The sequence below is a fragment of the Girardinichthys multiradiatus genome, chromosome 21 (genome assembly GCF_021462225.1).
Source record: "Girardinichthys multiradiatus isolate DD_20200921_A chromosome 21, DD_fGirMul_XY1, whole genome shotgun sequence".
Classification (NCBI taxonomy): Eukaryota; Metazoa; Chordata; class Actinopteri; order Cyprinodontiformes; family Goodeidae; genus Girardinichthys; species Girardinichthys multiradiatus.
In genome coordinates this window covers 8,701,555-8,813,951 of record NC_061813.1, presented here as the reverse complement: position 1 = coordinate 8,813,951, position 112,397 = coordinate 8,701,555, and the positions used below count along the sequence as shown (strand labels likewise).

Genomic DNA, 112,397 nt, shown 5'->3' with positions numbered 1-112,397 from the left:
TCCATCTTGAACAATCCCAACCATGTATGTTGTGTTTTGCAAAACTTTTTTTTATTTAGAAATTATTTTTAGATTTCTGAGTGATCAGATGCATATTAATTCACTGCAAAGAGTTTATGTTTAACAACAGAAGCAAAATAATAATACATGTATTTCTGTTCTGTGACAAAATGAACAGCTAACTTCCGATTCAGTTTGTCGGAGCTCTCATATGAGAAGTACTTCACACCTATTAGAACGTTCTGGTTGCAAGTCCGATAAACTGTGGGACTGTTGTGTTGGGATGTAAAATTGGCAATGCAAGACAATAACAATGTTTGTCTTTCCATTTTATGCATACAAACGCTAAAGGGAAATGTTTACTAACACATATTTTATAACACTATATGTGCAACTGCTTTAATAACATGCAATCATCAGGAGTGAAAATAAATAGTTTTTACAAGTATCTTTAATATGCGTGGAAGCCATATTGGATATATGGTGGTTTTTTTTTTTTTTTTTTTTTTTTTTTTTTTGCAAACACGATTTTTTGTAAGATTGTGTTTTTGTTTTGTTTTGTTTTTTTGTTTGTTTTTTGCAAACACGATCTTGGAAGGCAAACAATTCAATTCAAAAATACTTTATTAATCCCAAAGGGAAATTAAATGTTGTTGTAGCTCATTATGAAGGTTTCTTCAAAGAGCCATTTAAGATGCTGATGGCTGTGGGCAGGAAGGATCTCCTGTAGCGCTCCGTCTTACAGCAGATCTGAAGAAGCCTCTGACTGAAGACACTCTGTTGTTGTAGGACAGTCTCATGAAGAGGATGCTCAGGGTTCTCCATAATGTTCTTTATTTTATGAAGAATCTGTCTTTCCACAATGATCTCCAGAGGTTCCAGAGGAGTCCCCAGAACAGAGCCAGCCTTTTTACCTGTTTTTAATGCTTTCTTCTATATTTCTGGATGTTTTGACGTAGTTACGTTCATTGTTTATCTTGCAGGTGGGCCGATGGATACTTTTGTGATATATTTGCATACACCCTATATCCGACATGGTGTAGTGTTGAATCAGAAGTCCTCCCATCCTATTTTATAACAACCGGAACATCTTTGTTGATGAAAAAAAAAGGTACAGATGTGCTGTAAATCACTGCCTTCATATGTTAGCAATAGTCAGGGCCGGATTTAGGTGAATGTTCTTCGTGACCTACTCACACAAGGTTTTTTACACATGCCATTCCAAAAGATCGACAGGTACACTTCAACTTCAAGGGCGCTTGTCCACACAAATACAGAGATTTTCTACATCAATTTTTGCATTTGTCATTTCTTAAAACTACCTCATAAACACAACAAATCTCTAAGCTACATTTTTGCAAAATCCAGGCAGGTCAGGCATATCCATCTGGCCATTATGCCATAAAAGCCTCATTGGTGGAGGGAATTTGTATTGGATGACCTTCTGGATGGTTCCCCTATTGCCACATGGAACACTGAAGCTCTGCCAGAATGACCATTGAGTTGTTGGTCACCTCTCTGATTAAGGTCTTTCTTTTCTTTGGTTTTTCTTTCTTTGGTTAGGCAGCAAGATCTGGGCAGGGACCTTGTAGGTCCAAACTTCTTCTGTTTTTCAAATAATCAAGACCATACTCCAGTCCCAAAGGCCTACGGGTGAAACCTTTGAGTTCATTGCTTGGTTTCTGCTCTGATATGTATCTGCTAGTGTGTTTCATTCTAAATCATGTTCAATCAACTGACTTTACCAAAGGTCTGAAAGATCATCAGTGGAAACAGGATGCATCTGAGCTCAATTTTGAGTGTCAAGGCAAAAGCTGTGAGCACTTTTTTTTTTTTTACTATTTGCTAAAACCTTAGACAAACTGTTCTCACCGTGTTATTATGAGGTATTCTATCTAGGATTTTAAAGGAGGAAAATGACTGTAATCCTTCGTGGAATAGGGCTGTAATACAACAAAATGTGGAAAAATGTAAATGCAACGAATACTTCCTGGCTGCTGTGTGTGACTTATTCTAACCAGCACTGTTTGTAGCATTAATCTCATTGAAAAATTGTTACCTATGATCCTCCGGGGTTCTAATGAACAGTTTGCTTTAACATACAGCTAACAGTTTGTACAGATAGTGGGGTATTTCATCCATCCGTCCATTTTCTATACCCGCTTCTTCCATACAGGGTCCCGGGGGAGCTGGTCCTGATCTTCAGCTGTCTACAGACGACAGATGGGGAGCACCCTGGACAAGTCGCCAGTGTGGAGTATTTCAGTGAAGTTAAATTCTACAGCAAGACATATGAAAATAAAACTCAATAATGTTAGAGTTTCAGCCTAGCTGTGTGTATTTGTTTATCCCTGCAAGCTGCTTTGAGATTCCCAAATGAAGTCCATAATAATTGCAACATTGCAAATGTAGGATGAATCTGTTGTGACGCAAATGCATAACCATTAACACGTAAATGTACTGACATACATGTTAATTGACACACCGACACAAAACCTTTCTGCTGGTGGTTCACATTAAATTCTTCGTGCATTCAAGCATGGCATTGTTAGTTTTACAGTTTGAGTCACCTGGGGCTACATGTGTCCTGTTTTGTTAACCACTCTCACAGGCCACAGTGTATAGTCTGTGGCAGGTGATGATGCCCTCTTTTTGTGTGTGTGTGTGTGTGTGTGTGTGTGTGTGTGTGTTTGTGTGTGACTAAGAAACAGAAAAAGAAGTATTCACTGACTTGCTGCTTAGGATTTGTGTTTTCTTATCACCCCCACACCCAGAAACTGAAACCCAGCAGCAGAGAAGTGAAGAACAGAATCATGCTTTAGTACAGGTGTTGTCACTGGTGCTTTTTCTGACAGCCTCTGTTTCATGCTGATAGTGCTTAGAGACTAATATCAATATTTGTCATCTCACAAAACAGGAAATGAAAGAGAGCTGCCTTTTTCTGCAGCCCTCAACAAAACATTGAAGTCCCACACATTAGCATTTGTGTTTCAAGGCTGTAACCTTTGATCATATCCTCAGGTATAACTTTGAAACAGAAGGTCAGCTGGTGTATAATACTGCACCTTGCAAAAGGATTTAACCCCTTTGGACCTTTTCACTCTTTGTCACATTACAACCATGCACTACAATGTGTGCTATTGTTATTTTATGTGATAGACCAAGTAAAACTAGTTCATATTTTCTACAAATGAAAATTCTGTAAAATGTGGAGTGCATTCATATTTAGCTTCCCTGGGTCAATACTTTTGCTGTAGCTGCAAGTCTTTCAGGGTGTCTTTCTGCCAGCGTTGGTCATCTAAAGGTAGACATTTTGCAAGATAGCCCAAACTCAGTCAGACTGGATCATAAGTGTCTGTAAACAGTAATTTTCATGCCAATCTCAGTTGGATTTATTTCTGGACTTTGAATGGGCCATTTTCAAACTTGAAAATACTTTGATCTAAACCATGCCATTGTAGCTCCGGCTGTATGTTTAGGGTTGCTGTCCTGCTGGAAGCTTTACCTTCTAACCTCTAACAGACTTAGCTCCATCTATCTTTCCATCATTTCTAAAGGATTGTGTTCAGGGTGATATAGAGTGTTAGTTTGCTGCAACCCATAGCATTTTACATGTAGGCCAAAACGAATGGATGCCCCACCACTCACAATGGTGTTCTCACTTCTTATCAAATAAAAGCTCAATAAAATACAGTGAAGTTTGGGGTTGTAATGTGACAATGTGGAAACGTTTAAGGTTTATGAATGCCTTTGTGGGGCAAACAGCTTTTTTGGTGGTCTTCAGCATAGATATATGTAGTTGTGGCATCCCTACTTTTTGATCAATACGAGGATCTTTTGCTCAGGGCCAAATAGAATTAAGAATTGCTTCTGGATGACAGTATCGACCAGCGTTCAGCAAAGCGTTTCTAGCTGTGGCAGGTTAATTCCCTTCTATGAAGGTGTACAGTCTGAGTCAGGTTGGCTGGTCAGAGTCATTCTCTGCAGAGTGCTGCTGCTCTGGCTCTGTGTATGCTCAGCAACCACTCTCCCCCTTGTAGCACACTTGTAAAAGCACTGCAAAATGACTTATAGCCTGTTCATTGGACGCTCAGCCATTCAGAGGTGAAGAAATTCTGGTTAGGGCTACACAAAAATAGACCGCAGTGATAAACTTTGCACTACTGTAACACTGTGGAGCAATTTATCCTCCCTATTGGCATGTGGCTCTACTCAGTAGTCCTGAGGCACCTTGAGGATGACATGTCATTGGTTACAGGTCACTGTGGATTACAGCCACATGAGCCTTCAGTGCATTAAGGGAAATGTTGTAATATAACTTTACACAGTTACAGGTTAGAACATGCCTTTAGGCAAACATTTGTTGGAAAGAATCAGATCTTCATGAAAGGTAAAGTCGATGAAGTCCTTCAACAACAAAACAAATTCAGGTGTAAAGCTAAATAAATGGTACACGTTCTTCCTTTTCTTTTCAAGCTGATGTATTTTTAAGCAGATTTCTCAGAGTGAACATTCCTGTTTTCATATTCCCTCTGTGAATAAAAGTAACCTACCTTTGCTCATTATGTGAGACGTTGAAGTGTTTTGATGTTTGGAGATGAAAATTCTTTGAGATGAAATATTCATTCTTTTTAGTTGGCTTAATTATGTATGTGTCCACTGTCAGGTTGAAAAACTGCTGCTCCGGTGAGGCGTGTTCCAGGCGTACCTTTTTGCCATTGGCGCAGAATGCATTATGTCCTTATTACATTGAGTGCCTGGCATACACTCGTATGCAACCTTATGGAAATATTAAATGAAGAAGCTGCACACCTCAGTGGACACATTGAATAAGCATGAGCATCTCTTGCTCCTGACTCATTGAGGGAAGGTTGAGCAGATTGTTGTTTGATTCACGCATTCTATCATCCATTGTTTGAGCCATAAGTTATTTTTAAATCGACAAAGACTGGTTAGTCTTTAGTTTTAAATTGTTTTATGCGATTAGAAACATGAAGAGGCTGATGAAGAGGCTGAGGTGCCCAATTTGTCAGGTCACATCCCAGACTGTGCTTACACTGAACATAAACAGGTGAAGCTGGATGAGTTGAGAATGAAAAATGAAACTCTTACATCTTTCTCATTCTAGGGCCTAAAAGAAACACCTGAGATACGGTCCAAATGAAGTCAGCTTTCAATACACTATGCTGCCACAAAGCTGGAATAAAGAGCAGATTTGTTCTGCAGGGCTAGCTTCATGTCAACGTTTTGGATACATTCGTGTGAAACAGTAATTTTCCCTATCAGAATTGTTGTTCTGCTTTTGGTTTTCTGTCCAACTTTAATGTTCCAATTAGAAAAATTATGAAGAGTTAATGCAAAAAAGCAGTTTTCAAATGATGATTTTATTAATGAAGGGAAAATAAGCTTTTGAAAAAGTAGTTCGATTAGGGGGAAATACTTTTTCTCTGCCACTTGAAATGATACTTTTAACAAAAAACACTTCAATTGTATAATGCTCAAAGTTATACATTATTAATAGCAAAGCTGCTTGAACAGTAGAGCATACTCAGTGGAAAAGTACAATGTCTTTGATCCTATTCTTCCATTTACTTCCGAAGTTAAAACCTAGATGTGAGAATGGATCCAACTAGGCCATGTTCTAGTTGCAGGGCAGTAAACCCTGAGGATTTGCTAACTGTTGTGTTCACTGACCAGATTAACAATCCATTCCCTGTATTAACATGTTCACTAACAGCACTCTATGTGCAACTAATCTGATGAGCTTGAAATGAAAATGGTCACAAACACACACAGGACATATTGGATGTCTAGGCTGGGGTCGGTGTTCTGTGAACGTCCCTTATAATTTCTGCAGCTTTTGATTAGCTCCATTCACATGCCTCCCAACTCTGACAATCATTCCTGTAATACATATATAATAAAAAGTGCCCATTAAAAGCATCTCCTCAGAATGATGCTGTCACCAACATGGTATGTTCAGAGTGACTTGTAACTTTTTTTTTTGTCTGCCAGTGTTTTCATGTCGCCCAGTTGGGTTTAGTCTTTCCTGATCAGAGCACTTTCTTCCACATGTTTGCTGTTTTCCATGCGTGTGGCAAACTGCAAATAGGACTTTTTATGGTTTATTTTCAGCAATGCTTTTCTTCTTGCCACTTTTCTTTTAAGGCCAGATGTGTAGATTATTAGTTCTCCCACCTGATTCCATGGATTTCTGCAGCTTCTCCATGAACCTTGTGGCTGCTTCCATGATTAAAGCTCTTTTCTTCTACCATGTCAGTTTAGACCTGAACCTCTGTAATTTGCCTTGAAGTTTGAATGTGGGGCACCATAAGACAGTTTTCTTACGTTCAGTTATACCCAAGTATTGTTATACTTAGGGCGAGTTAGCAAAACAGTTTATGCTTATTTTTATCCTTATTCTAAGCTCTGCTGGCAATTTCCCGGCATTAAATGAGCAATAGAATACTCTAAGTTTCTTTTTACTCTTTGAAAAATTATGATCAAGCAATAGCAAAATTGGAGATAAAAACTTCTATCTCCTTCATAAGGCTCACAAATGAACACATATTGTTTCTTATAGTATTACACTTCAGTCAAGATTTATATTTATGTAACAATATATTAACTCATAATTATAATAGGGACCAACAGTTTAAAAGCATTTATGTGGCCATGCAGAAAAAAAGGAAAGCTAGTTAAAAAAGAAGTGTTGGTTCAGGAATGAAACATATTGTCTATCTCTCTGTTGTAGAGCATATTAAACACAATGTCTATCAGTCACAAATGGAGTTGTTAGCTGAATATAGCCCACATCAAAACTCTCCTTTGCTTTTAGAGCACATCGGATTTTTTTTGCACAAAAATAATTTCCAACTGCTGACCACCAGTAAATTAATCAACAACAGTATTGACATGAAAAATGTACATTGGTAGATATATTCTACAAAAATAACCATGATAAATATTAAAATGGAGATATTGCAAAGCAATGGCTTTTCATTAACTCTGGAACCCTTTACAAGGCCCAGTACAGTTTTATCAGATGATCTGCTTCATATTATGTTCATATTATGCACATGTGTTTGCCTGTAAGACTTTTAAAATGATATTTTTGCAACTGACGTTGTAGCTCATCAGCATTCCAAACCTCTGAGGTCAAGCGCCCATGCTCTTTCCAAAGCTATAAAACATAAAAAGAGACATGAATTGATCTCACTTTCACTTTTCTCCAGATGTCATTCTAATTTTTGATTTACAAGGTGCTGTCTGAGTTTTGAATGTGAACAACTTATGCTGAAATTACACTTTGGATGGTCAGATGACATTTTAATCACAATGTGTATAAAACACCTCAGAGGATGAAGAGGTCAGATATATACAGTACTGGCTTATTTTGTCCCACTGAAATGTTTCCGATCATCATACAAATTATATTATCAGACAACGATAGCATGAGGAAATACTAAAAGCTATTCAAACAAGCCTGGCCCCGTGTGAAGGAGAGTTCCGAGGCCAAAACCACCGCTGGCCAAAAATAACACAAAGGCCAAAAAGCATGTTGATGATCTCCCAGGCTTTGGGAAAATATTAAGCGTACAACTCATTTGGGATAAAACTAACTAAGCATTTCAGAAAAAAAAATAGTGACAGCCACACATTGTGGTGGTGGTGTGATGGTCAGGGACAACTTCTTTGCTTTGGGACCTAGATGACCTGCAATCAATGATGGACCTATGAATTCTGCCCTTTAACAAAAAACTCTGAATGAAATTGTCCACCCATGTGTCCTTAAGCTCCAGTACTCTTGAGTCATACATCAGAACACCCATCCAAAGCCAATGACTTAAGATAATTTAAGATTATAGAGTGGACTAGTCATAATTAAATCAGATTATAATGCTGTGGCTTTAACCTACACAGGGTGCTGAAAGCTCAAAACCTCTCCAATGTGGCTGAATAAAAAAAAAAAGAAAACATTAATGAGCCAATATCCCCAAAAAAATGTCTGACAGCAGTTCATCCCACCAAGGCTGGCACAACCAGTCGCCAGGTAGAGTGGCAAATAACTTTTTCAAATGTGGCCAAGTTGTTTTAGGTAGTTTTTTTTCCCCCCTAATATAGGAAATCATAATTTGGAAACAGCTTTTTGTATTTACTCGGGTTAAATCTCTCTAATATTACATTATTTAATGATCTGAAACATTTATGTTTCATTAAAGAACAAAAACAGTAAATATCTGTAAAAGGCTAAATACTGTTTACGGCACTGTAAGCTATATCTGGTAAAGTTTACTGTTCTGAATCTATGTAGTTTAATCAGCTTTATAATATGTATTTAGACCTACAGTATAAGAACAGGGTGCTGTCCTTTCAAGTATTGCCGAGATATTTAGAACAATTAATTGTTTAGGTAAATCTTGCAACTGTAATTTCCACAAAATAACCAAAAGCATCCCACATAATTCTTAAATGTATTCTGCAGAATGAACAACTTTCCTAAATGAGCTCTATCTTTATAAAGATTTACTTCCAAAGCCTCACTGGTTGTTGTGATGTTATCACAAGTGATTTCCTGTGCTGGATTTTCATTTCAGGGCTTCATTTGTCCTCCTGAAACCCACCAGAAACCCATCACCCTTTCAGCACCTCTAGCTGGTTCTTGTAAAGGTGTGGGTGGCCCTGGTTGGACCCTGAACTGGTCGCTCAGATGCCGAGCTGTGAAATTACATTAAGCTAGCAACCCAAGGCCCGGGGCAATCCTCTCTTAATGAAAAACCGTTTCACAGCAAAGGCTGCTCTCTGCACCGGAGACAATCTGTTTGACAAGCAGGGCTTAATTTGGAGAGTTTGAGTAAAGGGACACCATAGTAATTGCTGGTATTTTGGATGTTCATTTATATCTCTTCAGCGTTTTTTTATGTGGAAAGAAAAATGTTTTGATGTTCTGAGAGTGCATGTGGGAAACGAGTAGGTGTGTGGCATTCACATTCATCCAGTGAAAACAGCAGTGGGCTCTCGCAGATTGAGACATAAGGACATACACAAACATAAACCACCCACGCACCATTTGCTCACACAGCTTTGCCGCTATGCTTAGAACCACACACTCTCTAATCGGGTCCATTGTTATTGTGATGTGATATAGAGATTCATAGCATCAGGTCCTGGTATGAGACAGAATTGCTTTGTACTTAAAGGTCAAATGTTGTTTATCAGTAAAGCCATAATAAAGAATTCTGCTATGTTTTGTGACATCCCAAATTTAAATGGAGTGGAGGAAAAGGTTATTTAAAGTCAAAATAGAGTAAAATTAATTTTTAAAATAAGGTTTAAATTATAATCTAACCAATAAATTGCCTCATAGTAGTTTCAGCATTTTCAATCTCAGTCAAGGCCTTCATTTGTTGAGTTAGTTTTCCTGTATGTTTTCTCCAGGGACTCCATTTTTAAATATAGTCCAGATATATACATGTTAATGATGCATTCAATTTGTCTCGGAATCTGAGAATTATGCAACACTTGAGTGAGTGCGCTCCAGTTGTAAGCCAGGAAACCAGTGAGATTTGCCAATTCCTGTGATCGTATCTACTATTAGCAATAATGATAACAATCTCCCTTCCACCAGAGGAACATGTTGCAAATAGAACGATGTGTATTTTACAGCAAAATGTGCTAATGCTAATAATTTAAACCTGCAACTTCCACCATGTTTCCTATGTCTGGCATCCAACTCTCACGTAGAAACAGAACACAACATAAGCCAATGTGAAGAGGCAGTCGTATGTTGCATTAATCTCAAATAGGAGCTCAGATCTAGAAATTACATCACATTTAAATTGAGCACATTCTAGTCCAAACTAACTACCATTAGTAACATTAGCCAATTAAAACATTTTTTTCTGAATTCAGATTTAAACAGTAAAGGTACAGGGGTTGGACAATGAAACTGAAACACCTGTCATTTTAGTGTGGGAGGTTTCATGGCTAAATTGGACCAGCCTGGTAGCCAGTCTTCATTGATTGCACATTGCACCAGTAAGAGCAGAGTGTGAAGGTTCAATTAGCAGGGTAAGAGCACAGTTTTGCTCAAAATATTGAAATACACACAACATTATGGGTGACATACCAGAGTTCAAAAGAGGACAAATTGTTGGTGCACGTCTTGCTAGCGCATCTGTGACCAAGACAGCAAGTCTTTGTGATGTATCAAGAGCCACGGTATCCAGGGTAATGTCAGCATACCACCAAGAAGGACGAACCACATCCAACAGGATTAACTGTGGATGCAAGAGGAAGCTGTCTGAAAGGAATGTTCGGGTGCTAACCCGGATTGTATCCAAAAAACATAAAACCACGGCTGCCCAAATCCCGTCAGAATTAAATGTGCACCTCAACTCTCCTGTTTCCACCAGAACTGTCTGTCGGGAACTCCACAGGGTCAATATACACCTTTGGTCACTCATGCCAATGCCAAACGTCGGTTTCAATGGTGCAAGGAGCACAAATCTTGGGCTGTGGACAATGTGAAACATGTATTGTTCTCTGATGAGTCCACCTTTACTGTTTTCCCCACATCCGGGAGAGTTACGGTGTGGAGAAGCCCCAAAGAAGCGTACCACCCAGACTGTTGCATGCCCAAATTGAAGCATGGGGTGGATCAGTGATGGTTTGGGCTGCCATATCATGGCATTCTCTTGGCCCAATACTTGTGCTAGATGGGCCAAGGACTGCCAAGGAGTACCGAACCATTCTTGAGGACCTTGTGCATCCAATGGTTCAAACATTGTATCCTGAAGGCGGTGTCGTGTATCAGGATGACAATGCACCAATACACACAGCAAGACTGGTGAAAGATTGGTTTGATGAACATGAAAGTGAAGTTGAACATCTCCCATGGCCTGCACAGTCACCAGATCTAAATATTATTGAGCCACTTTGGGGTGTTTTGGAGGAGCGAGTCAGGAAACGTTTTCCTCCACCAGTTTCACGTAGTGACCTGGCCACTATCCTGCAAGAAGAATGGCTTAAAATCCCTCTGACCACTGTGCAGGACTTGGATATGTCATTCCCAAGACAAATTGACGCTGTTTGGCCGCAAAAGGATGCCCTACATACTAATAAATTATTGTGGTCTAAAACCAGGTGTTTCAGTTTCATTGTCCAACCCCTGTACATTCTCACTGTAACCCCTTTCGGATCATAGTTCCACCATAATCATGTAACCACGAACCCCACATTAAAGATTACTGTTCTGTCGTATCAAATGAGGGCACGGGCTGTGTAACGATTCATATCATCCAGCAGTGGTTGCAGATCCAGAAGGGCATAGCCTATGTATTACTTTATGATTAATCTGCATAACACTTGGGATTTACTCTCAGGGAAAAGGTCTGAGCCCTGAGCTCTGTGTTGTGTTCTACTTACATTCTATCGAAATTCATTCAGTGCTTTAAATACAAGAAAAGTTGTTGTGTATTATTAATGATATTAACTTCAGATCCCCCCATATTTTACCACATTCCGAAAGTGCAACAGCCATTATGAATCTGAACTAGGGGTTAACTAGAGATATCCAACTTTTCTGGAAGGAATTTCAACTTCAGGGTGAATTCTATCTCATTTCTCTGACTTGGAACCTGAGAATTCTGAGAGTGCACCATTAACCATCAGGCAAATCTAAGCAATTTTCTGGGCATTCAATATAACAAGAGCTCCATAAAATTGGCCTATAGCTTGAATAATCTTTTTTGTGTTGTCAGTCATGTGTTAACCATTTGTCTATTTTGCCCAATATATGTTTTTGAAAAGAAGTAAATATATACCAAAATAACTTGATAATCCTGGATGGACAAATGTTCTGACCATGCTCCCTGTTTGCACAACTGAGTTCGGCCATAAGCAGCAGCGGCGTGGTGCAGGAAACGATGGTTTCGCTGTGAAAACAGAAGAAACAAGAAAGGAAAGCTAAGCAAAAGTAGCAGAAGTTTTTTGGTCAAATTTCCAGAGATTAAAGTTTTTTGCACAAATGACCACTGACAACACAAGCTCTGATTAAATCATCTTTTTGCTATTAAGAGCTAACTAGAGTTGGCTTTGCTAAAAACATCAGTGGAAGGATTATAGGCCAATGTTGTCATGAATCTTAGGGGTTGGCTTTTGTATTTTGTGATTTTGCTCTGTACTTCAAGTCTTTTAAGACACTTAGATCTTAGTTTCTGTTTTATTTTTGTAGCCAGGCTTTTGATATGTAACGGGTTCTACTTCTTGTTTTCTTTGTGACATTGTTTCCTACACTCTAAAAAGGGAATGCAGCTCCAACTTAAATGAATTCCTTCAGTTGGTAACAAGTAATTGAATTAAGTTCATCCAACTTAAATTATTTAATTTAGAATTTATCAAGTTAACCCACTGTAGATAATAGAAGTTGGATAAGCATAATTTAATTACTTGTTACCAACTGAAGCAATTCATTTAAGTTGGAGCTGCATTCTCTTTTATTCTCTTTATAATGCCTCATTGATTTTCCTTTGTACAAGTGCTTTTCTGTATTTGTGTTTATATACTCCAGCTGTTGCCATTCAGTAGCCCATCCCACCTGCTTCTTGATTGAGCAAATAATGCTTCGGTTCTCCCCAGATCCTTGCTAGTTCCTGCAACCTAGCCTGATTTCCACCCCGGGTCCTCCCTGTGGTGTATGCTCTCTTGGTCTTCTGTTGGATTTGGGTTTTCTGCTCATCTAGACTTGGTTTTTGAAAGTTTTGTTTTCCTTATTAACTTTTTTTTTTTACCATGATCCTGCCTCCTCTCTGCATTTGGGTCCTCATCCCAATAAGAACATGACAGATGTATAATAAACCAGCTCTTCAAAGCAGAAGTCCATAATTAAAACCTTCCAAGTCATATTCATATATTCAGAATATCATTTTACTTATTTACTTCAGATTTCTTAAATTTCATTCTACAAAGGATAAATGCCACTACTTTTACTTATTCCAACTCGAAATTCTGTCGGAAAGTTGGTTTTTGGAGTGGACCTTAAATGTAGACAGGCAGGCAGGAGCAGGTCAGTGAGTAAAAAAGAGGTTTATTAAATAACAAAAAAGGAAAACTCACAGCGGGTGGGAGGTAGCAGATGCAGGCATGAACATGGACAGCCATGTCAAGGGCAAACAGTCGAAGACATGGACAGGTATGGCATGGCATGGCATGGCATGGCATGGCATGAACAAACAGTATGTGTCATGTAGTAGTGAGGAGTAGACAGAGCAGCGGAGTATATATGGAGCATGGCAAAGGTGAAACAGTGAGACTGATTGGTATCAAGCAGGTGGACCAAATGAAACTGATTATGGTGGCAGTGGCTGAGAAAAGAAACAAAACACATATACAAGGACACAATCTAACAAAATGAACAGCAAAATGTCTTGCAGACATAATAGAACAAAAAATACACCATGAACAGAATACAAGAATAAGTAAGAAACTAAACCTAATTCAGTTAACTGATAAAGCACCAACTGGAGAACATCAACAATTAGGATCAAGACCCAAAACACAACTCAAACATCTACAAATCATGACACATTTTTCTTCTTCCTATCCAAAATGAACATAGCTCTAATCTTGCCACACCCTCAGTGGCTGTGTGCAGGATTCTGTCTGTGCTCTGTTTCTCTCCTCCTACAGGGTGTGACTGACAGGTGCAGCTGCACAAGTGCTTCTCATTGAGCCCAATCAGCAGGGGCTTCATAAGGAGCTGGAACCTAGAGGGACGTCAGCCTGTTGTTGCTACCAGCGTGATATGATCATTCTGGTGACCGTGTCCTGGGTTCCTTAACTCTGCTCTCTGTGTCATGCTCAAGCGAGTTACAGGAACGACTCCCTGCCTCGAGAGCCCTGCATCTCTGAGAATACCTCATGGGGAAAACCATACCTCTGCTCAACTGCCTGTCCACCCTCCAACGCTGTGTGCTCTGCTGAGACACAAATAAGCAGGAAACCCCCAAAACCACCAAGCCACTTCTCCTGCCAAACTCAGCCGCTGTGGGAAAGAGGTCCCTCCTCCAATGAACCATCATGCACCATCAACAGTAAGCTGACCACTCTCCTCTCCTTTAGTCTCTCCATAACCTCCACCCAACAAACAGTAACATCTCTCCTCCTCAGTGCCAGTCTAGATCCATCCGGCAGATCCAGTCCATATTCAACCTTGCTTTGACCATAATGACAAAAAGAATGTTTGGAGGAGTCAAGATGAAGCCTTCAGTGAGCAGTTTTACTGCCAGTTAAACTGGTGCATTGCAAAAAGTGGGTTGAATAATTAAAATTATTTCAGCTGAAGTTCAATTCTTCAGCTTCCCCTGAAATCAGCAGCGACTGTTTTGAAACTCGGATACAACTGAGTTCCCACAGGACAATGACCTCAAACGCACATAGCACGCAAACATGTAGCTGCTGGAATGGTCCCGACCTCCAAAATGTTAAAATTGTACTGTCATTTCTTAAAAGCCAGGTCTTTCCGGGGGAAGCAACCAGTTGTGATAAGACGAATGCTCAGGTCTCAAGCCACAGTTATGCCACAAGCTTGATGGTGGCTACAAAAAGTGTGCAGTTGACATAAATCTTACTAGGGGGCATTAAACCAAATATTAGGGAGGAATTCAATTCAAAAATACTTTATTAATCCCAAAGGGAAATTAAATGTTGTTGTAGCTCATTATGAAGATTTCTTCAAACAGCCATTGAAGGTGCTGATGGTTGTGGGCAGGAAGGATCTCCTGTAGCGCATCGTCTTACAGCAGATCTGAAGAAGCCTCTGACTGAAGACACTCTGTTGTTATAGGACAGTCTCATGAAGAGGATGCTCAGGGTTCTCCATAATGTTCTTCATTTTATGAAGAATACGTCTTTCCACAATGATCTCCAGAGGTTCCAGAGGAGTCCCCAGAACAGAGCCAGCCTTCTTTATCAGCTTGTTGAGTCTGATGCTGCTTCCCCAGCAGATGATGGCAGAAGAGATCACACTCTCCACAACAGACTTATAGAAGATATGCAGCATCTTGCTGCAAACACCAAAGGACCTAAGCTTCCTCAAGAAGTACAGTCTGCTCTGTCCCTTCTTGTAGACGGCTTCACAGTTGCATCTCCACTCTAGTCTGTTGTCCAGGTGAACACCGAGGTATTTATACTCCTCCACCACCTCCACTTCTTCTCCCATGATAGAAATAGTTTTTGACTTATTCCTGTTTCTCTTAAAATCTACAATCATCTCCTTTGTTTTAGTCATGTTCAAAATGAGATGATTGTTTCCACAACATGCCACAAAGCAGTCCACCAGCTCGCTGTACTCAGCTTCTTGTCCATCTCTGATCCACCCCATGACTGCAGAATCATCCGAGTATTTCTGCAGATGACAGGAGTCTGTCTTGTACTGGAAGTCTGAGGTGTACAGAGTGAAAAGGAATGGTGAGAGTACCGTCCCCTGTGGTGCTCCTGTACTGCTGACTACCTGGTTCGACTCACAACCCTTCAGTCTCACAAACTTTGGTCTGTTTGTCAGGTAGTCTTTGATCCAGGAGATTGTTGAGGCCTCCACCTGAGTCTTCTGGAGTTTCTGACAAAGCAAATCAGGTTGGATTGTATTAAATGCACTGGAGAAATCAAAGAACATGATCCTCACAGTGCTGCTGGCTTTGTCCAGATGACAGTGGGTTTGTTGAAGCAGGTGTATGTATGTATTTAAGAGTTTATGTGTAATTTTGACCATTCGAATGTATAAAATCCACAAATTATTTGATGCTATGTACCTAGTTCTTGTATTTAAAATCCATTGAAGTTATTTGTCATATTGTTCCCATATCAGTTACTAAAAAATGGTTCAAATGCAAAATCAAAAGTGCATATTTATGTTGATTCGTGTCAACAAACAGAGTTCGTAAACTGCTGTAGCAGTGTTGTATGTCACTGATGTTCAGGACTTTAGTTAATTTGTTCCAAACCAGTGGAAATCCACTAAGAGAAATCAATAAAAAAAACATCTCAGATTTTCCTGTTAGTTGGATGGAAACATGGCAAAGTGAAGAAGTCCTGCCAATTTAATACCCACAGAGGCAACTAGATGATTTCTTTTTTTAATGTCTCGTTTATTTATTGTGACAACTTTAACATTAATGTATTTTGCAGCTTCTCCAGTGGCTATAAAAATGAAATAAATCATAAAACAAATAATGGGGCTTTAAAGAAAACAGCCAAGACTGAACACAAACGGCATCTGTTTCTCCTCAGATTTCGCAGTGTGCCAGTCTGAGCAGTTTGACAGGAAGTGCTTCCAAATAAATGCCAGTTCCTAAAGCGGTCTGTCAACTCCACCTAATAGACAGATGTCTGTTAAACTAAGATCAGGCTAAATCAAAAATACTTGCAGCCTCCTCACCTCATGTTTGAGCTTGATATATGTGGGAACTGGTAGATCCTTTCAAACTATGGTCTACAAAACATGTGTTTGCCACGTCAGCTTGGTTAACAAGATCATCTTATCGCTGCTGTACTCTACACTTCAGCCTTATTAAATCACCACAGGCAGCTTGAAGATGTTGGAGAAGACAAGTCCAAGAATAACACCCTCAGAGACTAACCTTGACGTCTTCGCAGAGTACGGACTCTGTTCCAGCCACAAGGACAAACGAGCAGTAAAATGCAACAGGAGCTCCAATGAATACAGTATAAATTTAAACTGGGCTTTCCAGAGAGCCACTGTCTGCCTCTGACAACCACAGGACAGACTGGAGCAAGTCCGTCTGCAGTGCTGAGAGGTTGTTCATGTGTGTGTGCACGCATTTAACACACGCACGCACACACATATCCATAGCCAGAACAAGTATATACCTTGGCCTGCCATGTCGACAGGCAGTGATACACTCACCTACAGGACAGAAAGCTCTGTGCCCAAACCCACCCACTCCTGAGGAATCATGGTAGTGTTTGGCTTTGTCTCCATTATAATCGTCAGTGCTGATCCTCCCCTGAGGGGGGCTATTGGATCCTGATTGGTGGCTCACCACAAAATAAGGGGAAAGGCAAGCAAAAAGGGACATTTGTATTACTTCCTTCTGTTTTTATTGAATATGTTTCTATTAGGAATATTTCTAACCCATATCAAATAACACATTGTTTCAATGGATCAATGTCCATAAGCTTTACAATGCATTTCATTTTGTAATAGCAATACAGTCCCTTATAAAAGCATTCACATCCTTTTTACATTTGGCATGTTATAACCAAAAACTTGAAGTCTGCATTTAATTGGGTTTTTATTTGATACAGCAGCACAAGAAAAATTATACTTTGTTTTAATAGTTTTACAAAATAAAATCTGAAAAGTGTGGAATGCATTTGTGTTCAGTCTGGAAAATAAGTACCTTGTAGAACCAGCTTTGTAACAGCTATACGTCTTTTGGGTATATTTCCATCAGGTTTCTACATGTAGAGATTGACATATTTACACAGTTTAACCAGGGTGCCACAGTCCAGTTGTGGAGATCTACTCCCAGACTCCTAGATGCATACCTAAATTCCCTCATCATCATGTCAGTCATCTCTGCATGGGCCTGGTCATGAGCCATTCATTTGATTTAGTTGTGGGGCATCCAAAAGTTGCAGGACAGAAATGGTGACTATAAAGCAGGGCTAAGAGATATCACTGGATCTGCCCAACGCCAGAATATGGTCGAATGAGACAATAATAGGCTGATCAGTTAACACAAAAAAGTGTATCAGTCCATAGGTTCGCCACCCCACCAGGCTCCAGTCCAACCCTACTGTTAAATAACCTAACGCTGCTTTAAACGTCTACACAGCTTTCTCTCTGACCTGTCAGCTTAATCTTCATGATGCTGTTTGTTCTCTGATCTTCTCCAACAAACCTCCGAGGCCTTTACAGAAAACCTGGATTTATGATGATTAATTAACACACAGTCTATTTACTAATTAGGTGACCTCTGAGGAGATTTGGTTGTGCTGGAGTTTATTTAGGGGTAACAGAGTAAAGTGGGTTGAAACCAAATTCACACCACAGTTTCTTATATTTTTGCATGTAAAAAAATGTTTACCTTATACAATTTTAAGTATCCAAAGTATACAGTAGTTTCTCATTTCAGGGGGAAATGTGCCCTGTGACTATTTGAGGGACCCTTTGTTTAAGGAGAAATCTAAAAACAGTGGAAAATGTCTGAGCAGTGTTTTTATTGTCCCGTTTTTGGAAATTCAGATGTTTTAGGAGTGGCTAACTGAGACCAACAGGTCAGCTACTTCCTGTCCTAAGGGGAAAAAAAGACGGAAGTGAGGGAAGAATATTGTGTCTTTAGACTGATGTCCAGTCCCCAAAACATTGCATTGTTGGGATTCAGAGTCTGGCAACTTGCATTCAGTTACAGCTGAATACTTGAGCTGATATTTACTTTAGCAGTGTTCCCCATGGGGCTGGCCTGACCTCAGGAGACCGCCCAGAGAAAACTCTCAGGCTCAGGGATGTGTTTATTTGCAGCAGCAAGCCAGATTGTTGTGGAGTTGGTGATGGGTGGGAAGGGGGGCTCTAACTGTTTTTTTTATACCAGACTGTGCTTGTTCCCCCTGCTCTCTAAGGCTGAGATTGATCTTTTCTCATCACCACAGTATCAGTTGCACTGACAGAAGACCGTGTGCGTTTGTATCTTTTAGCCTGGCCTGGCTGCAGCTGAACAGACACGGCTGGGATACTGTTGTGTGTTGGGGGTTGGTTGGTTGGTCTGGCTGTGTGAAGAGGGGAGGAGGACCTCACATTTAGCTGCCGTCTCTTGGGAGAGATTAAGCAGTTCAGTCTTTGCAGAGTCTCTCTCCATCACTGCCACCGCCTGCTGCTCCTTCCTCTGAACTTTCTCTCTCGACCTTCTTTCTTTGCTCTTTCTGTTCCTCTCTTTCACTCTCGTTTCCCCTGCTTCTCCACTCGTTTGTTTTCCCTTCCATCCATCCGGCCTTCTTGTGACACCATTTGAGACTTCTCTAACTTCAGGACATCCAGCTGATTCTCTCAGCTTACAGCCCAGATGGCAAAGAGTTAGCAGCCCACACACCACCCCTTAGTGTCCCAGCCACATACCAGCCCCACTCTCGGATAGGTCGCTTCGGGTCAGGCCATCCCACTGAGCTGATCCCCCCCGATCCTGTGTGGAGCACCATAGAGCTCAACCACCACTCACATTAATCTCCTAAACGATCCCGGACCTAAGAGGATCAATACTCATTTTCAGGGAGCAGCATGATCCCTTAATGTAGTGGAGGATGGCTATTCACCCCTCACTTTTTATCCCCTCCCGTCCTACTCTTCTTTGTTTTGACTCCCAATTGGAAGAGCAAAAGTCAACCGTTCATTTCATTTCTTGGCCCACTTTAGTTAAAACAATATCTGGCTTTTATTACAGATGTCATTACTCAGGTGAATAGCACCTCTGCAGCTGGACTCGTGATAAAAATGGCCTCCATCTTCATTAGCCAAGGCATTTGTTTTAGTGTAAAGTGGCTGGTTTTACACAATCCGATCCATGTCTTGTAATTGCCCCCTGTGTGCCCCCATTTATCCGGATGAGGGAGGTGTCACAGGGCACCGATGTGAACCATAACTAGCTCCATGTTGTTAACTTTTGTTGCACCAATAAAAGCACACATACCAGTTTTACTCTAGTTAGTTTGAGCCAAATCAGAGGTAGCTTCAGTTTTTAGTTTTAGCTGCTTCAGCAATATGTATACCCAATAAGCTTTCTCACTTTACAACCACAAATTTCAGTTAATTTCATTTGGATTTTATGTGACAAACCAACATGAATCGGTGCATAATTCTGAGGTAGAATGGAAATGATAAATGGTTTTCAGATTTTTCTTTAGAAATATAAACCTGAAAAGTATTCCGCCCGCTTTTTGGTGATACTTTTGAATAAAATCTAGCGTTGCATAGCAGTAGAGTGCGCGGCCACAGCTGTCCTGTTCCTATGCTGCATGTCTTTCCCTCTCTCCACCGCACTTCCTGTCTGCCTACTTAAAAAAAAGCAAAAATAAAAGCCACTAATGTCACAAAATAAATAAACAAAAAAACATATGCATAAATAAAGAAAATCTGATGCAACCAACTGCTTCCAGCAGTAAATTAGCAAAAAGAGTCCACCTGTGTGTCCTTAATCCCAGTATAAATCTAACTGTTTTGTGAAGGCTTCAGACATGTAAAACATGTGGAAGAAGGTGCACTGGTAAGATGAGACTAAAACTGAATGTTTTGACCTACAAACAAAATGCTTTGTTAAACAGAAAACCACAGATCACCCTGAAAACACAATCTCCATGGTGAAACATGGTGGTTGCAGTGTCATGCTGTGGGAATGCCTTTTTTTCCTGCAGGGACAGGGTAATTGGTCGGTGAATGGATACAAGCCAATCCTGGAGGTAAACCTGTTATCAGCTGTAACAGACTTGAGAATGAGGTGGAGGATCACTTTCCCACTGGACATTACTAAACATACAGCCAGAGCTACAATAGAATGGTTTAATTCAAAACATATTCATGTGCTACAATGGGTCCAGTCAAAGTCCAGAGCTAAATCCATTTGAGAATCTGTCAAGAGTTATACTGCTCCTCTGACTAAGCTCGAGCCGTCTGAAGAGTGGGCCACAGCTTCAGTCTCCAGATGTTCCACATACGTTCTGCAAAGTATTGACTCAGGGAGGTGAATACAAACACACGCCACACCTTTAATATTTTTATTGTAAAGTAAAGTCTGAAACCATATATTGTTCCCTTTCACAACTATGCATTTTCTGTTGGTCCATCACATAAACTCTAGTTGGTCACTGAAGTTGGTGGCTTTAAAGTGACAAATGTTAAAGGTTCAAGCATTTGAATACCTGTGAATCACTGTCTTTTTTTCCAGGCTATAAAATGACTTCATGTTAATAGCGCTTTGATTCAAGGAAAATGGGAAAGATGCTTGTTTTCACTAGATGACAAGCATCCCATTTTTTCCAGGCTCTGTGTGCAGGGGAAAGCAGCGCTCCAACCACACGGTTAGCTGGGCATCTCATCATTGATCTTTGCTGATGCTCGCTGTTTCCTGGGCCTTCTCTTTTTTTCATCAGCAAAGTTGCAGACCAAGAGAGCTGGGCTCCTTCCCCACCCTCTCCATGTCTAGCAGGCAGGCTGCACTGGTGGGAGAGGCCACCTGGAGCAAGTTTGGATGTGTTGTTTATGGTAAAGCTATTACTCTCTGCCTGGGCAGCCTGCCCTGAGAGCTGAAGCGCTCTACTGCTACTGAATTATTCACCCAGGAGATCAGCCATCCTCTGTATACAAGCTGTCACATGTAGCTGAATGATAAGCTGATTGTCCAGCAATGAGGACTTTGTTGTATTATCTCTGTAAATATTAAATTTATATAAAGCTGACGTCTTTGTCATGAGGGATGATGTGAGTTCTTCTATCATGAAGATAATCCAAATATTTCTGCACAAAAAATCACTTCTGCTCATTTCTTTCTGTCATTGTGAAGTGAAAGCACTTCCACTTTCATTCAGTTCAAACCTTTTAGCTGCTGTATAATGAGACCATCTGATCATCAGAGAAATACAAACTACAGTGCTGAGGAAATGTATTTCCCCCTCACAGATTTTCTGCATTGCTATAGATCGTCAACAAAAAGCAGTTTTTAAATTATTTTATTAATTAAAGCTAAAAAGCTATGCAACCCAATCTGACCCCGTGTGAAAACTAATTGCCCCTTAAGTCTAACTAACTGGTTGTGCCATCATTGGCACCAACAACTGCTATCAAGTGTTTGCAATATGTGTTAATGAGTCTTTCACATCGCTGTGGAGGAACCTTTCCCCACCCCTTTTTGCAGAATTGTCTTAATTAGAGGATGTTCAAGTATCTGCACTTTGACTAGGACACTCCAAGGCTTCATTTTGCTTTTTTTATTGAGCCATTCAGACGTGGACTTAAAGGTGTGCTTCAGATCATTGATTATTGCTGCACATTATCCTTCAGGATTTTCCACCAGAGAGCAGAATTCATAGCTCCATCTATGACAGCAAGGTCCCGACACAGCATAGAAGCCCCAGATCATCATGCCACCACCACCATCATGTTTGACTGCCAGTTTGATGATGTTTTTTTTCCAATGCTGTGTTAGTTTCACATCAGAAATAATAGGTTGCGCACCATCCAAAAGGTTCCACCTTTCTCTTGTCATTCCACAAACTATTTGGCCAAAAAGACTTGGGGATCATGGGCTGCACGGTGGCGCAATTGGTAGCACTGTTGCCTTGCAGCAAGAAGGTCCTGGGTTTGCTTGGGTTCTCACAGGGTACTCCGGCTTCCTCCCACAGTCCAAAGACATCTCTGTTAGGTAAATTGGTCTCTCTAAATTACCCTTAGGTGTATGAATGAGTGTGTGCATGGTTGTTTGTGTGTTGCCCTGTGATGGACTGGCCACCTGTCCAGGGTGTACCCCGCCTCTTGCCCATAGACTGCTGGAGATAGGCACCAACTATGGAAGAAGAGGTATAGATGTTTTCTGTGAAAGGTTTATGTTCTTTTTTCAGCTGTGGCTTAGGCCTTGGAACTCTCCCAAGGAGGCCATTTTTTTCCCCCAGTCTCTTTCTTATTGTTGAATCATGAACTCTGACCTTAACTGAAGTAAGTGAGGCCTGCAGTGCTTTAGAGGTTGTTCTGGGTTCTTTTGTGACTTACTGAATGAGCCGCTGATGCGCTTTTGGAGTGATTTTGTTAGGCCAGCCACCCCCGAGAAGGTTGTCCACTGTTTCATGCTTTCTCCATCTGTGGATAATGGCTCTTACTGTGGCTTGCTGGAGTCCAAAAGCCTTAGAAATGGCTTTGCAACCCTTATAAGAAAGATAGATGTCCATGACTGCTTCTAATCTGTTCTCGATTTTCTTTAGATCAGCGTTGGGCAGGAATTTGGCCTGGGCATGGCTACTGAATTTTAAACTGAATAAATTGTGGTTAATTCCAGTTAAATCAATTAAAACAATCATTTGTAAATTGCATTTCTGTATTTATTCAAGTCATCTCTGTCTAATATTAAAATTAGTTTAATTATCTGAAACATTTAAGTAGGTCAGAAAAGCAAAAACAGAAGAAATCTGTGAGGGGTACGTATTTTGATGGCACTGTTTGATAAGCAACAAAACATGAGGTACTACTCTGTATCAATATTTATTGCAAACAATTTAGGCAAAAAATACAAAGTCAGTATGTGAAAAACTACAGTATGTGCACAGCATGAAGAACCACTTTTAACAGCAGTGAGTCAATTATTGATTTTCTGTATGATCCACTCAGGTTCAAATCATTTTTTTCAATCTTTAACGTTGTTTCTGTTCCATAACGTTTGCAGCAATTTCATGCACATCTTTGTTTGGTTATAACCACATTTGAATCAAACTTTGGATTTTGGACCCCTGCAATATCTTGATTTATTTGATTTATATACAGAAGAGTTCATGGTTGGCTCAATGACTGTAAAGTGCACAAGTTCTGTGAGTGCAAGACAAGCCCACATTATTATCCATCCACTACCGTACTTCACAATGGTGGAGGGATGCTGTATAACAAGCAAGAGAAGAGGTAAGTTATGTTTGAGCAGTTGTACTACATAGCCAAGAGTATTGGGTCACACAATCAAATCAATGAATACTACAAACCCTCTAACCCCCAATGAAAACTGTAAAAGCTGCCCTTTTACTGAGATGATTTTTCCTGTTGTTTGGAGCATAGAGTTGCACAGCTACGTCCCTCCCCCACTTGTTGCTGTGCACTGTTGGTCAACTTGCTGAAATAAAGGCACCTACACTTTTCCCTGCTTAAAAGAAAATTTTATTTGGCTGTTTGGAAATACTTCTGTCCATGAAAACCATGGACATTCATGGTGTTGAAACCTTTAGGTTATTATCATGAGAATCTCAGACCGGCCATGACTAGGTCTAAGGCTATATATTGGTTTGTTGTTAATCTAAGCTAATATTAACCTATTTTAAAAAAGGTTATGGCTTGTAATTTCCACACTGAACTGAACATCTCACATAACGCATGTCCAGGCAGTGGAAGCCTCTAAATCATCTGCTTCTGGAATAGCTAAAGCTTAGCAGCAACTGTGACTCCTCTTTCCTTTTATTGCAAGTCATGGGACCTCCAGCATCATTTTCCTCTGCAGTGAGTTTATAAACTAAGTGCCCCCATCACCACAAGCTTCCAGAGGAATTCACCTCAGAACATGTGATCCCGGGTGTGTTCTTTTTCTCCACTGACACAGAGAACGCTGTGATAAGCGACCTGTATGTGCATGCGAAGGTATGAGTCTCATTGGACACAGTCTGAACCTGCGCTCACTCATCACGGTCCTCTTCACCGCCACGGCTGTGAGCGAGGCTTGGGATAACAGTGGGGTCTTTCTTCAGGAGGAGGATGGAAACAATGATGACAGTCTCATGACCTCTTCCTCCCTCACCACACATGAGATGCTGCCTTACTACCCCACTGTGCTTCACACGCACATACAAACACAAACAGGTTGCCAGGTTAGAGTGGAGGAGAAAATGCATATTATTTGGTAACTGGATAAACTATAATACTAACAGTTAATTATCAGTGAAGTATTAAGATAGAAAAAACTTCTTTATACCCAGAATAACAGTTTTTGATTAAAGAAAATCTACATTGGCATTCCAAAGCAGATATTTTGAATGCTTAGGGCCTTCTTGGTCAACCTTTAAAACTCACTGAATCATTTATATGTTTCAGTCTGAGCTAGGGAAACATTTTATTCACAATGTAACTGTTAGTAAAAATATACCATTTTAACATGAAATGCATTGTTTACTGAGAAAACAAAGAGAAAATCAAGGGACACAATATAGTAGGAAGGTTAATAGCACTACTATGGGAATAAATACTTTTCTGGCCAGACTTGGCTGCAAAATCAGTTAGGACACACTAGGAAACTAACCTGTTTTTATTTACATATTGTTACAAAAGGCATGTAAAAAATTCTTTGTCACCTTTTCAATAATCGATGTAAAAATCTTAATTGTTATTTACAGCAATCAATCCTTTCTTATAACTGCTCACCAGCTTTTTGCATGTTTCCACTAGTGTTTTGACAATTTCTCTTTGGTGATGAGCTCCAAGTCTCTGAGGCTGGAAGGCCTCCTTGCCAAAACCCTAATCTTTAGCACCCTCTCCATGATAATTAATTCAGGACTCTGGCTGGGCAAATCCATAATGTTGAAATTATTTTTCAACCTACATCCACCAGGGGTATAAATTATTTTGGATTAACTGTATTCCCTAACTTATTTTTATTTTCTGTGTGTCTAACTCAGAAACATCATAGTAGGCCATAGTATGGATAATACATTGTTACTTAAAGGCTTAGTTTGGATTTTTTGAAGTGATGTTCTGTAATGTTACTAATAGTTCCCTTATGTCATATCACTGAAAGGGAGTTGAAAATTAAAATAAATCCTTGGAGTGGTAGAACACTAATCTCTACTGACAGTTTTAGATGACCTCAAACTGAAAAGGTTCATGTCAGTGGAATAGAAACACTCTGTTTATGGATTTTATCAGTATGCAATTTCACAACAGACTTTTATTACATTTGTTGCTTTTTTGTTTAGCCAAAAAATGTCTGTGTTTTAAAACGGAATTATCTTGGTTGAGTCTGGCAGCTGGATCAATTCAACAGACCAGCTGATTGTGAGTCTGCTGTGAGTCGATCAACGACGAGACCTGGAAATCGCAGGAACATAACATTTTCGATGCCGCTGCACAACTGATAGTCTGACAAAAATCCAAAAATCTATCTGTTCTTGGTTAAACTGGAGTGGATTGACAAGTCACAACTGATCAGACTGATTGATCTCTTGATTAATCTCATTTTTACCAAATGGCAATATTTGGTTAAAATGACCTAATGCCTAAATGAACAAAATGCTGGCTCTGAACTCATCTGGTCTGGTGTGGGTTTGGCTACACTAGTTACATGTACCAGGACTGTTGCAGCTGATGTACAGGTCCTTCTCAAAATATTTGCATATTGTGATAAAGTTCATTATTTTCCATAATGTCATGATGAAAATTTAACATTCATATATTTTAGATTCATTGCACACTAACTGAAATATTTCAGGTCTTTTACTGTCTTAATACGGATGATTTTGGCATACAGCTCATGAAAACCCAAAATTCCTATCTCACAAAATTAGCATATTTCATCCGACCAATAAAAGAAAAGTGTTTTTAATACAAAAAACGTCAACCTTCAAATAATCATGTACAGTTATGCACTCAATACTTGGTCGGGAATCCTTTTGCAGAAATGACTGCTTCAATGCGGCGTGGCATGGAGGCAATCAGCCTGTGGCACTGCTGAGGTCTTATGGAGGCCCAGGATGCTTCGATAGCGGCCTTTAGCTCATCCAGAGTGTTGGGTCTTGAGTCTCTCAACGTTCTCTTCACAATATCCCACAGATTCTCTATGGGGTTCAGGTCAGGAGAGTTGGCAGGCCAATTGAGCACAGTGATACCATGGTCAGTAAACCATTTACCAGTGGTTTTGGCACTGTGAGCAGGTGCCAGGTCGTGCTGAAAAATGAAATCTTCATCTCCATAAAGCTGTTCAGCAGATGGAAGCATGAAGTGCTCCAAAATCTCCTGATAGCTAGCTGCATTGACCCTGCCCTTGATAAAACACAGTGGACCAACACCAGCAGTTGACACGGCAACCCAGACCATCACTGACTGTGGGTACTTGACACTGGACTTCTGGCATTTTGGCATTTCCTTCTCCCCAGTCTTCCTCCAGACTCTGGCACCTTGATTTCCGAATGACATGCAGAATTTGCTTTCATCCGAAAAAAGTACTTTGGACCACTGAGCAACAGTCCAGTGCTGCTTCTCTGTAGTCCAGGTCAGGCGCTTCTGCCGCTGTTTCTGGTTCAAAAGTGGCTTGACCTGGGGAATGCGGCACCTGTAGCCCATTTCCTGCACACGCCTGTGCACGGTGGCTCTGGATGTTTCTACTCCAGACTCAGTCCACTGCTTCCGCAGGTCCCCCAAGGTCTGGAATCGGCCCTTCTCCACAATCTTCCTCAGGGTCCGGTCACCTCTTCTCGTTGTGCAGCGTTTTCTGCCACACTTTTTCCTTCCCACAGACTTCCCACTGAGGTGCCTTGATACAGCACTCTGGGAACAGCCTATTCGTTCAGAAATGTCTTTCTGTGTCTTACCCTCTTGCTTGAGGGTGTCAATAGTGGCCTTCTGGACAGCAGTCAGGTCGGCAGTCTTACCCATGATTGGGGTTTTGAGTGATGAACCAGGCTGGGAGTTTTAAAGGCCTCAGGAATCTTTTGCAGGTGTTTAGATTTAACTCGTTGATCCAGATGATTAGGTTCATAGCTCGTTTGGAGACCCTTTTAATAATATGCTAATTTTGTGAGATAGGAATTTTGGGTTTTCATGAGCTGTATGCCAAAATCATCCGTATTAAGACAATAAAAGACCTGAAATATTTCAGTTAGTGTGCAATGAATCTAAAATATATGAATGTTAAATTTTCATCATTACATTATGGAAAATAATGAACTTTATCACAATATGCTAATATTTTGAGAAGGACCTGTAAGTTCTGGTTCAGCAACATGTTTTGCAACGAGGTGATATATGTGTATAATTGGTAAAAAGTGAAGGATATGAAAAAGGTGTGTTTGAATGTGTGGGTGTGTGTTTTTTTTTTTTTTTTTTACAACACCATAGCTCTTATTCCACAAGCTGAGTTTTATTCCTAAGGGAAACCATCTGTCAGACTGTATGAATATGCTTCAGAATCCTGGATGGTATATTTCGCTCATCCACCATAGAGTTTACTAAAACCAACAACCCGCCCTGAAACTCACTTATTTGTGTCAATCCTGGTCGTTTCCTTCCCAGCATCAGTCCCTTCTACCCACTGTGACATCATCAAGGACCTGCATGTTAATTATGCAGAAATAATAGTTGTTTTATAGCAGGCTATTTAAAAATGTTGTAGTTTGATATTCTGGATAGAAAATTCATTACATTTAATCCTGCTGCTTTTTTTTATGAAGTCATTCTGCTGTGGAACAGAAAATGTACATCTGGCTGTTTGAAAAAAATAAAACTAATGTACAAAATGAACAATTATCCCAGGTGGTATAAGTTTTAAAAAATGTAAAGCGTAATTGCCGAGCAAAACACATTCTGTGAAACAGTCAATTTAATTAATTGTTGGTTCACTAGTTATAAACAAAAAACAATTGTATTTGATGCAGATTGCCCAAAATGTGCAAAACAGATCAAACATGAAAAAAAATTAAAAGGGCTTTGGTGAAAGGTGGGCTTAACAGAGGCGAGACCCCAAATGATACAACTTTGGGCCGGCCGCGTTTGGCAGGTTGTTTTTTTCTTGTTACCAACAATTAATACCATATCAACCACTAGGTAGCGGAACTACACCTTTAAAATGACCGCCATAGTGTGTTTTATACATACAGGACGTTACTGAGAGCGAGGCAGGTAACAGAGTACACAGCAAGCCCTCTCCTCTCCCGCATTCAGCGTGTTTATGAGGAGGTACGAGAAGGTAATGCCGTAAAGCCATTTTGTCGTAAACCAGGTGCGGAGAAGAAGGGGAGGTAAAGGGAGAGAGGGAGGTGGTGGTGGAGGAGGAGGAGGGGGAGAAGGGTGAGAGAGGAGGTGACTCTCCGGCAGCATTTAGACACAACGAAAGGATCATGGCGGATGGCCCCAGGTGTAAGCGCAGAAAGCAGGCGAACCCGAGGAGGACCAACGGTGAGTAAAAACTACTTCCTACGTGGAGTTTTTCCTCTCCGGAGGCTCTTCTGTCTCCGGGTAATTTGGCCGAAAAGTTCAGTAGTGTGTGAGCGCTGTTTTTCTGACGCTGAAAGTGGTGGGAAGTAGCGGTGTGGTGTACCGTTATACCTGGGTCGCGACTCTCCCCTCCGCCTAGCGGTCTGCCGCGCTGGGGACCGTTATACGCGCACCTCACTGCGCTGGGAGCGCAGCTGCTCTTTCTGCTCACTATACTCTCATTTATTCATCAGAAAGCACATTTAACATCTGAACCCAGGGATCATTCATTGCTTTTAGCCGTGTTGTGTCGAGTTTAGAAGCCCACCGTAAAACTCGGACCTGTTTCTGAGGGGAAACGGAGTAACACGCGACCTGGTTGTTGCTCGGCTGATTATCTTAAAACAATTTGTGTGAAGAAACATTATTTTTAGTCAGGTGCTTGTTGGACGTGCTTTTGAAATTTGTTGTGCCGGAACAAATAGGAATACAACTGTTTGGTCTGTCCTTATTTTAGTCCACTCCGAGCAGGTAGAGTCTGTTGCTGAGCTACAAGGGGCGGACAAACTGCGTCGTTTCTACTTCTCATTCGGCTGCTTTAAATTACTTTAGCCCGTTCGACGACGCCACAGTTACGTTTTAAATACAAACAGAAAATAAACGTATTGTGTGTTGAAGTCCGTTTTGAGCGCTCACTGTTACCGTTCGCGTGCTTTTCTACTTGCATTGGCTCCGAAAAGTGTTTCATTCAGTGACTTTTCTTTGATTGTTTAAATGATAAAGTGAGGAGTGAAAGCTCAGCAGAAAACACGGACGGGGTGACCGGGGTTCTGGAGAGCGAGGGATATCTCACGCGCTGTTTGAGCGCAGCCCATATAAGGAGAGCGGATCCTCTCCTGTCGCGCGACGGGAATCCTGATTCTTGTAGGACCAGGGTCGCGAGCGAACCTTTCCACGCGCTCAGTTTTCCTTTTCTCGTTTCTGTCCTCGCTACAGTTTGCCGTTTTATCCGTGATGTGTTTACTGCGCTGATCTTAAAGGTGTGAAAATGGTGGAGTCTCTAAATATTTGTATGACACATAGGCTGAATATTAAAATGCGTTGCTGTAAACGTCACGTATTATCTGTATTATCCATGAATTTATGTTTACGGAGCAAGTCGTTTTGTCGCGCTAACATGCGGTGTTTCACTTTGTTTCTGTCCCCCATGGGCTGGCCTGTAACGCCGGGTGTAACTCACAGGAACTGAGGCAACGCAGCTGTTTCGGTGCTGTTTCACTCACTGTGAGCCCATGTTGCTATAACAGTAGTCCGTGGGTAGGGAAAAAATGCGACCGCGTGGTGTTGTGTGTTGCGGGCTTGGCTGTCCTGGGAGTTTTCTGTGGACAGCAGAAGAAGAAGAATCAGGAATGTTTTTCTGCTCTTTTTTTTTTTAACTTCTTTCTTGTCATATTTGATTATTTCTTTTCTCGTTTAATGGGGTGGAATCTTTTGCTTTAAAGCTCAGCTGTCTTTTGTGCATCTTGTTCTTTGAAGGAAGGGAGTCTTTTTTATTTTTTATTTTTATATCTTTATTGCCCCTCCTTTAAGTTAACTCTGTTTTTATTAAACCTTTTATAATAATGACAGCTCTATTGATATGCAAAGTCCTCCTTTTGACCAAACAGATGCCTTTTCCTGTTGCTTTGCCTTTTTTTTTTTTTTTTTGCTTCAAAGAGCTGTTAGGACTTCCCCCCTCCTCTGTGAGGACTGACAATCTGTCATGTAGATCAACTTCCCTGCATTTAAGTGAAATGAAAGGGTTCTGGATCTTGTAGTCTTTTCGTTAATTTTTAAACATTTAGTTTTAAATGAGCTTGTGCCACCAGTCTGAGCCCTGCTCCCTACGGGCAGTGACTCAGCCAGGTTCCTGGCTGGCGAAGGGGGAGTGGAGGTGGCTGAGATCAAGGTGAGCTCAATTGCTGGACTGTAAACAGAGACGTGTTAACAGCCTGTAGGACGACAGGTGTTTCCAGTCGCCTTAGCCCCCCGACCTCCATGGGGACCAGCAGCCATCCTCTGCGATGGTAATTTAACGCAGCGATTTGGGAATAGAGGAATGCACCGGGTATTAACATTCTTGCAAAAATAAACAGGGCAGGGATGCTGGGGTGGCTTTGGTTTATATGCTCTGGAGAGATTTCTCCGCATTTTATGCAACCAGGTGCAGGGTTCTAACACAATATGCAAAAGTATGGAGTTTGATTTTTTCTTTAAATGTATTTTACAGATCTGGATCTGGAAAAGAAAACAACTTTTCCCATCCTATTTTCTAAACATTGTATCCATCCATCCATCCATCTTCCTTACCTTCTGTGGTCTTTGAAGGTTCCTAATATAAATCCTGATCACGATAAAACAAATATTTGTCATACATTCATAATGAGGTTCCAGATTGATGCTTTATCAAATGACTAACAGGGAAATGAGAACTCTGAGAATTCGAGTCAGGAAAAGTATGGAATATTGTGGAAAACATAAAAGTAGATCCCCATACTAAATTCAGCTGACAAATCAATACGTTAAGCATTGATGTGTGCAGATCAACTTATGTGTTTACCACTGTTGACCATTTGTGGACCAGCATCTATTGTAGTGGATTTTTTACCTCCATGTCTTTCCTGTATTGGACAAATTATGGAGTTTTGACAGGAAGCCATAGCGGACGAGGTGCTGGTTGGGACTGGTTCTGTAGCCCCCCCATCCACACACACACGCCTACTCCTGCCTTCCAAAAGACATCTGTTTACATTTAAGGGGTCCGCCCCTGTTGTGTGAGGAGTTTGGCTCAGGAGGACATTTTTCATTTATCTCTCAGCTTTTTAGCAGCTTCCTCAGTGAGCTTCATCTGAAAGTACCAAGTAAGAAGAAAATCCCCCACAATGCCTCAGCGCTCACTTCGTCTCTTTCCTCGGTCTCCCCCTTCCAGAGCTTGGGCTTTATTTTGGAGAATAGCGAGGGGTGGTGGGCAGGGAGGGAAGGTTGAGACACAGTAGCTAAGGGGGGGAGGAGGGGTTGTCTGATTGCCCCCTGACCTGGGCACCCATGCGTTCTTAGAGTATGACTTCACTTTCCCCCCTCTGTGCCATTGTGTGGCTTCCAGCATGTCCAATTGTGTTTGTGTTTAAGTCTGTTCAGTGACAGGGGGAGAGATGGGGAGGAGGGGGATTCCCTCCCTCCATCTATCCTTCTCCTCCACTCTGACCCCTCCTCTCTTCAACTAGGAGCTCCATGTTCCCTGCAGAAGAACAGTGGCTGGGAAGGAAGGGAGGGGGAGATACAACAGGTGACAAGCGTCTGCTCTGGCAGATGCAACGTATGACATGCAACTCATTGTATCTCACAGTCCAAATTATCCACAAATACTAGTTGCTTTTTCATGTTTTTCCACACTTCCAACCAATGAAGTTTGGAAAACATCTTTCCTCGTCAAACTCTGTGATGTACGAGTAGACCAGCATCTCTGTTGAGGCAGCTTAATGATTAGCTACTCCCACAGAGGAGGAGAGCATTAGCCTATAAAAAGGTGCTCTCCCTTCATAAAGAGGGAGTTTTAAACCCCGAGTCAGTTTCAGTAACCCCCTTAACTGCGCTCGGATGTGCTTTATTGGGGTTTGTGTGGCTGAATGGCTAAATGAACCATTGTGAGTTGGGGCTTTGGCGAGGGGGAGCCTGAGGAGAAAGAGCCTAGTTACCTTTGCAGTTCGCCTGCTCTACCTCATACACTTTGAGCGGCTGAAGAAAAGGACCATTCAGCGGGCCCGGCATGGGGAGGGAGAGCCCTTTTCACACTCAGCTTGTGGGAAACTTCTCCACCACTCTGTGCACGCCATTTGCATATGACCCATTCTTTTTGCAAAGGTCCCTGTGAGGGTGGAATCTGTGGAACGTTTGCAGAATTTTTTTAATCCTTCTCTCACGCAGCCTCCAGGCCTCTTGAGGGCTTGCATTGCAGCACTCAGTGTGACTGTAGCCCACACCTGAATATCAACACAGTACCATCCGTGTGCTGCCCCTGTCCTCTGTACAGTGCCTTGCAAAAGCGTTTTTGAGCACAATCTTCAGTGGATTTTATGTGATAGACCAACACAAATTGCAGTTATGATACATTTCTTAGAAAAGTCTGGTGAAAAAACTAATGTCCATTTGTTTTCATCCCCCAGTGAGTCAATAGTTTTTACATCTACATTCTGGTAGAAGTAAAGCAGCAGGACTTTTTCTCAGTCCTAAAGCATCTGAAGAGCTATTTTCAAGTCTTGCCAAATCATATTCTAAATTGGATTTAGAGGTGTGGACTTTGACTAGACAATTCAAACAGATGAAAATGTTGTGGTCTATACCAGGGCCTTGCAACCAGAGACTCCAGAGCTCCATGTTGCTCTTTGGCCCCTCCCCTGTGGATCTAATAAAACTAAAAAAGAAATGATTAATTATAAAGGTAGTAGGAGAGGGTGGCTCCAGCAGTTCTTCTGTATGTTTTATGCAATATCTGCATATCTACAACAGTTCACCAATCCTACCAGGCTTTTGAAAGTAATTTAGATGTTTTTTAGCTTTAAACTCTTTCTTTATATTTTTGAGTGGGCTATCTCTCTTTCTTCACTTTCCATATTTATGGAAAGTTCTTACTTAGCTGGCTTCTTTCTATAAAAGGATTTTTTTAACTTGTTGGATGATTCAATTTTTCCTGACGTCGTAAAAATTGAAATTTTAGTTAAATTTGCTTAGCTTTCAAAATAAAACATTTCATTTAGTACATATCTATTAAATCTATCTTGTTTTACAGCTCTACTTTGTTGCAGCAGGGAACAAAAGTATCTCTTTGAATACCATTGCATTGCAGCTCTGGGTGTGTGATTATTGAGGTTGTCTTGCTGGAAGGTGAACCTCTGCCCTGGTCTCAGGTCTTAACAGTTTCCTTTCCCAGAATTGCTCTGTATTTATACCGCATTCAAGTTGTCTTGGACGTGAGAGCTCAGAGCAGGGATTGATGTCACACTGAGGTGAGTTCATTCTGGTTGTAAGTCAGAAAACAGTCAGATTTACTACTGGCCTACAGGCCGACAACAGTAGATTTCTCTCCATTTTATGCGTTGAATCACAAAGGGAACATGTTCACTACTAGATATTTTACAGAACTACACATGCTTTTAAATGAGACACAGACCTTTAGAGGTGAAAATACTGACAGCTTTTACTGCATTCTGTATGTCCACACAATCTCTGCGTTGCTTGGGAAGGTATGACTTTCCAAGGTGAAATTCTAACCTCAGTGAGCGCTCTTGTTGTTTTTCCTGATTGGAAACCCGGAAGATCCAACCTCCATGTACAAAGAGAGCACAGCATTTGCTCCATCTATCTTCTTATAAACTCTGATCCTCTGCTGTCCCTGCTAAAGAAAAGCATCCCCACACCATGATGTTACCACCACCATGCTACACTGCTGAGTGGTATGTTCAGTGTAATGTGCAGTTAGTATTCCACCATAGATAGTGTTTTGCATGTAGTTCAGTTGCGGTCCCACCTGACCGGGGAAGTTTTTTTTAAACATTTGCTGTTTTTCCGGTGTTCTCCACGTAGCTGGTAGGAAACTGCAAACAGGATGCCATGTACCGTTCTTTCAACTAAGCCTTTCTTCTCACCACTCTTCTGTTATGGCCAGGGTTGTGGAGAGCAGAACTAAAAGTTGTGTTGTGTGTAGATTCTTCCACATGAGCTGCGCACCTCTGCAGCTCCTCCAGAGTTACAGTGGGACTAAACTTCGTCACAGCGTTCTCTCTGACCTGTCGGCTGTGTTCCTTCCTCGTCAGGATACTGTTTGTTTTCTAATGTTCTCTAACCTTCTGAACCTCTGAAGCCTTCACAGAACAGCTGGATTCATCCTGAGATGAAGTCACACACAAGTGGACTTTGTTTACTAATTACTAAATACACACAAGCCACACTTAAAACCATGTTTCCTAAGAAACATTTAGCATGGCACTTTATTTTCACTCAGCTGCTTGTGAGACCTGGTGTGCTGTGTTTAATAAAAGGTTTCACGTTCAATTTAGCACATTCTTAGCTAGCACCATGATGCAGCAGGTCGTCCTGGAAGCTGTCACTCATCCTGTCTCAAAGGACAGAGACATCCTAGGCTTAGGGCAGAAGGATGGGGTTAAGGGTTACTCTGTGGTAGTACAGGGGGGAGGCTATTGTGGTTTCAGGGTTGCATCTGCTCTCTGGACTGCACAAAGACCTAACCGTTGCACTGACGCTAAATATGCCCCCCACAGTTGTTACACTCACACTGTCACCCCATAATAACGGCCTGGGTAGCCCCTCACCAGCTCAAAAGATCATTTTGGTGTTGTAGTAATCAGAGTTGCCTGTTTGGCGTGACACAACATCTACGTTGACATTCTTCTGGTTGTTAAGTGATACATGCTGACCCCTAAACACAGAAACCAGCTCAGGATGAGCAGCAGAGCTCAGTTAGGTGTATAATCTCAACTAAGTGAGAAGAAATGACTCCTAACTGCTGTCCTGACTCCAAAGTACTCAGACAAGTGAGACAACATTGTTTTATTCTCGTCAGTTTTTCCTAAACTAATATTAGTTCCCTGCTCCTCTCTCAGCCCTTCCCTGACAGATAATATTCGCGGTAGCACGTCTACCTGTGGGAGAGATTACATTTAAATTGCCATCCATGCGGAGGTAAGTACTGTGAATGCTGCGTCCTGAACGGTCTGTTGATGTGTGTTTTTAATCATGTGTTTGGTGGCTGCTCTTCAGGCTCACACTGAGTCCCTCTGGGTCTGTCTGCACACCCCTCCTTGTCCCCACATCATGACCACCGCCTCACCCACCTACCCCCGTCTCCTCCCCTGCTCGGGGTCCTCAGTGGAGCGGTTAATGAAAAAGACTGGACTGACACAATAGGCAGAAGGCGGGCACGGCGAGGGGCCCTTCCCTCAGAAACCTCTGCTGTAGCTTTAGTTTAGACCATCTGAATGTCAGTCTGATGGCTTTGTCTTTTTACCTCCAGTACATGTTGGATGTCTCATGCCTTTTAGATGTGCTTGACCTTATAGTGGTCTCACAGTGTCTCTGTCTACGTCGATGAAATGAGATGACAGCAGATGAAGAGTAATCCACTGTCATGCTTTGAAAACAGCCTAGCCTGGCGTTTTGCCAGCCCTTTATGATGACCATATTGATTTTCCTCTCCATAGCACACAGAACTGATAATGGCCCTCCTGAGGGGCTACACATTCATATTCACATCCTGATCCCAGTTGCTCAGCGTTGCTGTAATGTCCCAGCGGCCACAGTGACTTACAGATTCACTACTCAGTCCTAAAAACGTATTGCACAGGCCAGGAAAAGCGGGCCTAATGATAGCTGCAGCAGGAAAAAAAAAACCTTAGTCACCGTGTTTGTTAGACAGAGGGAAGGCCGACTGTGACGCTGAATGTCAACATGGATAAACATCCACACTGGATTAATGAGAGAAGAATGGGCAGCCTGAACCAAGAGGGAGGGGAGCATGCAGCATCCACTTTGCCCCATTTAACCCATGAGTGATTTGTTGAGGTCCCCCACACGTGGATCTACACAAAGGTGGCAGCAAGAGACAGAAGAAGACAGAGGTTTAGGTTGTGAACAATATATGACAAAGCAGATCAAACCACACAGGAAAGCTATTACTGTTAAAGGTAGCATTATATAAATACTAATAAAAAGTAAGATAGAAATATTCTTAGCTTGTTTTGATTGTATTTGGAAATATAGTTATATAAATGACTTAGAGGCAGCCTCAGTGTCTTTCACACAGCGTGTATTGTCTTCCTGTGTGTATTTAGCTCCATCCATCATCCCATCAACTGTGACCAGTTTCCCTGTCCCTGCTGTAGAAAAGCATCCCCACAGCATGATAGTACCACCACCTTGCTTTTCCATTAAGATAGTGTATTCGGGGTGATGAGTAATGCAAATTTATTGCCACACATATAATTTTGCGTGTCAGCCAGAAAGTTCCATTTTGGACTCATTTGACCAGAACACTTTCTCCCTTCCTCTAATGGACTATGTCAAATTTCAAATGGTTTTTCTTATGGTTTTCTATTCACATTAGGTTTCTTCTTGACACTTTTCAATAAAAGCCAGATTTACAGAGTTCATGGCTAACTGTGGTCCTGTACCTGGTGATAAACAGCATCCCCACAGCATGATGCTGCCACCGCCATGTTTCCATTTTTGTGGGTTAAAACTGAGTTCAGAGTTGTTAGCCTGTCTGTCTTTATGGATGCTTATTACATACCTTTTGGCATAGTTGTCCCCTTTAGATTTTGATATTTTGTCTCTGTATGTAGTTCTCCTGTCTAAAGCCCCTGTGAGACATGTCAGAAGATGCTCTGTATCAATGCAGGTTGTGCCTGCCCCCAACCTCTCTAAGCACACCTGTCCTGGCTTAGCTCACCCCTACCAACATTCAGGTGTTTCCAGGCAAAACACAAAGTAGGTGTGCGTATGCAGCCTTCCTCTTTCTTGTCATAACGTTTGCCCATAAGTCATTGAAGCATGGCCTTCCACTGATCATGTCTGACGTTGGACAATATCCTTTATTACTGACTGATGACGTTGTCTGCTTATATTATGTAACACTCATCACTGGTGGTGCAACCAGTAAACAACATATTCATGTGTCCCAGTATGAATTTCCACTATGTCGCTGCATTTGTAACTCTGGAGTCCCATGCATTCACTCCCTGTCTGTCATTTCTCTCCCTTGCAGCTGCCTCGGCGCTGACTCCTCGGCTGCAGCAGGTGCTGAAGGCATGCAGCAACTCAGCTATACAGCATTCATAAATAACACCTGACAAAAGTATGAGAGAGCCAGGACTGCAGCCAGAGTGAGGAAAGCGGGGCAAAGATTGAAAGTTTCCTCCAGCAGGATAGTGGGATGGGGTTCATGGTCAAATGTTGGAAATGTTCAGAATAGAGACTAAGTGCAGATAAAAGAAAAATGTTAGCATTCACTAAAATGTGAATATTGCTTGTGCTTTTGAGTTTCCAACTCTAACCAAGGCCAACTTTTCAGTAAACCTTCTATGCAAATTTTGACTAAGTGGATCTTTCTGAAGCTCAAGGCCAGCTCTAAGTGACTGGTTAAGTGGGGATTTATATTTAAAGGAAGGGAGTGTTATCTTTTCTGTAATTAAGATGTAAGAGCTTGGAACAATGTTAATTGTGCTCTAAAAGCAGACAAAGAGGTCAGAAAAGAATTTATATGCACACCTTTACAATCATCATCAGTAATGAATCAGCACTCAGAATAAATGAAGCCATAAATCATCCTCTGATCAAGGGCCGTTAATGAGCAAAGCTCAAAATGAAACCAGCGCTTTGTAGTTGTCATTTACTGCTCTTCAAATCCACACACACACACACGTACACATCCTGCCTCATCAGAAGCTATCGATCAGCTTCTCGGGGCGAAGGTTAGTTTGTCATTTTCTCTTACCTCACCGTGAACAAAACCAGGAAGCGTGTGAGAGATTACGGCCCAGGATGCAACCTGAAAGCCCTTTATCTCTGTGAAAACAAGAGGCTTCCTGCAGACCTGCTCCCATCCAGGACCCCCCCACCCCCACCCCTTCCTTTGCCCAGCCAGGCCCCCCGGCACCTGTGGCAGCCTATTTAGGGATCCTCATCAGGGATCAGGGCTGTGGAGACCACAAACCAGAGGGCAGAAAACATGAAAGCCTTGAAAAAAGAACTTACAGTTTTTGATGTAGGGCTGCCTCCACAAGCAAAGCTGTTAGTCTAACTGCATTAATTTAAAACAGAAAAGCACCAATCATTCCTACTACCTCTAAAATAATCTTCCATTATTTACTATTACAATTATACTCTTGTCTCTAATACTGTTTGATATGTGTTTTATTCATGCATTCATAATGACCCACTAGATTTAGATGTTATTTCCAAGTGCAGAATATTTTACAGTTTTAAAAGAGTAACACAAGTAGACCAAGTTGCTTTTAGCTGGATAATTAGTTGGGATTAAGTAGCCAGACTGTTGTCAGCCAGTTAATGGACATGCTGCTTGTAGCTATCCAACTATAGTTTTAAAGTGTTTCCCTGATAAGAGGTAAGAGTGATAATTAGCGCTCCTTTGTTTTTCACATCATGTATCCTGTTCTGCCACATTGGTTGACGATTGCCAACAACCGATGTTCAACTGGATCGGACTTGACCAGGTCCCAGCAGAACGGAAAGTCAGAAATCCGATCTTTTTCCGACCACTGAATGGTCCCATACTAATTGCTACTGGGTTGTGCTAAACATAGCACTCTTCTGTGTAGACATTGTTACTGAGTGACGAAGAAACTGTATTTTTTAAATGTTAAGACATGTCTGAGGTTCATTCAGGCTCAGAGAGAGTGAGAGGAAGGCAAGATAACAGGAAGGCTAAATAGAGAACAGCAAATGTGATCTGTTTTAGCTCACAACCTCAGTCTGGATTGGAACAAGCTTGAATTGGAAATGTTGACATCCTTGCAGGGAGTGGCGTATCTCCAACGTTCATTGGACGAGAGGTGGGATACATCCTGAATAGGTCGCCGGTCCATCACAAGGCAACACAAACAGACACATGACACATGCACGTGCCTAAGAGCAATTAAAACTAACAATTTAACCTAACAGCCATGTTTTAGGACTGTGAGCTGCAAGGCACCAGCGCCAACATCTGTGCCACCATGCAGGGCCTGAAGAGAAATCACAACTGACAGTTCAAAGCCTTACAAAAATGGGAATTCAAAACTCAGCCCCAAAACATGTTGGCAGTGTGCAGCAATAGGTGGGGGAGGGTGAACACTGCATCACTCTATGCTCTATACAACTGAGCGGAATGCTGTGATTTGCTCACTCTTGGGCTGAAGTTTAGCAGTTTCCGAGGCTCTTCATCTGTTTATTTAGAGGCTGGGAAGGACAACTGATAAGCACAACCCCAATCAGCTCCTGTAACTTTACATGACTGTTCATGTCTGAAACTGATCACTTCAGTTAAGGTGTTGTGAAGTACTCACATGTATTTTCATGACCATTAAACCTTGTTTGGTTGTTTTGTTAGCATCAGAAAACACCTTCCTTCTCCTTTAAGTTTCTGCCCCAGCTGGCAGGGGTGGTTTGTCTCGACAGTGGTCTGCCTTGAATTTCAATGACCCCCATCCTCCCCCTGGTCTTATTGTGCCATAGCTGCTAACTGGCTCCTATTCACTGCAGTGCCCTGACTTCCCATAGGGACCTAGATAAACAAGGGCCATTCAGTCCCCTCCTGCCCGCCTCGGCCTCTTCTTGTTTCGGTGCCAGCCTGCAGCTCGCCCTCAGCAACGGGCTCTGTGCCATCCATGCCTCAGCTCCGCACTGGATACAATCCGAGGGATTAAACTAGGACCGGTGAACGTGAGGTATCTGTGACGAGGATGGGCTCCATGTGTTTGTGTTAGAATGTAAAGAGTGTGAGGGAGGGAGCAGCTATCTGTGGGTGTGGTGGGACGATGCAGGCCAGGCTGACTTCCTGTTGTTACAGTCCGTCAGGGGAGCTCAGGGGCGGGGAGATGCTCCCATGAGATTACCCCGTGAGAGTCATATGGTTGGCCTGCGTTGCAGTCAGAGACCTTGTTTTTCTGTATTTTTTTTTTCATCTTGTGGTGGCGTGGCCCAGTTTGTTTAGAACATTCCTAATCTTTACCTTAACTCTGACCCGGGTGTGAACTTTCTTCTTTTTTTTTTGGTAGTATTTCTTTACGTCTGTTCTTATCAAGAGATCTCCAAGGAAAACCTCCCATCTCCCTGGGTGCTTCTATCATTCTCCCTCTATCTCTCCTAACCAGATGTTTAAAAGCTATTTGTTTGTTTACTCTGTGGAAGCCAGTTTGATTGATGCGACCATAAAACACTGCCTGCAATCCTATGCCACACATCTCTCTACTTCAGCAGAGAGTCCTACAAATTAATCCTTGCAGTTGAAGTTATATTCAAAGTCAATGTTGTTGCTGGCAAATACATTTGAGAAGATGTAATATCCAGCTGACCGCCATCATTTCGACTTGGAAGCTAACTTAAAGCAGTGTCCTTTGAAACGATCAGCTGTCTGATAAATCTGTTGAATCAGGACAGACATCCGGCGGGGTGTGGTAGTGACACAGCGTCTAGACTGGATGAAAGGTGAGCGGCTGTCTCCGAACGGGATTCGAATATGAAGGAATCTCGTTCACCGCCATGCAACCCCCAATGACAACTAAAATCAGAGAAGATACTGAGAGATTTCATGGCAATCAACATGTGTGAGATAAAGTAAGTTGGGTCCTTTACGAGAAAAGCTTTATGTAGAGCTCCTCTTGGCTCACATCTGAGCTGCGACTAATAACTGTATTGTCCCATGACAGATAATGTAGATGTAAAGCTGTTTGTTGTCAATGATGAGTGTGTTGAACTGAGGCATGCTCCTTCCCCCATCCTTGGAGACCTTATCCCTCAGGCAGAGCCGGTTGCATTTTATTAAAACCACTGTTCAAATAGACGAGCCCTCTGATCAACAAGCAGATTAACCGACTAATAAAACATACATCACAACATACAGAGAGGTCCCTTAGTGGCTGTTTGCTATTAATATACAAATATGGAGGATTAGTGTCTGCTGTCTGCCTGGCCACGGAGAGGGGATTAGGGTCCTGGTCCAGACAGATTGGATTTAATGTGTGTGTAAGACTAAACGATGGCTGGGCCACAAAGCCCTTATGTATGTACAGGCTGATCTCTGCTCTCTGGCTCTGATGCAGTCACAGCCTGTTTGTGTTTGTGGTTCAGTTGCATCCAGTAACATGGTGCTGGTTGGGGGTCAGCTTTGACACAAAATCCTGGGTTCTGTTGCATATCAATTAGGCCTGGCAGGGATGAGCTTCACACGGTGTAATAAACATAAAGTAAAGGAACATAGCATTGATTATTACTGTCATAATGTTATTTATTTTATACGTTTACTGTTTTTCTGATTTTGATACATAGAAAAAGTTTATCACTAGAAGTATAAAAAGCTGAAATTAGTGTCTTAAATAATTGTGCAATCTGCCCCGCAACTTGCCATCTGTATTTGTAAAACAGCATTACCTTCATTAAGTGTGATGGGTGGAACATCTTGTGTGTCCACACCTTGACTGTCCCTGGTTTGTAATTTGTAAAACGAACAGCTGCGTTTACTGGAGGTTTTCAGGGAAATAAAAACTGATGTTTTTAGCTCGATCAGCCATGACCAGGGAAGGGCAGGTCAGAAACTTTAAAATCGAATCTTTTTTCAATCAGTAAATGCACCATGCTAAAGTTTAACAGGTGGCACTGACAACATAATAATAATGTTGATATTTGGCTTGGAAGGACATACTGGTGGAAGAAGACTAAAGTTATTAGTTAATTTCAGTATCAGTAAAGTGTTTAAAATGAAGTCAGAGGATCACAGAGATGTAAGCAAACAACATCTCCTGTGACATATAAAGACATGGCTGTGGTTCATTCAGGCAGTGGGAGTGAAAGAGAGTAAAATCCCTGCTGAAAAACCAACCCCAAAGATTCTGATCAGTTTGTTTCTAAAACTGAATTGTCCTGTAAGTGAGGCAAAGTTGTAGTTGTTTCAGCCATTTGACATGCAGGGTGCAGCAGCAGGTGGGGGAGGGTCAGCTGTATGTTACTATATGTTCAACAAACTGAGAAAAGTCTGGTCAAAGCAGAACTTTGTCTGGCATTTCATAAAAGGACTTTAAAGCGTAGGAACAGCAAGAAGGGAAATCTTAGCTGCAGCTTTTTAAAGCTTTGGTATAATTTAATCTTTCTAACTGGTCCATGCCTAGCATGAACCTGTACCATTACTGGGATGCTTTTGGGCAATAAAATACAATAGATAAATTAGGGGTTTGCTGTAATACTCGCCTAGCTTGGTTATGATAAGCTCGTTGGCTGGTGTCGTTTTCACGGCAAATAGGATAACATCAGCCAGGCACAGTGACTGATATTGTCCTGTCTTATTGTGTCACTGTTGAGTTTTAAACCTACAGGATTTATTTTCCATCAGTGGTGTACGTTTCACAATTAGGCAAACACTGAAAAACTCATGAAATTACCAGGAATAAGCTTACTTGCACCGAGTTGAACGGGTTTATGACATGTTTTAACACTTCTATGGATAAAGAAATATTCTGATGAAGGGCTGGAATTTTATCATCATCTGAGATCAAATGAAAAATAAATGAATAACATGCCAGCTCACACTTACACAACTGCTGCACCCTTAATAATACAGTACACATAGACCACAGTCCGCTACATACCTTGGTTTGGGTCACATTTTGAGATGATTTCAGCAAAAAAAGTTTCCTTTGTGTGGAAAATAAACAACACAGACAAGCAAACCATTGTCAACGAGGAAGCTCTGAGTTTGCAGGTTATATACAACAAGCAAGTATATATCGAAATCAATTTAATATTGACAATATTTTAAAAATGTTCTTTCATTTTGGTTGCAGGCCAACGTAACGTATGGATAATTACAAAATGTGTCTTTTTCCTAGCGAATAATTGTAAAAAAGAAAAAAATTATAATAATAATACATAATGAGTGTTTGTTTAAATTGAGCTGGCTTCAATTTTAAGCAAAATCTTTGTGACCATTTCTGGTTTACATATCTCCACTACTTGCTCTAAAGAAACTCACCCAGCCAATTTAAAACCAGTGCTTGCTTTGCTATGGTGTGGAGTCCGTTGGATCATGGCATCTACTTATTTTGGCACATAGATATGCAATAAAAGCACCTGCACACCCTCTTCTGGATGAAATCGCTGATTGGCTCTGAATAATGTATACTTTGTCAGATTGTATACAGGTCTGCGGGCTTTGACAGAGTCCTGGTCGGTTCCAGTAGTTTCCAATTCATGGCTGGCCTAAACCTTTTAATTCTGATAGTTTATATGGATCCAATTCACAACAAATGTGATCTCAAGGCACTTTCCATGACAAACAGTCCAGTTATACAGAATGTAGTTCAGTCCAATACACAAGACACCAGTTTAAATCTTTACAGGACATTTCAGTTGTACTGTCAGGTTTAGATCTAAATATCATAGAATAAAGTCAGACTCAGTCGATACATTAGTATTAGTCTGATGCAAGTTGCTAAACTCTATCAGAATTTCTTCATAAACTCCTCTGAACAAAGGAAATATCGAACACAGATTTGTTTTACATCCTAACTTCCTCTCCACTAACCTCTACTTCTGTTTCCTCACTCTTAACCTGTAGCTTTAAGGCAAACTAAGCCCAAACTCACCGATTAAAGTAAAGGTGGGTGAACACACAGACATGAGCAAACCCTTAGTGGGACATAAGTGAATAAAACTGACCTTGGCCGTCGTCACTAAAAAGGAAAACACGTGTAGTATCCTATCCTGCAGATGTCCTAGAGATAGCAGTGGGTGTGCGTGTCTTTTACCTGTTTTAACATGCAGCACACACACACACACACACACACATATAAACTGTTATGCAGGGCCGCTTATCCCCAAGGGCGCCCAGCTAAAGGAGAGAGATCCCCTTAATCATGTCCCTGTCCCACATCCTCGTTATCAGACACGATTAATGAGCTCTCCATTAATGAAAAAAAGGAGGTGCCAGCCCCTACTGTAGGAAGGATTGGGAGGGTGCTAAGAGTAAATGCTCCCCCAGGTGCACTGACATCATCTTGCAAGGTGGACGTGATAGCCGTCAAATCGCGCCTTTGTCAGGAATGACAAGGCGTAGGTGTTTGTTCAGAATCCGTCTGCATGCACAAGGCCCCACTCTCAGCACTTGTCTGGACTGTTCAAAGCCAACATCTCGAGTCTAGTCCATTCTGCCCTTTGTATATCTGTCTTCCTCCTTTGTGTGTGGTGGATATATACTGTTAGGTGGGGAGGTGGGGGACAAGGAGAGCTTGATGAGACTGTGGAAGAGGAGGAGGGGGCGAGGAGAGGGCGGCAGGTGCAACGGACACCCGGTGCAATCACCGGCGCTCGGCAAAACCGGCGACAGGAAATCAACGTCGTCTTGGCAACCTGGCACTATCGATTAAGCACGGCCATCTCCAAGCTCACATCATGGTCCCGGTGGAAATGGCTTTGTGTTGGGTTTCAGGGGAGGAGGAGGAGGAGTATTGGGAGGAAAAGGAGTAACAGAGGAAGAAAGATGATTGTCTCTATTTCCTCCTTAAGTAAACATTTTGCTCATCTCCATGCTGCCGTGAATTACTTTCAGATTTACGACTTGTCCCAAAGCCACCCTCCTCATCGAGGCCTTCAGAGAGCTCTGCTAACATTTAACACTGCTGTGTCTCTCAGCCTTCCCCCGTGTGTCTGTGAGGACACCTCTCCCAGCGTTTCTGTTAAGGACTCATAAACTTTGAGTTTTCTTTCTCCACAGGACGATCAGGTTGCTGAGCAGAGCCCTGGTGGATTGTGATTACACCATAATTGTACTCTGAAGTGGTGATGTTGCATAAGCTCTGTGCACAAGCAATCAATAAGCAGCATTGATTTGGTAGGTGGAGTATTTTTGGCTGATACTGCACTCACTTTACGTAGGTCGTGTTTCTTTTCACTTCCTGCTTTCTCTGTTTAACTCCCAGCTGTTTTGGTTGGGAGCATGCTTCCTATGCAGTCCAGAAAAGTCTGGTTATGTATGGAATTCGATTTAATCATTTTCCAAGTGGAATGGATCAGGGTGGAAAAGAGAAGATTTAATATCCATGCATCCATCTAAGATGGAAAATTACATTTACATTAGAGATGCTCTGACTAGTAGCTGATCGTCAGTTTTTGCAAAGCTTTGACTTTTCAATTTCGATTTCAGCCAATTGCAATTTTTGTGTTAGAGCTATATGATAGGAAGGTGTAAAAACAACATTCAAAATCAAAACAGAACAAAAATATTGGAAGTGGAAGTGGCATTGCAAATCGCAAATGTTGCTTTTCTAAAACAAAGACAACATGATTTGGAGTAGACATTTAACTGTCTTTAAAATGTTTTATTAGTGATTAGCATGGTTAGAAGAGTCAGCATTGCAAAAAAAAAAAAAGAAGCTGTTAACATTTCCATTCAGCCTTCCTGTTATCTACTTAAAGTCTTGCTCTCTCACAGCCACAGTCATGTCTGGACATGCCATAGAAAATAGTTTCTTTTCAAAAAAAACTTCCACCATCCTAGTGCTACCAAACTATGAGTGTTGTTGTTAGCATGACTGGTGGTGCTTACTACAGGTCCTTCTCAAAATATTAGCATATTGTGATAAAGTTCATTATTTTCCATAATGTAATGATGAAAATTTAACATTCATATATTTTAGATTCATTGCACACTAACTGAAATATTTCAGGTCTTTTATTGTCTTAATACGGATGATTGTGGCATACAGCTCATGAAAACCCAAAATTCCTATCTCACAAAATTAGCATATTTCATCCGACCAATAAAAGAAAAGTGTTTTTAATACAAAAAACGTCAACCTTCAAATAATCATGTACAGTTATGCACTCAATACTTGGTCGGGAATCCTTTGGCAGAAATGACTGCTTCAATGCGGCGTGGCATGGAGGCAATCAACCTGTGGCACTGCTGAGGTCTTATGGAGGCCCAGGATGCTTCGATAGCGGCCTTTAGCTCATCCAGAGTGTTGGGTCTTGATTCTCTCAACGTTCTCTTCACAATATCCCACAGATTCTCTATGGGGTTCAGGTCAGGAGAGTTGGCAGGCCAATTGAGCACAGTGATACCATGGTCAGTAAACCATTTACCAGTGGTTTTGGCACTGTGAGCAGGTGCCAGGTCGTGCTGAAAAATGAAATCTTCATCTCCATAAAGCTTTTCAGCAGATGGAAGCATGAAGTGCTCCAAAATCTCCTGATAGCTAGCTGCATTGACCCTGCCCTTGATAAAACACAGTGGACCAACACCAGCAGCTGACACGGCACCCCAGACCATCACTGACTGTGGGTACTTGACACTGGACTTCTGGCATTTTGGCATTTCCTTCTCCCCAGTCTTCCAGACTCTGGCACCTTGATTTCCGAATGACATGCAGAATTTGCTTTCATCCGAAAAAAGTACTTTGGACCACTGAGCAACAGTCCAGTGCTGCTTCTCTGTAGACCAGGTCAGGCACTTCTGCCGCTGTTTCTGGTTCAAAAGTGGCTTGACCTGGGCAATGCAGCACCTGTACCCCATTTCCTGCACACGCCTGTGCACGGTGGCTCTGGATGTTTCTACTCCAGACTCAGTCCACTGCTTCCGCAGGTCCCCCAAGGTCTGGAATCGGCCCTTCTCCACAATCTTCCTCAGGGTCCGGTCACCTCTTCTTGTTGTGCAGCGTTTTCTGCCACACGTTTTCCTTCCCACAGACTTCCCACTGAGGTGCCTTGATACAGCTCTCTGGGAACAGCCTATTCGTTCAGAAATTTCTTTCTGTGTCTTACCCTCTTGCTTGAGGGTGTCAATAGTGGCCTTCTGGACAGCAGTCAGGTCGGCAGTCTTACCCATGATCGGGGTTTTGAGTGATGAACCAGGCTGGGAGTTTTAAAGGCCTCAGGAATCTTTTGCAGGTGTTTAGAGTTAACTCGTTGATTCAGATGATTAGGTTCATAGCTCGTTTAGAGACCCTTTTAATGATATGATAATTTTGTGAGATAGGAATTTTGGGTTTTCATGAGCTGTATGCCAAAATCATCCGTATTAAGACAATAAAAGACCTGAAATATTTCAGTTAGTGTGCAATGAATCTAAAATATATGAATGTTAAATTTTCATCATGACATTATGGAAAATAATGAACTTTTTCACAATATGCTAATATTTTGAGAAGGGCCAGTATGATCTGCTCATAGATCAGATTTTGACTCCCTAATTTATATTTAAATGAGATCCTTTATTTATTTACTGATTTGATTTGATTTGTTACATGCCAACTCATGTTTTTCTTCTTTTGATCAGGATTTTTAACCTGTCTTCTGGGCTGTTTAAACTAGGTCTGGTTTAGAGCTAAATAAAGCATAGAGAGTCTCATTTTTTGTGTACTACAAATAAAATAAAAGTACAACGGTTAAATGTAGACTGATCCAAACAGTGTTATGAAGGTTATCTAAATACTTGAAGTGCCGAAAACACTGTGAATGTCTCTTTTAATGCCTAAATTTGTGTTTTATGATTGGTGGAACATACAGATAATATACCCCGCCAATGTATAATTTTTACCCATTGTAATAATTAGAAAAATGATGCACTGAAATGTCTAGAATGGTGTAGGAACTGAGAGAAAAATCTGTAGGTTTGAATCTGGGGAAATATGGAATTTTGAAGAGGAAAAATTGTTGTAAACCTGACCTTAGTCAGGCCAGTTTTATGTCCCCACCTGCGGTGTGACCTGAACACTTGTTAGTCGTAGAAGCTGTGTCCATGGAGGGGATTTACTGCTTTTTCTCTCCTGTCCGGTGCAGGGAGAACAACAGCACAAAAACTCTCCCTGTCCTCTCCCCACTCTCCTGCTTCCTCCTACCTTCTGTGGTCAGCTGAACACAGAGCCGTCCTCTGTCCGGCCATCATGTGGATTTTACAGCCTTGTTAACCCTGAGCTATCTCCCCCACCAGGCTCTATATATTGTTCCAGGTTGTGCTTTCATTCAAAAAACCTGCTATGACATTTCTTCCCACAGGCACTGAAGTAAGCATTTCTGGGTTTTCGGGGGACTTGGTGCCATCGTTTTTATTTTGTTTTTGTCTAAAGGAACAACCTGTAAGCAGTTATTTTATCTCTGCATAAACACTTTGAACAAGGCTAATCTCACTGATTGACATGCCAGACTGTCACAGAAGCTTGCTTAGGTTAATAAAACAGAGTTTTAATCTAATTAAGCAAGAACTACTTATATTGTACATAGCCAGCCCAGAGTTATGTCTTACATAACTACAGGGGCGCCAAACATCTCCGCCCTCCTCTCATCTCTCTTTATTTGGGGCTATTCTGGGCTGGGTTAATGTAGCAGCGGTGCTTCGTGCCGAGTGAGTCAGCGGTCATTAGGGCGTGCAGACAGCACTCTGCCGGAGGCCACAGGAGCCAGTCAGTCTAATGATGAGGCCGGTGAAGTACCGGGGTCCTGAGCGCCCAGGACGTCCTACAGCTCCATCCAATTAGGCACCTCCAGCCCCGCCCATCACCGCTGTCACAGTGACAGACTGCTCCTTTTTACCGTCGAGGAGTGCCTGGATTATTTCATTCCTGATCTAGTGATCTTAAATTTCCATCAAGGCTGATTGTTGCATGATCACACTCACATGTTCCATTGTCAGCCAGAGTGTTGCCAATCTGGACCGTACACTTTCATGTTTCACACACAGCTGTGCATAGCAGCCATGGTCTGTCTGACTTGAGCCATGTGAGAGCGAGTGGCTCTGCTACACAGCTCAGATCCTGTCATCTTACCCTGGGAGAGACTGACTGAGCAGGAATGTAAACATGGCAGCTAAATAAACCGCTGTGTGGGGCACAGAGAGATGGATGCAGTCAAACAAGAGGATATGCCTGTGCAGTAAATGGTAAAAATGAGGATTCTTGTTGAGGTTAGAATCAGAGAGCTGGACCTAAGTTCTGCCATTCACAGATGCCCAGCATTCCTGTCCCACCCCTCTCTGTAACACCTTATCTCAAATCTAAAATGAGATGCTGTCACACCGTGTCACATGGCACCGGCACACAGCTCCTCAAATGCCTCAGCAGCTTTGAGCGATTCAAAGTGTCAATATGTAGCTGTGTTTTTATTTTTCCGTTATTTTCTTTTAAGGAGAAAAGTGCTGTCTCATCACAATCTCTGCCCCTGTCAGCAAACACCCGGGGCCTTGCAGGAGTAGTCAGACCCTTTGAACCTTTTCAGATTTGGTCCAAAAGCTTCAATATCATTTAATTGGATTTTATGGGATAGACCTGCACAAAGTTGAAAGTAAAGAATACATGGTTTTGAAATATAAAAATGCTGCATGCATTTATAGTCAATACATTGTAAGACCACTCTTGGTGCAGTTACAGCTGCAAGTCTTTTGGAGCATATCTCTACCAGCTTAGTACATCTGGAGACTAAAATCATTGCTCTTTCTTCCTTTTAAAATAGGATAAATCAGATTGCATAAAGATCAAGTTTCTTATTCAAAGTCTTGCCATAGATTCTCAATTGGATTTAGGTCTGGACTTTGACTTGGCCATTCTAACACATAAATATCCTATGATCTAACCATTCTATTCTAGCTCAGCCTGTATGTTTTGGGTTGTTGTCCTGCTGGAAGGTGAAGCTCTACTTCAGACTTTCTTCCAGCCTCTAACTGCTTTTCTTCCATTATTGTCCTGTATTTAGCTCCATCCATCTTTCCGTTAACTCGGGTCAGCATCCCTGTCCTTTCTAGAGAAAGAATCCCCACAGCATGTTGCTGCCACCACCATGTATCACCATGGAAGTGGTGTTTTCAGGGCTTGTTCATTAACGATCTCCAACAAACTCCTGAGGCTTTCAAACAACAGCTGTGTTTTTAATGAGTTTTACTTTTATATGACTTGAATGACATGAATGCTTTACTTTTTTGGTACTTTACTCTGTGTACCGCTTTTTTAGGACATGAAGAGCAGCATCTCTGAGGTGCCACCTTCTGTTTTCACCACCGTGTCAAGTGTTAGATGGAGTATGAAGCCCTGCCCCATCTATTGAAAGGCAGACACACCACTCTAACGCTGAAGATGACTTAATAATCACATTTAAAGAAAGAATCAGGCTTCTCAGCATCTCTTTCACTGCAATGATCCAAGTGCAGAAGAAGAAAAGCTTCTTTTTCCATTCGTGGTTTCTTCAGCTACTCCCCCTGATCCTTCAGGCGGGGTTTGATGTGGTGACCTGACTGTTGAGCACAGGTGCTGTTGGCTGCTGCCACAAGTTCTCTCTGGCTGCTGTAACTCAGGGCAGGTGGCCCCCATTATGGCTGCCTTAGAGGTAGCAGCCTGGCACTATCAGGAGTTCAGCATCTGTTCCCAATCCACTATATGTACCAACTGACAACTGGCATAGTCACTCACTAATAATGGCTACCTTGGATCAATGTCCTTGCAGCCTTCTCCTTTAGATCACTAGCTCTCAGACTCATTTCTTAGATCCCTTTTTCTCAGGTTTCTGTTTGTTCTTTTTTCTGTTTTTTTCCACTGCCTTTCATTTTCTTCTAAGGTGGATCAAAGAGAAGAGGTCTGCGGAGGCGTATGGAACCAGACTCCAAGTCAACAAGTAGCTTTTTCTATTGCTTAGAAAAATCCCATCATCTGCTGCATATATAGTTAAAGTACTCAGCAAAATCCAAATGTCCAAAGTTTATCTCGCCCATGCTCATCAGTTAGTGTTGATATTTTCCTGAAATCTTCTTATAAACCCCTCTTTGTTTTCTCTGTATCATCTGCCCCCCATCCCCCCCCCCCCCCCCCCCCCCCCCCCCCCCCCCCCCCCCCCCCCCCCCCGTCTTCCAACGTCGGGCATTGAGCCAGAGATGCTAAACAGCACCGTAACCTGGTGTCTGAGCCCCGGCTCATCCTTTATTCATCCCCATTATAAGAGCATAAGAGTTGTTCTCCCTCTGTAGCTTCTGCTGTTTCTCCCTCCATTACAGAGATAAACGGCTGCTGGGACAGTGCACCCACAGAGTCCTCCATACATCACCATGAATCAAACTTGCCCTCTGACATTTGTGAGTCCACTGCGTGACAACACAGGCCTTACGGGAATTCTGTGGTGCCAAGTAAATACAGCAGTCAGTGTGCAATGCCTTGCAAAAGTATTCATACCTGTCGAACGTTTTTCACTGTTACAAGCAGAAGCTTCATTATACTTTGTTGGGATTTAGTGTGTTAGGCTGTGATGGACTGGTGACCCTTCCAGGGTGTAGACAGTGGATGGGTGGATAGATCAATGCGATAGATCAGGAAAAAGTAACTCCAAATTATGAAGTGGAAGGAAAATCATGTGCCATGCATTTGTCTTCAGCCCTGTTTACTGTTTACCTCTAAATAAAATCTAGCGGGTCTCACTGCTTTCAGAAGTCACCTGAACTGTAAATAGGGTTTCATCTGGGCATAACTTAATCCAAGTATTAATCCAGCTATTCTGTGAAGGCTTTTGTTTGTTACAGAATACTAGTGAACAAACAGCATCATGAAGATGAAGGAGCTCAGCAAACAGGTCAGGCAGAATGTTGACGAGAAGTTTAAAGCAGGGTTAGGTTATGAAACTATATCCCAAGCTTTGAACATCTCATAGAGCTCTATTTGATCCATCATAAAAACTGAAACAGTATGGCAAACCTGCAAACCTACCAAGACATGGTTGTCTAACTGGCTTTTTGGCATTAAAGGTTGTTTGGAACACAAACTCTTAATCTAAGAAATTTTGCTACCATCTTGAATTATTTATACTGCAGGGAACACACAAAGGACAGTATCAGCATGTTGCACCTTTACAGCCATATTTCCTTGAAAGGGATCTGCTTTTTGATAAAAAGGAAGAGGAGACAATGGGAGGAGAGGATCATGGTAAAGGTTACAAGCAGCAATGAAAATGAAACAAATAAAAGTGCTTCACCAGCATCTCCAACAAGGTGACGGGACAGGATCGAGCATTTCTGCCCCACGCATGGAATTATGGGTGTGTAGGCAGAGGTGTGTGTGCTGTGCAGAGCAGGTGAACTGAATATCAGCAGATCCTGTCAACCAGACTGGACAGGCAGTCCCTCAGTCAGTTATCTCAAATGGCATGAGTGCTTTAAGTGTGTCCTGTAAGTCTTTATGTTCTGCAGAGGTGGGAATGGGTGAACACCTGTGCAGTAATCCAAACCGATGCTTATGGAGGAGCCTTTTAAAGCAAGCAGAGGCTTTATAGAGTGGTGGCTGAGAAGAAGGGATTTATCTTTTAATCCTCACACTGCTGCTGGCAGAGCAGAGGGATGAAGGAGGGCAAGAAGATGCTTTACTGTAACACAACATTTTTGTTGGGTGATCCTGGCATCCAGGCACTTTATCCCTCTTTACAGAGACAGAACATCGGACACTAATTAAAGCCAGTTCACATAGAACTGGGCCGACACATAGTTGATTAAAGACCAGACATGGATTAATCTAGTAATGAGTTTAAACATAAAAAAATCAGACAACATCACAGCGCAACTATTATCAAAAGACCTTAAAAACACCCAATGTAATCAAATATCACCAACTCCCCATTGTTTCATGGAGACCTGTTTTATTGAAGAGAAGCTTTTGTGTACAGATCAGGTACGCACAGAGACTCACTCCGATCCCACCCTAATCACCAACCCCTCGGATTCGGGGCATTACAGTAAAGTAGCAGGTGCCCATCCAGCGCTGCCACTGATTTGATGGTAATCTATAATCTGGAAGGCTTTGATGCTGCCGCCGTGCTTATCAGCAAGCTTTTGTTTGGCCAGGCTGGAAGTGCTGGTTTTAACAGGACGACAGATCTGCCAGCTTAACCTTTGCTTGTTTTTCCAGCCATGCTCTCTCTTTTTTATTATTATTACTGGTATGTTTTTGGTTCACACATGAACGGATCGGTGGATTTATCAGGCACAGGCATTTCATAGTGAGAATCTGGGTGTTTTTTTGATCAATTTGTTTAGCACATTTGCCCCCAGAAAAGTTTGACTTCTTTGCAGGGTCATAAATATTTGTTGGTGAGTCAGTGATGAAGAGCATCACATAGCAGCGTATGTAAGGAAACAACTAGCATGTGGAAGAAGGTACTCTGTGGTGCAAACCTGAACACCCCTGATGGTGGTGGCAGCATCATGCTGTGGGCATGCTTTTTTTCAGCAGGGAAAATGAAGCTGGTTAGAGTGGATGTTCTTAGTACATCCATGACATGTTAGATGGATTTATCAGGAACAGGTATTTTAGACTGCAGTTTGGGTAATGTTTTGGTATATATCAAATTATTTAGCTCATTCTACCCCAGAAATGTTTGTCATCATTCTAGTGGTACTGATATTTGTCTGTGTCGGTGGTGATGTGTGTGGCTCACATGGCGCCAGCTGCTTTTATTGGATAATAACGAAAGGCTGCAGCAGATGACTTACAGGGACGTGCCCGCAACCTTCCAGATGGAGGGCTTTTCTTTGAACAGAAGAGAAGCAGTGAAGAAATGGCCACGGTTTTGCTGAAAGGCGTCTGGACCACAGCATGATGTATTTTCTGGCTGCACACAGCAACACCTACAGTCTAACTAGCTCTGGGTGCGGCTGTTGGGTGTGTTTGTACATCGTGGTAGAAGATTTCTGAAACATGCCTCATACTCAAAGCATTTGGAGCACATGTGGTAAAGCATCTTGTTATTTATAAGTGGTTGTGTATTTTGTGTTAGTCGTGTTTGTTTGAGAATCAGATCGTGTCCTCAGTATCACAAATTGAGTTGTGTTAAATGGGCTGACATTTCCATGCCTTGCTATGACCACCCAGGATTTATGAAGGTAATTCTCCAGTATATAACCTGACCTCAGGTTATTGCTGTGGCAGCCATTGACAAGTCAGCCTTCATCAGCTCACTACTAGGTCTTGGGATGAATTAAGCTGGCTAATGGAATAACAGTATTCTGTGATTAGATTAACATTGATGTGCAGTGCTTTGCAAAAGTATTTATACCCCTTGCGAACCTTGCGACCTACAGTTAAAATGATATGTTATGAAAATGAAAATGAAGACACCGTCCCCACAGTAAAGCATAGCGGTGGAAGCATTATGATTTGGGGACGCTTTTCTTCAGCAGAGACAGGCAAGCTGGTCAATGACGGATGATGCTAAATGCAGGGCAATCCTGGAATGGAAGAAAACCTGTTAGAGGCTGCAAAAGACTTGAGACAAGTGTGAACCATTTCAACCTTTCTAACACATATTCATGTGTTAGAATGGCCCAGTCAAAGTCCAAACCTAAAACAAATTAAGAATATGTGGCAGGTCTTGAAAGCTGATGTTCCAAGCCGACTGAGGTTTCACTATTTTGCAAAGCAGAATGAACAAAAAAAAATCCTTTTCCATAGCTGCTGGTGAAGATCTACCCAAATCATTGGCAGCTGTAATTACATCAAAAGGTGATTTTAAAAGTTTTGACTCGGGGGGTGGGGGGCATAATGCAAATGCTTTTCCAGAATTTTTATTTAAAAAAACAATAAAAACTGTATCTTGTTTCTTCGTTGTGTTGTTCTATCACATAGAATCCAGTTAAATTGCACTGAAGTCTGTGGTTGTAATGTGGTTAATGTGAAAAGGTTCAAGGGACATTTTACCTCCACAGCTTCATCCCAGTAACAGGTTTGTTACCCTGTTTGATAGGTAATATAAATGCATTCATTGCTATCTAGCTAAATAAATGAGAGATGGAACAAACACACTAAAATCAACTTAGATGACTAATTCTGATTCCTTCTATGTCCACAGTTTGTCAAAGTTTACAGTCAGACTAGATTCTGTTGAAATGAGGCACTGTCCTGTCTCCTCTGGCAGGTCCTGGAAGTGTTGTGTCAGCTCTGTGATAGCCCCCTCAACTTCCTCTCCCTCCTTAGATAGCACTTCCTCCTTGCCTGCTAAGACTCAGCAGGAGGAAGCCTGTGGAAACACTGCCGTCTGTGGAAAAGTGAGCAATCCAAATGCAGCAAAGGCTAGTTATGTTGCTTGGAATGGAAATTTGGGCTAATTACAAACAAGGCAAGAACCGGTGCCTCCGGTCCAAGAGTGTTTCCTAAATGTGAAAAGAGCTGGCTTCTCTCGACTTTCTCCCTCCCTCTTTCTGTTGATGTCCAGTCCGAACACCTGGGAGGAAGCAGCTGTAGGTGGTGATTACAGTTGAGAGACTCCAAAATAAGCTCTCCTCCTCCCTGCCTGCTCCCTCGCTCCGTTCCGTCCTTCTCAGCCGCCCTCTTCCAGCCTACTTCACATCTTGGAAGTACCAAACAGGAGTGCAGGACAAAAAAAACAACTAATGCATTAATCTCGAACAGGTTGCATTGATGTGTATTTCATTCTTTGGTGTTATGTGTAAAAGTTGACTAATACTCACTGTCACAGCTCTCCCAGAGGAATCATATACATCTGACCATCACTTTCTCTACCTATCACTATGTCTGTGTTTACTGCGCTAAAGCCTCCATCAACAACAGGAGCACACTATACACACACACACACACACCTGTATCTGACATGAATTACACTCTAAGGGGGAAAGAAGAGCCGGTCTTTGGACAGAACCATTTTTCTTCCCTTTCTTTTAACCTGGTAGGCAAATCACAGCAGTGGAACAGGAAGGCCAGTGTTCAGGGTCACGCACTGCCCAATGGAATTCCCCCAGACACGGCAGGGATCCCTCACAGGCAAAACACAGAGCTGTGTGACCCAAGATGGTCACCGTACTGACCGACACACAAAGAACAGCCTCTGTCTATTTTATATCTGTCCAACGAAATCATATCAGCACACACAGCTATAAGCTATAGGAAATTGTTCAATGGACCCGAGGCAAGAAATGGGAAATAACCCATTACTTCTATGGTGGTATAATTATGGTTTCAAAAACACAAACATTTCCATCATACCGTTCTTATGTTTTGAAGTTTAATTAGATGCCTGGGAAAGTGCCAGAGTGACTGTAGTTTTCTTGGCTATCTGGCTATATAGTAAAGCAGCGCTGCCTGTTCCCCATCTGTTGCTGCTCACTGCCAGTCAGCTGACTTGAAGAAGGCTACCACACTTTCTCCTCACTTACAAGAAAGACAAATCTGACCGTTCTCACGAATGACCGGTTATTAAATCATCTTTATTATGGTTATTAAATCATCTTTATGGCCACCCATCTAAGTTTTAAAGCTATTACTGTTCAGCTACAAGTCACAGTGACCTGCAGGATTAGCTCAATCTGCTGTGATGTTTGTAAATATTGTTGTGGCAAAACTTTTATTTTTAAGGAAAGCAACTCTAGGAACAGGAAGTAGCAACTTTATGTGATTAGATTGTGAGAAGCGTTATTCAGCGAAGTGACGCAGCTCAAATCTGTAACTCCGAACAGGGAGCATGCAGTATTTAAATAGAGCAGCAATTAATACATCTGCCATGCTTGTGTCGTCTATTGTCTACATTTAATCTAGCTACTTCCCACCTCCAGCACGAAATTGTGAGTGTGTCTCACGCAATGAGATAAAAATGAGATGAAATGCGACATGGCCCTTCTGACTGAAGTATCTTTGAAAAACATCACCTTTAGGACCACTTCTGAAAGAGTCTGGAGTCAGAATGTCATACAAAATCAGAGATGGTTCACATACTGTATGGGCAAAACAAGAGAATGAAACCATACGGTCTAGTAGGGAGAAATGCTTTTGCTCTTCTTAAAATAAAAGTAAACTGATCATGTTATTATTTTGAGTTAATACTGATATACTCAAGTGTATCATACTGTCAGACTCTTTTACTTACATGTTGCCTAAATGTTTTACATTTCAATGGTTTTACATCCAGCACCAGGCTGTTTTCATGAAGTGGTAAATGTTTCTACTCAGCAGAAGTTGAATGAAGAAAAACATTTTAGTGTTTCAGTAATTTCCCATGTAGAGTGAGATCAGATGGGATAGTCCCCGGAGTTCTGTCCAGTTGTACAGTGCTTGAGTAATCAAGGTCCCACCCTGCTGGCTGCTGCCTGCGAACAAACCCCACTCTGGCCTCCATCTTTTATCCTGAGGGAGCACAAACCAGCATCTGACCACAACAGCAAAGAAAAGCTGAAAGATGGGGTAGGAGGCAGAAAGTAACAGCAAATGCAGTAAATCCGTTGCTGATTGAATCCTCTTGTTGTCTACCTTCCTTTCAAAGATGTAACAGTTCATTTTTCTGGCATGCAGAGTGGCAGAGGAGGCGTTGGACTGTGGGTCCAATACTGCAGATGGCAGAGGGGAATGAGAGATCTGCTCCTATTGATTATCCAAGCCCGACTGTCAATACTCCCCTTTAAATTGTGACACACTGAGCTAACGGCCTCTCAGCGCTGCTGGCAACCAGACACGCGCCCACACACCATCCCAGCACCTATGGGTGTAATGGACAAAAAGGTGCATGATCAATACATCAATGCAGCTTTTACCTGTTGCCTCAGTCAGCACTGCATCGAAAGGATGCATTAACAGCGGCCCAGCTCACAACAGGATTCTTCCCCTCTCCTTTTCTGTTATACAAATCACACTTTATGAGTTAGTAAGTACAGCCACTGTGGACCAACTTGACCCCTTTAGATGAGGTCCGCCAACATGTGTACACACACATACTTCTCCTCGCCTGATTTAACAGAACAGGTTTTCATAGCTGTCCATCCGACAGACAGTCCAGCCTCATGGTCATTTAACAGCAGGGTAATGGTGTGAGCAGCACTGGTTGAGCGCTCTTCAGCTGTAGTCCCCCCTGGAGGGAGATGTTGTGGAGGAGAGGGGAGGTGCTAACTATTCGTGATCACACAGGGAAAGGTCACTTTGCCCTGGGGGGGGTGGTGGAGCAAGGTGACAAAGGAGCTTTTGTGGATGTAAGTTTACTGTGTTAACCCCTTTCCCTTCCTGCTTCACGTGAATAACAAGAAAGCAACTGTGACAAAGTGAGCAGCAGCCTCAGGGCAGTGTGTTTGATTAGGCGCTGTGTGTGTCAGGGGTTGTGCAGGATGTCTGGCCTCTGGAGTCTTGTGACGGAGCTGACATTTTGGAAACTGGAGAGTATTCGTTTGTTGTCAGATGCCACAAAGAAAAGAAATGGGTTTCCAGCAAAACAAGAGTGCTTTTAGTACATTTTTGTGTGTTAGTGTCAGAATTAGTGAAGCCACAGTAGGTTGTCAGCATAGATCTTCGCCAAGGCTTCACTTAAGTGAGTTGACTTGCTGATTGCTATAAAACTTACAGCAGTGTAAAATAAAATGCACAAAGGCTCCCGTGGGTTGTCCCTACTCCTCTAGCTCCCTGTAAACACTAGAGATGAGCGATCAGAGATTTTGAAGCCAGTTTCTGATCGCCAATTTTTATACATCCGATCCATGTTTTTTTGTTTGTTTTGTTTTTAGCTGAAACTAATTTTTTTGGAAGTACTTGAAATAACAGCTAAATATTTTTGTTACTCTCTGGACAAATTGAACATTGAACTCTCTTGAGAATAATATGTTTTTAGTAAAAGAAAACAAGACTTTCTCAAAAACAACCCAGTTTCAGAGCAGTCTCACTATAAATCCATCTAACCCTACATCTTATTTCTATTCAATCAAGAAGTTTGTTTCTGATAGGAGACGCAAATGAGACATCTCCCAAAGGAGCATCAGTATTGAAAAAATTTATCTGTTTCTATTTATGCTAAATTAAGAAATGAAAGTTATTTATACCCTTCTCAGCAATAAACGGGGACATTTTTATTGCCCTTACAGCAATTAAACCCTTCTCATGGTCGCTCTATGCTTGTTTCCACTGGTATTTTGAGGAATTATCTTGGGCTATGAGCTCCAACTGTTGGGGTTGGGAGGACTCCTTCACCCTCCTTTGCCCTCCTTCACCCTAATCTTTAGCTCCCTCCGCAGACACAAACCCAAATCTGCCAGTGTACGAAAAATGTTAGGCTTAACTATCTCATTTATATCTTTACCAGAGAGATTATGGTTTGCTAACTTTTTTCTTATTATTTTTTACATACCTCAAAATGCAGAAAGGTGCCACATATTAAGACATTCTTATTTTCCACAAGGTTATTTCAACAGCATGAACTACCCTAATGTTTGAGAGGAAAAAGCTCTGGTTCCCTGATATGTATTAATTGGTAAATCTTCATTTATTGTCCCTACAAAGAACCTTTGAAAGCATTTCTCTCATGGATCAATAATTACTTATATTATGAGCAGAGGCTGTGTTACATGGCGTGTCAGAGAGAGAGCAGGCAGGGTCACACAGCTCTGCAGTTAAACAGGATTTTACTAATATTTCAAAGCAAAGGCGAAATGATTAGAGAGCTGATATTTTGAATTGTTATTAGCATCTTATATTAGCGATTAGCATAGTTAGTATTACTAACTAAAGATCAGTCCCTGAGTGGATTCCTTGTGGAGTTCATAGAATATTACCTTAGCTGTGACATTTCCAAAAGGATGCTAATATTCTTTAATCCAACATGTTTGCTGAGAGAAGAACTTCATACGGCTAAAGCAGAGCAACTTTTTTGCAACATAATCAACTTCCTGTTGCTTCCTGAAGTCTGCTGAAGCAGTGACTAAATGAGCAGCAGACATGCCACTGCATTTTCCTTTCCAGAGGCTAACTTTTAGTGATTGTCCCTCAGTAGCAACTTTCACACTGAACAGTGTTTCTATCCAGGTGATCTGTTTGGTATGTGGTGTTCCCCAATTGGGAAAAAAAAATCTGATTTTTAGGTTCCCATGGTTTGGAGTTACCATCCAGGTTTTTGGTGCTTCTCTTGTAAATCCATGGATGTACCGGTATCAAGGTGTGCCATACAGCCTCTCTCCCCAGTAAGACAAAACCTACACCTGGCCTTGTCTGGGCTGCACACACACTTATAAATATTTTACCTTTCTTCTACCTTCATCCTGTCACTCCCTAATAAGTCTAAATTGAATTTTACTGTTATTCCGTTAATCTTCCTCCTGCAACATCCATCCTCATTTCAACCTTTAATGTCTCCCTTTCCTGTCCTCTGTCTTCCAACAATATTCTGTCCTTTTTCTTTCCTCAGTCAGGCTGACAGTCCCTCCCTGGGGCAGCCATCAGTTCAGATGAGCATCGTATGTGACAGGCCAGCTTAGTCTTTTTAGGCCATTAGCAGCTCCTTTCCCTCCCACCTTTGTCATCTTTCCCCTTTACCATTTATCTTTTCTTTCCCTCTGTTTCTGTAGTCTGTGTGCATATGCTTTGCTGCTGCCTGCCCATCTCTCCATTAATCTACTTAACAAACACATTCTTGAGTGAAGAACGGAGTGTATAAATATGAGACAGCCGTAGGGTGTGACGTTCGGCCTCCATGATGAGATAAAGTTTACCTTAGAGATGTCAGTGAGAGTCTGTGCAGTAATGTATGTGTACAGGTAAGCAGGATTTAATGAGATTTTCTTGTTGGAACTGTTTAGTCATGTAGCTCCCTCCCTGCCTCCCTCTTCATAGGCTAGTGCAGCTCTCCCTTCCTGCTACTCCCCCACAGTAAATTGTCAGACCTAATACAGGCAGGAATGTCCAGTCACCTGCTCCTAAAATGCAACAGCCCTGTGCTACACTAACCTAATTTAGATGTGCACTGTGCAACCTGGTTGGATAACAGTGTGATTGCTCATTGCATATATTTAAACACACACCTCACTATGTTCCAGTTCTGCTGTTCAGCAGCACATCTCTGCAGTGTGGAAACAAGAGTTTAAACGTGTAGTTCTGTATAATTCCGTTGGGGTTTTTTCATACTTGCGTCTTCTACTTCCTCACATTTAAGAAAGATGTTTCAACATTTTGGTCCGCCACTTGTTGATGATAGATGTTTGTATATAAACACAAATACAGTGCATCACAAAGATGTGAACACCTCATTTAGTAGCACTTTACCTTATAGACCAAAAGAAAGTTGCACATAATTGTGACATGGAAGCTGAAGGGTAGTTGCCATCATTTTTTAAAATGTTGTTTTACAGTGCAGCCACCTGGTTTTAGAAGTGTGCTAATTGGGAAACAGGGTCCACTTGTGTGTAAATTTATCTCAGTATAAACACAGCCGTTCTGTTTCTGGCCTCTGGGGTTTGGTAGAGAACATTAAAGAACAAACAGCACCATGAAGACCAAGGAACACAGCAGGGAGGGTCAGGGAGAAAGCTCTGGAGAAGTTTAAAGCAGAGAGATCATTAATCAGAGCAGCAGCCAAGAGGCCCATGTTAACTCTGGATGAGCTACTGAGATCCATGGCTCAGGTGAGGGAGTCTGTCGACAGAATAACTATTAGGTATGCACTTCACAAATCTGACAAGAAAGAAACAATTGTTAAAAGCCATAAGAAAGACATTTTTAACTACAAAGTCAGGGATAGAGACAGTACATAGAGGTAAATACATTTCTTTCTGCACTAGTGTCACATTTATGGATGATGTTTTTACAATTCACACACAGGTACTCCCACAACGCAGCTAAAGGTTGTATGTTCTTCAGATGTAACATGCAATAGTTTTTATTCCCTTCCTAAGTAAACAGCGCACACAGGGCCGTTTTCACCAGGATTGTCTCACCTTGGAAGCTTTACTTTACCCTGAAGTTAACCCTGCAGGTGCTACCTGCTGACCCTGCCATCCCGTTGACATTAGAGCTGTTGTGACTGCAGAAAACAGGGGGAACAAGCCGTGTAATGAAGTTTGATGCCACTGATGTAAACTGACCACATTCTAATAATAGCCACTCCAGTCAAAATGTCAAGCCTAAACTCAAACTGGTCAAATCAAAGGACATGAGCAGTGTTCTACTACTGTGCAGCTTTCAAAAGCCATCAGTCTGCCACGCAGCATGAATCGAGACTGACAGCAGAGGTAGCCAGGGACATTTTGTGTTGCCAGCAACTCTCAAATTAGATCTGATGGAGGCTAATGCAACACCAGCCCAGTTTGTGTTTGGTTGTCTTCCGACTCCTTCAGATGAGCCGTGCTTAAGTGGAAGTAGTCGCTAACAGGAGGGAGGCAACTGTTTACCCAGGTGTGTGCTGAAGGTTTTCTGCACTGGTTATTATGTTGGTTTTCGGTGTTGTTCCTTTGTTCAGAGTTGCTTCCAGTATAGAGGGACAGCTCAGCTAACTTCCATTATATTTATTTAGCTGACAGATAGATTTTTGTCAGACAGATTGAAAGAGGAGCGGAGTAGAACAAGAGCAGGAAGAAGGTGCCTGGCGGAAGTGTGAATGCAGGTTTTCTGGTCTTCCCAGAATCTATAACAGATATTTCCTATTCTCACCTCTCTGCACCCCCCCTGTAACACTTCTTTCTCACTCACCTGGATAGGCTGTATGCTGTACAAGGCTTGACTGGTTGAAGAGACGGACATTCTTACCCCACAGACCTGCTAAGTGTTTGAGAACTGGAGCAGGCCTCTTCACTGATGGACATGGGGAGGGAGGGGATGGTCCACAGATAGAGTTAGACTGCAGCACCACAGCGTTAGCCTTGTGTGTCTGTCTGTGGGTTCTGAATAGAGATAGTATAATTCTGTAAAGCTCTGACCTGCTGTTACAGACCTTAATCGATTACGGTCTCTCTCTGATAACCAGAAATAATAAGGACAATATTTCTATTTTTAGTATAAATTGAAATTTCAGATGTTAAAGTGTTTGTAGTAAAATAAAACAAAAATTTATCAAAAACAGCTCAAAGCCACAGAGCTGTCTCTCAGTCTGCATCTCGGAAAATCTAAAAGCACTCTAAAAATAAAACCTAGCAAATCTCCTTTACAAAACAGATTGTATCTGTAACATATCCCATATCACCGGATATTCATTTTTATCTAAAGATCAAAATAAATGACAGTCAAACTAATATTTAAGAGCTATATTTGCTGCCATGAGGTACATACACTCACCGGCCACTTTATTAGGTACACCTGTCCAACTGCTCGTTAAGGCAAATTTCTGCCAATCAGCCAATCACATGGCAGCAACTCAATGCATTTAGGCATGTAGACATGGTCAAGATGATCTGCTGCAGTTCAAACCAAGCATCAGAATGGGGAAGAAAGGTGATTTAAGTGACTTTGAACGTGGCATGGTTGTTGGTGCCAGACAAGCTGGTCTGAGTATTTCAGAAACTGCTGATCTACTGGGATTTTCACGCACTACCATCTCTAGGGTTTACAGAGAATGGTCCGAAAAAGAGAAAATATCCAGTGAGCGGCAGTTCTGTGGACGCAAATGTCTTGTTGATGCCAGAGGTCAGAGGAGAATGGCCAGACTGGTTCGAGCTGATAGAAAGGCAACAGTAACTCAAATGACCACTTGTTACAACCGCCTTGATGTTCTTCTGCATGCCTTATGCAGAAGAACATCTCTGAATGCACAACACATTAAACCTTGAGGCGTATGGGCTACAATAGCAGAAGACCACACCGGGTGCCACTCCTGTCAGCTAAGAACAGGAAACTGAGGCTCCAATTCACACAAGCTCACCAAAATTGGACAATAGAAGATTAAAAAAACATTGCCTGGTCTGATGAGCCTCGATTTCTGCTGCAACATTCGGATGTTAGGGTCAGAATTTGGCATCAACAACATGAAAACATGGACCCATCCTGCCTAGTATCAACGGTTCAGGCTGGTGGTGGTGGTGTAATGGTGTGGAGGATATTTTCTTGGCACACTTTGGTCCCCTTAGTACCAATTGAGCATCGTGTCAATACCACAGCCTACCTGAGTATTGTTGCTGACCATGTCCATCCCTTTATGACCACAGTGTACCCATCTTCTGATGGTTATTTCCAGCAGGATATCACGCCATGTCATAAAGCACTAATCATCTCAGACTGGTTTCTTGAACATGACAACGAGTTCACTGGACTCAAATGACCTCCACAGTCACCAGATCTCAATCCAATAGAGCACCTTTGGGATGTGGTGGAACGGGAGATTCGCATCATGGATGTACAGCCGACAAATCTGCAGCATCTGTGTGATGCTATCATGTCAATATGGACCAAACTCTCTGAGGAATGTTTCCAGTACCTTGTTGAATCTATGCCACGAAGGATTAGGGCAGTTCTGAAGGCAAAAGGGGGTCCAACCCGGTACAAGTAAGGTGTACCTAATAAAGTGGCTGGTGAGTCTAGTTAAACCATTCCTTCATTGCTGCCTTCTGTTGTTATTTCCCACCATAGTCAGAGTCACAGCCTGTGTTAGTGTGAGAGAACAGTCTGTGTTTCACAGCTCTACAGTTAAACAGGACTTTACTTATATTTCAGAACTAAGAACATGAACATGAACACAATTAGCATAATTAGTATGATTTTTACAGATAGCATTACTGATTGTGTATTCCCTGTAGAGGAAGTTGACCCTTACCTTTACTGAAAGATTTCCAAAAGATCACAACAAATTACTAATCCAGCCAATCACATAACAGATAGAATTAGACTCTTCAAAGCGATCAAAGAGAGTGACTCAGTGAGCTTGATTTGTTAAAAACACATCTAAACAATGTAGAAACGTTCCATAGATATCTAGGCTGAAATTCCAACATATATTTTTTTTGAAATGTTTGTTTCTGCCAAGAGACTGAAAATCTTTACAACAAAGGAGTGGTAGCAGCTGTTTTCCATCTCAGGACTTCTGGATCACTAACACTGTGTCACTTCTAGGTGAGCCATTTGTTCGATCTCAACAAATAAGACCAGGACTTTCATGTGTACCAGTCACGGTTGTACCAATGTTGTCCGAGAACAAATGACCTTTTTTTCAAACACAAATGAAACTCCTCTGATATGGACGCAAATCGTTACCATATTTCAAATGAAAAAGCATTTTCAGAAATGCTTTTTCATTTTAAGAATGTGGCTGCATTGTTTGACTCATAAATTAAATTAGTAATCCTATTTGCATTTTAATTTTCTTCTTCAAGACTGCTCATTCTTTCACTTAATTAAAATGAAAAGAAAAAGACATTTGAGATTTATTTTTCAAAATGTACCCCAGCAAATAGATACCAAAATTCAATTTGAAATGTAAAATTTGAAAATGAAAAAGCATTTCCATAATTTCTTTTTCATTTTAAGAATGTGGCTGCATTATTTGACCCATAAATAAAATTAGCAATCAATCATCCTATTTGCATTTGCATTTTCTTCTTCATGACTGCACATTTTATGCCATAATCAAAAAGAAAACAAAGCAGACATTGCTTTTTCGTTTTCGTGGTCTGCCCGCAAAGTACTGCCCAGAACTCGAAAACGAAAAAGCATTCCGAGCGGCGGGCGCAGCAGAGTGACGTCACCAGCCGCTCTTCCTCAGCTCCCTGCTGACCGAGCTACCCATCTTGTTCGGTAGGGGGCGCTGTGCACGTCTGCATTGCATTACATTGCAAACGTGCCGAGAAATCGATTGAATTGCAGCAGGACCGAGCTCAATTTGTGGCAGTGGCAGGAAGAACTGGTAGTTCCGCTGGCAGCCTTATGGCCTGGGAGATCCAGCGTGTTTTTAAGCATTTATTTATATTTTTCTGTGAGTGACAATTCAGAATAGCCGCTCATGCTCTATAATAAACCGGCTGTTTGTGCAATAAATCTTCGTCATCCTTTCAACACGTCACACATACACATAGTGCTATTTATTTTCCATGTCAAGTAAATACAATCACCTTATGTTATGGGTCTAAAGCTGTTTATTAAATAATAATCAATAATGATATCATTATTTAAAGGTAACAGGCTATAACAATTACATCCCGTTTGCCGATAATCAGCAATGGCATCACTTCCGGTGGCAGCTCCCCAGACACTATTAACAATAATGACAACCCATTTGCCGATAATCAGCATCAGCTTCCACAAAAACAGCAGCAACCGCATTGGCAAGCTTTTACGGCCGGTCTGGCACCTTCTGGCATCCTCGCGGAATCCCGTGCCACCCTGCGGCAGACTGTGGCAGTTCCGGTGGCAGCTTCGGTGGCAGTTCCGGTGGCAGCTTCGGTGGCCGCCACAGCCTGCCACCGGAACTACCAGTTCTGCCTGCAACTGCCACAAATTGAGCTCGGTCCTGCTGTAATTCAATCAATTTCTCGGCACGTTTGCAATGTAATGCAATGCAGACGTGCACAGCGCCCCCTACCGAACAAGATGGGTAGCTCGGTCAGCAGGGAGCTGAGGAAGAGCGGCTGGTGACGTCACTCTGCTGCGCCCGCCGCTCGGAATGCTTTTTCGTTTTCGAGTTCTGGGCAGTACTTTGCAGGCAGACCACGAAAACGAAAAAGCAATGTTTGCTTTGTTTTCTTTTTGATTATGGCATAAAATGTGCAGTCATGAAGAAGAAAATGCAAATAGGATGATTGATTACTAATTTTATTTATGGGTCAAATAATGCAGCCACATTCTTAAAATGAAAAAGAAATTATGGAAATGCTTTTTCATTTTCAAATTTTACATTTCAAATTGAATTTTGGTATCTATTTGCTGGGGTACATTTTGAAAAATAAATCTCAAATGTCTTTTTCTTTTTAATTTAGTGAAGGAATGAGCAGTCTTGAAGAAGAAAATGCAAATGCAAATAGGATGATTGATTACTAATTTCATTTATGAGTCAAACAATGCAGCCACATTCTTAAAATGAAAAAGCATTTCTGAAAATGCTTTTTCATTTGAAATATGGTAACAATTTGCTTCCATACTTTGATACATTCTGTCTGTGCTGCATCCTCTGTGTTATAAGCAACTCGATCACAGGAGTGCTACCACTGTGTAAGAGTGTAGTTGTTCTGGCTGGAAATTAAGATTAATGGTGAACAACTGACAGATAAAGATTATTTTAGAAATAATGTGTTCTATTGATTATTCTGACGATTAATCGAGTAATCAGATTATAAACTGGAATATTCTGCAGCGACATAAGCTTATTATTATGAGTAAAAAATACATAAAAGAGAAAATGCAAGTGAACAAACATTTCTATTCCTTTTTTTATAAAAAAGTTAACATTTTATTGCCTAAAATACAATAATGCAGCATGTCTTCAGCGAACACCTAAATATTTGTAGCAAAGGCTGCATCTGCAGCTAAAATAAAACGTTCAAACATGAACATGTGAAAAGCTCAGCCCTTTCTTGTTGACTCAACATCAATATGGTGCTAGCTAGCTCAATCTGTAGTGAAAACAAAGATGAAAATTGCATTCTGGATTTTTTAAATAAAACCTTGTAGTGTACTTAAGTGCCAGGTTACACTCTTTTTGTGTTTTTGTGCAAGAGCAGAGAAGAAATATAAAATAGTCACACATTACCTTAACACAAAGTTAAAGAGCAAATGTAAATTCAGGAAAATAAACCTTGTCTTTTATATATTAAACCTTACTGTCAGTTTCACTTGGGTGACGGTCCGCTGATGCAGCGGATGTTTCCTGCTCGTGTTGCAGCATCGAGGACGTGTTATTGTGGAAAGCTTTTTCAGGTTAGCAGTACATGCACTGTGCTGTGCTCTTTTCTGTTTAGTTTACAGTGGTTGCACACTTTTAAAGCTTTCTGTTGTTTTCTCAGAGCTTCTTTTAAACCCCTCACATTTCCCTCCACTCAAACAACAACCTGGACAGAACACAGAGCGCTGAAAAGTCAAACAGAATTTAGCAAAGCCTCAAGGCAGATCATTTGTCTAGAGGAATTTTAGTAATGGAGTTACTCTAATTATTCGAGGAATCTTTTCAGCCCTACAACTAACATTTTTTTCCTTAATGAAATCAAACTGAACATGGTCTTTGATGAGTGAAAGGATTTTGTTGCCAGTTCACAGTCGGTACAGTTCAAATGTTTATGACACTTCAAATTCAGATTCAAATACCTGTTGTTTACATCTCCCTGTCCGGTGAAAATATGTAAATATTTTGTCATATTCACCAGTATTTTCTCTGTTATAGTTGTAAAATAAATGAGAAACAGAGCTATTTTCCACGCTTCAATATAAAGGCTGCAATATTACAACTGAAAAAAAGAGTGAAATCCATTTATATTGAAACAAATGAATATGATTAAAATTTTTAGTTTATGCCTTACGGCATCTTTGTATGATTTACAGACTTTATAAATTATGATAAATTTTTCATTTGAAATTGAAGCTTAGACCATCTTAGACCAGCCGGCAGTGTTGCTTCATTTTCAAACACCTCACTGATACTAAAGAAATAGCCATCTTAGTTACCTTAGCTCAGTTAGTTGTCAGAGCCATCTGGTAGAGCTTGTGTTAAAAAATGGAATTTTTCATTTTGGTTGATCAAGTCTAAAATCAGCCAGATCTGGTCATCAGCCAAATTTTTTAATTCATCTCCAGTTTTGAGGGTGGTAGCAGTTTATAAAGACATAAATGTTTGGAAAATATGTGAGACTAATGACTTTGATCATCTGACCACCCATAATGACTGGAAACCTACATGCCATGTCTCTTACCAGCTTAACACGCAGACCACACACTCTGACTTAGGTGTAGCAGAGTTATTACCTTGGATGGGGATGTCTCACCTCCAACATAAACAAAGGTTGGGAGACTAGAGTAAACTTGGTGGCCGAGGCATTGCGTTGGATCATGTGTGTGTGTGAGAAGACACTCGCTGGTCTCTACCAGCCCACCTGGCCTTATTTAGAAAAACAATGAGGAGCCAGAAGCTGCAACCCTCAAAGGACGTCCAGTGGAACAGAATATGTGTCCTCATTAGCCGCAGAGAGAAAAAAACCATCAGCAACCACAATCATTCACACCCATCTCCCTTCAGTGTCAACACAGACTGGGTACCATTCAGCCATAGCACCATTATTGAGAGTAAATAATCAACCACATGGCCTGACAGGCAAAGCAACAGGCTTCTTCTGTAATCTAAAAAACAGTAACATCTTTTTCACATTTCCTTCCACTCATTAACACCCACCGAGTTTCTTTGCAGCTCCAAGTATCATCATGCAGATTAAGGGAACAATAGCTACCATTAGCATTAGTGTTATCATGAAATGTGCTCATCAGATGGTGGTCGAGTGACCCATGCAGGATCATTAGCTCACATGCTGAAACCTTGATCAGCTTCATTAGGAAGACAAGAGTCCATTGTCTTCCTGATCACCACCAAGATGCTTCTTACATTGGGCTCTGCTCCACAGGTTGTTGATTTTGACTTAACATTTGTTTATTAGAGAATATCAAGAAAGGGTTTGACTTGTATAGAAGCTGTGGATCAGGTAAATGCAGAAGAAAAGAATGATTAACGCTCAAGAGTGGTGGGGGCTATTTTTACCCTAAAGGTTCTGCTTTTTGCGTCCTCATACAAATGAGTAAGGGTCACTTGACGTTGCCTGGGGAAGTTTTAGAGATGTGTCTGTAGCACTGTGAAAAAGAAGGACATACTATGCATTTTCTGAGCTTTGATCCTGTTAAACTCCTAGAAAACCATATAGCGCCCTCTGTCTGCCAGTGTGTAGGGACTTTGTAAGTCTGGAGGAGCCTTTGAACAAGCTAATCACAAAAATCCACAATTCTTTTGTTCTGTTATTATCGGCACTTGAGCTGACCTTCCTGACTCGGGAGGAGGAAGGCTGTTGTTTCAACAAAACCATCAGCCTTTACTTCTGTGCTGAATGAGGCGCCTCACCTTGAGACAGCATATTTGAGGGTTTTGAATGGCACCGCTTTGTTTTACTCCAACTCAGTTGGGTTTATTGTAGTGGTTGCCTTTCCTGAGAAAATGGCATTGCAGAGCCACAAGGGCAGACTCTGTGACGACAGTGTGTACTCTTTGAGGATGCCTGTGGTCGTTTTACCACTGTCTGCCTGGCCCTGAGCTCAGAATAAGATAAGTGGTGTACCTCAACGATGGAGCCTGTACCAAGGCTAAATATAGAGACAGAGGAAAGGTAGAAGGGCAAGCAAGCACTCACACCTGATTACAATGAGTCTATCTGTCTAATCACAGGCAGGGCAACAGCAGACCTTATACCTGTGTCAGTCAGTTGAATGAAATTAGGCTGAGGAAGAAAACAGAGGCTTTGATCCATAGCTTTTAGAGTCCAACTCAGAGAAAAGTGTTTTGGTTGGACATTCCAGACATACCTCCTACACATTCTGGTTCAGGACCATCGGGCTGCACAGGAGAGGTGTAGGTTTCAAGTTGCTAACAGATGTCCTTAAAGGTAATGGATCAAGGTACAAGCTGATTTCAGACACTAATGTGTCTTCACAGGCAATGTGTGTTATCCTCTGTCCAAATTATTAGGCCAGTCACTCACACTTCAACAATCTCCAAACACTGTGTATGTTTACTCCCACAGATATCCCCATCTTATCTGGACTGTCTCAGCATCGGAAAACCCAAACTGAGTAATCTGCTGCAGCCTGAGCCCTCCTCTGCAGGGGTTTTAAATTCCTGAAATGATTCACCAATCAGGCCTAGATCAAATAACGAGAACATAAAATAGAAACCAGAGAGTTTACCCAATTAGGCAGAATCAGGCAGAACCAACCATGGGAACCTTTAGTAAGGGACATATGACGTTTTGTGTTTGATACTGCTGACAGTTTGCCAAGGTGTCCCCCCCCCCTAACAGAGTAATGTTGGACCTGTTTTAAGACCACCTCAGCCAGTCACCCATTCCAGTGCTGATAACTGATACAGCCTGGCAGGTGTCATAACAACACGCCTCCACCCTCCCACCAGCAGGCTTATTTAAGTGTGTCTGACATGGACTGTCTGGTAATGTCTTGCCAGTCCAAAAGTCAAGTTATTAATGAGCTAGAATCTGAGCCTATCAGGGGAAGTGTAGCACTGAGTTTGTGTTGATAGTGTCGTATTACCCAGATCTACAGGAAGTGATCTTTCTGTGTGGGTGTTGTGAAGCAGGGATCCGAGCCATGCTATTTTCTCAGGTGTTAAACACATTGCAGTCTATGTAGAAAAGCAAACTTTTCAGAAGTATGCTCATCACCTCCTCCACCTCCTGATGCCTTCTCTCTCAGATGCGTAGGAGCCATCCTCCTGTTGCGTGCTAGCATGTTAGCGCTAATGAGACCAGCTGTCCAAACGCTCAGCCGGTCAGCCAAAAGGGACCGCAGCCTTTGTTGGTGCAAGGTGTTACATCTCCTGCAGGAACACACGCTTGTGTTTCAACAACACCGACCATTTGGCACAGGAAGACTGTCTCCGCACCCCCCCAAAACACACACAACTAACTCTTTTCCTCAGTCCCTCTCCCGCTTATATTGTCCCGCTTGCTGCTGCTGCAGACACCAGTGAATTGATTTTGCTCTCTACAGCTTTATACTTGATCATTTTTTCTCGCCACTGCTGGCGGGGACCGTTGCCTTTGTAATCGCTGACCTCAGCTCCACACCTGAGTGGCTGTGGCCCTAAACAGCCTCTCCAACCCATCCTAAAGTACCTTCTGTTACAAAATGAAGTGTTGCACCCTGTTCGGGCTGCTGAAAAGACAATACATCACCTGGCAGTCACTCCTGGAGCAAAGAGGGTAGAGGGGGAAAAGAGGGTGGTGTAAGGCACCAAGAGATGGAGAATAGAGGAGGGTGGACAAGAGTCACATGATGCTATGTAAATAACCAGTCTATGTGAGTGTCATCCCTCCTCTGTGGCTCCCGGGTCTTCAGTTGTCCTAAGGAGATGCAAAATAAATCTGAAACTGTCTAAATAGCAGTAAATGGTCAAGAGCTGCAGGGCCTTGGAAAGGTATTCATACCTTTTAAACTTTAAACCACAAACTTCAGTGTATATTAACAAGATCCTGAACATAGCATTGTTATGTGGAATAAAATGGACAAATGGGCGCAAAAATGCACAAATATGCTGTCAGCAGACTATCCCACCTGAGCTGAGGATCTCTGTAGCTCCTCCAGAGTTGTCATGGGCCTGTTGGCTGCTTCTCTGACTCATGCACTCCTTGGCATGCCTGTGACCAAGGCTCTGTGAGATGTTCAAAGCTCTGCATCCTGTGTCATAATCTAACTCTGGGGTGGGCCCCTCATAGAACAGCTGTGTAAAGACCAAGTTTAAATTATACACAGGTGTAATTATTGCTGATAAAGTGACTTTTGATTGATTTTGTTCTGGGATGCCAGAAGAGGCTGAATTCAAATGCACATATAACATATTTTTCGGATTTGTAAAACATTTTGTAAGCCCTTTATGTTTTATCTCTCACCTGAATCTATAACAGAATCCACATCGAGTTGAAGGAAAAGAGAGTGAAAGAGAGTAGAGAGGTGGAGAATGAAAAAGCTTTCCTGATGAACCCTGATAGGATTTCATAGCTGCAGCACAGCGGTGATGACCACTACGACTGGCTCAACAAATAACAGCGCATCTCCCTCCTTCTTGGCCTCTTTCCACCTTACCGCCCCCACACACCCCCCACCCCCCAACTTCAGCCTGAACCTTGCAAGTCCACTGAGCCTCTGCGAATACCAGCCGGCTGTAACGACCTGCCTGGCGCAGGGAGAGAGGTACAGACCTAAGCGAAACAATTCTCATTGATTGAAACGTAGGCTCACAATTTTACCTGCTACGCCTCCTTCTTCAGCCACTTCAGAAAGAGGTGGGCGAAGAGGGTAAAGGGGAGGGGAGATAGAAAGAAAAAAAACTACGCTCAGGTGCTTTGTACTGACAGTCCGCATTCAGTGAGTGAATGCATGTGGTGTGAATGTGCCAGCGCTGCGTGCGGTGTGAGTGTTGATGTGAGAGGTAGTTGGAGCGCTTGCAGCCTGGGCCCTCTGCTGACTGAGCTGCTCTCAATGGAGAATTGATTTGGCCTCCGAGAGGAACTGTAGCTCTCTCAGCGGAACAGAGGGAGGCTGGAGGGGAGCAGGCGGAGAGGGGGGAGGAAAAGGAGGAGGAGAGTGGGGAGTGGGAGTCCAGGTGGAATTGAGAGATGGAGGAACACTGGAAATGAAAAGAAGATGCTGGAACAACACACTCGGCACACACACACACACATAGCTGAAACGGAAGAGTGTGTGAGGAGAATTTACCACCTGTAATAACCCTCTCTCTCTGCGGGCCGCCTCTCTGTGCGCCTCCTGGCTCCTTCAGCCCATAACATAGGCGACCACATCACGCCGCCTCCCACACAGCTCTGAAACCACTTCAGCCTGCAATCCAGTGATCTAGCACACAAGTTGTGCATGTGTATCTGGACATCCAAGTGGGAATTTTCTCTGCTTGTCGGCAATACAGAGCCTGTTGCTGCAGTTTGTTGTCACACCTAAAACATCAACCGTATTATTTCTAAAGGCCCCTGTTCACCAGGTTGTTAGTGTCTCTGCTGTTTTATTCAAGGCTTTTCCCTGTGGAGGTAATTTCAAGTTTCATCTCATCTGTTTAAGTTGGACCACGCTCTGGTTTATTGCTGTTTCCAGCTCCCTGCCCCCTATGCCTCCACAACAGTCCCTTTTAATAGTTTTGACATTAAAACGACATGCTATATATATTTAGCCTGACCAGCTTTTAACCTTTTACTTCCAGCACTCATAATTCAAGAACACACAGTGCACATGTCATCATGTTTATGAAACCCTGGGTGTAGAGTCTGCTTAATCAGGAACCACAGTGCTCATTCTAAGCTGTGATCTCCTTCTTTCTCCTTGTGCAGTGACCAACTACAACAATGTGCCGGAGGCGGGCTCAGACTCAGACGATGAGGACAAGCTGCACATCGTGGAGGAGGAAGGCAGCCTGGCAGACGGGGCAGACTGTGACAGCACCCTGCCGGACGATGAGCACCCGAGCGTGCCCAGCTGGGACCCAGGTGAGACCTTGCCTTTGTGTTCAGGAACATTCTCTGCACGCTGAAAAGTGCTTTAACTATGAGGTGGGTGGTCATAATGTTGCGGCTTTTATGGTGACTTGCAGACTTATTCCCACCTTTTGAACTTTTCTACATTTTGTTAGAACCACAGATGTCTATGTATTTCAGGTGACAGACCAACACAGTGATGGGAAAATGATTTTTCCAAATGAAAATCAGGAAATGAAAAGTGTGGCATGCCTTTGTGTTCAGCCCCCTGAGTCAGTCATAGAACCACCTTTCACTTCACTAATGGCTGCAGATCCTATGGTCGTTGTCTCTTCCAGTTTGAAGATGTGGAGGCTGAAACATTTGGCTCAAGCTCACACATATTCAAGGAAGTTTTAAGTTGTTCTTCTCAATAAGAGTGGGACTTTGACTGGGCCATTCCATGACATAAATACACTTTGATCTAACCAGTTTTGTTGGAGTTCTGGCTGAATGTTTAGAGTGGTTATGCTGACGGAAGGTGGACCTTGACCACAGTTTCAAAGTCTTCTGTTGACTAACATGTTTCCTCCTGGATTGGCATGCATTTAGTTAAATTCATCTTCCCATCAGCTCAGACCAGCTTTCCTGCCTCTGCTCATTAACAACATCCTAGCAGTATGATGCTGCCATTACCGAGTTTCATGGTGGGAAGGCAATGTTCAGCTTGATGTACAGTGTTAGATTTATTTCTGTGTTTTGGATGTGGGCCATTTTGGTATGGCTGTCTTTCAACTGTGGCTTTTTTCTTTCCACTCTTTTATAAAAGCCAAATTTCCACAGAGCTGAATTAAGTTCTCATCAACATACTTCCATCTGAGCTATAGATTTCTGCAGCTCCTCCAAAGTTCACATAGGTCACTGGTTTCTGGCATTGTATTCGAAAAAGCTCTGACCCACATACAGAGAACACTCAGGAGAAGTAAGTAAAATAAAGACTGTTTTATTGAAGAAAACATAAACAGGAACGAAAATGACGAGAATCTCACTGTAGGGAGAAAAGTGAAGAGAATGGATGAGTACAGGTGACGAAAGGGATAACGAAACTAAGAATAAATGATTAACAAGATACAGAGATCGGCTTACTGGGTAATGGTGGTCAGATCGCCAGGGGGAATGAGATTCAGGATCCAGGTCTTAGGCAGGAATATCCGTAGAGAGTTCACTTGGTGCTGTTCAGTGTGAGCTTGGAGCAAAGGTATTAGTTTGATGTGTGGTGGTTTACGTTGGAGGGTGGACAGGGTACGCTTGTGGCTAGACTCAGGAGACGAAGAGGACGGAAAGCTGCCAGCTTGATACGAATCCAAGCGAAGACAGAAGATACAATATGCAATCCTCAAAGCGTAGACAGGCTTGCTCATCCAGAATAGCTTCCGAAAAACAAAGTCAGAAACTCAGTGACATAGATCCAAAGCATAGGCTTTCAAAGTCACTGGTGGCAAAACACTCTCACATTGAAGTGCTGGCAACCTTCTGGTTAAGTACTCCTCATGGTAATCAGTGGAACAAGTCGCACATGTCATCCAGCACACCTGAGAATGAGCACATGTAGCAAAAAACACAAATACAAACAAACCCAAATCTTGACAGTTTTTTTCTCATTTATTCTGTCCTTGCCTGGTCTGTTAGTTCATGTACACATCCAGTAGGTTTGCAGTTTTGCTGTACTTTTTCCATGTTCAAATAATGGACTGAACAGAGATGTGTGAGAGCTTGGTATGTTGTTTTAGAACTTAACCCTGCTTTAAACTGCTCCACAAGTTTACCCTGGTCTTCCTGCTGTGTTCTTTGGTCTTCATGGTGCTGTTTGTTCATTGATGTTCTCTAACAAACCTCTGAAGCCTTCACAGAACAGTTGGATTTATACTGACATTATATTACACACACTGTTTACTAATTAAGTGACTTCTAAAGGCAGTTAGCTGCAATTGATTTTATTTAGGGGTGTTAGAGTAAATCAGACTAAATACAAATGGATACCACAGTTTTCAGATTTTTCTTTGTAATTTTTATCAGTTCTTTCTGCTTCACCTTTATGCTCCGCTTTGTGTTGGTCTGCAGCATAAAAATCACAATAAAATACATTGAGGTCCGTAGTTGTAACATGACAAAATGTGGAACACATTAGAGGGTGTGGATCGTTCTTCTACAGGTGAGTTATGATCCATTATGATCTCAGCTGGAGAGATGTTGTCTAAGTTGAGAAATGCCACCCTTACACAAAGTTATATAACAGCTTTGTCTCATTGTGAAACAGAGAGTAAGGAAACAGGTACTACATCCAGAGGGTTTGAAACTAAGGCAGGAAGCATGATATTAAACAAAGACAATGCCAACACACAGAGAGACCTTCAGGCACACAAAATAGCCTTTCAACCCAAGTGTCGGCGGAGAGCTTTACAGCACTAGTGGGCAATCCAGGGACCGGCGTGAACTCCTTTTTACCTCAAACCATGTGGAAGTGGCATCTGAGGCGGCTCACTACCACAGGAAGTGCTGACGTCACACCCCTCCTGCTGTCTCCAAAACAATTGTGGGTGCTGAAGGATGTCGGCGTTTCAGCCCTGGCTCAAGGCCTCTCTGCTGCATGAGGTCACCTAGGTAGCTTCAGACTGGTGCCAACAACTGTGACTTGCACATATGGCAGGTAATCAGATCTAAAAATCACATGCTTCTTTGTTTGAAGGTGTTGGCTGGAGTTTTTTGTTAGCAACAGATGTATGTATGTATGTAAACGTAAGCACCAGGATGGGGAAAGTTCCAGCTAACACTGAAAACAGCCAGTGACATCTCACTTTTGGTTCGGGGAGAGATTTTTAGAAATTGCACTCAGAAGAATTTCCTTCAGTTTCAGCCTCATGGTTTCGGTTGTGCTGGCACATTTACTGTACACGCTCAGTTAAACCACAGACCTATGCACAGAGCAGCCACCTACTCCCCAGACTCTGCTGTCATTTTCAGCCCTGCTCCCCAGCTGTACCTCCTTGCATAAGAGGAAAGTTGGAGGAAGAATAATGTCATTGGTTTTGGCCCGGGCTGGAGAACATTAAACACTTCAAAAGCATGAGCTGCACAGAAACAGAGCTGGCTGCGCTCCACGTTTGTGCCTGATCGGGTCTTTTGCTTTCACTCACACACTGCTCTTCCTAACTCTCCGCCCTTCATCCCGTACCTCCAGCAGCATCTTAGCTGTGACACGGGGAAAACCTCGGCTCTTTAAACAAACACGTCTTTCATCTGATCTGTTGGGAGAACAGATTTTCTGGTGTGGCCTTGAAAAACTGACCACCACCCAGCAATTTTCTTCTCCGCATGGCTCGGTTTGCTTCAAATTAAAGCCTTGACACCCCTTCTCACGAAACTTCAGAGCTCCAAAACCAGAAAGGTGGTTTTTCAGTACTTTAACTTTGTTTACCTCATTTCATTTATCTTTCTGTATTGTTACTCAGTATTCCTCTTGTCGTGAATCATTCCTCTTGATTATAAGGTATGAAGGGCCCCCTCCTCACTGCCATTACTCATTTACTCCTAAATGATTATGTAGAAATGATGTAGCCCAGTGTTGGTGCATTAAAGAATAGACTGACAGCTCTTGTGGGAGGGACAGGTAGAGGGAACGCTCACCCAGGAAGGCTTCTCCTTTACATTTAATAAGTAGGAGAGAATGATTACATCTGAGTGAAAGAGCAGGGTGGAGCTGGGGAGCAGAGGCACCAAAATGATGGTGAAAGTCTTGATATACTGACTTTTTCTCTCAGTGTCTGCAAAAGTATTCTTCCTCCTTGGACTTTTTCACATTTTGTTACGATGACAAACCTCAGTGTATTTTAGTAAGATTTTATGTGATAGACCATCACAAGTATCCACCAAGACATGGCCGTCTGTCCAAGCTAACAGGCTGAGCAAGCAGAGCAATCAGAGAAGCAACCAATAGGCCCGTGGAAACTCTGAAGGAGCTGCAGCAATGCACACCTCAGATGGGAGAATCTGTTATTAGTTCCCCCTCCACAAAATCTGACCTTTATGCAACAGAGACAGTTTACCATAAAACATAAAGGGAACACAGCAACTATGTGGAAAAATGTGTTCTGGTCAGATGAGATTTACCACATATGTAAGTAAAAAATTTAACTTTTTAGCTTATGTGTGGTGGAAAACTAACACTGCATATCACTTTGATTAAAACCATCTCCACGGTCAAAAATGGTGACAACCTCCTGCTGTTGGAAGCAGTTACAGAGAAGCTGGTAATAGCTGGTGGGAAGATGGATGGAGCTTTACAAACTGCAATTCTGAAGGAAAACCTGTTAGAGGCTGCAAAGACCTGAGACTGGGGCGGAGGTTCTTCTTCCAGCAGGAGAGTGACCCTAAACATACAGCCAGAGCTCCAATGGAATTATTTAATTTAAGCATATTCATATGTTAGAATGGCCCAGTCAAAGTTTAAGTCTGTGGCAAGATTTGAAAAATGATGTTCTCAAATGATTGAGCTTGAACAAATTTGAAAAGAATACAAAGGAAAAATTCTAAATTCAGTCCCTCAGTGAGCAAAGCTGGTGGAGATATACTCTGAAGGTACTCTTACATCCATGAATGTGTTAGCCTGATGTCAGAAATGCACAGTAGAGCAAGGCCCTTTAGAGGGTTGGAAAGAGATGCATGTTTGATAGCACACGGCCAAGGATAAGCAAATCATTCCTGACCTGATTTTGGAATACCTCATGTCTCTTCTTCAGTCTGTCTCCCATTGCTTGGAGATAAGATTTGTTCCCCCACCACTCTTAAATATTTTATTCATTTATTTATTTATTTGTTTTACAAAGCCTTGTCTTGTTCTCTGATGTATGCCTGCCCTACAAGACACAATCTATAAGCTGTTTTGGATGCACGACCACAGGAAGTAGTCGGGTCGTGGGCTGGTCAGGACAGGAAATGCATTGTGAGTCAGCATTATATCATGTTGCAGAGAGGTTGGCATAGTGGGATGAGACAAAAGCAAGAGAATAAGAAAAGAAAGTCGAGAGACTGCTGTTTCCGCATGAACACACACCGACATTCTCTCTTGAACCTCCTATGGAGCTCTTTTAACCGATCTTCCACGTGTGCAGCGATGCATTCACATCCCTGCGTCAGCATGTAAGCGGCCTGCGGGATGTTTCATGTCAGGGGGAGCAGTCTGATAACACAGAGCCACCTCAGCAAGGCTGCAAAACCTCCCGGCCCTCTTCTGTACTTGAAAAAAGAGCAGAGTGAGGCAAACGAACCACACAGGCGAGGAGTAAAAACAACAGTCTGTCATGCTTTAGCTCCACAGAGCCCCAACCAGGACTTCACCTCACACACACGCTCAACATCATGTAGCCTTGAGGTGTTTCAGTAACTTTGATTGTGGCCAATGGAGAAAATCCCAGCCTGATCAGCACTTCCTGACAAAAATAACACGCATTTGAAAATTGGACATAAACTGTAAAAGAAAGGAAGGCTATATTACTTGTCTCCAAAAAATTATTCACACCCCATTGTCTTATTCTCTTATGTTACAACATTAAACTTTATTGTATTTTACTGGTATTTCATGGGATGAACCAGCACAAAGTAGTGCATAATTGTGAAGGAGAAAGAAACTGACAAGAGATTTTCATTAACTCTCCTGTGTTCGGACTGTAGAAGCTACTTCTGTTACAGTTACAGCTGCATGTCTTTTGGGGTATGTCTCTGCCAGCTTTGCAAATCTAGAAAATTAAAGTTTTGCCAATTCTTCTTTGTAAAATAGCTCAAGCTCAGCTGGTTTAAACAGAGGGTCTCTGGGAACATCACTTTTTGAGTCTTGCCACAGATCCTCTGTTGGATTTCCGCCTGGACTTTGACTGGGCCCTTTCATCATATGGATATACTATGGCTGTCTGTATGTTTAGGGTCATTGTCCTGCCAGAAAACGAAGCTCTGCCACAGTCTCAAGTCTTTTGCAACCTCTAGCAGGCTTTCTCCCAGAATTGCAACAATCTCCCCATTAACACTGACCAGCTTCCTTGTTCCAGTTGAAGAAAAACATCCCCACACTATGATCCTCCCTCCACCATGTCTCACCATGGAGATGGTGTATGCAGGGAGATTTTGGATCACACAGAACTGTTCTCATGTTAGCCAAACTGTTTAATTTTGCTCTCATCTGACCAGCGTACATTCTTTCACTGGTTTGCTTAAGGCACATTGCAATGACTTCTTATAGCTATCCAATGTACTTTCCAACCTTCCAATAGGGCCAGATTTGTAGATTGCATGACTATTAGTTGTGTTCACAATTGTCCGACTTGAGTTGTAGATCTCTACAGCTCCTCCAGAGTTACCATCTCTGATTAGTGCCCTCAGTTTAGGTGTCTGGTGATGTCTGGATTTGTGGTTTATGGTTGTAATAAGACAAATAACTACAAGATTGAATACTTCAGTATTTCAAAGAACTGTATTTACTTGTAGCTTTTCCTATGTAAGCCTTAGCCTGCAAGCCAATGAGCATGTTTCCTAGACTGCCAAAGTGTTTCCTTTAACATGTCACTGGGAATGTGTTAAATGTGTCTCGGGGTATAACTGCTGTTGCTCGGGTTGTTGGAGAAATGCTGTGTGATGTGTGGGGGAAACAGGCCCTAAAATGCAGGATACAAATTCCAAGATGGGACTTTGTGAGCACCTGCTGCTTTCTGCTACTTTACACACCCACACAGGCATGTTCACAAAAAGACAGCCTCTTTGTCCATATGATCTCCCAGAGGGCTATAACAGGCCAGGAGTCTTCTTCCAGCAGCCTTTAATAACCATAGCAACAAATGACTGCCGTTGTATTGTTGCGCGGCTTTGTTAAGGTGCTCCAGAGGAAGCCAGAGCAAGGCTTGTTTGTAAGATTACTGGTATTCGCTGTGCGTCGGTGAGTCATGAAGTGCTACACCTGTTCCTGTCTCTGAGGAGAACACAGCTGGCCCTGTCTCTTAAAACACACACACACACACACACATACTGTTCGCAATTCACAAAACACAATTCTCCTATCTCCACTAAGTAGAGGGAGTATATAAAACATCTGCCCAGTACAGCAGGCTAACTTTGCTTTTAGCTGCAAGCTCACCCCTGTAATTATTCTTTGTAATCATCCACAGAGGTACACTCACATCTGTGGAGGACGGTGCTCTGTTTAATCGCTGACATGTACCTGGTTCCTGGATCCACCTCAGGTAGCACTGGAAGAGCTGAGATCAAGAGACGGAAGGAAGCTTTTATGCCTGCTAAACTCCTTGTCCTCAGGTTACGCTCCAGTAATTAGCGCTCGCTCCACTTCCAGGCCAAGCTCGTGTGATGTGGATGAAGAACATGCATGGCTCATTTGCCAAACTCAGTCTGAAGGGCGAGCCTCACCTGAGAGCACAGAGCGTGTGATCGTTCCCACTTCGTATCTGCTGCAACTAAGAGTACGAGATTCATCACCTAATTATCAGTCCCAGTCACAATAAGTACCTTACCTAACATTGTTAATAGAGGTTTGCCATTTAGTTCTTACAAAGAACACCATACTCATCCAGCCGCCCCTGGCCTATGATGCTAATGAGTTGTCTCATCCTTTTGTGAACGTCAGGATGGTTTTTTTCTTAGTGGAGCTGCATGCCTCTCTCAGTGTGCTGAACATGTGATGATGAAGAACTTAGAGGCGCTACAACTATGTCATTCCCTGTGATTTATTTAGATGGTTGCATTTCACAAAAAAAGCTAAGGTTTCATACACATGACATGTGTCAGTAACTAAAAAAACATGCTGAAATAGCAAGGAGTTAAATGAAGACATGTCTGTAATGAGTATGTGTTTGCTCCTTTGCAGTGAAGGAGGACTGTGCTTCAGATGGCGATGATGACGTGAGTACGGATGCCCTGGTAGAGGAGATGCTCCAACAAGGAGACACGGCCATCATCTACCCAGAGGCCCCAGATGATGACCTTCAGCGTCAGGGCACCCCTGATGCCAGCGTCCATGATGAGAACGGTACAAGACATCACGCCATAGGCAGTTTTCTCACAATCACAGTTCACTACTGAGCTCTTACACTGTTACAACACCTATCTGGTAATTACCGCACTCGAGGGGATGGCTCTACCTGCTCCCTGTTACACCTCAGGTGTTAACTCCCCCCATTAGCACCAGCCTTTGACATCATTACAGCCATTACTGTCTGCTAAGAGCTGCTCATTGTGGAGCCCTTATGGCTCTTGGGCTTTTGGCTCTTACCTGTTCCCTCTGAGGGGGGAGGGGTGGGTGTCAGAAACGGCAACACCTGAGTAAATTTGTCACGTCCGTGCGAGCTTTGACTCACAGCTACCTGGGTGATAATGTGTGTGCATTCCCAGCCACAGCTCTCACCTGGTCCCCAGGGAACTTAATATATCACCTGTTAACAAGGTAATGCTTTACCTGTGTGGGAAGAGGACAACTAAGACCCTCTGTTGGCTAGATCTCAGACTCAGGTAGGCGGCTTGTGTTTAATAGCCTCGTTTTTCCTTACACAAGCTCCTCACACACAATAGGCAATCACATGATTAAATCTCAAGAGTCTGAAACTGTAATTTTGTTGCTTTGCGTCAGTGAGAATTACAGAAACAAAAATATAATGCAGCCAAGGACAGGAAAGGCTTATCAGCAGTCAGCTTTGATCCGTTTGGTTACCTGGCTGCTGTTTACCTGTAGGGGAGGATCTCTCAGTGATCGGTGAAATCACAGAGCGCTGCTGTGGCCAGTCATGTGTAACATCAAAGAGCTTCCTGACATGTGTTTCTAACCCCAGCTCCTCCTCTTCTTTTATTGTTTCATCCAGGAACCCCTGATTCGTTCTCCCAGCTGCTCACATGCCCGTACTGTGCACGGGGCTACAAGCGTTACAGCTCCCTGAAGGAGCACATCAAGTACCGGCACGAGAAGACAGAAGAGAGCTTCAGCTGCCCAGAGTGCAGCTACAGTTTCGCATACCGTGCTCAATTAGAGCGGCATATGAGCGTTCATAAGGGAGGACGGGATCAGGTAAAACATGCAGCCAAATTTACATTTAATTTCCAAGGCACGAGACTTCTTGGAATCTTTTGAAGTGGTCTTGTTTAATAGTTTCTAGGCTTTATAAATGGCACAAGAAGTCAGAGGAGAGCTTCAGTGTTTTTCTTCACTCAGTTGTCAGGTATGGTTTTAACAATCTATCCAGCCCATGAGACAAGAAAATATACAATATTGGGTTATTGAGATTTTAACAACAATCTTGCTCAATCATTCTAAGTATCTCAGAGTTTTATTCAGATTTGTACAACTGCAGAACCAGACAGCAGGAAGCTACCAAGTAGATGGCAAACTTTAGCATCATTAGCAGCTAACAGTTTTCAATGTTTAAAATAATTCGTATATCGTCTGTCACTCTGTTAGTTTTATGTTTTATACCAAGTACCCAAAATTCTGCCACATCACTCAATTTCAAAAGAGTGCTTTCAGCCAGACACAAGAGAAGCCTTCATTAGATGACTCTTGTCATTCAACTGGACAACTACTTCCTGCTGTACTGCAAAATAAAAGTCTAAAACATGGATGCACGTTGTCGAGCTTAAGCACTTATCTTCATATCTGGGGCTCCTAATAACTGCTTTAACAGAACCAGCAACTCAAGAGCTTTACGGACAGACCGGGCTTTAATTAGAAATTCTGTCTTGTTTTTGATTTCCACGAGATCCCATTTTAGTGCTGGTTTTTAGTCAAAATCCAATTAACAAAGTAATTGAAGATTTAAAGTTTTGTATCGTCATAGCAGTGGTTTATCCTTCAAGTTAGCCTTGAGTACCCTCAATTCATCTCAGAAGAAATGCTTTAAAAGACTGGAGAACTATTCTAAATTACAACAAATAAAAGAAAGGTTGGTTACTTGAAAGCAAAACATACGTAGGAACAGCTTAATGTATTTGAACAGAACTTTATCTAATGCTTAATGTTTTTTCTTAAATGGGAAGGTTTACCTGAGCTAGAAACCTTTGTAGTAGTGCTTATGAAACAGGGATTTCTAAAGGAAACTCCACATACAAGCTTACTGATATCCAAACACGTCAAATAAACACAAACCCTTACCATTGATTGATTAACAACATTGTGATGTGAATCAGTGGAGTTCAAAGGTTGCCTTGTCATTGTTTGTGTGACTGAACGATGGTTTCACCATTTATCTGACAGAGGCACATCACGCAGTCCGGAGGCAACCGGAAATTCAAGTGCCCTGAATGCGGCAAAGCATTCAAGTACAAGCACCATCTGAAAGAGCACCTCCGCATTCACAGTGGTGAGTGAACAGCCCTGTCACATTTATCCGTGTGTGTGTCTGTGTGTGAGCAGGTCATGTTCATTGTGTTGCTGTTATGCCCCTCTTCTGGCCACAGATGCTTCAATCTCGGTTGAAGCAGCCTTTATGGTTTATTTATGTTTCCCTGCGTTTAGGTCTCCTTCATCATGTTTCCATGTGTTGTGTTTTCCTCCTTAATGTGCCGTAATCATGTTTCTTTTGGCATTATGGGACAGCAATTAGAGATGGGCATTTCCCAGTGGTGCCATTACACGAACGTTTAAGCATCATTGAAATGCATTAGAGCTTTTTCCTGCCATACTGCTTATAGCCTAGCTTGCTCATTTAGCTTCATTCACTAATGGAAATCCCCCCCTTCTCTCTGTTTCACAAACTGTGGTTTCATTCAGGAGAGAAACCTTATGAGTGCTCCCACTGCAAGAAGCGCTTCTCCCACTCAGGCTCGTATAGTTCCCATATCAGCAGTAAGAAGTGCATCAGCGTCATCTCAGTGAACAACAGACAGCGCTTGGGGAGCACCAGAAACCAGGCCCAGGGTTCATCACCAGGGCTGCCCACGTCCCCTTCACTCCACTGCGGGCAGACTAGGGAGAAACTGGAGCACAGCAAGCCTCTCCAAGAGCAGCTGCCCCTCAACCAGATCAAGACGGAGCCTGTGGACTACGAGTACAAGCCGGCGGTAATAACACCTCCCGCCATGACCGCTATTAATGGCGGGGTGTTCAATGGAGGTGCTGCTGCCCCTCTGCAGGGTACTGTACAGGCGGTTGTCCTGCCAACAGTGGGGCTGGTGTCCCCCATTAGCATCAACCTGGCAGACCTGCAGAACGCCCTGAAGGTGGCCGTGGACGGTAACGTTATACGGCAGGTTCTGGAAAACAATGCCAAAGGCCAGGTAAACTCAGGCCTCATCACTGGAATGCTGCACCCCCCACAGCAGCAGCTCATCTCAGCCATCAGTCTACCAATTGTGGGGCAGGATGGGAATGCAAAACTTATTATAAACTACAGTTTGGACCCCAACCAGGGCCAGCTCACACCCCATAACCTGAAGAAAGAGCCAGTGTCTCCGGCTCAGAGTGCTGCTGACTCTATTAAGTCCCAGAAACTCCCTGAGGATCTTTCAGTCAGAGGCAGCAGGGACCATGAGACAAAGCAAAAAGAGGAAAAGACCACTAAAACCTGTCTCCTGTGTGAGAACTGTCCAGGTGGGCTGGAAGCATTCCATGCCCTCAAGCACTGCAAGAAAGAAGGTCTAAGAATGAATGGAGCAGGAATAGATAAATCTGAGGCTGTTGCCACCTTGCTGTCAGATGGAGGACTCTGCAACCACCCCAAGAACCTCATGTCCCTTCTCAAGGCCTATTTCGCCTTAAATGCAGAGCCCTCCAAGGACGAGCTGGCTAAGATCTCTGACTCAGTCAGTCTGCCGGTCCATGTGGTAAAGAAGTGGTTTGACAAAATGCAGCAGGGTCAGATATCCCTGGGTGCCCCAACACCTCCATCAGAAGAGGAGGACTCGTGTGAAGCTCACAGTGTGGTATCACTGGTCCCAGGGAAGGACGCAGTCACTATAAGCAGTTCTGTGAACCAGGACAGCCCCACAGAGGCTACGCCAGCAGAGGTCAATGGCACTCACAGCTCACCGGCCTCGCCCTTGCCACTAAACCTTACAGCCGGTGGATCCACCCAAGCTGATACCGCTGGGAGCACAGAGGGACCCCTGGACCTGTCGCTGCCAAAGCCAGCCAGAGATGAAGCAGAGAGCACGGTGCCTGCAACCCAAGTTTACCTCTCTGCTTCCTCCTGCTCGACCAACAAGGAAGAACCTCTGAACTTAACCTGCACAAAGAAGGACACATCGCCACTCTCAGGCATGGGGGGCAGCCCCCTTGCACTGTATGTCAACCAGCCAAGTGCCAAACCCCTTGATATCGTAACCACAATGCAATGCCTACAAGCACTAACCAACAACAGCAGCAAACAGACTATCCTGATCCCTCAGCTGGCCTACACATACACCACTACAGCTAACAGCCCTGCAGGGACGGAGACGCACGAAACCATCCACCTCAATGGAATCAAGGTGCGTGGTCTTTATTAACCCCCAGCTTTAATAAGAACAATTAACAACTATTGTTAAACTATTCTTATTCTGGGCTCTCAATATTAGGCAGAGCAAGCAGCCAGTTGGCTTAGCATGGCTCTAAAGGAATGATGTTTAAGTTGATTGTAGTTTTCCTTGCAGACAAGAGCGATTACAGTGTATTTATTTAGAGTTGCCAGTCTCTTCTGTTACTGTATGGCTTCCTGCATAAAAACAACATTATTTGTATCCTGTCTGTTCACAGTTTATCTACTCTGAACTCAAGTTGTTTTGTTTTTAAGCTCACAGACTTAGAGCTTCTAGAAAGAGACTTTCTATGTTGAACTCAGCAACTCTGGTAAGAGTTCAAGTAGTTTTTTTACGCAAACACAACCAGTCAAGCCATGCTGTCCAGATCTGGTCCAGATCTGTACTTAATGTGATACGGTGCCTTGCAAAGGTATCTATATCCCTTAAACATTTTCCCATTTTCTCTCATTACAACCAATAACGTATACATTTCAATTAGAATTTTAAGTGATAGAAATTGCAAAAGTAGTACAAAATTTTGTGGAGGGAAAATTATTTTCAGACTTTTGTAAAAATAATATCTGAGAAGTGTGCCATTTCTTTGTGTTCAGCCCTCTTCACTCAAATATTGCAGAATGAAGTCAGTAAAGTTGGTCTTAGTATAGATGGTTCTGTGAAGACTTAGAGCACAAGCCATGTGGGGGACACAGCAAACATGAAGGAAGATGCGCTGATCAGATGAGACTATAAAAAACATTTTGGCCGACATAAAAAATCGCTATTAATGACAAAAACTATGACTTCACCTCGAACATACCATCCATTCCACAAAACATGGTGGTGGCAGAGAAATGCTGTGGGGTGCTTTTCTTCAGCAGGGTCAGTGTGAATGGGAAGATGAATTGAAAATATATAGTAGGCAATTATTTAAGAAAACATGTTAGAGGCAGCAAAACACTTGAGACCAGGGTGGGGGGTCACCTTCTAGCACGACCACATACAGTCAGAGCAACATTGGAATGTACTCGTACTCGTCGTCTTCCGCTTATCCGGGACCGGGTCGCGGGGGCAGCAGACTCAGCAGAGACGCCCAGACGTCCCTCTCCCCAGACACCTCCAGCTTCTCCGGGTGGAGCCCATGGCGTTCCCAGGCCAGCCGAGAGACATAGTCCCTCCAGCGTGTCCTGGGCAGTCCCCTGGGCCTCCTTCCGGTGGGACGTGCCTGGAACACCTCCCGAGGAAGGCGTCCAGGAGGCATCCGGTATAGATGCCCGAGCCACCTCAACTGGCTCCTCTCGATGTGGAGGAGCAGCGGCTCTACCCCGAGCTCCTTCCGGATGGCCGAGCTCCTCGCCCTATCTCTAAGGGAGTGCCCGGCCACCCTACGGAGGAAGCTCATTTCAGCCGCTTGTATCTGGGACCTCGTTCTTTCGGTTATGACCCAAAGTTCATGGCCATAGGTGAGGGTAGGAACGTAGACCGACCGGTAAATCGAGAGCTTCACTTTTCGGCTCAGCTCTCTCTTCACCACAACGGACCGGCACAGTGACCCCATTACTGCGGCAGCTGCACCGATCTGTCTGACGATCTCCCGCTCCATTTTTCCCTCACTCGTGAACAAGACCCCGAGATACTTAAACTCCTCCACTTGAGGCAGGAACTCCCCTCCAACCTGAAGAGGACAAGCCACCCTTTTCCGGTCGAGTACCATGGCCTCGGACTTGGAGGAGCTGATCCTCATCCCAGCCGCTTCACACTCTGCTGCGAACCGCCCCAGCGCATGCTGTAGGTCTTGGCTAGAGGGGGCCAGCAGGACCACGTCATCTGCAAAAAGAAGAGACGAAATCCACTGGTCCCCAAACCAGGCCCCCTCTGGCCCTTGGCTGCGTCTAGAAATCCTGTCCATAAAAGTTATGAACAGGACCGGTGACAAAGGGCAGCCCTGCCAGAGTCCAACATGCACCGGGAACAGGTCCGACTTAGTGCCGGCAATGCGGACCAAACTCCTGCTCCGCTCGTACAGGGACCGGATGGCCCCTAATAAAGGGCCCCCGATTCCATACTCCTGGAGCACCCCCCACAGGGCATCACAAGGGACACAGTTGAATGCCTTCTCCAGGTCCCCAAAACACATGTGAACCGGTTGGGCAAACTCCAATGAACCCTCGAGCACCCTGTAGAGGGTACAGAGCTGGTCCAGTGTTCCACGGCCGGGACGAAAACCACACTACTCCTCCTGAAGCCGAGGTTCGACTATCGGTCAGACTCTCCTCTCCAATACCCTGGCGTAGGCCTTACCAGGGAGGCTGAGGAGTGTGATCCCCCTGTAGTTGGAACACACCCTCCGATCACCCTTCTTATGAAGGGGGACCACCACCCCAGTCTGCCAGTCAAGAGGCACTGTCCCCGACCGCCACGCAATGTTGAAGAGGCGTCAACCATGACAGCCCAACAACATCCAGAGACTTGAGGTACTCAGGGCGGATCTCATCCACCCCCAAAGCCTTGCCACCGCGGAGCTTTTTAACCACCTCTGTTTTCACCACGGAATTCGTGATGGCAGGATTGAGGAGATCCTCGAAGTACTCCTTCCACCGCCCGATAATGTCTTTAGTTGAGGTCAGCAGCCTCCCACCCCCACTATAAACAGTGTTGGCAAAGCACTGCTTCCCCATCCTGAGGCGCCGGACGGTTTGCCAGAATCGCTTCGAGGCCAACCGGTAGTCCTTCTCCATGGCCTCACCGAACTCCTCCCAGGCCCGAGTTTTTGCCTCTGCCACAGCCCGGGCCGCAGCACGCTTGGCCTCACGGTACCCGTCAGCCGCCTCAGGAGTCCTACAAGCCAACCACAGCTGATAGGACTCCTTCTTCAGCTTGACAGCATCCCTTACTGCCGGTGTCCACCACCGGGTTCTGGGATTGCCGCCGCGACAGGCACCGCAGACCTTATGGCCGCAGCTACGGGCAGCAGCATCGACAATAGATGCGGAGAACATGGTCCACTCGGACTCTATGTCTCCAACATCCCCCGGGATCTGGTCAAAGCTCTCCCGGGGGATTGGGACACATTGGAATGTGTTAGATCAAAGCCGGTTCATGTTGTCAAATGGTCCACTCAAAGTCCAGACCTAGACCCAAATCTAAATCTGTGGTTACACATGAAAGTTGCTGTTTGCTCTCCTTCTAATCTAACTGAGCTGGAGTTATTTTTGCAAAGAGTTACTTTTGAGGAGACATATTTTTGTCATAATGGGACATGAGTGCTACATGGTTCCAGTTTTATTTGTAAAAATAGTTAAAACCATGTCTCATTTTCATTTCACAGTTACGTACTACTTTATCACATCAAGCCCCATTGAAATAAATTGAGGCTTGTGGTTGTTGCATGAATAGATGAGAAAGTGCAAGGGGTATATATACCTCTGCAAGGCACTGTATACAAAAGTGTTAGTAAAACTTAAATGCTGTCTATGGCCCAGAAACATAGACCAGTAATGATGGATGTAAATGTGGGGGTGTCTGTGATCTACCTTTGCTGTCACTCAGAGGACACACGGCTGCTCTTTGTTGCACACACCCTATTGATCTGTTGGAATCAGTTAGAAGGCAGCGCCTCTGCCTGCTGCATTGATTTCCTCTTGTTGTATTATACTTTTGTGTTAAGTGGATTGGCATAGATCCGCCTTGTAAAATAGAACACAAATGATGCTAAACATCCTTTTGCTCCGACAGAAGTTTTAGCAGTGGAGGGGAAGGAATATTGGTTCTTCACATTTACGTGGCATACCATTGTGTCCGGAACCAGAAGTGTTTGTTTCCATTGTTCATTGAGGGCCATGACTACAGGATGATTCAGCATCACTTCAAGCATAGCATCACTGCTGTTCTGAATCACTGTGCTGTGAGAAAGATGGGAACAGAATAAGTAGCATTTTAATGAGATGTCTCATTTCTCAGGAGGAAAGGGTGGATCTGGGCTCGGAGGGCTTCTCAGCCTTGGATGAGCAGAACGACTCTGACTCTGGCCCAGCAAGGAAGAAGATGAAGAAGACGGACAGCGGCATGTATGCCTGCGACCTGTGTGACAAGATCTTCCAGAAGAGCAGCTCGCTGCTGAGACACAAATATGAACACACAGGTAAATGTGCAAGAAATTACATATAGGACATAAACCAAGCAAAATAAATGGGCCCCTCAGAACCGGAACCCCTCTCACCATCACTCAGTGATTTGCTTGGAAACATGAGTCAGAGTGCATGCAAAGGGGGATTTTGGGCTGGAAGAAGGGTGGACACCTCCATTCCAGCAGGTATTACTCAACACTCACAGAAGAGGTCTGAGAATTTATTTCCACCAACTCCCCACCTCTCCACTGCCAGTTTCTCATGTACAGCTCCGCGTGTTGCAAGAAGCGATCTCTGGTAGTGATTTGGAGCACTTCAAGATGATGATTCCATGGCCAAGCTCAGGTCAACACTCTCAGAGGCGTTTTCTTTTTCTTTATTACTCTGATACCTGGCTCTGAAGCACAGTTTTCAGCTCCAAGTGACCTCATCTTAGGTGAAACTAGCTGCTTGTGTTGAAATGTTCTCCTTGGATACACTGATGATAGAGCGTACTTTCAGCATTCAGGGTGCAGAAACATTTTACGCAACAATGCGGGGGATTGCAAAGGCTTGTTTATTGTTTTCCACTCATCTCTCCATTTGGAGAACTTCTGAGTTTTCTAAATATGTTGGTGCATTCTCTGTTCCAACAGTCTTAGGCACAGTTCAGACCTGATGTTAACATACATCCTGGCTGATCCATACGTATGTGAGCATGCCTAAGACCCATTCACACCTAGCATTAAATCCCTTTTGATACGTAGCCATGTCATGGGCTGTCAGCTGAGCAATCACCAGGTCAGCTGCTGATCCTCTGTAGGCCAAAATGTGTAGTTTAACAGTTGTGATATGAAAGAGGAAATGGAGAATAGAGAGTCATTTTAGAAAGATGTGAATGCAGAAAGTTTAATCAGCTCCAAAAAGAAAAATCTACCCATACACTGTCCTGATATCTACTGGTAAAAAATAAATCCGTCCTTGTCAGAGAATGACTTTATTTTTACTCATGAGGATTCCATCAGTATAAATCGCATATTAACAGTATTTTAGGCAGCTGTTTACTTGTTTTAGACTAGCAGACAGCAGAATGGCTTCAGCAACAGCTGTTTACAGGCTTGTTTTTTAACCAAGAGCTGCCTAGGTTACTCTGCTGCCAAAGGGGTTGAGGTGACTTCAGTGGGTGGTTGTTAAGTGTGTCCCAGGACAGATTGCATACAGACGGCCAAACTAATCCAGATACATGTGTACTCACTGTGTTTAGCCCCGTCCCGACATGATTGGATCACTCAGAACCCATTTTAGTGCGAGCTGTGAACGGGTTCTTTTTAGAGCGTTTTTGCTGCTCTTTGTTGTTTTTGCTAGGGAACTGTGCTCATACAGGGGTTGGACAATGAAACTGAAACACCTGTCATTTTAGTGTGGGAGGTTTCATGGCTAAATTGGACCAGCCTGGTAGCCAGTCTTCATTGATTACACATTGCACCAGTAAGAGCAGAGTGTGAAGGTTCAATTAGCAGGGTAAGAGCACAGTTTTGCTCAAAATATTGAAATGCACACAACATTACGGGTGACATACCAGAGTTCAAAAGAGGACAAATTGTTGGTGCACGTCTTGCTGGCGCATCTGTGACCAAGACAGCAAGTCTTTGTGATGTATCAAGAGCCACGGTATCCAGGGTAATGTCAGCATACCACCAAGAAGGACGAACTCGGGAACTCGGGAACTCCAAAAGGGTCAATATACACGGCCGGGCTGCTATAGCCAAACCTTTGGTCACTCATGCCAATGCCAAACGTCGGTTTCAATGGTGCAAGGAGCACAAATCTTGGGCTGTGGACAATGTGAAACATGTATTGTTCTCTGATGAGTCCACCTTTACTGTTTTCCCCACATCCGGGAGAGTTACGGTGTGGAGAAGCCCCAAAGAAGCGTACCACCCAGACTGTTGCATGCCCAGAGTGAAGCATGGGGGTGGATCAGTGATGGTTTGTGCTGCCATATCATGGCATTCCCTTGGCCCAATACTTGTGCTAGATGGGCGCGTCACTGCCAAGGACTACCGAACCATTCTTGAGGACCATGTGCATCCAATGGTTCAAACAATGTATCCTGAAGGCGGTGTCGTGTATCAGGATGACAATGCACCAATACACACAGCAAGACTGGTGAAAGATTGGTTTGATGAACTTGAAAGTGAAGTTGAACATCTCCCATGACCTGCACAGTCACCAGATCTAAATATTATTGAGCCACTTTGGGGTGTTTTGGAGGAGCGAGTCAGGAAACGTTTTCCTCCACCAGTATCACGTAGTGACCTGGCCACTATCCTGCAAGAAGAATGGCTTAAAATCCCTCTGATCACTGTGCAGGACTTGTATATGTCATTCCCAAGACTGATTGACGCTGTATTGGCCACAAAAGGAGGCCCTACACCATACTAATAAATTATTGTGGTCTAAAACCAGGTGTTTCAGTTTCATTGTCCAACCCCTGTATGTGACAGTGCTTCTCATGCTGTTGCACAACATTTCCTATAGGTTTATACAGCTTGCTGCTACAGGAACCTAAAAGCAGAAATCTAATACTTCCATCAGTTAACGTTTGATCAATTTTGGGATTATTTCAGATGTGGTTGTGGAGTATGATGGAAATTCTTTGCTCTCAAGCAGGTAGAAGGTTGCGTGTTAATTTGAATATAGCACATACAATTCATACAAATGTAGACATTTAATCAGGTAAAGTGGAGCATAACACCACTAGATGGTGGCAAATTGCTTCCAGTGGGATTTTTGGCTTGTGTGGAATATACATCATTTAGCATCAGTGGGATACACCATCCTGGCTGCAATAAGACCAGGAGCAGTTTTAGGCAAATTCAAGAAAATTTTAGGGTGATACATTTTGTAGTAACCTAAGTATGTTGATGCAGATTTATTTTGTCTCTTTGCAGGGAAGCGACCTCACGAGTGCGGCATCTGCAGCAAGGCCTTCAAACACAAACACCACTTGATTGAACACATGCGACTCCACTCGGGGGAGAAGCCGTACCAGTGTGACAAATGCGGCAAGCGCTTCTCCCACTCTGGCTCCTACTCCCAACACATGAACCACCGCTACTCGTACTGCAAGAAGGAGACACAGAGCCAAGCAGGAGGTCAGGAGAGCCCCGAGGAGGATGGCGAGGTCCCGACAGAGATGCAGAGGCAGGACACGGCCCCTTCCCTAGTGGATTCAGATGAGCGAGGGAGCAGCACCAGAGAAGATGAGGAGAGTGAAGAAGAGGAGGAGGAGGGTGTGGTGGACATAAATGATATCCAGGTTGTGCAGATAGAGGATGAGGAGGAGGAGAAGAAAGAGGAGAGGAATGAGGAGGAGATAGAGAAAGACAGAGAAGAAGGAACATTAGAAACAGAGGAGAAAGAGGAAGCTGATACAAAGCAGGAGGAGGCACTGGAAGAGGAGGAAGTGAACATCAATAAAGAGGACGCGATGAATATAGAGGGAGGTGCAACCAAGGAGGTTGTTGAGGAGGTTCAAGAGAAAATTAGAAGTGAAACAAACAGGAGCGCATTTTCTCAGGATGAGAAGGAGACGCCAGAGGAGAAAGCAGACACAGACTGAAGTAGGAAGGAGGCTCCTCTGTGAGACATAATCAGACTCCTCCTCGCCCCACCCAGAGAAACAATGTCTGCTCACTCTGACAGTTCACTACTGTGTAGAAATCCAGGTGTGCCTGAAAAAATACAAGTTACTTTTCCACAGAAGAGCCTTTCTCACTGTTTGAAGAAGCATTTTTAAAACAAAAAGAAGAGGAAGAGAAATTTTAAGGAATGAAGGACATGCATTATACAGACTTTGGAAGCTAGAGCCGACACGTTTTAGATAATGTTTTATTACTAAAACACCTTGGGTCCTTTCTTTTTATCAGTGTTACTAATTTTATCACTCATATTTTAACCTTTAAAAGCTGTACAGTTGGGAGATATTTCTATATCTTTTTATTGCCAATGAACAAAAAAGTCAGTATTTTGTTAAGTTGGAAGGAAAAAAAGACAAATCCTGTGCACTACAAGTGGCTTGGTTTACCTGAGGTTTGTTTTACCTGTCAGTATTATCGCGCTATGCCATCACGCTCACACATGTTTAGCATTACAGTTCTTATTTCTGTTGTTTGGATTGGACTGTGGGCCTTAAGAAGAAAAATGAGCAAACACGTTTTATAACCAGGCAGTGTTGATGTTTTCAGAGATGTGTGTTTCTTTAGTAAGACTTGGCTGAATCATGATCTATTCCATATCTGTCTGATAAATGTGAGCAAAACTAACAGGGTACCTGCATTTTTCATGGCAAAATTCCAAACTTTTCCCAAAAAACTATCCCCAGTCCTCTTTTGGCATATTTGTATAAATATAAAAATATGATAAGTACTTCAATATGAAACCTGCAGAAGTAGACTGCAATGAGGACGGACGGATATGGAAAATACTTCAGTCAACTTCCAGACGTTTCCAGATGAAGGAACCCTGAACTAAATCCACCAACCAGCATCACTAAAAACCACTAATAAACTTTTGGTTAATTTGGACACTAAAACAGTTTGGCACATAACCTAAAAACTGCAAAGCTCTTTTTTTTTTTTTTTTTTAACATGTGTGTGCACATTACATAAGCAAGTTGCAGATGCTAGGAGATGCTAACAGGGGAGCCACATTTAGGCTAGGTCCGGCACCGTGTTTCAAACAGCTAACTGGTAGTTCACAACAAGAAAAGCCAAAATGTCTGCCTTGTTACCCACCACCTCTGATCCCATCCACAAACTTAGAGCCTTATGCAAAAATAATTGTGAAAAAATAATAAGGAAACATGCATATCAGAAGTGCCATTGAATATAGCTGTTGAAGCTTACAGCTGAGATCAACCAACGTCGGGTTCCGATCAAACAATAAACCGGAATACTGTTGCAGAAAGAGTAGAGTTTAGCCTGCAAATTCATGCATTAGACTTTAGATTTACATTTATTTTTGTTTCGTAATCTGAGCAACTAAGAATCACCAAGCATGTTGTTCTAATGAAGAGGATTGGTGGTTTATGGTTACCTGCATCCTGCCTTCCCTAAGCTTGTTCAGCGCACTTGTTTAACACATCATGAAGTCCTCAGATGTCTCTTCAGGTAACAAAATGAAGTTTAATTTAACCCTGTTTGTACCTGTCAGTATTATTTCTGTCCCTGATGTTGGTTTATGTTCTGTTTCAGTGTGCGTACTGTACATGTTTTACAGTGGCAGTATTATCCCAAACCCCCGACAAGATGGGTATGTCTGTTTAGTTATAGAGAACTTTTATATTTATGTCGGGTTTTTTTTTTGTTTGTTTGTTTTTTTACATTTCTTTACGCTTATTTATTACACAATGTAGTGTACAATACTGTAGTTTGTATTAATGCGATAATATATTTTAGTATGGGAAAAAGAAGAAAAGGCGATTAACTGCAACTCTGGAAAACAAGACTCCGGCATACTGAAGTATGTTTTTTGAACAAATGATGTTTTTTCTCCTGGGGATAAAAAGCTCTCACCATGTAAGCCAGAACATTTGGAACCTGTGACCTCTCTGCATCTACTCTCATGTTAGTTTTCTTCCCCCTCTCCTTATATGAAGCTACTGAACTTTGAAAACTAATTGTATGTCTAATAGCATGAGTGTGCGCTGTCGTATTGATTGATGACCCTTAACCACATAGACTGTTGTTTTTGCCAAACCAAAATAATATTGCCGTATGTTCTTATGTTCTTATTTGTGCCAATTTGTTACTTTACATCAGTGTCACATTCATACCCAGTTTTATATGCCTCTCCCCCTTTTAACACGCTCATGTTTTTTATAATGGATGTTTTAGTTTCTCTTTTTTTTTTATGATTCCCCATCTCACAATAAAATGCATCAATTACATGCTCACTTTGTCATGATGTTGTTCAGAATTTAAAAAAAATATTGAAACATCTATAGCCAAAAAAACTATTCTTTAAACATGATTGCAGTCATACACTATATTAGTAAAAATATTCACTCACCTGTCTTGAGTTGCGTATGAACCAATGACGTTGGTACATCCTTTCCAGCTATAACACCTTCAACTCTTCTGGGAATGCTGTCCACAAGGTGTAGGAGCGTGTTAATGGGATTTTATTCACATTCTTCCTGAAGGTCATCATAGACTGATGTTGGAGGAGACAGCCTGGCTCTCAGTCTCTGCTCTAATTCATCCCAATGTTGTTCTATCGGGTATCTGCTCTAGAGTCCAGTGGCGGCGTGGTTTACACCACTGCATCCAACACTTTGGATTGCACCTGGTGATCAACGGCTTGGATACAGCTACTCGGCCATGCAGACCCATTCCATGGAGCTTTCTCTGCACTGTTACTGAGCTAATCTGAAGCCAAAATGAAGTTTCGAGGTCTGCAGCAATTGACTCTGCAGGAAGTCTGCGACCTCTGCATACTATGCGCCCCAGCATCCTCTGCCCCCACTCTGTCATTATACATGGTCTACCCATTCATGGCTGAGTTGCTGCCATTCCCAATCACTTTCTTATTATACCACTGACAGTTGACGGTGGAATATTTAGGAGCGAGGAAATTTCATGACAGGACTTGTTGCACAGGTGGCATCCTATCCCAGTACCACACTGGAATTCACCCATGACCCATTCTTTCACTGATGTTTATAGCAACAGTCTGCATGTCTAGATGCTTGATTTTATACACCTGTGGCCATGGAAATTATTGGAACACCTAATTTCAGTTATTGGGATTGGTGAGCGAATACCTTTAGCAATATAGTGTATGTTGACGTTTTCTTACACATAAAGATATTTAACATGATTTGATTGTATTGTTGCTTATTTTCACCTTGTGTAAAATATGAAAATAAAATATATTTTAAAATGGTATAAAAAATCATAGAAGTTAATATACTGTAGCTTTATGTTAAACATAAACACTGAGTTATAATTAACATTTATATCAGTCAGTTTTCCTTTAAAAAGTATATTATTTGATCATAAAACTGAAAACTAAACCAACTGTTTGGTTCATATGTTTAAAAACATATGGCACCGGATATTACGATACTTTGTCTTAAAAGCTCAGATATTCCTGTTTGTACAGTATACAAATTACTGCTACTTAAAACAAATGTTATGATTCAGATTTTGTTGAAGTGGGGTTCTCTTCGGTGATTATTAGCAGTCAATATCTTACCTGCAGCTGATTACTCCCTAGACTTCTTCATTTTGATGAAACAGAAATATGATTTTCAGTTGACCACTAGTCAGACTGAAACGAAGTCTAAAGCAGACATTAACTGCCCTCTGTCTACTAGCTATATTGAGGCGGCTCCGCTCCGCTCCACTTGGTCTTGCTCCACTCGCCACAGAACCTGTTGACTTGAAGCCCCTCGTCCAGCCATCACTGTAGTGCGCTGTGCTGCTATTACTGTGTGACATTGTCACATTAATCTGTGTGAAACAGTAAAAAACATAACAAATGACTGAATAAATAAATAAATAGAAAATTGAAACATAAACAAATTACAAATAATGTTTGTATTATTTTTTAGGCAAGAATCTCTTATACATGTTGTTTTATGTATAAAATGATCCACTGGGATAATTATCTGGAACACAGCAAAGAGAGCAACCATTAGAAGCGCCTCATTGCATCATATTAATTAACACATGTCAATTGGTGCCTAAAACACAGATTGTACGGGTCTAGCTGATGGGAGGTGAAACAGAACAGATTGCTGGACTTCAGCCATAGGTAGTTTTATCTGATGTGTGAATATTAATGAATAGAACAGGTTCAAAAAGCATCGCTCGGCTTTGCATCTTGGAGCATTGCCCAGTGACATGAAAATCAATAGGCATATAATCTTTTATGTTGCTTTGTGCACCACTAATAGTTGTTTCCCTTAACTGGCTGATTAGATGGTTAACTTTACAAAGAGAATGCAGGAGGAAACTTGAGGTTGATACGGCAACATGCTATCCATTTACTTAATTACTGATTTAGGTAGTTGGAGTAAATGTTGGTAAAAAAGCAAAACTGGATGTTTAGAGGACGAACATATGATTTGATAAGGACTTTGTACAAGCAGCAGCAAATAACTTCAATTATTTGTACTGGATTCAGTATTTATCTTGTGTTAATATTGAGGACTAAAAGAGTCTTCCAACATTGGCCTATATAAGTGTAAATGTTCACAGAAGTGTAATCTTGGTAAAATCTAAAGCACCACCATTCAACCACCAACATAAACATATAAAATACTTAAACTTAGCTTGCTTTTAAGTACATCAGTGCCGAAATTTCCTACTGCCTCTGAAGAAAGACATAAAGTGTTAGTTTGGATCATTTAAAGCAAGGTTCTGTGTAGTCATTATTGGTAATAGTTACCTTTGATGAATGAGATGTTAGATCACCATGAGCTTTTTGGAAAAGGAAATCAATCCTCGGAGTGGTGGAAGATAAGCTAGTCAGATGTATGCTGTTTGGTTCCACTTCATCAGCTGATTTGGCAGATCTAGGGGGAAAGATTGGACTTGGAAAGCAGAGGAACGTTTCATCTTTGTTGCTGTTTTACAGCTAACAGTCTGAAATCCAAGAATCTTCTCCATTCTAAGTGGAGCTAGGGCAGACTAACGAGTCTTGGTTGATCTGGTGGATTGAAACAGCCACCAGGCTCAACCAACATAATCGTACATAGTAACACAGACACCTTTCAGCAAACAGCACCAAACATAACGTCTGTGGCTTGAGTGAATAAGTCTCTTTGAGTAGCGTCCTCACTAACCTGATCCTAATGGAATTGTGGTGTCAATGGCTTCTTCTTGACCATAAAAGCATCATATTAGTTTTCACTCTTAGGAAAAGCAAACTAATTACAATAAAGACCAATGTAAATAAATTAGCCGGAGGCCTCTGTGATGAGACAGACCCTTTCAGTCCAGTCTGTCAGGCGGTAGTTCAGCCCAAGGTCAGTTCTATTGATCTAGATTGAGATTCCAGAAGGGCAGACCCCTAACCCTCCTTCACCACCACCCCACCCCCCACACTAACATGAATTAGTAATGGAATGGACCAACAATCCATAGTTTGCGGGGGAGTTGGAAAATAATACAGTAGTTGGAGAACATATTTTATTATCTCCATCACTGTTTTGCCTTCCCAGAAGCCCAGTTTTAGCATATGTCCACAAGAATACTTTGGAAGGAATTCTGGGGGAAGCTCCATTATTTCTATGATCCTACTACTGATTCAGTGTCTTTGCTTCACCTGATGACAGGTGGGGGTGGCTTCTTCTCTATTGATTGAGTGGAAGAAATCCAAATAATAGAACTGCACTTACAGGAGTTTATATGAGCGCGTGTTGGGGAAAGACAGAGAATGATAGAACAATCAGGCAGAGGTTCACGCTGTCATCATGGTAAATGGGTCCCTCGAGACATCTCCGAGGGGGGCTTGGTGGTGAAATAATTATTTATAGCACAGCTTACACTGTAACATTCCGGCGTCCAACAGCTTCTTGTAATTGTAGCTATTATAAATGTCTTTAACAATTGTATAGAAGTGCCGAGGCACTGCGCTCAAACTCCACAAAGGTCAACAGTGTGCAGCCTGTGACTCCATGTGCGCTCACAATGCAGAGCTGTTTTACAGGCTTTTGGCTCAATCCACAACTTTAAGCCAAGATACTGCCATATGTTCTGCTGGGCTCAGCATTTCAAAGGAAAATTGAAAAGCTATAACTGCTAAGAGGATATGCAGTGCCGTTGCCAATAATGGAGCAGAAGCCTGATGAAGTATCATGGCTGCTGGGACTGTGACACCGAGCCAAACCCAGGGGGCTCAGGCTCCCCGGGGAAATTTAGAGAAAAGCCTGATGGAGGAGAAGGGGGAAAGAAAAAACAGAGCTCAGGAAATAGCAGTCACTTAAATATCATGTTCATTTACTCAAGCATTAAATAGCAGAGCAAACACCGTGGTGTTGTGTGAGCGTATGTGTGATATTTGTAAAGGAGCAGGTTAATATGTCAATTCGTGTGACAAATGACTGTTTCAGAGCTCCGCTTTAACACACCGGTCAGCAGAAGCCCATACATAAAATAAAATCTGTTTACTTGTCTGCAGTAAATAACCAGTGGCACACGCAGGCAGACATTCTGAATAAATTTATGGTATTTACAGGTGAAATGAGCTGTCACACACATAATTACACATTCAAGTCATAATCGCAAAACTGAGTTCCTTCTTCCTAAAATTTGGCAAGCTGCCAAAGCTGGCTTGTTAAACACAGCAATCTCCTGGTAATATTTAACTGTTGTTGTGTCAGAAAAGCTTTAGCAGCACAGCACCATAACCTCAGACATATCATTGAACCTCCATCTCACCAAAATCCTTAATCAGAAGCTCCCAAAGTGAGACAGCTGACCTGTGGAGCACTGAACCATGTGTCAGTCCCAGATGCCAATCAATAGCAACCATTCAGACATCAAGTTCGCCATAACAGGAGAGAGGACATCTTTAACACCAACACAGAAGCAAAACTGCCATAAAGCTAACAATCTAATTTGGAGTGATAAATGTTGTTACCATGGTAACGAGGCTGCCTCAAGCAGAACAATTTAAGGATCTTGCTGTTGACGAGTACTGGGTGGATGTGCATTCTTCAAAACAAGTCTCAAACATAGATACAAGCTGAGATACAGAAGGGTGTCAAACATAAAGCACAATCCACGGCCTATAATCATAGATTACACTTACATCACCAGACACAGCTATGCTGACAACTGGATAGTGCCTCCTTTACCAAGAAATATTGAGGCGTTGTAACATTGTTCGGGTTACCCACAGTGATGAAGGTGCATACCTGCTGCATGGTGGTGAAGAAGGTGCCAAGCTGAGAGGTCTACGTCCCAACCCTCATCCATGGTCATGACACATGGATAATGACCAAAAGAATGAGATCCTAGATTCAAGCAGCTAAAATGGGCTTCTTCAGTAGTGTGGCTGGGCTTAACATTGGAGATAATGTGAGAGGCTTTATCCACAGGAAGAAGCCTGGAAAAACACCACTACTCAGTTGAAGTGGTTTGGGCATCCAAAAGGTTTTTTATGTGCTTGAATAAGAAAGGTCTTGACCTTCTTCAGTCAGTTCAGAATGCTGCAGCAAGGCTTTGAACTAAAACAGGAAAGAGACCACATATTAGTTTTAATCTCTTTACATTGGCTTCCTGTATATTTTAGAATTAATTCTAAAATCTTACTTTTAGAGCTCCCTGACCTTCTAGAGCCCCACACCTTTTGTCGCAGTCTGAGATCTTCCAGTCAAAGGCTGTTGACACATTTTAAAAGCAAAGGGATTTAATCCTGTACAGCTATGGCCCTTAGGCTGTGGAAGGCTTTGCCTCCACACCCTCTTTGTCCTGTCTTGATTCTGCTGATTGTTTTAAGAAGCTGTTGAAAACTAATTTATTGAGGCAGATTTTTAACTAGTTTTATGCTGTATAATGTTAAATGTTTGCTGTTTTACATTTTCTCTCATGTTTTCATATTCTATGTTCTTATGTTTGCATTTATTGTAAAGCATCTTGTTCTTTTTGATCCGTGAAAGATGCTATAAAAATACATTTTACTTACTAATAACTGACACAGAGGTAGATATCCTTTTTCTGGAAACCCTCTGTCAGTTGTAGGGTTTTCACACATAAGGGACAGGGTTCTCTGCAGCAACCCGCTATGCTGAAAATAGTCACCGCTACGCTGAAACGTAGGCCGATGCGCTCATTTTTTATGAACGCATCGTACCCCTCCCACTATGCTCAAAAAAACCCTGAGGATTCTGACTTTTGACCAGGTTTTAAAGTTAATTACAACTAATCCCAAGATTTCAACATTGTATTGTTGAACACAGATGAAGCCAAACTGGAAAGCTTTGTCAAAATCTAAAGTGTCCCCCAGACCATCCTTTTTGATCTACACACATTCTTTATGCTGCAAGCTCAGTAGAAAGGTCAAGAGATGGAGTGGGGAGGGGCTGTTGAAGTGAACCCACCAATATTACACAACTGAGTCATCTTGGCAGGTAGTAACAACACATATCCACCACAAAGTCTGGGATAAAACAGGATTGCAGAACGAGTGACAGAGTGATATAAAAAAGCCAAGAGAGCTACTGCTGCAACAAGTCTGTCGGTGCACACAGATCAAGGCACCACATGGTCTTCCAGTGACCGTCTGATCATAGAAATATGAACCTCAGCAGAATCAGATGCAGATAGTAACGTACTACAACTGCACTTGTATTAAATGCACTAGATGCATTTGGACAGCCTGCAAGAACATTGTGACAGAGAGTTCAGACCTCTGGGGGGAGGTAGGCCATACCCATGTGGTTCCGTACAGTACCCTAGTGGTTGGTTTCACAACCTGTGCAGTGTGTACCCAGCCTCTGGCCTGTGAACCACTGTACCAGCACTGCCCGTGAGCAAGTATAGAAAATTGAGTGATGCATGTGCACATTCATTTAAACCTCTGCTCCATTGATCCTCACAGTGGGCTCAGTCCATGAGGTGCTTGTAAATTCTCTACCTGGTCCTCCTTCCTTTCTCTGTACTGTTGTCTATGAACTACATGATTAGCAGCCAGAGGACTGTAAGGTCACCTATAAAGGCCAGCATGTGTGTAGGGAAGCTCAGATTGGATTGTCCTGTATTTATCTTGTTGCTTTAACATCTCCCTCCAGATTTACCCTTCAGCCACTGTAATGTGAAACCAATTGTTAACCAAGTTGGCATCTGCAAATGTTTTCAGTGTCCTTGTTTAGGAGGGAGTAGTTATCCGGAATCCTGGTCACCTTTTTCCCAATCACCTTAATCACAAACAAAGGCTTTACTCCCCCTAAGCACACAGTCATGTTTTTCCTCTTGCCTTCTGGCTGAGTCCTATTACAGGGGTCCTCAAAGATAAGCCTCAGTGAAATCTATCTATAAATGAAATTTATGCATCATTGTTTAAGCTTGTAATTGCTTAGAGACTCTGTTCATTTTATGAGGCAGCTATCTTCCTTATAATTGCCAAACAGAATGTGTGTAATTCTGTCCTGTTTTGTCCTGTTTAACTTGCGTTATAACAAGGAAAATGATTCTAAAGCTCTACCTGAACATAATCGTAAATCACTTTTACTCATTCTCTCTGTCTCTTACACACACACACACACACAAACTTATGTCTTACTATATGTTGTGAGGACCTTGCATTGACTCTCATTGACTTCCATTCATTTTCAACCCTTGCTATGGCCTAACCCTGACCCTACCCCTAACCCTAACCATTACTAGTACATACCTAACCCTCAGCCTAACCTTAACTCAATTCACACCTTAGTCCTAAATCTAACCCCTAGCAAAATAGCAAGTGAGGACCATGAAAATGTCCTCACATTACAACAAATGGTCCTCACTTTGATGCATAAATTTGAAAAATGGTCCTCACTCAGCTGCAAAAACAGGAGCCCTCCCCCCCACACACACACACAAACAACACCTTTGCACGCACACACACACACGCTCACACACACACATATTAAGCACTATAGTTGTGGCAGTTTTATGCTTTCTTTTTAGGGTGAGGTTCAGGGCTGACTTTCACCACTTCCCCTCCTCATTACCACATTGGCACTCGAGTTGCGCTAGAAAAACACCAGCTCAACCACAATCACTTCCAAGCCTTAGCTCTTTGCACATACATCACACGCATGCATACACACACACACACCCAATGTGCGAGTGTATACCAGCCGGTATTTGCAGGTACGACAGGCCCTCCCACACTGCCGGGACAACATGGAACAGCTCTCAGTCATGACTGGAATAACAAGGACAGGCACAGAATTCAATTAAATGGTCTGCTCTTTGAAAAGCTACCACCCACCTGCCTGCATGCACGAACACACACACACACACACACACACACTCACACACACACACAAAACTATCAGAAGCTGTAACACACCTCCACACAGCTACCCACTCCAGTGTGCTTTGGTCGTCCTACACAGACAGGAAAGCATCCATGAGCCCATATGAGGAAATATCAATTTTTCCTCTCCTGAGTCTGTGTGTTTGTGTGTGTAATCCCATTGTAGGGTTCTCCTCAGAAGTGCCTGGTCCTCATCATGGGCTGCCACCTGATTGGCTGCTGGAGGTCAGTGAATTAGATAATAAAAACGTGCGAGAGCTCTTTACACCTCCTTAAATTTCACCTTTTTATCCTCAGAGAACCAGCGAGCTTGAAGGACAAAAGTTTATGTCACAGTATTTGTTTTCTTCAGCTGATGATGGCCAATGGAGCAAATGAGACAAAAGACCATCATGATGTCACTGAACTGGACAGTGTTTAAGTATAATAATTATACTTTCACTCTCACCAGAGAAGCCCTTCGTTAAAGGAATATCCAGTTAATATTTTACAAGCAGTAGAAAGCTGTCTTTGTGCCTTCATTTATTATAAATCCAGATAAGATGGTCCTTGATTCTGAAGCCCAAAGAACTGCACTTACAGGAAGACCAAAGCGGAATTCCGCAACTGCAGTTTTAAAGAGATCATGGCCGTTTACGTAAACACTCATTCATGAACCGTAACATTTCCATTGGACGGTTCCTTACGGAGAAGCAGGTGATTATTTACATGGGAGATGGAGGTATGAGGTGATGTGCCATCAACAATCTTCCTGTGTAACACAAACTGAGAACGAAACATGTAAATCGTTTCCAGCCTTGGGTAACTACCTAAAATATATATTATGGCAGTTTAAGTGACTGTTATTTTATTGAATTTTGCACAGCCTTTCGTTTTGTAGCAAGGTACTTTAACTAGGGATGCTTTTCCACGTTCCTTTTGAAGTATGTTTCACACAGGAAGATCATTGGTGGTTCACTGCCTCCAACTGAGTTTGATTGTTTTTTTAAGCATTTATAGACCACATTTGACTTATTTAGCTGATTAATTAGCTGATTAATTGCATACCTGCGGTCTTACCTTGCAAAATGATGTCTTTAGCAGAAAATGTATCTGTTATACTTGCATATTTTAACATGTTCATAAAATAAATTAGCATTTAAATTAGGGCTTAGTTTTACAGACCAGCTAGCATGTCTCTTAGCATCACTGCTAATATGACCTCCATTTACGATAAGGTTCATCACCAAGTAGCCATTTTCTGGCATCCTGGTTAATTTCATTATCAACTCTGAACTATTACTTTCAACCTTTAATGTATCTTTACCATAGGCAGTTCTACTAGGTCTGGAACACGAAACATTTGACACTTTTACTTGGATTGGTTCACTTTCAGTTCCAGCTGCAGGCCTTGGGTGCTATGACAAGAAGCTACCCAGTATGAGCAGCAGCCCTGTGTTCCTACAGTCCACCTGTAAGTGTGGACTGTAGGAACACATTCTGCAGCACACAGCAGTTTGTGGCCGTCGGCAGCTAGACTTAGATCAGTCAGCTCTCAGCCTTCTCACCATTCTGCCAGTCTGCCAAGCTTCACCACTCCTCCTCCTCCTCCTCCGCCATGGCTGTGGTTAGGAATGTGTCCATGATGTGATCACCCTGCTGGGCCTCATGTTCTGCTCCTCCCAAGGTGTGACACCCCAAGCAGAGATGACCTTTTACCTCAGCTTTTCTCTGACTCTGTTGGTCACTCACACCTCTAACTGTATCACTGTGCATTCTCTCCTCTCTCTTACATTCAGTATGCAGTTCTCCTGCCCGTCCTTTGGGGCAAGAGGTGAACCTGTTGTTTTGAATGGAGCAGTTATCAACAGTTTCGGTCTTCCTCCCTCTGCAAACAGCAGTGACTAACAGCTTGGGCTAAGCTGCTGTTGTGTCTAAGACTCAACCTCAAGAGGTTCACACATTTATTTACAGCAGTGTGAAAATAGCTTTTGCAGTCTAACTATAGAAAAACGTATAAAATAATCATCATGTTTTTGGCCATTTCTCATAGTCCTTTTTAGGTGAAGCCAGCTACAAAGAAAGCTCCAAGAGCCACAGAAGTATTTAAAATGGTAATTAGATTTTGAGGGTTCTCATAATGCTTGGTTAGTCATGCTAAAAGATACTTGAATAGCAGATAGACTGGCCACAATGGTACAAAGTACAAAAATACTGCAATTAGAACGCCAAAAACCATTATTTCTTAAATATGTTCTGAATGCGAGAAAAGAAAGTGCACAGGAGGTGGAGTCGATACCGAACACAGAGGCTGAATGATGTATGTTACTTAAAGGGATAGTTTGGGATTTTTACCGTGAGGTAGCTGGACCCATAGGCTGAAGCTAACAGCTAACCTTAGAGAGGCCAACAACAACAATTCCAAGTTCAAGAATGTTAGGAGTTTATGTGAAGCCGTCTTAGGAAAAGCATCGTCACATTTGCATTTGGCCATTATTTACAGAAAAACACTGATGGAAAAACTGATGATTCTCACTTGAAATGGAAGTAGGAGGCAGTGCGCCACCAATTATCTTACTGTTTGAAACACATTTTCAGTAAAGGACACGCAGATTGCTTTTGGTCAACTCATATAAAAGTGAAGGAATGTGCACAAAAATAGTCAGTGATTTTTATAAATTGGCTAAGCCAAAAATGGCCCACAGAGTTCACTGAGGGTGCAGCAGACATAAAATCATAGATAGTACAACAATAATCAGGAGTTGTTAATCAGGGACTCCACTACTTCTGTCATTTAAAACTAACGTGATTAAGAATGCTAAATGCTAACATTTTGGGATATCTAAACCAAAATGCTGAATCAGGACATCCCCAACCCCAAAGACAGCAAATAACAAATTCTGCGACAGTGTTAGACTGTTAGGTCTTTCTTAGATATGAAAACCTAAAAAAACAGGTGTAGCCTAAGTGACACACCAGTTTTAGCAGGTGGTGTAGGAAGCATGGAGACATTTACCTGCTCCAACTGTGCAGCTCCAGCAGAAATAAAGCCTCCAACTCCTCAGTGCCTCCTGTGAAGTTAAGATTCGCCCACACTTCCCAGTCATCTTACACAACTTGAAAGTATTAATTTTAGCAATAATATGCAGACTTCCACTTGTAGACATTATCTCGCCCCGAGGATGCCAAAGTGGCTCATTTCTCACCTCTGCTGCTTACACAGAAGTGAAAAGTGGCAAAAATTCAAATTAGATTTTTTTATGACACATCCTGATTGATGGTTATGGTTACAATCTGTGGAAATTGTTGAAGTCACTCCAAATCTCCAAATTCTAGGTCAAAAGCTCTAATATGATAGGGGACATGAAGCATTCAGGGGGGGGGGGGAAATGGAGACATTGAGAAGTGGTACTAATCATTATAGACACTCTCCATTCTTTACAACTGTCTGTTGTCAACTCTGTCTGTCCTTGTTTCCTCAAGTTGTTTTCATTAAGACAACAGAGCCTTCATTTCTTTGCCTCTATCCGACACCACCTTTGCCATGCCTGCTGGACCCCCACTCTAGGTGTGTTGGAGCAGAGACATTTTTGCTGTGACCGGTAAACTGCACCCCTTCTGTCTCCGTCATTTTTCACTAGAATTCCACTGTAGATGGACAGCACTGGAAACTGAGCCTGGATCACTCCGTTAAGGAGTACGACTGGTAAAATCGGACATAATCCCCAAGAAGAGTGTACCCCAGAGTAGTGTACTCCAAACTGCCGCCCCCCTGTTCAGTTTGGGCCCCATCATTCTGTGCCAGGTGGCTCCACATTGACAAATCAATTAGGCAACACCTTGTCACCAGGGAGGGCTGCGAACCTGCAGCCCAACAACCCCACCCCCCCAATCATCATGGACTCCTCAGCCAACCTCTCCTGCCTTAATCACCCCTCTGATCCCCAGAAAGCTAAGCCTGGGTAAAGGGGGGGAGGAAAGAAAAGATAAAACAAAGAAGCTGGCAGGACATGAATCACCTAGCATCAATATGGATGACTTCCATGCTAATACAAAGAGGACTGGAGAGAAATTGTGGAAAAGCTGGGTTTAGTCAGTTTGAGTGTGTGTGTTTGTTTTGGAGCTCATTGCCTTGTGTTTTAAGCCAAACATCTCCAGTTGTTTTTCCCTCCGCTGTGTGGAGGAGGAAGATGAGGAGGAGGGAGGTTGGACGTTTGGGGAAGTTAATCCACTGAGAATAAACAGCGCAGCCTGAAGCAGGAATGCAACTGGGTCGCTCAGCGGAGGATAAATCCATGTTCTTCACTACACCCTAGTGGGAAAGGAGAGACACTGCTGGGACCGGGACAGAGAGTGAAGAGCCAGCAAGCCTCTGAGTCAATTCCAATATTTGCAAGCACAAACCTGTGGTTGGAATAGACAAAATATCAGACAGCATCCTTCTCATTATACCAAGTGGTGTCAATTTTAACAATAAAGCAGGAGCTTTGTAGTGGTATAAAATTCTTGTTCAAGAGATAGTAAAACAATGAGTGAAAGCCCTAAAGACAGGATTTAGGAAAGATCTGACAGATGGAAGAGGAATGAAAACCGGTCTTCACATCAGGATCAGCATTTATGGTTCAAATTCAGCACGGAAAACCTCCAAGTAATTGTTCTATGACTATGGTTCTAAGTTGTGGAACATTGTGCCAACAGACACAGTTTAGGCCAACATTATTCATACCCCTGGCAGATTTAAATTTGAAATTATTTACATTAAACCAAGAAGTTTGTTCCAGATAGGAAATCTCCCAAAAGATAATAAAACCAAATGAAGTCAGTTTTGAGGAATATAATTTATCTATTTTGTTTAGATTTTATTAAAAATGGCATTAAGAATCTTAGTTTTACCTTTCTCAATAATCAATGAGGGTATGGGGTATGAATAAATATGGCCTTAACTGTAAGAATGCTTTATTCTATTTATTCTGCTGCTGTTTTTATGACATAGCACAACAAACAGGTCTGTAAATTAAGAGGGAAAGTAGCACCCATGTGCTGCTAGGGAATTGCATTGATCATAAGCAAGGGTGGTCACATCTATAAAAGCAGGGTTTTTATATATAGGTTCCCGGTTTGGCGCTTAGAGGTGTGTGAGAACACAGTGCCAAGGGAAGACATCAGACCTTAGTGAAGCAAGTGTTAAAGTCTGGAAAAGCTTTGCATCTATAACAAAAGTTTGAAACAGTTCAGGAGCAAAGTACAGTATGCAGTATATGACTGCAGCAATGAGCAGCCTGTTGGCGAGGGGAAAAAGCTGTTATTGGTTCTTGTTATTCGGCTTAGTGATTCTTCTGTGTTTCCAGGGGGCAGCAGGGATTGTAGTCCCTGCTGCCCCCTGGAAACACAGTTAAGGGTTGGTGGGATCTTTAAAGATAATATGAACACTGGTCAAATAGAATTTCCATGCAATGTTCTGAAAGGGCTGAGGTGGATTCCAGTTGATCTCTGACCTTCCCACCATTTGCAGAAATTCCCAGGTTGTCAGACACAAAACAAAGATGCCACTGGTCAGTATGGTCTGTGTAAAGCCTGTGTAGATCGTCGAGAATATTTTAGGGGCAAGATGTCCAACCTTGACTGGCACCAGATCTTTAACCACACCTTGAGGTTATATGGTTATATAAACTGAAAAGAAAACAGAGCTCCAGCTCTGGAGCTGAGACTGTAAAGGCCTCAGTTCAGAGTCAGATTTAAAGTTTAAATCTAAACCAGAGAGGTCGGAAAATAAAAGAACTATGTTGTTGCAATACTTCAGTTAAAACCTGGATATCAGCTTGAATGAAATGCTGTAGCAGAACTTTAAGAGAACTGTGCAGAAACAAGTTTTTGCAAACCTCAATGAAGTGTAGAAATGTCAGAGGGGACAGTGGGCCCAAATTCCTTCACAGCCACGTTAGAGACTGATGAGAACAAATCAAAAGATTACCAAATTATTTCTTCTTAAGTTCTTTTAAATGTCACTGAGTCACTTGGTTGCCCTTTCCATACACTGCTTCTACATTTTAAGTTATTGGTTCCTGGTGAACCATTAACTGTACAATTTAATAGGTCATGCCGGCTTGTTGCTTGTTGTGGAACAACTTATCTCATTTTAAGACCTGGTGATTTCTAAAATATTTGACAGAGTTCACATTCAAAGTGACTTTAGCTTTCTTATATTATCGATTAGCACAGCTAGCATTACTGAACTGTAGTGTACATATTCAGTGTGGATATTGTTGAAAATGTTGATCCTTATGTTATCTAGGAGATTTCCCAAAGCCTGTCAACATTTACACATCCAGAATGTTTCTTAACAGACAGACATTGAGTGTTCTGTTCAGCCTTCCTGTTATCTGTAGAAAATCTTGCTCTCTCATGCTTCGTTCTTTTGCAGCCTGGGTGTAACCCTGGCATGTCGAGGAATGTCGAAAATGCGGTTTGGTTTTCACATCTCTCGTCTTTAACTGATGTAATTTTAAACACCTCACAGACTCTAAAAAGACCTAACATAAAGTCTTCTTTCTGCAGATTTTGAAATAGTGGAAGCTCTACAGCAAAAGCTTGCGCCATGAATGTTTCAGATGTGTCCTTGTCCCAACCCAGCTGAATTAATGGTTAAATGATCTCCTCAGTGTGTCATCATGTTCTGCACAGGCCTGGTAATGAACCATCATTTGATTTTGGTGCATTGAATCAGGGGAACATCTGAAATATACCAAACAATCGACTCTTGAGGACTAGAGTAAGGCATGAACCACTGGTCATATTACATAATAAACAACTGCTTTAATTATGGATACAAACTCATGAAGAAGAACAAGAAAACAAAAGGGAGCTTATGACAGGTCTAGCCCTGTTGAAGTCGTGAGGGTGGGCAGCTTCTTCGCACGACAGGAGGGGGTGACAGAGAGATGAGTGGGTGCCATCCTGGGTCGGCTCCATCCCCCACGTCCCTTTACTCATCCCATCTGGGGGCAGCAAGGAGAAGGAAAGCGAGAGCAGGAGCAGAGACCCCTGGGGAGAGATTAGCACTGACAGCACAACAAAGAAGAATGATGCTAGGGGCCCTGGGCTCTTCAACAAATTCAAATGTAATGTATGGCTTTGACTGTGCCAG

General features: G+C 42.5%; 1 protein-coding gene and 1 long non-coding RNA gene across 2 annotated transcripts; both read left to right on the top strand.

Moving 5' to 3' along the window:
- Positions 1-28,753: 28,753 nt before the first annotated feature.
- Positions 28,754-97,184, top strand: zeb1b (zinc finger E-box binding homeobox 1b). Its single transcript, XM_047349703.1, has 8 exons — positions 28,754-28,912; positions 74,469-74,624; positions 82,513-82,674; positions 83,501-83,703; positions 84,886-84,991; positions 85,402-87,098; positions 91,086-91,266; positions 94,186-97,184. The coding sequence occupies exons 1-8, from the start codon at positions 28,855-28,857 to the stop codon at positions 94,854-94,856; spliced, it is 3,234 nt and encodes a 1,077-aa protein (XP_047205659.1). The 5' UTR covers positions 28,754-28,854; the 3' UTR covers positions 94,857-97,184.
- LOC124858018 lies at positions 70,809-73,039 on the top strand. Its single transcript, XR_007035734.1, has 2 exons — positions 70,809-71,003; positions 71,142-73,039. It is a non-coding gene; the product is annotated as an uncharacterized LOC124858018 (long non-coding RNA).
- Positions 97,185-112,397: the final 15,213 nt, after the last annotated feature.

What these genes read in the sequence shown, in the direction of transcription:
- zeb1b (XM_047349703.1), top strand. Translation starts at nt 28,855, where the DNA reads ATGGCGGATGGCCCCAGGTGTAAGCGCAGAAAGCAGGCGAACCCGAGG. An exon ending in TCCACCTCAATGGAATCAAG is followed by an intron (nt 87,099 to 91,085) that starts GTGCGTGGTCTT and finishes CTCATTTCTCAG; the next exon opens with GAGGAAAGGGTGGATCTGGG. An exon ending in ACACAAATATGAACACACAG is followed by an intron (nt 91,267 to 94,185) that starts GTAAATGTGCAA and finishes GTCTCTTTGCAG; the next exon opens with GGAAGCGACCTCACGAGTGC.